The sequence below is a fragment of the Astyanax mexicanus genome, chromosome 1 (genome assembly GCF_023375975.1).
Source record: "Astyanax mexicanus isolate ESR-SI-001 chromosome 1, AstMex3_surface, whole genome shotgun sequence".
NCBI lineage: Eukaryota > Metazoa > Chordata > Actinopteri > Characiformes > Acestrorhamphidae > Astyanax > Astyanax mexicanus.
In genome coordinates, this window is record NC_064408.1 from 77,794,040 (window position 1) to 77,938,218 (window position 144,179).

At 37.2% G+C, this 144,179-nt stretch overlaps 1 protein-coding gene across 2 annotated transcripts; it reads right to left on the minus strand.

Moving 5' to 3' along the window:
* Positions 1 to 47,264: 47,264 nt before the first annotated feature.
* On the minus strand, positions 47,265 to 111,734 carry syndig1l (synapse differentiation inducing 1-like). Of its 2 annotated transcripts, none has more exons than XM_049483648.1 (4): positions 111,553 to 111,734; positions 94,786 to 95,398; positions 67,632 to 67,769; positions 47,265 to 54,358 (listed from the first exon to the last, which is right to left on the minus strand). In XM_049483648.1, exons 2-4 carry the CDS (start codon positions 95,266 to 95,268, stop codon positions 54,200 to 54,202), a joined length of 780 nt encoding a protein of 259 aa, XP_049339605.1. In that variant the 5' UTR covers positions 95,269 to 95,398; positions 111,553 to 111,734; the 3' UTR covers positions 47,265 to 54,199. The 2 variants fall into 2 exon arrangements, with proteins under 2 accessions (XP_049339605.1, XP_022519086.1); XM_022663365.2 differs by having other exon boundaries at positions 111,270 to 111,734.
* Positions 111,735 to 144,179: the final 32,445 nt, after the last annotated feature.

A 144,179-nucleotide genomic window follows, 5' to 3' on the forward strand; every position in this document is an offset into this window, starting at 1 on the left:
AGTAATTAGTAAATATGACAAAAAAGCAAAAACGAAAGAAATCTGTAAGGGTGGCAATACTTTTTAATGGAACCCTAGCTACAAAAACAGTATCACCAAAAAAAAAAAAACAATATGCAAATTTTGCAATATTTGACCATATAGAATTATAAAGAATGTTTTAGTTTGCGCTGCTTTGGAGTGAAACACAATACATGGCATCCAATTACATTTAAATTAAGTAATAGCAAAAATATGTGGTTATAAAATTATGAAAATTGAATGGAAAATTAGTGATTGACAAAGTTCACTTCATAAAACCACAAAACATTGAATGTAATTTCCTGTTATTGGATTAAAAACATCCAGAAAAGTGCTTTTACACTGCAGAGTAAATGGACAATTGATCAGGATATCCGGACCAACACCACCTCTTTTGGTCTGACCAAATCTTGAGTGTTTGTTCCGGACTGTGGTTTGCTGCACCTTTTACACCAAACCAGGTAGGTGTGAAGGCACATTTAGTCATAGTATTTCCTTAAGCAATGCTAATTTGTCTGTTTGAATGAAATAAAATAGGTATATACTGTATTTCTAACATGTGTAAAGATGTTTTTTGAGCTGGAGAAAAGGGTCAAGGGTGAAGGGCCAGATGCCTGCTCACTTTTTGATTGTCTAGCTTAAGCACACCTGATTTAACTCAGTTGTTGATTCACAGATTTAGTAGCTCTGTTTGAGCAGGGAAATCACCAAACTGTGTGGGACTCCAGCTCCCATTGCTAAACCCTATGTCCAGTGTTTGTTAGGAAAGTTAGCCTAGCCTATATTGTTCTGAACTAAATAAAAACAAATTTACATACCATCAGTTGTCATTTGGTGATTTTATTATTGCCCAAACTGTTCTTTTAGATTTCTCATATGTGCAGAGGAGCCCAATGCAAAAACACCAAAAAATTCTAAACTCTTCCTTTTTAGTTATGAGATTTGGGAAATGTAAGTAATAAGTAAGTAGTTTGGCCTCTGAAAATTTGGGTAGAACACTGTTCTGCAAATGTCAGAGCGAAGGAGTGTCCCTCTGCTGCTCCATTCAGCTTTGGGCCCATTTCACTGTCAGATCAACACCGAGCTCCGATTGTTACAATTTCACAGTTGGCCGTGCTTCACTGTTTGGCATTTGCTGCTTCAACAGAGGTCAAGAGAGTATGTCTGAATACATGAAGGGGAGAGAGAGAGAGAGTTAGACGCCATCTTCCTGTGGAAGCAAGCTCTGACACCTTTGATGCACCACTGCTTGGCATGCAGTGAAGGACCTCTGCTGAGGAGTGGCTGCAAATGAGTCCAGTCTATCTGTTTGTTCCCAAGGCAGCAAAACAGCCCGCCTCGTCACCCCTATCATAACATCAGAGAAACCCTCAGGCGTCAATACACAAACTCTTAACGCCGACTCAGGAAGATACATCATCCTGCCTGCTCGTACTCAGTTTGGGGCAATTTTGCCTTTTATTATGCACTTTGTCTGTCATTTGCTCTTGCTGGTCTGCTGATACCATTCCTTAAACTTTCCATCTTACAACACAGTTTAAAAAGTTTAATCAATATATATTTTAATAACGTCAACTTTGTGGCAGATACAGCAGTAGCAGTTCCCTTCAGAGGTGTGTTTGGGTTCATTATGAATTTGACACTGAACATGCGGACTCAACTTCTTTGGTCTACCCTGGTAAGGTCTGTTCTACGTAGAACCTTTCCTGGAAAACTGCTGTATGACCTTTTTGCTGCCATTTGACTGTAGCTCAGTTTTAGTGTGTTAGCAAACTTCTTTTAGCCTAGGCCATCTTTACAGAGAACAACAACTTTGTCTCTCACATCCTCAGAGAGTTCTTTGCCATGAGTTGCCATGTTGAATATCCTGTTGCCAGTATAAGAGAATTGACCCCGAAGAACCAAATTTAACAGCCCTGCTTCCCATTTACACCTGAGACATGGGAGGGACAACGACACAACATGTTTAATGTGAGGTATATTCACTTGTTTGCCAGCTAAGTAGACATTAATGGCTGTATGTAAATCTAAACTGCTATACAAGCTGTACATTGACCACTCTAAGTTCATTTCTATAATGATGTCCTATGAAAATATGTAATAAAATATTCAATCAGTTTTTTTTCAGTAGTTACAGCATTAAAAAACAAAACAAAAGCGTGTCTATCTGTAACTATCTGTAAATAACCACAAACAGTAGTTAACTGAGTCTAAGTAGTTATAAGAGCACTGATATGAATTGCCATGAAATTATTAGAACTTACAGTCACATTGTAAGACGTATTTTATAATTTAAGTTGTTTTATGTATTGGTTTTTGTTATTGTTTCTTGTCTTTTGGTTTCATAAAGAACCAGGTTTGTAATATTGTAATAGAGGTATGTGTGTGATCATATATTAGTTATTAGATATTAGTGATGCCATAGTAACAGTAATCTGATTATTGATTACTCCATGAACAAGTATCTTAGTTACTTTATGGATTACTTAATTTTAAAGTTACTAAGTTACTTTAAAAAATAACTAAGCTCCGTGGGCCAGGACGAGCTAAACGTTCCCTAAAGGTTTTGATACCCAAACTTTTTTTTCCAGCAGAAAATACAGTAGTGAGTGCCTACATTTAGGCTTCATGTGCACAGGAACAGAATTCAACACAGCTGACAGTTGTGCTGTATTTGGTTTTAAGCGACAAATAAAATATTCCTGGGGCTGTGGAAAGTTTTGTGTTGGTTTAAGTTGTCCGTGAGTAGCAAAAGTTTGGGAAGCCTTGCTCTAGAATATACAATTATGCCACATAATCAAATATCTGACATAATGCATTCTTTTTCTAAGAATGAAAAAAATATTAGATAACATCTTTTTCATAATTATAGCAGTGTCCAAGCAGTTGATGAGATATTAGATTTACCTAAAAACTTTAGAAAAATAAAGAGGCTTCAAATAAATCATCAAGCAATGCCATATAATAACCCCTTCTGGTTTCAGAATGAACCATGTAATAATGTATTGATGTGTGTGTAATTAGTTACTTAAATGTTATTTTTTAATAATTATTAGTATTAAACAATGTGTTACCTGGAAAAGGGAGCAGAAACTTTTTTATACACCTGCAGTATGTTAGCAGTGTGTGTGTTATGGGTAGGTTTCTCAGTTTTGGATGAACAGGTGCTAATGGAGGACCAGCAGCTCCTCAGCAGAGCATCTATAATCCCCCGCTAATGTTGCTGCTGCCTGGAAGCTGTTTACACCTTTCCCTAAGTCCTCTGCTGCACATATATCACCTCTCCTAAGACGCTTTACACTGCAGGGACTGAGAAGCACAAGTATTTGATGTTCCCTTTGCTAATCCCACATGATGAAGACCATTTAGGCCTTGCCTAGCTGGCCACAGTTGTTGGAATGGAATATCACAATAATAAACCAGAGTTAATGGAGATTTATATTCTGCATGGATGAAAATGCCCAGCTAGCTTTTAAATCATATTACTGAGAGCTTTTATAGGCTGGTTTTGGCGCAGTTTAAGTCCTATTAAAGTGAATTATTTTTGTCTTTTATATTATAAAAGATAAAACACTCTCATTAGCCAGTATCTTTCAATGAAAAAGGCTTTCAGTATGAAAACTTGTATATTTTTTTCAGTAAAACTTGTTTCAGCTACTGTTTCACATCATTATGCGTTTATTTTAATTTCAGGGCAAAAATGAGAATCTTGAGAACTATAGAGAGACAAAGGCAAACTTTTTAAATTCTTTTAAAAAGGGTAATGATATTTGGTTCATATGGTTACATTAAGGTTGTAGTTGTTTTTATTCCAGTTAGATTAAAATGCTTACATAGATACCTACTCATGTTCAATACATATACTGCAAATCAAATATAGGCAATTACAGTACATATACAGGACATTTATGCAGTATCATAAATGTGTTTACATAGACAATACACATTAAAGAATACAGTCGTATTATTGTAAAGGGATTCTTAAGGACAACATCTGCAAGCAACAGCTTTTGTTTCCTGAGGAACAATTTAGGGCCACTCTTCTTTTTAAGATCTGCTTTATTTTAGTCACACTGGAGGGCTTTCAAGATTGAACAACAATTTAAGGTTCTGTCGTGGCATTTAAATTGTTTTTTTTTGTGGGCAGCACTCCAATTTTTTTTTAGATGAAAGTACATTTCTTTGGAGCCATTCACAAGTGGAGATGCTGTCATGTTTTGGATTGTGGTCTTGCTGCATAACTTAATTGTGTTTGACCTTCAAAATGCTTTCCAGACTGATACACTCACTCTTTCAATAAGATTTTCTTCAGTTATTCCAGAATTTCTTACGTTTGTGGCTTTTATCTGTACTTCACATTCCAGGAAAGGTTTCTATACACAGTAAGTGATGTGGGGAATCAGCAGGGCTGAAAGTAATCAAGCTAAGGTCTGTCTAGTTTAACCGAACAGTCAGTGTTGGGAAGGTTACTTTTAAAATGTAATCCCTTACAGATTACTGATTACATCACTCAAAATGTAATTTGTAACGTAATCAGTTACATTACTTCGAGTGAGTAACGTAATCTGATTACTTTGGATTACTTACAATATTGTCATTTTTTTAAGCCTGAATGAATGTAGCAACAACATATTGCATATTATCCTTTTATTTTTCTTTCCAGTTAACAAATAGATAAACAAATAAAACAGCCTTTTCAATCACTCTATAAACATACTTATGAAACCATTTCATCAAACAATTTTATGAAACACTTCTATAAATTGATGATAAAACAATTTAAAACCAAACAATGTAACAACAACTGTAAGCTATCTATTTGCAGGTTTGCCACCAGTGTTAATTTTGACAACAAATTTTGATTTAGTCTTAGTTATAGTCTTGTGACGAAAATAGCATTTAGTTTTAGTCACAATTTAATAATTTAGTCGACTTAGTTTTAGTCAACTTAATGTCATAAGAATATAGTCTACTAAAATTACAGTAAATTTAGTCGACTAAAATGTAAAGGGTGTAAATGTAAATGCTTTTTCATCAGTTCCCTTGAATTATTAACTATACACTTATACGAAATGAAACGTTTAATAACCACTTGAGTAATATTGTTAATGTTTGAATGTGAAATATATTTATATATGATTTAATGTATATTATTATTATTATTATTATTATTATTATTATTATTATAGGTGTGTGACTATATATATTTTACATTTAAAATTTTGCTCTAGAAATCAGGTCATAAAACAACTGAATAGTTAAATTATAGTTTAAACAGAGCTGTAGATGCAAAAACAGCTTTTAAAGGATCTAGTTTTATCTCCAGCAGTAACCCAGCACACCTACTGGAGCTACAGTCTATAAATGAGATCAAAAACACACCTTCACACACTGTCCTGTAGAGATGCTCTCAGGATGTACTGAGAGACTTCATGAGTTAAAGTGAGAAACTTATGAGAAAGTGCTGTAAGGAACTTTACACAGACTTTTGGGTTCATAGATTGACTTTTTTTATTGTTTTATTTTGGTTATATTATTGAGTTTCTTTCTGACCTGTTCCTGCTTTAACACTAGCTATATCTTTCCCACTGTGAGACTAAACAGATGATCTGATCTTAATGAGTGAGTTCTGTATCAGTTCTGTGTTTTAGTGCACTGCCGAGTTAAACACACCATCAGCTCATGAAATAACATCAGTATTAAAACGCTGCTCTCTGCATGGAGATCTGTGTGACTCTGGTCTGCAGAAGCTGAAAGATTAGTGGTGTTTTTACCGGAGATGGAGTCGCTCCACGCGGTTTACACGTTATCTTGTTTTTCGCGACGTCAAAGGAGAAATATATCGCCTCTCCTCTCTCTCTCTCCCTGCTGAACACTGTCGAGTTAACTTCCAGTCGAGCTCCGTAACGACAGGTTAATTCCCGGGTTTGTAACTGAGCGCGCGGCGCTACTGAAGGAGAGGCGGGTACTGATTGGATGAGTACCCCGCTTATCCCGCCTCTCCACCTTCGCTAAAGTAGCAGTGATTGGATCTCTTCCTAACTGGTCCCTACCTTTCACAGAACTAAATCAGTTCTGATTGGATTTCGTCCCTGCCAAACATTTTCGTCTTGTTTTTATTCGTTGACCAAAATGTCAGTTAATTTCGTCTCGTTGTGTGTGCGGAGCCGCTGTCTGCCCCTCCTCCCTGTGTGTGTGTGTGTGCAGCGAGACGGGAGGAGGGGCAGACAGTTCCCTTTCATATCAGAGCGATTTCACCGCAAAATGTTATTTGCGTTTTGTCAGTGTTGGAAGAGCAAAAATAGGAAAGTACCGCAATGTAATCCTTTAATTTTAGCAGAGTAACTGTAATCTGATTACCATTTATTGAAGCAGTAACTGTAACGGATTACAGTTACTTATAATTTGTAATCTGATTACGTAACGCTGTTACATGTAATCCGTTACTTCCCAACACTGCGAACAGTGTAACATTTTTGTCAAACCTAACATTTTGCAATTAGGCCAAAAAGTTAAACTAAAGATGGTCTCATCTGCCTATAGCCTCTTCTTCTACATTTGCTCTACAGTATGTTTGCTGTGTTTCTTACATGCCTTATAGCAAACTGAAAGTTGCAAAACTGCTTATGCCTTTCTTTCAACAATGTTTTTTTTTTTTCTAAAGACCAGATTTGTGGAGTACATGACTTATGGTTGTCGTGTGAACAGATTATCTTACCTGAGCTGTGGATTTCTGCAGCTCCTCCAGAGTGACAATAGGCCTCTTTGCTGCTTCTCTTTTTGCTCTTGATCTGTCTGTCTGATCTGTTTGTGTGGATGACCTTGTCTTGGCAGGTTTTCAGGAGTAGAATACATTTTACATTTTTGAAAGATGGATTGAACAGTGCTCTTTGGGATGATAAAAGCTTGGGATAGCTTCCTTGGCCTGCTTTTTGTTCACTGGTGTTCTCTAACAAACCACTGAGACTTTCAAAGAACAGGTGTATTTATACTGAGACTTAAAAAAACACAGCTGCACTCTATTAACTAATTAATTAAGTGACTTCTGAAGGCAGTTGACTGCACTGGAATTTTGAAGAGGTTTCAGAGTAAGGGGGCAGAATACTTTTGAATGTTACACTTTTCAGATATTTGTTTGATTAAAATCTCAATAAAATACATGTAAGTTTGTGGTTGTAAGGTGAGAAAATGTGAAAAAGTTCTTAGGGTATGAATATTTTTAGAAGCCACTGTACATACAACATATGGGACATATTGTCATCACAAAGGTACTTACATATTTATAACACAGCCTGACATTAAATAGAAACAAACCTGTTTATCACCAGGATGATAAATGAACGCGTCGCTTCAGTCTTTTGAGTCGCCCTCAAACGTTCAGTGCAGCAGAGAAGCAGAGGAGTCCAACCAGCACAAACGACTTCCCTGAGGGTGTTGCAGACTCACACATCAGACTTACTTACGCATAAACAGCAAAGGCTCTCACAGGAGGGTGTGAAAGACAGCTAAGGACATTGCATTCTCCCACACAATAAGTCCGTTTCCTCTGATAGCATGGTGTTCATGGAGTATAATGTACACCTCACAGTCTGCTGTCATTCTTGACTGCTTCTACAAAGCCCCTGGGATTTTGATATGATGTAGAAAGATGGGGCGGGGGGACTTGGCTCAATTGTTTTGTCCCAAATTCCCTCAGTGTTTGGTGCAGCACTCCACTTCCTGTGTCCAGTAAGCAGCTGGGCTTTGAATCAGTAGCCCCGAGATCAATAGAGGGGTGGAGGAAGAAAATTGCTTGCTTCTCCGGCTGGAACATAGATTGGATTTCCACATCTTCATTTGGAACCGTGCAGCTTAGTTTCAGTGACTGGCAGCACAGGCCGGCGTAAAAGCATCTGATTCTCTTGGATGAATGGTACATTACTGAGGAAAGCATCTTTGGTGTGAAGGGGGCCGGAGGAGGGAGGGGGTGTACTCTCCACATTTGGAAACAGGCCATTGTGGACTCGGTGGCAATCAGGCGCCTGCTAGACTGGGACACTGTCAATACACTTTTGGAATGAAAAGAGAGCCTGTCTGTAGCGGCACCTGCTAAAGCTGGATAAACACCCACAGACAAATGGGAACAAAAGACAACAAGATGTGGGGTGTTGTGTGAGTCATGTCTGAAATCGAGTCACTACAACCCTTGACCTGCCTCTAAAGCCAATTACATACAGTTCAAGATGTGCTTAACTTCTTTCTTGAATAAAATTAAGGAGGGAGTCTCATTTCTTCTACACATGGTTTCACAGTACAATGATGATCATATATTAAACAAGTACAATTAATGCGTAAATAGGTAGAAAAGATAAGTGAGGTCTGGTATATTTTTGGGTATAGTCTAGTATACTGCTTAGTAAAGTAATAATATTAATAATAAAAGTAAAGAATGCTGAGGTACAGTATATGCGCAGCACTGAATTAGGTTAGCATTTTGAAGTACATAAAAACATCACTTATTATATACTTTATGATAGGAATAGATTTTGACACACATATTCTCATTCAGTGTGTTTTCTTTCTTTTAATGATTTTTTGCATTGTAAATTTGATATTGAAGATATTAAAGCTCTACAGTATAGGTCAGCAATAGGTGGACCGCGGGCCAGATGTGGCCCACAAGCGTGAAACATCTGGCCTGTGAGGTTGTTTGAACTATAATGAACGATAATGAACGCTTCTCTGGCGAACCTAAGTTTAAACAGCCTCCCCTGTCTCTCTGGCACACTCAGAGTGACTTTAGTTTCTGTCCGTTCTCGTTTTTCTGCCCGTTCTTGGGCTCCCTATCTCCTTATAAGACCTTTTTTTCCCAGCCTTGTCCCAATTCACTAGCTGGGGTTGGGGTATTGTATTAGGCCGCAACCCTGATGACACGGGTTCGTTCCCACGTGAGGAGCGGTGTATTTATTTTTTCCTTTTTTCTTGTGTTTACCTGCTTCATTTTCCAAAAACAGATTTTTTTTGTGGCCTGCCACGTAATGGCTTGGAAAATATCTGGCCCGCGGCCAAAACTAATTGCCGACCCCTGTGCTACAGGAACACATGCAGAATTATTTTGTAAAAAAAAAAAAATGTGTTAAACAAACCAGAATATGTTTTATACTTTAGATTTTTTCTAAGTACCACATTTATCTTTGAGGACAGATCTGCACACTCTTGGTATTTTAATCTCAGTGTCTTCATGACGGAGAGTCACCTGAAATAGTTTTCTCAGCATCTTGAAGGAGTTCCTGTAGGTGCTTCTTTTCCTTCACACTGTGAAGCTCCAGCTCATCTCAAATCACCTTCTCTGTTGATTAGGTTTAGGTCAGGTCATATGCGTTCCTTAATTATTTTCATGTTTTTATCATTAATCTACAATGCAAAGAAATAAAGAAAAACATTGAACGACAAGGTGTGTCCAAACTTTTGACTGGTGCTGTATTTAATATAGAATGCAGATACCATTACATGTAGGTTAACACATAACACAGTGAAAATTGTCTTTATTTTTTACTATATTCAAAGACTAAGTTTAAAGATTAAGTTTAGTTTTGCCAAAAAAATGCATACTATTCTACTATTCATTGTAGTACTAGATAGAAACAGGACATACAGGGGAGATCATGTGGGTGGGACGAGATTATAATTACATGATTTTAACATGTAGTTTATGTTTGATGTTGCAGTTATCATTCCCTCTCTCTCTCTTTCTCTCTTTCTTTTAGCTCAATGTTCTGTTGAAAAGCTGCTGCCACTGTTTCTAATAGCTCCCAATGGAGTGTGATTGGCAGATTCCTTAATCAGTTCCTAATTGTGTTGGTGATCAATGTGAGAGTTACTCTTCAGTTTTATCAGAGAACTCCCAATCAGTGGAAGAGCCTGATTACCTGATTGGACAACTTTGTACAAAATAAATGTACTGCAATTTTACACAATTAAAATTCGATCATCACTGAATTAATATAAAGCAAAATGTACAGACATATGTATTTTTTTATGAAAAATTGTTAGGGTCCCATAGGGAGTTTAGTCACTAGCAATTAGTATTGGATTGACAAAAGCAAGTGTTCCCAAAGAAACATTTAGAGGCAAGAAAAGGTCACTACACTTCAATCAATGATTGTGCCTTTTCATTCCACAAAAAATTATACATTTATTCTCCCATTTCATCAATTAATAGAAGCTGTGCTGTAAAATGAAGTGTAACATATTATCAGATTACATTAGACAATTTATTTAATGCTAGTGCATCTCAAAAAAATTGAATATCTATGAAAAGTTACTTTATTTCAGTAATTCAGTTCAAAATGTTAAACATATATTATATAGATGTGTTACACACAGAATGATCTATTTTAAGCGTTTATTTATTTTATTGTTGATGATTATGATTTACAACTAATGAAAATCCAAAAATCAGTCTCAGAAAATTAGAATATTATATAAGACCAATTGGTACTTTTGGCAGTGTGGGCAGTGTGCCAAGTCCTGCTGAAAAATAATATCCATAAAAGTTGTCAGCAGAGGAAAGCATGAAGTGCTGTAAGATTTTCCGGGAAAACAAGGCGCTGACTTTAGACTTTAGACACAGTGGACCAACACCAGCAGATGACATGACTCTCCAAACCATCACTGATCATCAGTAAATTTTACATTTTATTTGTAAATCAAAGAAAGCAGTGTTTTCACAGAAAATCTGACAGCCCTCTGATGACAACTTTTATGGAGATGTGGATTTCATTTTCCAGCAGGAATTGGCACACTGCCCACACTGCCAAAAGTACCAATTGGTCTTATATAATATTCTAATATTCTGAGACACAAAATCGTCAACAATAAAATAAATGAACAATTAAAATAGAACACTCTGTGTGTATTACATCTATATAATATATGAGTTTCACATTTTAAACTAAATTACTGAAATAAAGCAACTTTTCAATGATATTAAATTTTTTTGAGATGCACTAGTATATTATATTAGAGTCATATATTCATTGCCCTTTACTCTCTGGTAAATATTAGTCAGCATTCATCCTCTATACATATACACACACTTCATTGTCAGGAATAAATGCACTTAGTGGCAGTATTTATACTTATTATGATACATTTAATATAATACTTTATTAACCATGCACATACTTATCATTACCCTATTTAATTTTTTTTCATTTATTTTTTACTCTACGTCATTTAAAACACAATAGTCATTTAATTGTGAATTATTCATAATCAACCCTCTTCTCCTGTGCCAATCATTGCAACATAACTATCAATTAAATTTCCAGAATGGAACTACCTGAGGGATTAACTGAGCGCACGCCCTTGCTGTCTATTTTTACCTGAAGCAGTGAGCTTAGAGTTTATCCTATAGCACAGTGCCCCCATACCTCTCCACAGCCTCCGCACCAGCAGCAGAGGAGCAAAGACAGAACTTTATTATAGATTCTTCTGATGCAACTGCGTTGCTTAGAGATAAAAAAAGAGATAGAGAAAGAAAAAATGTTTATTTTTTATTCTTTTCACTCACTTTATTTGTTTTATTCACTTCCCAAAGCTAGTCTTAACCATTTTATGCCTGTATAAGACTGCCATGGAGCATAATGCTTTATCCAGCAGCCTGACTAGAACATGCTATACGTCCTGCAGAGCACATCTAACCAACCACTGCACACAACACAGCATGTCAGGGCCAGACAGGAATGAGACTGGTGCAGATACAATAAAATAACTTTATTAAAAGTTATAGAGCAGACAGGGGTAGTCAACGGAAACAGGGTCAGTACCAAAAACACACAGTGTAGAAAAACCATACCATAAACGGAAGACAGTCCAGAGTTCATACACGGGTAGGCAGTATAACAGGGTAGGCAAAAATTCAAAGTACAATAAACAGTCCAGGTCATACACGGGTATCCAACACAAGGGAGCAGGCAAAAATCAAAGTCGGTAGAAAACAAAAACAAGATCATACACGGAAGATAGCAAGGGCAAGAGAAACGCTTTGTATTGTAGGTATTACCAAACAGATACTCGGCGAGGTGTGAGCGTGAGCATGGTCCTAAAATACTGTGGATAATCAGTACTCGGGGCTTCCTGGTGGCGTCATGTGATGTGTCATGTGATCGGGAGTGTGTGTTGTGTCATGGAGTGGTGCGTTCTGGGTATTGTAGTTGTTACTGTGAGAATCGCAGATAGAGCTGGATGTGGGAGACACAGACGTGCTTTCAGCACCAGACATGACACAGCAGGCCAGAGCTGTTTTAAGACTGTTGCTTTCTCCTGCAGTACATAAAAGCACACCATGTACACTGTACTCAAGAGAACATTGCACACATCATCTAATTCTTCTTTATTATCCTTAGCTATTAGAACATGTTGGTTTATGCACTCTGAAATCTGCAGGGTTACTTTTTATACCAAATGTTGTGCCATTATAGGGTAATTTAGTCGGATTATTCCTGGAACACTGGGTAATTTATCTGCCGGGTTAACGTCATTTTGCTTTATTTTGGCTGTGTTGGGTTTTTGAGTTCTTTGAGATGTGAGGTCAGTGTCTGGATCCCAGTAATAAACCATCCAGTGGGTTAATCCTCCCTCCACCACAGAGCACATGATATTGATTAGAACTGAGATGTATAAAGACTGTCCTCAGGCAAGAGCACTGACAAATTGGAACTAAAAAATATGTAGGTTTTCCTTAAACACTGCGTATGCTTTTTTTTTTCTAACCAGTCCGCTATTTGAACAAATGTGATTTTCAAGCTTAATGAAACATCAAAATCACAAGTACTATTTTTGACTTGTTTGCTGGAACCACAGGGTCGATTGTGATTATACCACAGTTCCATTATCATTGTTTATTGAAAGATTTTGAGTTATAAAAACTCTACAAGTTAAAATAGTCCCATTGCTGCTCTGTTTGTAGCTGTACTGTTAGCGCTGCATTGTTGCTAGGTTTGCGTGGTGGCCTCTATTTTTCGGCCATTTCAGTGGAAATCTATGCTTACTGTAAATAAACGTAAGAGCTTTACTTTTTCAGAAGAAACATCTGTGTAGATTAAAGTCCACTGCTCGTTTGACTTTGAAAGAAAATGTTTTAGGCGCCGCCTATTGGAGACATGCCTTTTCTCTTACTGTGCCTTTGGGATCCAGTGGTGTATAATGACATTGCATTTTGGTTGGTCTGTTTATGCGTTTCTGTCAAATAGTCCCTTTTTTAGAAGTGACAGTGTTCTTCTTTAAGTACATGTATCTGTGGTGTATATTTGAGCCCTTCCAAAAATAACCATATGTCAGTCATTTATTTCTCCCTTTTGAATGTATGTCTAAATAAAGCATAGTTTTTATGTTAAAAAAAGTTGTCCAAATAAAATAAAAAAGAAAATAAATTATTGGGAATTGGTTCGCAGCCAATTGAAGTGCTCTTTGTGCAAGCACTTTTCAAAGTGCTGGATGTCTCACCACCTAGATTGGAGAGAAACTATCTGGTTTCCCCACACTGTAAAGAGCTCAGACCTACAGAGACAAACAAATGCTGTGGCAGAACCAATTAGAACCAATCATTTATCTCAGGGGCTGATACATTCCCTAAGCAGTGAAATCTATATGTTACGTAAGCGAGATAGATTGCAGTATCTCATTAATCCAGTAATGCTGAAGTAGTCCACCTGGTCACAGTTCGCAGACTATGTGAAATGAAATGTCATGTGCAGTTTATAACTGATCCCTTACAAAGCAATAATTTGAAGTTCTTCAAAAATGTTGGCAAGCAAGTTTAGTTATTTGAGAAGAATCCAGCAAACTGTGCTGAATCAAAAGACACACACTGACTGACTGGGTCATGGTTCTTGGGTCTTGGGTTTCAGTCTGTATCTTGGACTGCCACTCAGTCCTGGGTCAGTGCTGTTGTTTCCTGTTGAGAGTATGCTGTGTATGTCTTCCGCTTCTTGCTGGAGTGTCTGTGTGTTGAGTGTGTTGGATTTTAGAAAGGCACTTCATTAAGTATTAGGAATAATAATAAAAGCATAAAATATATTATTGTATGCTACAAAGTGCGTAATTCTGTCCGGGTCCACCCGAGGGGGATGACTGAGTATTGGGTTCTCCTAATCTTTCTTTTTTTTAATGTGAAGCCCTATCCAGATGGGATTAGTTTCTCAGAGGGTCCTGGGGAATTTTTTTCTTTTATTGGGGGTCCTCTGTGATTTTATTCCCGACTGGAACGACCATGCATGTGTTTTTCTCAGATGTCCTCTGAGAAAATTACAGGCTGCCTACTGTTTTTTTGCTGAACTCCGTGGTCCTCGAGTAATTTTAGTCCCGTCCGGATTCACATCTCTTAGTTTCATCATCTCACGTTTAATAAAACAGCTATTTGTCCGCTGCCACGCACCGTAATCACACTTTGGGCACACATTTTCATGGAGATCCATGTAAACACAACAGCGAGAGGAAATGGAGGAGCTACTCAACGCGATGTCACGTGACCAAGAAAGCCAAACAAAACTCACTGGTCCTCCTGTTTTTTCAATTACAGTCCAGATGCAAGAGTTTTATTACTGAGTAGAAGTGTGAAAATTTTTTACAGACCCCGAGATACTAATCCCGTCTGGGAGTTTTTCTTGCTACTGTTGTCACCACGATTATTGGCATTACTGTGGTGCTCGCTCATAAGAGGTGTGGTCCCATTTTCTCTGTAAAGCTGCTTTGTGACAACTTTTGTTGTAAAAAGCGCTGTACAAATAAAATTGAATTGAATTGGATTAATATGTAATTGGAGATATTTCGTGAATAAAGTATAATATTGTGGCAAACAAAAATCTCCATTTATTTATTTTTTTCATTGTATTCCAACATTTCTTTTCTATTTTTGGATGAATAGTGCAGATTCCTTGTGCTTATCTAATAAACGATTCTGATCCTGAGATGGATTAGAGAGAGGAACTAAGCCATCCTTCCCTACAAGAGAGCAGCAGGGCCAGCTGTGCTTTCTTGGCTCAGCTCTGAATAGAGAGTACTTCACAGAAAATAGTTTTAGGCCATGAAAATGGTTTGTTAGCTAACTTCAAGGAAGCGTTTTTTTTTCTGATCCTCTTATCGCCCCGAACAATACACATTACAATATGTTACGGTTCAAGAGAGGATGGAGGCCACTGAACTGAAACAAATCTGGTGCCCACTGAAGCCGAGACGCAGACCTGCCACACTGGTGACCTCTCTGCCTGCACAGACCACAACACTCAACAACACGCTCACAATCATACACTGCACTGATGTGATTCCAGCTAATGATCTGAAACAAACATCGCTTTTTTCAAGAAACGTCCCTTTTATCTACATAACACTGTGATGTCGTTTGAAGTGTGGACCTGTGCCAATAATTAAGGTAGGCTATAATCAAACATTTTGATGTGTTTTTTTTTCAGATTGTTTTTTTTTTTAGTTTTTGGCAAATACAAATTAATAATATAATTTTTATCACAGTGGAGCTAAAATAAGTTAAATAACTTGGGATAGTTTCCCAAAAAAGGGATTAAGTCTTTCCTGTGGATTTTCAACCAAAAAGAAACTAGGCCTAATCCCTGTCTGGGAAACTGACCCAGTATGTTTTAAATGCATGACAACCTCAGAGCAAATCAGCAGCATTTTAAAACCATGTCAATTCTTTTTTAAAACGAACATTCTCTTTGTCTTTGCTTTTGCTTTTGTTCTCAGTCTTGCTTTCTACCTCGTAATCAAGACTTAAGCAAAGTCTAAACTCAACAATGCCTAAATCCTATTAGTTGTTCATGAGTTTCAGTCAATCAGTTCAAAAAGTGCCACTGTTTTATCAGTTCTTCTTCGAGTACATGACAGTTCAGCTGTGTGTACCTGGCAAAACTAAGTGAGCTGTAGTGTATATTGTATAAATTGTACAAAATCTCTGTGTGCAAATGGTACAAATGTCTTTTTGTGTTTTTAGATGTATTAATGTACAAGTGTCTTTTTTAGATATTTTCTGACTATGATATTAGCATGCATGTATCCAGCATTTTTGGAATCATTTGCTGTACCCATAGTCTAATGTTGAGAAAATCTGATGATTTTGGCCTCTAGTATAGATTCATAAAATAAAATGATGTTATAATCAATGGCAGAACTGCCGAAGAGCTTAAACAAGTAACATATTGTAGCTCTTATTTTCATTATAATAGAAAAGTAAAAAGGTGCTATTTTAAACCTGTGCCAGCCAGACTTCATCATCTCAATCTCATCAGCATTCACCTAGACAATAAATCACATTTTATAGTAGTCCCCAATCCTGGTTGTAGAAGCCTGCACACTATGATGTGTTTTAGACATTTTCTTCACCAGATACACACCAGATAAACATATTCATGCATTAAATAGTTCATACTGATTTAATACAAACATGTGCAGTCATCCTCCACAAACATGATTGGGGAGCACTGGCTTAGACAACAAACAGCATTTTACGAGGGCCGTCTCCTAATGGCTATCTAAAGGATTTCTTTCCACTTTCAGATAAAGTGTTATCTAATGCCCCTTCATGAACCGCCAGTTTCATACTGCTTTTATCCTGCTCTCTCACCCCACAGTCTTACGAAAATAAACTGCTGAGGCCATAAAGCGAGTCAGCGGTCAAGTCACTGCCTGTAAATCCAGTAGTGGCCATTATGTGCCTGAGCACCACCACGCTCGCCACAAATGAGCGACTTTACACAGCAATAATGGTAACTTGTGTCTGGAATTTTTAAGCTATGACTGTGTAGAAGCCACTTAACCATCTGAGAGTAAGCAGGAGGCCTTGCTCAAGAGGCTACAGCACACTGATTCTCTTCGTATGATCACATTAAAATGTCTTCTCTAATATTGGAGCCCCATATTGGAGCGCCATTGAAGCATATTTTCATATTGCCCAGATTAGCTGAGCTGTGAAAAACGTTCTAAATCACAGCAATATTTCTTAATGATTTGTGTTTGTTTGTGGGGCTGAGGCTGTGACTTTATGTGCATGTGCTTCATTTCCATTTGAAAAACGATATTTGTTTCAAGCAAAATGAATTCCCACAGAGTTACTGAATCACAAGCCTGACGTGCTTAGTTAATGCGTTCCCTCCTTTCCAAATACTTTCAAAAGGCATTGCGCACGAATCGCTTTGCAGTACTTCACTAGAATGTGAGTTTTAGTGCTGATCTGTCCTGCGCTTCCTGTCACATGCCAGCGAAAATGACAAACCTGGATCCTAGAAGATTTTCACAGTGACTGCAGTAATGAATTGTGCCTACTAATGCTCATATCACACACTGTAAAAATGCTCTGAGCATTTACAGCAACTTATAGCCAGCAGAGTTGCAAAGTAGTGGTTGGGGTTAACATTTACAGACTGTTTATTTAGACTAATGACTAATGTACTGTGCTTATTTTATTAGAACACTTATTACTATTCATTCTTACAAAGATTGAGCCAGATCTAATATATTTAATACCCCCTTATTTTAACCTCTTAAAGAAAGAGAAGTCTGATGTGAATTGGACTTGGGTTGTAGTGAAACATGATAACAAGTACAAACTTTTGTCAAATCGGGCACCTACGTTTGTACCAAGCATTCTGAAATACAGGACTTTTAACTAATGCTCCCAACAGGCTCACAATGTTAGAAATACTCCTCCACACTTTACTGGTAGAATTCTAAGGGCCCTGAAATTTTAAATGACGCATCACTGAAAAAAAATGAGTGTCCAGGTTGTTTTATTAAAAATATTCTTTTTATATAATATCTCTATAATATTCATGCATTTACACTGAATTAATTTTGCAATCTTTTCCCCTTACCAATCTTATCAATTTCGTCAGGCTCACTATTCAACGAAAGTTTGCATCATGTTTTACTACACCCCTAATCTGGATTTCTCCTTAAAATCTACGGAACTCTCTGTAGTCCTGGATTTTCCTTGCTGGTGTCACTTATGTGAAGCTGAGACTACACAACATTTTTGTCCCTCGCAATGTTCACTATGTCAGATTAAGTAGTTATCTTCGTTTCGTGTCGTACTCATGGGACTGGCAACACTACACATAAGTCACCGTCCAATCATCGTCCAAGTCCTTGTGTGAGTTCGTAGGTCATCACGGTTATAGCTACAAAAGCGCTTTATAAGATGGTAGCACTTTTGTGCGCAGAAAAACGCAAAAAGAAGAGGAAAAAGCGACTGTGGGCTCGTACCTGGGTGACCAAAGAGCATATCATGGTCTGTGTGTACTCCAGAGAGAACTTGAGGTATGGTAAAGATGAAGCTACTTTAGCTAGGTGTCAGTGCATGTAGAGAATAAAAGAATAAACAGAATAAATGCAGGGTTAATGCTGGCACAACTCAACAAACTTTTCTTCTGTTTCTCTGGTCCAGCGAACTGCAGGAGCACTGTCTCGCTTTATTTTCCCATGTTTACATCTGTACGCCACAGAACGCTCTGTCTTCCTATTGGTCAGCATCAGGGAGCACGTCATGGAGCATGTCGAACTAGGAGATAAAATACAAAAAATTCTAACATGCTAGTCTTTCCGTCGGACGCAACGACGCCGTCGCTCACGTCTAATTACTGCTCTTTGACTGTGTCACACTACACGGACCTGAAATTCGGATTCGACGCAGGCAATTTGTCGGCGCAGACAAAATCGGGACAAATTCAGGCTGAAATCGTGTAGTCTGATCCAGCTCAGCCAATTACACTGGTTTGAATACACTTGCTGAATAGTTATCGGATCTCACAAAAGAGACAAAGCAGAAGGGGTTAAAAAGGTTAACTTCAGCTTTAAGCTGAAATATTTACAGATGATTTCATTAAATAACATGCAGGCGGGACAAGTTTCAGATATTATGATATATAAATGAAATCTGCAGTAGAAATCCAGCTCAAGGCCATTGTTTCCTGGTAATTGGTTTTAACTGGTCTAAGCTTGTCTTTAATGGTTAAGGTGGTTGAAAATCTTGTTGTCCAGGTCAAAACATGCTGGTACACTCAAGCAGCATGACCAGCATGACTAAGCTGTTTAATCAGCTGTGCATGCGCTTCCTCTGTATTAAATAAAGCCAACCACCACATCTGTTCACATCTGCTGGTAACGCTAATTGCTGTACTGCTAAACATATTCAAAGAAATGTCATAAGAGCCAGTTATATCAGCTATCAAACATCTGCACTCGCCTCAATACCCAGAGCCATCCTGCCTGCTTAGAGAAAGAGGCCAGTTATCCTTCCTGAGACTCTCAGCCACAGAGAAAGATCAAACTTAGAACCCCAACACTTAGATAAAAGTCCCACCTGGGAGCTGTAATTGAAGCATTTAAATAATTACATATTTAAAGTATTTTATATATAGTATTTAGTATTTCAAATACTAAAATAGTTCATGAAGCATTTTAGTTTTAAGTGGTTTAAAAAAAATACATAGATTTTAGAAATAATTTGCATGTCACAGGCCAATAACATATCTGGATGCATAGACAGCCTTGTTGTAAGTCGTGAAAAATTTAATGAGGCTATTTGCCAAATGATTTGCTCCGGCATGCTTTTTAAACTGTTGCCATGACACTAAACATTTCAGGATGTTTGCAAGATCAAGGATTTTGCATCATTTTGATCTACAGTGTTTATCAGACCCAGACAGAAGCCCAGAGCTATTTATCCATAGAATGTAAAATGTGACTGGTGAATCTCATACACCTGCAGCAGTTCCAAGACATTTCTTCAGGTTAAAATATACAGTTTTTTGGACACCTGTTTGATGTGGCTTCTTTATCTTTTTGACATCTTAAATGATCCATGTTAAAATCACCACAATTCATATTCTTACCAGAAGTCAGTTCTGCAGACGGTGTAAACAATAAATATGCAAACAAATATCTGCATACATGAATATATTAAGTGCTGGTTCTTGAGGCAATTCATAATCAGAGCAAAAATCAAATACATTTTTTTGTGGAAAGAATGCATGAAGATTAATTGAAATATGAGCCAGCTGGGGGAGCTGCAAGAGATAATATAAAACAACTGTGATAAAAGACAAGCTGAACTCTGTTTGGGTGGTTGTGGAAATGAACCTAGTTTTATTGAATTAATCACTGCCTTCTCTGGTACTAATCTCACTATTATTTTAACAGTAATTTTCAAAAGACTTTTGCCTAGAATATGGGATATGTTTTGGATGTTCTGAAGCAGAGAAAGTGAGAGAGAGGGAGAGAGAGAATGAGTCTGCCAGCTCCTCTAACTTTCATGCCCTGATTAATTAGCTTGAAGTTATCCGTGAAAGTAAGATCCCGATAAGGCAAGGAACAAACAAAAGCCAATTACCAGTCTCTCCCTCAGAGCGCCGAGCCTGAGACAGCACAGGTGATAGAAAAACATTTTTTGTCATCGTTGACTGCATAGGAATTAAAAGTGTCATTACTTCTCAGTCTTGTCATCCGGTTGTACTTACAACGAGCAAACACCGCCATTTATATCCACCGAGTCCCACAGTAACACAGCTGCAGTATGTAGCATATCTGATCTCACGTGCCTAATGCTTCAGTACACACACAGCAACACAAAACACCATGTAAAAGCTGGGAGGTTATTAGCTGAGAGCATGAGCAGCGTGCAAATGATCCATTTCACTGCCTAAAATCACTGACAAATAAATACATGAATAAACCATCCAGGAAGAAACGAAAGAACAAACATTTCTAATGAGGTTTTTTACATATAAAAAAGATTTTATGCTGCAAAAAACATCTTACAATTTCAAAATGACTGTTTATATTTATTGATTAATGTTGCCATGGCTTTTGTATTAGAAGTTTCTGAAATATTCTCTTTATTGCCACCCATTAGCTAGGACTACCTCATAGGCGTCAGAAGTGTTTTTAATGTAGGGGGAAACACTGAGGGTAATAATTTAAAGGTGTCATTTCACTAGAAAGCATTTAGTACTTGCTCTTTTTGAAATACAGTAGGTTATTCTGAGTTATATATATATATTGATGCTGCACATGAAACTGTTCTTTTACCCTCATTGCCTGCATCGGCCAATAAAAGAAAACAGACAGAAAAACGAGTGAATTAGGAAAAGCCCCCGGACTGACATCAATCCATAAGTTAGGATTCATGGCCCCGCCCACCCTGGCTTTCAACCAACTATGTGAAGAGCATTATAGTGCTGTTTGCATGTCACTAGAGACCACCCAACCTATGGAGGACCAAAAATTACATAAGTATAAACAAATAAATGCACATATAAATGTAGAAATAAATAAATATATAAATAAATAATTGAATGTTGAAATAAATATATAAATAAATGCACATATAAATGAATAAATAAATATATAAATCAATAAATAAGAAATGTATTTATTAATGCCTATAAAGTTATTTATGTGTGTATTTATTTTTTAAATATTTATTTATTTATTTCAACATTTATTTATTTGTTCATTTATTCATTTATATATTTATTTATTTCTACATTTATATGTGCATTTATTTATTTATACTTATGTCATTTTTGGTCCTCCATACCAACCAACATGAAATAAGATCTTGAATAATTAGATTTAACAGGTTGTTAAACACCTAATTTTACCTACAAAAATGACTTAATTCAAGGATAATTGTACACTTGCTGATAAAAATACTAAACTCCCAATAACTTTTCTAATGTGATTATTATATTATTCTTGTTGATAATATAAATGCCAGCACCAAAATAGACACTATCATATACACAGTTGATGCTGGTAGCCTAAATTAGAGTACAGAAGTATTCTTCTGCTCACTCACTGAAATTTTAAATCACAAACGGGAATCAATAAATATCATCAGACTCATTCTTAGTGTTACAGTATGGTACTGTCAAAAACAAATCAATAATTCTTTTCACTTGCATGTAGTGAGTTGTTGAATTCAATCAAATTGAATTGATTATTTCATATAGAAACTGAATAGAGCTGGGTTAACTAATATTTTCTTTTTAATAGGGGGGGTTCCAAAGAAATAATTATGAAATGTGATAGCAGTGAAACACGTTTAATAACATCCTAACTTTGCCAACTACAACTACAAAATGATACTCAAATGCGAAACAAAATACAACAGGTTCTGACCTTATGAAGCCACTGAGAAAATGCCAAGAGTGTGCAGATCTGTCCTTAAAGATAAAAGTGGTACTTAGAAGAATTGTTTAACAATTTTTGTTTAAAGAATAATTCTACATTTGTTCCTGTATAGCTATAATATAGTCTTCAAAATTACATTTACAATGTTACAATTCACATTCACACTATTCACAATGTAAAAAATCATAAAAAGAAAGAAGACGTGTGTCTAATGTTACGCACTTGCTCTGTTTTCCCTGTGTTTCTGGTCTCCCTGTGTTTTCCCCAGTAATTTTCACGTAATGTCACGTGTGTCTTATTTGTAGCTCCGCCCCCTCGTTACCTGTTGTGTGCTACCTGTGTGTATATATAGTCCTCTTGTGTCAGTGTTTCCTCGTCGGTCTTTGCACCTTCACCTGTTGTCTGTCATTCCTGCGTTTCTTCTTGTTTATCGCTCTGGTTATTTACTCCGTGTTTATCTCTTGTTTATCCCTTTGTTTATTTTTCCTTGTCCCCGTTTGTTTATTCTGTCTTGTTTTATTACTTGTTTGTTAGCCTCCCTGTTTATTTATGTTATCATTATCTCTGTTTGTTTTGGTTTGTTTCTTTATTTTTTTGTTTATTTATTTAATAAATCCGTCATTACCTGCGTTTACGTCCGCCTCCTGCCTGCAGTTCCTGACATCCAAATATTTGACTGGTACTGTACAAACAGTTTAGTCAGGTTTAAGGAATTCAATATTGTTAGTCAAGTTTTAGGACCATAAAAGTAAGCATATTTTTTATTAAATTCTAAGTTCTTAGGTCATGACTTTTCTTCTTTCATTGAAAACAGTTTTAGTCTTTAGTTCTATTATAGGATGTCTGTATAATTGTCTAGTTTGTATGAGAGTAAAATAATTGTACATGTTTTTAAATGCTATAAACAAATTATATACAAATATAGTCTAGTAATTCAGTCTTAAAATAAAAAAGCTTTTATTTTTAAAAGCTTCTTCGACTTCTTTTTTTCATTTTTACACTGCAGTCCTTTTGGCATTTAGAAAAAAAATAGCTATTGTTGCTTCAATAAATTCCTTAACTCGACCTGCTTTTCACAGCACTTCCTGTCTGGGCCTTTTAATCATTCATTATGTTCTACCAGCTGCACGGGGTCACTTGCCGCTCAGTCTGGCTTGTTCTGTAATCGATGGATTGCTTTTCTCGCGACAGCGCTACCCTTTGACCTCAGTGAGAGGCTTTTTCTATAAATAGCTCAACAGCTGGCTCTGGCTCCGTAATTAAGAATTGATCAGCTCATGATTATCTCTCTGGGCTTCTATGGATCCCCCCACCTGGGCTTCTCCTCCTGTCCACAGCCATGTTTGGCCCATATAGAAGAGTAAGGAAGGCTTGGGTGAAACAACAGGAGCTGTGCTATAGCATCGCCAGCTGTAGAGCTGTCGTTTCCAGCATGGTGTTGGGTGGTGTTTCATGGTGATTTATCACCTTTATTCTCCTGTATGAATGCAGTAATCCATTCTGTTCTGCCAGCAAGAATCAAAGAAGCTTGTTCATTCTTGGGATTGTCTGTCTCTTAATGGATGGGCATCCACCCACAGGTCTCAGCCATTCTCTTGTTTGGACTCAGTAAAACTGGTTTGAGTCCACTGTAAATGAGGAAAGCTCTTTGCTGGATTGATTTGTTGCTGGTGGTGTCATTAACCGGGATCTGCTTTAGAAACATCTTCTGCCAAGCCTGGCAAAGTGTTGGATGGGCCAAACACAGAGAGGAAATTGACTGTCATTGGAGAGTTAAATACAGAGGTCTGTGGGCGGATGATAAATCAAAACCCATCCAGTTCACACCTTCTTCTCTGGGTTCCTGTTCTTGGCAAAATATGAGTGCTTGAAAACCTTGCATCAGTCTTTGTAAGGTGTGGAAATTATCCATCTTTGTGTTCTGTTGAGGCTAAGAAATGTCTGGAAAGTGGTTTTGTGTGAGATGTACATCTAATTCTTCATTACAGATATTCCGTACAAGCTTTGGAAGAGAGAAAAACATCAGTGGAAGAACAAAACCATCAAGATAAAAGGCCCTATTTTAGCAATCTATCTATAGGGGAGCCATCAACCTGGCCCTGTGCAGCTTGATTTAGGACGTGTCAGTGTGTCTTTGCTATCATAACGATGGGAAAAGTATGCCTTTCACGACTTGAAACATGCAGAAGTCATACTAATTCTCTAAATAGTCAAATAATCATGGGTGTGTTTTGGGCATGAAATGAAATAAACCAATCAGTGTGTCACTTTCCATTCCCTTTAAGAGCTAAGCGCGCTTTGACATTTGTGGATTGGTGTTTTAATGGCGCAGTGCTTCTGCGCTTCTCTGCCGAGGAAACTGACCTGCATGTTCTTGCTGTAATGGTGCAGTAGCAGCTCATTTACAGGAACAGCAATGATATTTTATCTGTATTCTGTCTATTGTTGATGTGTGTAACAAGCTGGGGTGGTACGTTCTTTGAACCTGCATGGCGTACCTACGTAGCTAAGATAAATACCGATGAGTGACTATTTGCTGTTGTCAGGGTTTTAATCAGTTAGTGGTGTGTTAGAGCTGTGTTTTCTGCTGCAAAGATAGAAACACGCCGGATATTTACCTGAACACACCTCACTTCCAGACCATCATGCCTATAAGCATAGATATATTAGTATACTCCGTTGCTATTTTAAAGGTGCAGGCATAAAGGATAGCCTGATAGACACACAGTTTTTGGGGTGAATGATGAGTAATGAGCATCGTGACGCACCTTGTTCTGGGTGTAAGATAGGGCCCAAAGTGTGCAAAACCTTACCCAATCTATGGCATGACTCATTTTGACCACAGTTTGTACCACCTCCATTATAATGAATGCATTCACACTGGCAGGTGACAAGTTGCTTGCGTCACCCTGAGTTTTGTATCATGTGGGTGTGTTTGAGGCCGCTCACATTGTCCTGTGTGTTTGTGTGCATTGGTGTTGTTAGCTATTAGCATGCTGGCCAATCTAGAAAGCTATACCTTTCAAACTATTCATTACTTTCTTCCATACTTCCTTTTTTTTCAAACGGTCCATGTATTTGGGAAATGAAACATCATTTTAAACATATAATAGAGCAAACAGCAGTTCTGAGCCTCTCTTTCATTTTGGATTTGTATGGAGAGTGGGTTTATAATATTGATTTACCTTATCATCATTTATTGACCTACCCTTACTCAGCAAGCGACCATCAACACATCCATCTGTAGCAACCGTTGTTGGGTTGGACAACGTTTACTGAATGTTATCAATACAGAAAACATTACAGTACACAGCTTGTTTTGTTTTAAAAACAAGTGCCCAAAGTAGGCCAGTATTCACCAGTAATCTGCACCAACAGTTATGCATTTAACTTTTTAGCTTACTTACTGCTGGATGCCTAAATTTCCTTCAGGATAAATAGAGAATATGTCTGTCTGTCTATCTATCTATCTATCTATCTATCTATCTATCTATCTATCTATCTATCTATCTATCTATCTATCTATCTATCTATCTATCTATCTATCTATCTATCTATCTATCTATCTATCTATCTATCTATCTATCTATCTATCTATCTATCTATCTATTTGTCCTGTGTATTGGGACTTCTCACAAGTTGCAATTCTCAAAGTACTTGCATCTTAGAGAATTGCATCAAATATCCAGGATTTCACAGGACTGAACATGTCTGTGAAAAGTCCTAGTTTTTCACTGACACTGGTGCCTTAAAAAATAGAGTACCAGGACTTTTGTCTTATTTCAAACAATTGGTAATGCGTGTACATTTAAATATATTCTCTTGTACTGATTCTATATTTTATAATATACATATACTGTATAATATCTACATTGATTAGCTACAACAAAGTAGACCTGCACTAGACAGCATAGCATTTTAAACCAGATAATGTTATGAAACTACTTTAATCAAAAATTGAAGAAGACATATATTTTTTGGGCAACATTCTGACAAGCATGTCTGACCTTGCAACAGTTACAGCTGTACAAGAACAAATTCAAGGACAGAGCATGAAAAGGTCAATCAATTATAAATGTGTCTGTCAGGACTACGCACAGTATCTGACATTCCTGAATTCCATCAGCAGGCAGTATTTTGCTGGCATGATCACACCAACATGAAAAGAGGACAATTTATCTCCCTCCTCCCCCACAATATCAAATCGCTAATTAGTGCACTGGGAGAGAACAAAACACTGGAAACAGCCAAACAGAGCCAAAGCTCACATTACTAAACCCCCCAGAAAGACTGTAGAGGGAGGTGACCGCGTGATCCCCTCACCAGCAACAACCAGGGGAAATGCTGGCATTGTTAGCAGAAATAATGAAATGGTGGGATTGAGGAGAGAACTGGTAGAGCTATCATTAGTGGAGAAAGGACGTGAAAGGAAGAGAGGCACAGCCTCATTAGGGCGCATAGAGAGCTGTCTCGAGATTTCTTTACGCTGAGCGAGAGAAAGAGAGCCAGAGCATTTCACTTAATGACACTTCTGATTGTGATGTTGCCTCAGGACAGTTCATCAGGAAGAGCAAGGTGAAGGCAAGCAGTTGGAAATCTGTCAACAGTGACATCGATTTTCTAGACAAAAAGAAATCAAGCAACCTAATATAGTGTACTAAAGAGAACGCATGTATTTAGGGATAGGAATACTTCCAAATTTATTGGCTGTTTAAATCTGAATGAAAGTATAGCAAAGAGGGTAGAGCCCCTCGGCTCACACAAAAATAATTCTCATTAAGTTCTTAAGGAAAAAAACTTTATCTGAGATCTCTTCACAAAAACCAACATTTGATGCAAGTTAAAGAAACTAACAAAAAAAAGAGCTTTTGTGTAAAAAAAAATGATTTTACAAAACACTAGAACATTTTGGATGAAAATATCAAAATCCATGCAAAGACTAAAGCTAAAGGGTGGTCAACTCCTGTGATCCCAAATATACCCCAGAACCACCACTGACTACATGAAGACACACACTGAAGCTGCTAGAATGGCCTCACAGTCCCCTGACCCAAACATCATAGAAAATTAATGGACAGGCTTTAAACAAGTTGTGTAGCAAGACAGCCTGAGAATATTTTAGAACTGGAGGCAGTCTTCCCAGTGTGGGGAAAAATCCTCCACAGGAACTGAAAGACTACTAGCTGCTACAAAACCTTTTACAATGTTTCGCCAAAGAGGTGTTACTGTGTTGACTGCCTGTTGTTGCTGTTCAATGAAAAAAAACAAGTATCTCCAAAACAACTTTACAGGAGAGAGAAGAAACCTTCTAAACTTTCAATGGAAGTCACAGTAAAAAGAGTTTATTATAAGAGGTCATTTTTAAGTTTTTCTATTGGTCTGTTCATCAAGAAACTTTGGCACATTGTAGGAGAGAGTTTGTCTGTTCATATGATGTAGTAAACAAAAAATCGACAAAAATGGATAAATTGGACAGCGACGAAATACTTGTTTAGCTATACTTGTTTTCTACGTTCTACTCAATAAAGCAACAAACCACAAAACATATCATTTGGACAAGGGTGGCCAAACACCCCAGCATACAGAAAATGTTATAAGAACATTTAAGCAACATTTAAAACAGCTCCAGGAAGATTACCTTGTAACAGAAATAATGTCCCAGGAATGTTCTGAAAATGTGTGACATAATTAGAGCGTTTCTCACTAAGGCCCCTATTTAAGCGACCTATAGGCAAGCTGTCAACCGCGCCCGTGCAGCTTGATTTAGAATGTGTTTAAAGTGGCCTATCAGCTCTCTCCCCATGATTCCAGCCCTAAATATGACCCACCTCCTTGCTGAAGCCGCAGCCTTGTTGGGACATCCACCAACCATCCACTTCTCTATTCATCTGGACCATCCAGGGCCGAATAGTAGGTTTATTCACCACAGCAAGCCTTTGAAGGATCATACACCTTGAGGTTCGCGGGGCTCCAGAGGCACCAGCAGCTTCAAATACCTGTTTGCTGGTTTGTAATGGCATTTTAGCAGCTGCTCTCTTAATCTGATGAATTTGTCTGGCAGAAACCTTCCTCATTTTGCCTTTATCTGCACAAACCCATTTGAGCTCTAAATCAGCTGATGATCATGCTTCAGTTTTCGTGAAATATCTAATGTTTTCATACCTTGTCCAAGGCATGGAACTATTTTATGATTTTTGGCAACAGAGACATCCTTTTTCTTTCCCATATTGCTTGAAACCTGTGGCCTGCTTAATAATGCATAGCAGTGAATTTTGAGGTTTTTTTTTTTAATTACTATCATTGGTTTGTTAAATAAAATTGGATTTATACTTATTGGGTCATGACTTAGAAATTATACTGACTGTCATTTGCATGGAAAATCTGAGAGAAGATACCACTTGCATAATAATTTGGAACACAGTGTAAAACGAGTCCCTCCCTCCATCTGTTACAATATACCCACCAATGTTCATCATGTTTTCTTACACTTCTCTCATTGCTGAATTGTTCATACTTGGTAGTAACAACATTGGAAGTAAAAGTCTTTGATTTGAAGTAAGTAAGACTTTGGTGTAGGTGTCGTAGTTGGTCGTGGTTGTGAGAATGCAGGGGACAGACAAAACCTCAGCACCTGAAAGCAGTGAAACAGGTGTATAAATATTTTAATAGTATGTATGTATAATATGTAATAGAGATGTAAAATATATCATAGATGTCATATGTCAAGCTGGTGATTGGTTAAAGTAAAGGTGACATACCATTGGAGTCTTCTGATAAAACTTGCACTGGATATTTTATTTTACGTCTTTAGTTTAACAGAAATGTGCAACAGATTGTTTGTAAAAAAATATTGAAATTGTAGTTGTAATATCCCTTTCAGACCCTCCATTTCTATGGACGCATGTGTGTGTTTTTTTCATATATATTTTGTTGCACATAACGCTTAATGAAAAATTACAATGTAAAATGTACAGTTGTTTAGCCCCCTTTCACAGCAACTCAGACACTAGGGCAAGACCCACTAGAGCCAATGAGACAAAGTAAAAGCTTTTTTTTTTTTTTACAAAATGTATGTGATTTAAAACACTCTTATCATGTTTATATTACTGTTTCTATATGATTTAAGAAGTGAAAATCAATATCAAGTGTAAAATAAAAATGATAAACACAGGCATCCAATACAATTGTACATTTTAATTCCTCAAATACTTAATAAATGACACTAGTTAGAATGATTAAACATTATTATATGTTACAGCTTAAGAATGTTGTAAAGCCTTTGAGTCAATAATTATTAGTTAAAGATATAGTAATGATTAGTAATGTCAGTAGTGTCAATTAATCATTAGTTGAGACAATCTGTCGTAAATACTGTTAATTACTCTTATTGTAACGTGTTACCAGATGTTAAAAAAACTATTAAATATTGTTGTTATTTGGATTTCATATTTATACAGATTTCTCTTTAGACTATTAGAGTCTTCTTGTTTCCACACAGGTTCCTTCCTGGTATTCCAGTTTTCTTCTGCCTTTCCAAAATCCTCATTTACCATGCTAAATTGTCAGCTTGGTGAGGCATCCTATAACAGACTGGTGCCTGTTCAGGGGGTATTGTGAGACTGATGAGAAAGAAGAGAATAAAAAGATGGATGGATGGATATATGGATGGTTGTGGTGGTTATGTAAATAAAGACCAGGCCTAATTCTAAGCAAGTGAGTTTTTTGGTACGCTACTAAAATATCTCAGTTTGGGACACATTAAGAAATCAATGTTGCTAAAAAAAAAAAAAAAGCTCATGAGCATTTCCTCTTCATTTTGAAGCGCTATATATTATTGATCAGGTGGGATAATGAATGGCATTGTTGCAGAAATGGCAGCCGCATCTATCTAGACTCTTTACGCTGTGTGGCAATCTGTGGAAATAATGACAGTTTTGTGCTCAATCCCTCTGCAGACTCAGTTAGATATAGTAGATGCTCTGTTGTTGCTGCAGGCTTTTTTGAAGCCGATATTGCAGTTAGGAGGACTGACATCTGTCCCAAACAGCTTGTCTGCTCACTTTCTTCTTATTTCCCTTCATCTGTTTCCCCTCGTTCCTACCTTATCTTTTAGCAGGCAGGTTTGAATTTCATGAACAACAAAAAAGAAGCCTGTTGAATGTTTATTAGCGAGACAAATACTCTCATAAAAATAGCAGAAAGGGGGAGAACGGAGAACTATACATCACCCCTGCTGGTACCATTAGCTGCTGTTTTGTCCACAGGCAACAGACCAAAACAAATGTCTGTGCTGGAGTGTAAATACAAGTGTTTACTTGTGCAGATATGCCATGCATGCTAATTGGAAGAGATCTCACACATGATAGCTCACAATTATTCACATCGTTTGGAGTGATTTCCTTTTCTATTCACCGCAAGCAAATGTTGTTCTGTAATTATCAGTTGATTTCTAAATGCACAATTCAGAATACGGTTTCCTAAAAAGGGTGATAAAAGGATTTTTATTCGTCTGGGTATCATCTGAAGGCTGAAGTTATGCAGTCCCAAAAGGGGATTAAAAATTGCTCACTGCCTTTATGGTTAAACAGCATCAGCACTCATAAAGCTATTTGCTGAGGGTAATAAAAAAAAAAGGAAGAAAAGCTGAACTATGTCAAATTGCTGTGTGCTGCTGCCCTCTTGTTTACAGCCTCAAATCCCCAAAGCTAATATGCTTTTGAACAATCGAGTTAATGTGGAAAACTCCATGCATTTAGCTCCAAAAGGGACCATTCAAATTAGTGAGCAAACAGATTCGAATGGATCTTACTCAGACTCTCCCTCCATTTCTATATTACATCAGCTACTTCAGTGTGGCAAGTAAACAATACGCAGACACACTGACTCAGCAGCAGTCCAGCTAGCAGTAAACAATGTTCGTCCTTGAGCTCATGGTGAAATGTTTCAGTGTTACTATAAATCTTAAAATACTACAGTATCAGTAATACTTTATAAAAATCCAAAATAAGTTGCATTTAGGTTTAAGGATAAAACAAATAATGATAAAATAATCTCCAAAAGGCTTTAAAGATAAGTTAAAGATAAGAAATACATTGTTCAACATTTTAAGCAATATAAGTGTGTTACTTTGATTTTGTACAATTATTGAGTGAAAAAATGATTGGCTTAAAAAGCATGGGAACCATATATGTGTTAGGGTCTCGATAGTATCACTCTTAAGGACTGTCTTCACTGATTAAATATACAGACACCTTTCTGTGGAGGCTGGTTTAAGCCCAAGTACGACAACAGTCAGAGTTGTAGGTGAATGAACTTCTTTACTGTAGTTAGAGAAATGTACATCAACTCCAAATGAATATACTGGGTGGTAACTGTACAGTCCCATGCTCTTCAGTAGCAGTCTGATAAGATTTGGTGGCTTTACCATTCGATTAAGTGGGATATGGCTGGCACTGAATGTAGCTATGCAGAGCTGAATATGGCTGGATAACTTAAAGTAGCTGATTATGGTCTATAAACATAAAGAGAAAATAGCAATAATCAAGCCAGTCTGTATTACACAAGTAAAAAAGCACAGTATACATGGGTTTAGCCAACAGCTAACAAGCTAACAGGTCACAGACAGTTATAGCTAACCGCACACCAGCAACAAAATAATCTCTTCATCTCGAAATACTAATTTCTCCTGGCAGCCTTAATTTAGCTGCAATTCCCCAAACAGGCTGGTGCGCCCTAGAATTCAGTCCGGAAGGAACCTTATTTTGGAACCTTGTTTCAAAAGAACAGCAGACATGGGTTCCTCTTGGGTTAAAGCCCACAAAGCAGGTGCTGTGAAGATTGGATACTTGATCATGAGTGGAGATTGTGTTAACAGTGCCCCTTAGAGGCCAGTTAGTGAACTGCTTTTATTCTATATGCTTGATGCTTTGGAGTAGCTACATTAAGAGATGAGAGGTGCCAAGTGAGCAGCTCGTAATAAATTAGAGCTAATACAGCAGCTAGCATTGGCTATACTTGATTGTATATACTGTGCTTGATTATTAATTACATTGGTACACAATTGTTCCAATTACATTATAACATTAGAATAATGCATTGTTAACTGGTATATCGATTTGTGTTTGTTGTAAAACCATACATACACACTGCAAATTCACTGTGGAAGATTTAAGAAATAAAGTTTTGGAATAGTTGTCATTCTTACTGATTTCCCACTCAGCAATCACACCTTTGAGTAATCAGCTAAATAAAATATACCACTCCATTATAGCAAGAGAAGGCTATAAGAAGATAGCAAAAATATTTAAGGTTTTCATTTCCTTAATGCAAAATGTAATTAAGAAATGGCAGTAAACAGGCACAGTGTCGGTCAAGACAAGGTCCTGGAAGACCAAGAAACATTTCAGAGACAGCTTCTTTTAGGATTCCTAGAAAGGCAAACTAGAACACCTAGACCTTTTGAATGTTTTTTGATTGTGGTACGTTTTTCTAGTGTTCAGCAACACCTGCAAAAATATGGCTTTCAAGTTAAAGCAATCAGAAGAAAAACTCTTTCATCCTTACCACAAAGTTCAGCATCAGAAGTAAAAAAAAAAATCAGTAAAAAAAAACATCTGAACTGATTAAATGATGTCCAAGAAGCTAAAGTTGAACATGAAACACACCTTTCAACATGTTTTGATGAGTGAGAAAGGAGTGAGTGAAAAAAAAGGAGTAGAGTACTTTACCTGATGCATTTTGTTTTTTAGCACAGTATTGAGTTGGGAGAAAAAAGGGCACAAAAGTTCATGAAAAGAACAACTCTCCAGCCAGTAAGCATAATGGTGGATTAATCGAGCGTTGGATTTGTGTTTCAGCCTTAAGCACAAGGAATATTGCACGGCTAGAGATAGATTCAATGAAATTCCAGCAAACTCTGAAAGCAAACATAACACTATCTGCGAAAAAGCTGCAGTTGAAAAGAGTATAGCTTCTACAAATTTATAATACTAAACAAATCAAATACACTACCTCAAAAGGTTGAAGCTGAAGGTTTTACTATAGCCCTTATAGTCCCCTGATCTGAACATCACTAAAAAAATCTGTGGATAGACCTCAAAAGGGCAGTGCATGCAAGACGGCCCAGGAAACTCACATAACTGAAAACTTAGCAAAGAATAAACTAGAATTGAAAGACTCTTGGTTGGCAAAAATTGTTTGCATACTGTGGTACTTAACAAATAGGGTTTGAACAGATACAAAACACACAGGGTATTCAAACATTTGCTTGGCTCTTTCCTGTTCTGTTAATTAATTTTGAAATAAAAATAGGTTCTAAATAAATTGAAGTTGCTTAGAGCAAGTGCACCATAGTCCCAGCCAACATGCTCCTGTGGGGTTCAACATGGACAGGTTACCTTGGGAACCCTAAGTGGCGTGTAAACTCTATATGCATCGTCAAGAAAACTTGCCAAAGGATGTTTTTCTTTTTCTGCAACAGCCTTGTATCTTCAAACTCTTTTAGGGCATATTGTTCTATTTATTCAGAGCCATTCATCAAACACATTCTGATCCATCTGCTCTGGCAGAAGGTAGACTTTAACTCATTCTTCACTCTACTGAAAGGATCATCTGGTGGCATCCGCTGATTATTCTTTATAAGTCCAGGATGAGGACTGAGTGGAGAACGTCATTGCAGATCCCTGACATCCTGGCCACCGCCCATTTCAGAGTACACCCTAAGGGACCCTTTACAACAGTACAAAAAGGTTGTTTCATGTGCTGTAACAAGACAAGACGGTGTGGGGAGGAATGTTGGTTGAGCTCAAGAATTACATTGCAATATGTAGTTGTCATGCTTAAAACATCTTAACAGTGTTTTGACAGCTTATCATGAACGGCAAGGCCAGTATGATCATATAGAAAACACTTCCATTTATGACCTGCTTATTTTGTAGGAATACATCAGTGATCAGCAGTGATCAGAGCTAGCTCTTTTGTCGGTGTGCATTTTCATTTCTCAGATTTCTCTTTTTATTCGAGATTGGAAGGATCTAACATGTATAAAAACGAAACTTGAGGATAGTAGTTTATTTTAACATTTAAAAAATATTCTTGACATTTGGGATCAGGTGAACCCAATCATTCCAGAAACAAAATGTTAGCTTTCTACAGTAAGTAAATAAATTAGTTACAAACATAGAACTGGGATTCTCGCCATCTTGATTTTAATTAGTTGAGTGTAATGTTGTCATAAGACCACTAGATGGTATGGATATTTGAAGGGGCTGTTTTAGGGTACAATGCACAGTCAATGGGGAATCTATATGGTTAGTACCTATACATTTATTTTCACATAAACTGTACATATCTTGCAGGACCCTGACATTTTTGTATTTTGTAATTGGGGGTACATTTTTTTCATGGTATAAAGGAAAACTTGTATTGCAATCCATGTAGTGTCTTATTTTCTTACTGTAATGTCTGTAGTATGTAAATCCATTACACTACCTAATGTGGCACATACCACACAATAACCTTTATAGTCATGGGTCATAAACAATATATTGTACAGCAAAATCAACAGCTAGTCAATCCCTATGGGTTTCTTCTATACACAATCTAGACCTGTACCTGTTTCATTCAATCTTGAAAATTAAATTCATATTTTACAAAAAACAAAATTAGAATTTAAACTTTAAGGTTATACATCAACGTATTGTAAAATTGATCATATTCAAGCAACTACTAAAGCCATTAAAGTTTAAGTTTTAGTCCCATGCTTACATTTTCCACCTTAAAATGCCACACACATTATGTTGAGCCTGTAGTAAATGTTTAAGTTTTTTTTTTTTTTTAAATACAATTCTTCTTATGTTGTGCAGAAATTACAAATAGTCCACATACACCAGGATCCTTATTTGCATGTTCTGTTGCGTCTTAAAAGTCAAAGATGTTAAGTTCAAAGCCCGTAAAAAAGCATTTTGTGTCAAAGGTTGAGAAATTGGCTGCTTCTAAAAGCATCTCTTTAAAACACTAGAGCGTACTCTCTTTAGGAGCAGGGCAGGGGAGGGATTTGGGACAGGTGTGTAAACGCTGATGTGTGAAGTACACTGAGTGAGCAGCAGCGCTAAAGAAACTGTATGCGTGCATAACGTACTGAAGAACTAAATATTACAAAATAGTGAGGCTAATAGACTCCTCTCTCCCCAACAACGTCGTCAATATGTTCTGGGCTCGTTAAAAATATACAGGCCTCTAACCCCCTGGAGCCCCCAAAAACTATTGTTTTACATCTTTATTAGGGGAACAGACCCCAAATCCCTCCCGTAATTCGTGCCCTGTTTGTAACCTGTTTATCTTTATAATTACTTTAGGTGGGATTTGTAATTTAAATGTATTTGTACAAAAAATAACAACAGTAATAATTAATAGCTTGTGCACCAGTACACAGTTTACTGCTCTCTCTCTCTCTCTCTGTTATTTCTCTCCTTTTTCACAAGGTTGAGAGTATATAAATAAATCCTCACAGAGGTGGCGCAGTTCCTGACGAGGTTTTAGGAGCTTTAAAATTGCCTCTTTCAACCGTATTTCTCCTTGGGAACGTGCACGGCAGCGTGAGCGAATAGCAGAGAAGAAAGGGAGCGAAAGCCTCCAGTGCCTTTATTTAATTTGAGCTCTCTTTCTGCTTTGAGCTGTAGACGGTTTCTCAGCCGCTCCGCCGCTCGGTGTTTGTGGTGAAACAACACTGCTTTCTTATGCTATCTATCTAGCCCTGCTTCTGACTGTGCTGTGACTGCGTGCTGTGGAGCCATGCTGCCCTGCCTGCCTTTACTACTGCTTTGTTTCAAGCTTTGTTTCTGGAATAATTCACCTATTAAAGTTTTTAAAGCCTTTATCAGTATGATTTAAATTTTAGTAGTAATAGTAAAGATTACTGGTGAAGTATGTATATGTATATAAATATATGAGAGAGAGAGAGAGAGAGAGAGAGAGAGAGAGAGAGGGAGGAAGGAAGGGAGAGATTAATTTAAAAGCCAGTAAATGCTGCTGAGAACTGTGTGGGCGTGTCAGATCGTAGCATGATTGACAGTAGCATCTTCTGGCATGCGCAGCAGGCAGGATCAGCACGGTTCAGCCCAACATGTTCGAGCCATCTGACTCTGATTTGGAAGAAAATAGACCACTTCTCTCTCTCTTATCTATTGCCTTCTGAGAGATGTACATGAACAGTGAAGACATAAGTATAATTTTACAGATAATTATCATATATTCAGTCTTTTGTGACACCTATATCACATACACATATGTGATATAGGTGTATTTGTCCTTTTAGCAATTACAGTATAATGTAGGTACAGTAGTTAGACAAGCTACAGTTATGATGTGCCAGAGTAATAAACAGGTGTTAAGTAATGAAATACAAATACTTTTTTTTTTTTTTTACCTTACTCTATACTTGATATACTGTACTGGAGTTATTAATATATAGGCTTTTTACTTCTACTCTTTACATTTTTACACAGTTATCTGACCATTCTACTCCTTACATTTTAAAAAATAGCCTCTTTTAATTAATTTCAGCTTGTTTTTATTCCGACTTCTCATTGTTAAAAAAAACCCCAAACATCCAGATAAATCTTTTCATCCAGAGTAAATCTGATTGTGGTTGGATGAAAAGTATAAACATATACCATATCCGACACCCTATTGGTTTATACCTGATCTATCACACCTGCGCACGTCACACCCACACTGCAGCAAGAACATAGCAGACGTATGTAGTCTACTATGAAGATGATCCATGGCAGATACTCAAGAGAACTCGAGAAAAATGTCTCAACTAAGCTTCTTTAATATATTAACATTGTACAAAAATACATGTGCATCTAAAACATGGGCTTAGTGCATTCCAAATTTATCAACATTAACATTATAGTATCATTACAGTCATTATGGCTTTTAGAATAAAGTGTTTTTGGAAGAGGGGTTATGCACTACAGCAGGGGTGTCCAAACGGTACAACTGTGCACTCTCGCCGCTATTAGATTCTTTGGCTCGTTTTCTGCGCTACAACTGGGCATTCTCGACGCTTTTAGACACTTTGGTCCGTTTTCCGCGCCACAACTACGCATTTTTGGCGCATATAGACTCTTTGGTCTGTTTTCTGCGCTACAACTGCGCATTCTCGCCGCATATAGACTCTTTGGTCTGTTTTCTGCTCTACAACTGTGCATTCTCGCTGCATATATAGACTCTTTGGTCCGTTTTATGCACTACAGTTGTTCATTCTTGCTGCATATATAGACTCTTTGGTCCGTTTTCTGCGCTACAAGTGCGCATTCTCGCTGCATATATAGACTCTTTGGTCCATTTTCTGCGCTACAAGTGCGCATTCTTGCTGCATATTTAGACTCTTTGGTCCGTTTCCTGACACCTAGCCTTGAAACTTTGAATTTTTTAGAATAATGTGTTGAAACGGTACAACTGTGCACTCTCGCCGCTATTAGATTCTTTGGCTCGTTTTCTGTGCTACAACTGCGCATTCTTGTAGCTTTTAGACTCTTTGGCCCGTTTTCCGCGCCACAACTGCGCATTCCCGCCGCATATAGACTCTTTGGTCCATTTTCTGCACAAGTGTGCATTCTCGCTGCATATATAGACTCTTCGGTCCATTTTCTGCGCTACAACTGCACATTCTCGTCGCATATAGACTCTTTGGTTCGTTCTCTGCGCTACAGGTGCGCATTCTCGCTGCATATTTGGACTCTTTGTTCCTTTTTTTGACACCTAGCCTTCAAACTTTGAATCTCACATTATTAAAACCTGCGGGCCAACTTTCATTTTATTTCTAAAATACCTCGCAGGCCACTCCAAAAAAGGAAACGGACCACAAATGTCCCGCGGGTCGTAGAGAAACCCTTAAAAAGAATCCTTTAAATTAGTGAAAGTTATATTAGCGGTTAGAGGAGATCACACCGTGGACATAACATGGGATTTCGGCAAAGTTTGTGGAACACTCTTGAATTCTCAATAATGCACAGGTTTGAGAAACAGCCTTGTGACCAGAGGTTTGCCTGTTTGATCCCCTGAACCGACAGAACACAATTAAAGTGCCCTTCAGCAAGCCAAACAAACAACCGACTGCCTTCTTGCAGCACAACTAAGGACTAAGGCTGCTTACTGCCCCGGACATGCACAGACTGTTTCCCTATGAATGGCTTATAGGTGGAGGTCAAATTCATATGCATGGTATAAATTCATATACCTGGCACTCAATGGGATTGATAGAAGCCAATGAAAAGCAATGTTCACATAGAAGATAATGAGGTCCTTGTCCAAGTAAATTGTGTTGCTATATAAATGTCAAAAACCAATGAAAGTGTGCCATATCATATTGTATGTAATAATATATATATATATATATATATATATATATATATATATATATATATATATATATATATATATATATATTTGTTGCAGTAGTGTATTCTTAAAATAATCTTTTAGTGTTTTGTCATATCGACAAAAGTATCTTTATCGCAAAAATTCCATTAAATATTTTGATATTATTTTAGGGCAATATCGCCCACCCCTAAATACAACTGTGTTTGAACAGTAAGTTTGGAATTCATGCTGGTTTTACGTCAAGGAAAAGGATTAAAGGGCAGTAAGGCTAGGGGGAAATATCTTGAGTAGACAGTATAATGCATGACAGTGGTGTGTGAGGATTTCAGTGAAAGGATAGTGAGGTAACAGACAGAAATATTTGCACTGACGTCTCTGTTCCAATAATATTAGAAGGCTTGTTTTGCCACCGCTCAGTATTTCTAATAAAATGACAGAGTGTGCCCACAGAGTGCCTTTGCAGCATCAGAGAAAAATAAAAAAAGCTTCAAAATGAAGCTTAAGTAAGGACACAAATCAAAAATTCACCTATAAACGAATAACATGCGTTTTACAATGAGCTTGAATGATTTCTTGGTGATAAGCACAGCTGCAGTGATGTCAGTAACGCGTTACTTAGTAACGCGTTACTCTAATCTGACCCTTTTTTTCAGTAATGAGTAATCTAACGCGTTACTATTTCCAATCCAGTAATCAGATTAAAGTTACTTATTTAAGTCACTGTGCGTTACTCTCTCTCTCTCTCTCCACCTCATCTCCTCCACACACACACACACACACTGCTCCCTTACCCATTCCCCCTCCGCTCTTCCCCAATCACACGCGTCTCGCTTTCTCCCCTGTCTCTCTCTCTCTCGCGCTCGGCGTGTCTTTAGTTTCCGCCCGTTTTCGTTTTTCGCCAGTTCGCCAGTTGTTCACCACACGTGATTGGAAGTTCACTGTGGCGCAGAGCGCACATACCAAGACAAGAAAAGTTTCGGTGCTTTAAATGAACACTGTCAGAATTAAATCCTTCTCAGTAGTTGGGTCCGGTATGGGTCCGTATTGGACAACGTCTGGGTCCGGACCTCAGTCTGCAAATATGTGATCCCTGGTCTAGACCGTACACACGGTTCTGTTTTATAAAACCACTCCTTGCTGCCCTGCAGAGAACAACAAGTTCAATGTTCAGTTTTACAGTGTTAAATATGTCAGGTCAAGACAGACTTTCTTTATTTTATATATATTTTTTAAAAACAAGTATTTATGTTTAGTAAAATCAAGAAAGACCATATTTTATTTTTTATAAATTACTAGTAATAGATAAATGTGGGTTAATCTTGTATCTTTTTCTTTGTGTGATCCACTAAATAAACATTTCTAAATGTTTCTAAATGTTAGGGTTATATGGCCCTTCAAACTGAGTTTTTTCAGAGGCACTCTCAAAACAGATCTCTATGAGAATCGCTGGCAAGAAGGCGGCACAAACGACTATAGAAACACACAAATAAAGTGTTTTCCTTGTAAAGAATTAAGATAACCATATTAAACTATATTACCATAGTTTAATGTGTAGTTATAACATTTTATGGGCATTTTATGTATAACAAAATATTTTAAAAAAGGCAAGTTAGCTAGCTATCTAACTTTCCCATTTCATCTTAAATAGTGCAACAGGTGGCAGAGGCTGCGGCATTTAATGTGTACGTGTAATGTAAAAAAATAAAAATAAAAGTGAATAAAGGCTAATTTCATCTCCCCATCACATAGGAATTAATAATAACTAATTGCTGCACCACCTGAACCATTTCTGAAGACTTACCATGCCCTAAATTTAAAAAGTGCAGCCCAGCAGGAATGCCTACGGGTTCTTGAAGGGTTTTTTTAGGGTAAGGATTTCACTTGCTCAAAAACAACGGGTAAGGGTACAAAAGAGAAATGGGAATGGGTCTTAGTAACCCTGATTCTCTTCCTCAGGAGTGAGCTATCTCTCTATGGGAAATACTTCCTGTGTGATTCCTCTTTCTTGGTAGTCACATGAGAGGTGCTTCCCATAGCGAGGTACGGAACAAAAGATGAAAGGGAACTACCCTGCTTGGGATGAAGCATGAATAGAACAGCAGTGTTACAGTAGGCCGGAAATCTTCTGTTTCCCATTTTAGAGCTGAACCTAACCTAAGGTGCTGCTGTACAGTAAACCTGTGTGCTGCCTGACTGTAAAAGGTTTTCTTTTTTTTTTAGCATTTTCTTTGTTGGGATCCCCCAAGGCATTCTCCTGTATCAGCCAACAGTTTGGTAACTGCTGGTTGGCGTGTGGAGGTTGCCATATGGGAGTAGAGGCTGTGCTAGAAGCTCCGAGCCTGTGGGTCAGACTCATCATCAAAGAGCCGCAGGAGTGGACGGCAGGACCATTCTCCGGGGCTGGAGGCACCAGACTATATACGCCCAGTCGCTGAGGGCAGTCAGCCAGGCAGAGCTGTCACTGCCAGACATCTGCGCCCCTGAGGAGGTGCCCTGCCATGTGCACCTCCACTCCAAGATTTTATGAAGCTCTACTCCACTCCATCCTCCCCAAGGAGCTGGGTGTCGGGCAGGGCCGCTAATGTTTTAGCCGTGAAAATCGCTTTCGATAAATTTCATATTCTTACCGTGATTAGAATTTCACAGGGCCTTGCTGTGCCAGAGCCTTTGCTTAATGCCATTTGTGTAAACTTCCAAAATCAGCGGAGGATGTCTTTTTTCCGCATAAAGCATACAGCTCTTGCTCGCAGCATTAAAATAATCTCCCTCCCGGTGATTATTCAAACTCATAACCTTTAAAAGGAAAGTCACAAAGCAAATGTTGGTACAAGAAATGAGAAAATCCAACATTACCTCCATAATGAGCGGGAATATCACGCTGAACCCTGTGCTTTAGGGAGATTTTTTTCTCGCTGCTCACACACTGTTGTTACATGTGGAGAGTATACATATATATATGCATTGCGCAGAGCTGATTGACCTGAGTGGGTGACCAAGTGGTTCACTGCAGCCTCCACCATGCTTGTTTTTCTTATTCTCATCAATTTTTAAAGCTCTAAGACGTTCTTAGGTGGGGACTGAGGCTGGGAGGTGTCTAAGCAAATATGCAAATGGATTTGGAACCTACTTTCAAACCCATCTGCTTGTTTTTTTTTTTGTCTCCAAAATCTTATTGGCACCAGAATGCTTGTGATACAGCACATTGTTGTGCTGAAATGAAAATAGCGTTGAATTGAAAACAGCTTGCCTCGTTATGTAAATTGCCTCACTGGACCAGGCGCAAGCAGTCATGATTTAATGCATCCAAGGAAAAAAGCCAGAGAAGCCTCAGCATTATTTCTGGAGCAACCTTTAAGAAAGTCACGCATAAACCAAAATTCACTGTTGATTTTCTGTTGAGCTCAGAAAAAAAAGAAATGTTTTGGAGAGATTTTCATACCATAGATACATGAAGTCATCCTTTATCTGCCATAAACACAAGGAATGAAATCAACGCCATATGGCCCAGAAGAACATCTATGGAATAATTTCATCTGGAAGGCTGCCCACAGTCTAAACACATGAAGATTGTGTGAACTGGCTTCTTTACTGCCCAGAAATTGCATACTCTAAATTGCTCTGGTGTGTGTGTGTGTGTATGCAGTGCTCCAGGTGGACAGTGGTTTCCCGTTAAAAGTGTGCTATGCGCGGTGGGCTACTGCGTTTCATTGGTGTATATATCATCTTTTTAAATAATATAGTATTTATGTCTTTCAAAAATTTATATATTTTTAAAAAATACTCTACAACTCTACAACGTTTGGCCTCACCTTCCTTCTGATTGCTAATTGCTCTCACCTGTGTGTACCCCTATAAATAGTCCTCTATTCCCTTTGTTCACTGTCGGATAATGACAAGTTAATTTTTCAGCCTAGTTTTTATGTTTATACTGTATAAACCTGGTCTGGTATTTTTTTTTAATTATACATTTTTTAAAAACATAAACACTATATGAATAAATAAGGTTATATATACTGTTACATAATGTAACAGAAATGCTGCACGATGCTTCATATATGCATCACTGAGGTCTACACATGCATTAGTAATGGCTGAAGTAGGTTCCCAATGCTGGGAGTTCACTCTGAGATCATAGCACATCCACCCAGGTCCCATATCTCCCTTTCTTACTATCTATTATTAATGTATATTCTGCTTTCCACAAATATTTGTACAGCTAAACTGAACAGCCAGCCAGTGGTTATACTATTGGAATATCATTCCAATCAACCACATTGTTTCAAATGAGAATATTCTATTTGAATTCACACATTTCTTCGAAAGATTAAAAGAGCCTTAAGATGAAAATAAATTTGGTCTTTACTGTTATAGAATGTGACTGCATCTCTTCCTGGCAGTTTATTTAGATTTTATTATAAACCCTTTCGAACAAACTGTAAAGTTCAGAGGGAAAACATTTGGCACCCTAACACTGTGGAATTAAAAAAGGAGGTTAACTGCGCAGTCCAGTCAAAATAATATGACTGCCTCCTTATTTCTTGACTTATTGTCCGTCTTATCAACTCCAGTGATAATATAGAAGCACTTTGTAGCTCTATAATCTATATTGTTTGTATGCATACTTTATTATCCTTCTTTTACTCTGTTCTTCAATGATTAGGACTCCACAGGACCACCACAGAGCAGTTAGCATTATGGTTGGTGGACTATACTATGTCCAGCAGTTACACTGATGTGTTTAAAAACTCCAGCAGCACTGCTGTGTCTGATCTACTCATAGAACGCACACTAACACAGCACCACCACCATGTCATTGGCACTGGCTGCAGTGCTGAGAATGATCCACTAGCCAAATATAAAGCCTAGGTTTGATACTACTTTCATCAGTGTATATATAATTGCTCATACACTTTTTAATACAATTATTGTAAACTGTTTCCTGTGGATTAAGAATTTTGATAACAAAAAAAAAATGCTATGAAACATATCAAGTTTAAATGTACAGTTTAAATGTGTAAGTCATGTTACACAGACCTGGTTACAGGAGAATGTAGCATTGGTTGCATTGTATTTCCAGTGAACTCTTATTGGTGCTGAATACTATACACGTGCAGCTGGTTAATCAAACCCTAGTTTGTCACTGGAAGGGCAGTGTTGTTACCCACTATGCTACACCAACTTCTAACTCCCTCCCTATCTGATGGCGATGGTTAAAATCCAATTCGGACTTCGATCCAGCTCTGCTTGACTCTCTATCCTTTAAGATGCTTGGAAAACAACCATCAAGGCTTTACTGTCTGTGTCCTGACACCCCGGTGATGGAAGAAACTTCCCCCGGGCTCTGCAACTGCTGAGCCCAATCCTGCCTTCACAAAGCAACATGTAAATAAACACTAATCTCTCATTTATTAAAGCCTTATCTATATTGCATTGTAGCTGTAGATATCAGCAGTTCCTCTTTTGTTTCTGGCAGTATCTTTGCTCAAGGCTCAAGGTCTTTAGACTCCAGCCGGTTTGCTGCAGCTAAAGGTATTATTTCCCAAGTGGACTTCAAAGCTCTTCTGTAGGTCTTTCTGGATTAAGAGTGTCTGCTAAATGTCATACATAAACTGGAAATTCAGAGTTGTAACACTGGATTAATCTTAATTTCATCTGTGTTTATTAATTCTGACACAAAAGATGAAATGAATTGCTATGATGTGAGGGAAGTGAAGGTCCTTCCTCTTCACATGTCCTGTACTGCACAATAACTCTGTTTACCTTCTAATCTAGATACATATATCAATACCGATGCCTGATTTTGAAGTATCTGTGGATACTATGTATTTAGTAGGCGCCTATAAATCCTGATATTTATAATGCTTAATTTTTTTTTTATAGATTTTACTTTGGTAAAGGCAGTGTTCTGTATCCCAAACAATATATAATAAGCTTGACTCAAGGCATGTACTAAGTTTCTTAATAAATTGTGGGTTTAATAAATTGATATGCGCGTTTACACTGTGAAGGTGTGTGAGAAGGTCACACACGAGAACAGCAATGTTATTATTTTCTGTAGTCTGTTTATTGTTGATGTAAAAGTTGGGTTTGTGCATTGCGGGTAATGAATGTCCAATGGTTCACCGTTGTCAGGATTTAAATAAGTCAGTAGAGCACCAGTGTTTTCTGCTACCAAGATAGCAATACACCAGAAATGTACCTAAACACACCTCACTTCCAGACCACCAGATATCTTTGTATTGATAGCTCTGTAGCTATTTAAAAGACGCAGGCGCAAGGTGTGGAAATAGACTGCCCGTGGGGTGTAAGATAGCAATGAGCATCACGACATGCCTTGTACAGGGTGTAAGATTGGGCCCTCAGAGTTATAAAAAAAATCTAAATGTCATACCATGTGAAGTAACAAGTAGGGAAGCATATTAATGTCATACAGCAAACATCCCAGCTAGCAATTTTTGGTTAATAGAACAGTTTCTGGACGTTCAATTTAACATTTTTATAATGTTCAATCTTTCAATTGTCCTAGATGTTCTAAGAACATTTTTATATAACATCCTGCTGGGAACATTATGTGAGAAATGTTTCAATAACATTGATGCAAACCATTATTATGCCACACGTTTTTTTAGAATATCTTGGAACATTGTTTCTGTAACATTACAGGAAAACCTTTCTGGAACCTTTTCAAAATGTTGCTAAACATTCTTGCAACATTCTCTGTAAGCTGGGATGCTGCTGGCTTCACCCTTGTGAAAAGGAAGTATACTTAAGAGCACTAAAAGTATGTAAGTTTAGTAAAGAATACTAAAAGTGCATTTTCTATTTACTATACTTTATGAAAACACATTAAATATACTTTCTCTGAATTTTAATAAAATGTATTTTAAGCAATATGCTTTATACTAAAAGTTCTGTTGATAGAAAATATATGTTGTGCTATTTAAATACTGCTTAAAGTGTATTTTAGTGTATCTTTTTCCAGTATCATTAAGGTGTACACAATATGTGCATCAATATGCAAAGTAGGGCTGCCACGATTAGTCGACTAGTCACGATTATGTCGACTATTAAAATAGTCGACGACTAATTTAATAGTCGATTAGTCGTTTTTTTTTTTTCTTTGTTTTTCTCTCCAAACTGCTGCGACTGCCTTTCTGTCCTGGACGCACATGCGCAGTAGTGGAAACCGGGGTAGGTAGTGGACGACATCTCAGGACATTATACAGACAGGCTCTGGTTTCATGGCTACCCCGCTACAGAACTCAAAAGTGTGGGATCACCAAGAAAATAAAAGTGAAACGCGTGCAATGCAATATCTGCAATGAAGAACTTGCCTTCCTCGGCAGCACAACCGCGATGCACGAGCACCTGAAAAGGAGGCATGTTGTGGCTGATTAAATGACGAAGAAGCTAAATTGCTATTTAGCTGCTAAAATTAGCGTAAACAGAGCGTTAACTTAGTACTTAACTTACTCATCTTGATAGCTTTAAAACAGAGGTCACTAATAGGCGGACCGCGATCCGGATCCAGACCCAGACGTTGTCACAAATGCCGTCCCAAACCGATAAACTACAGAGAAGGATTTCATTCTGACAGTGGCTTCTGTTTTCAGTGCTTTTCGGTGCAGTAAACTCACAGATCAGTCATGTGTGGTGTAAAATCACCAAACGCTCTCCTCTGCCAATCAGATCTGTGCAGACCGCTGCCCTGGCTAGTGAATTGGGACGCGGACGGGGAAAAACGCCTTTATAAAGAGATAGGGAGCCCAAGAACTGGCAGAAAAACAAGATCGGGCAGAAACTAAAGACACACTGAGTGCGACAGAGAGACGGTAATGTACACAATATCTGGACAGAGAGGCATTTTTTATTAATATACTTTTTTTTCATAATAGTTCAAACAACCTCACAGTTGAGATGTTTCATAAATGCCAGTGCCTTACCCTTATTTTACACAGTTGTTTACACTTTATGCTAAACAGTAAAATAATTGTCTGTTACAACAAGCTGCATATTTCATTAAAGGTTTAATGAACTATGATTTTAATTGTTTTTATTTTTAGTTAGCATATAGCTGAAATCTAATGTTGGTTGTATAATAGCAGCTGCATTCTATTGTGATAAACTGTGTTTTATATTCAATTAACGTATGATCCGATTAGTCGACTAATCATAAAAAATAATCGGTGATTAGTCGACTATAAAAATAATCGTTTGTGGCAGCCCTAATGCAAAGTAGTGCATTTACAATATATTTGAAGTGTATTAAAAAGGATGTTTTAAAAAACACATTCTTAAATCTTCTTAAGATTGCAGAAGATATACGAAAAAAAGCACTCAAAAGCACAATCTAATGCTTTTATGTTGTATTTAAATATAGCCTAATTACACTTGGAATATACTTAAGTTGCTATTAGTTGTTCCAAAATAGTAAGTTTAGTATGTATTTAAGTGCGTATTTATTTTATTGGTAAAAGTATCTACTTTTTAATGCCACTTTTAAAAAATATACTTAAATGCACTTTTCTTTTACTATCTATAACTGATACAGATACTTTGTAAATTTAGTTTTGCCTCTGATACCAGTAAATAGTCATTAACCTTCTAACTCTATTTGGAACACAGACACATTGAGTCAAACCCTCCACTTTCTTAAAAATAGATCTGAGTTTTGTCTCAAACTTCTTTTATTTTATACAGCGTCTTTTCATCTTTTATTTGCAGTATTTACATGTCATCGACTCACATCATGACAAGCACATTCTGGCCATGAAAGAGATAAAAACACAATACTTAGATCACACATTCACCCTGGTATTGTCATGATGCTTTAAACACGTCTCTTCTGACGATGTTCCACCACAATGTTCTTATCTCAAAGCACTTCCGTATGTGTGTTGTGCAATCGCACGGTACCGTACCAGGTTTACCTTAACAGCCTTAAAAAACACAGAAGTTGAATGACATCTAACCAAACACAATGCAGATAGCTACTTGCCATGAACATTTCCAAAGGTCAAACATACAGTAGATTACTTTTAAATACAGTGTTGGTCATATCAAGAAATGTAAGCAGAGACATGAGATGGATTTCTGGCCACTTAAAACGCGTTTAGCCCGAAGGACAGTCATGGGAGGAGAAGACACAGAAGCGCTTATAAGAAACCTAAATGAAGTGAACACATAACACATAAGATTTAATAGATCATAAAGGTCTAAATCAGGTCTCTGATGTAGATATCACCTTGTGCTTACTTTGATAGAGATAAGATGAATGCTTCTCTTAGGGACAGTCTGGGATTTTTTTTTTCTGTATGTTAAATATAATTGTACATCACCTCCCCCATCTCTGATACAGTAAATGTTGGGTTATTGTTTTCTCAGAACTCTCATTATTGGTCTTATTTTCTAGTCATTATTGTTTTTAATTTATCTTTTTTGTTTTTTGTAATGCAAAAGACGTAGTGGTGCTGTGTATTTGTCCGGTCAGGCTCCAGCAGCTCCACCAAAGCGCAAGGCCTTATTTGTAAAAAATGATTCTGTTGTGCTATTTCTGGTTATGCTCCAGAGAACACCGGCTCTCTCAGAAAACGCCATTATGGGAAGCTAATTGTAAAGCGTAAATGTCAGGTATGACTAATGCATGGCCCAGCGCTGGGAAACTGTAAGTGCCTAATGTTGGCTTTCAACGCTCCGGTGAATGCAATGGAAACACATTTGCTAAAGCCCACTTTTGCAACAACATCAGCAGAGCTCAGATGTGAATCACAGGCCCTTGGAGACTTGAAGAAGCGCAAACCTTTGAAAAGAGCGATTTTCACAGGGCTTCAGCAAACAGCACAATGTTGTGCCATCTTTTATTCACCCAGTACGTGATTAAAATGGCGACACTGCTTGTTTTTCTGTTTGGAGTGACAAAAGAACCAATAAACTACTACTGTCAGAATATCACCACACCTTTTAAAAGAGACAAATCCTTTTTTTTTAAGATTATTTGAACACAGCAGCCTTCTTTTCAATAACACAAAGATTTCATGATAAATGGACCAATAGAGATGCAGCAAAAACATACTTACACTGTAAGAATGTAAAGAATGCCTTGCCTTCGTTTTATTTTGGAATTTTGGAGATATGTTTCTAATATTTTAATGGTTGTCTTTAAGGCTACATCACAAGTTAACAGTGCCAAAAAACATGCCCAAAGCCTACAAGTGCAAAAGAAGTCGATTTTGAGTGTTTTTCACAAATCAAACTAATTCAGACATCCAACATTGTTTCCAAATTTTGCGTACCAGTTTGTCTTGACTGAATGGCCCCATTTTAATAACAGACCGTATTAAAATACCAGTGTGCCCTTATCAGCTTGATTCTCAAAAGTTCACCAGCAGGTAGAATCGGCCCAAATCTGATCTTTTTATCATGTGACACAAATATGATCTGCATGGCCATGTGAAAGACAAAAAATACACTGAATCTGATAGTTTTAGTTCACATCAGGTCACATTTAGCAATCTAAAAAATCACATTCATATCTGATACAGGGCAACACTGTTCATTTTAAACAGTCAGAAATTTGTTTACATCAGGCCACTTTCTTATGCTGTACTGAAATCTGATGAATATCTGATACAGGGCCATTGCTAATACAAACTGATGAAATTTTGAATAGCCAGACTGAAATTAAAGTGTTAGTCCAAATTTAACTTTGCCATCGCATAACATTGATAGATGTGCTGTAGAGCTTAGATTCTCTGCCCAAACCCAACCGAACTTGGGATTTACCACCACTTTCCTCGGGTCGGTTTGTGCCCAAGAAAATAGTCTATAACAAAGGCATCTGTTTTTTATTCTATTTTTATTTTATATAAAGCTATGGTGTGATAATTACAATTTAGCAAAGTAATAAATCAAACTGTTTTTTAAATAAAAGTTGCACAAGTGTGCAGTAAAAACTCCACTTTTCTGTATTATGCACATGACTTGCAGCGCTGTGCTGTGCAGCCTTATTAGTATTTTTTTTGGTTTTTGACTTAATATAAAAGCTTAATATAAAAATTTGTTTGTTAAGAAATGATTTTTAATTTTTAAACCATGTCAAATTAGATTAGATTAGAGGAAAGTCATTCAGACATTATTCTTGTAGCCTAATTTACTGATGTTTAGGTTGTGGATCATTGTTCGCATTGTTCATGTTTTAATCTTTTGGAGATCTGTTCTTAATAAACATTTTTTCTTAAATCATAGATCGTAATCTATGCTTTTTCAGTGTTGCAGTGTTAATTAACATCCTTCTGAACAGATTTCGCTCATTTAAATAGCTCGAAAATGTTTTGAAAAAGCTCAGTTTTAACTGGGCAACGAAAATTTTGCGGTTTAATTCGGGTTTGGGCTTAAAGGGACAGTTTATGGGGCAGGTCGGGCGGGCTCGGGCAGAACGTGCACGGGCTCTGACCGGGTCGGGCTGGATATTTTGAACCTGATCTAAGCTCTAATGTGTTGAGAAGAAGGAAAAACTGATGACAGCAGTAAGAGAAGTAGATGACCTTTGTTCTGTGGTGTTGCTGTTCACACAAAATTAGAAGGCACCAATCAGGAACGGTCCATACTTCTAAAGAAATGACTGAACGCATTTACTGGAGGACATGGTGCATTTGCACTGTCAAAGGAAAATGAAAAACTTAAAAAACAAAACCGATATTTTAAGGAAACTAATGCACTGACAAACAGCTGTCAGCCACTGGAACTCCATAGGTCCTGTGATGCTGGAAAAGATGAAACTGAAACTTCATGTGAAGCATATGCTATATATGTTTGGTGCAAAAGTATCAGAAAAAATAAATTAAAATGATCAAGATCAAGAGCACTGTAAAAAGATTTAAGTGACTTTACCTGCTGTGTGAACGTAGCCTAAGTAACTAACTTCAGTTTGTTATTGTAGCTGTGTGTGTTCTGATTTCTGTTTTCTGTCATAAACAGAACACAGAAATCCATAATACTGCACCACACAGTGCTAAAAATCTTTGAAAGACCGAAAACTAGGAAAAAAGAGCTGAGTAAAAACATGCCTTTAAACTTTTCTTAGAATGCCCTTTCAAAATCTGCAAAGCTGTTTGAGAACAGTGAGTGTGCACGTGTGAACAAAATCCAAACCGAAATCATTTGTAAAGCTTGTTTCCATCATGGGGTTTTCACGATATTAAATCGCATCACGTACGATGGTGATGTGTCACATATGACCACTGGATATGGTTCGTATATTAGAGCTTTATACATGATTTATATATGGTACAGGACATTGCCCTTCAGGTGGATACATCAGCTCAAGCCCTGGGTTAGGCGTGAAGTAGCCTTGAAACTGAAGCCCACATATTAGATCAGTCCATCCAATTGGAAAAACAAGACATTTTCTACTCATGCCTCAAAATAACCCAGACTTGACAAGGTGGGATTTCATGCTATTTTTGGTGCACGCTGCAGCAAAGCCGTTCAGTATCTCATTCTCAATTCCACAGTGAACTCACCAGGTCTAGATGTCACTGTGGAGCTCATTACGATTAGATTTGTGGCTATTGTTATCACCTAGCTTGTTTACCAAAGAGAGTGAGCCACTGAATGATAATACTGTTATATCAATTTATATCATCTTTCTGAAAAACAGGAACCATCAGCCAGTTAAAATGGGCATACTGAGCTTAGCACATGGTGTTATTTTTGCACGTATGAAACCAGATTCAGGCTTTTTCCCAGGTTTTGCACTAAGGGAGCCAACAGCAGACCACTTCATACACTATATGTTGCTTCACCATAGCTTTACCTGGAAACATGAGATACATTATTAATCAGCTCAATCAGATTCAATCAGGAACCTTTTTTTTTCATCAGAGACCCTGCTGTGAAACTGGTCGTTCAATCAATTCAGATTCATGTCTCTCTGTTATTTCGCAGCTATTTGCCAGATAAAAATACATATCTGGTAAAGGATGTCTTTGCTCTGGAATACCTGATTTTGACCAGGTGTATCTTTATACTGTGCATGTTTTTTTCCCCAACCTTTAGAATGTAAGGTGCCAAAAGGGTCTTTGTACAAAGTCATAGAGAAACGATTTCATGTGGCATAAAACACATTTCACTAATAGAAACCCTTTAATTTTATGAAACAACATAACAAATGTATGTTGTTATGGTTCTCTTAACCTTTAAAAGGTAATTTACATTCATTGCATTCCAGCTAGAATGCTTAGGCTCAGGCTCCATCTTCATCATTGGTCCCATCTAGGCCCATACTATGTAGTGTGCAGTGGAGTCCATTTTTAACCCATCCTGGTCCAATCACTGACATTCATACATAAAGCTCCCATATGGAACCTCTGGACCAAACTTTCTGGTTTCCATTTGGGTTACATATACAGGGCCCACAAGGGCATGTTATTTGAGTAGATAAGACCTTTTTGTCTACAAACCTGATTTATCAGACTCTTCTATAGCAATGGTCTTCAATGCTGCACAGATATTTTTCAAGCCATTAACTGGTGGGCCACAAAAAAAAATATTTTTGGAAAATGAAGTGTAATGAGATGGAGTGCTACAGACTAGTAGCTCTCCAGCCCAGAGGGTTGTTGAACCCAATTGCAGAACAGTTTATCTCAAAACCTATTGAGGACCCCTGCCATATACTGTATATAAAAAAATAAACAAGACTGTACCCAGAAGGAATTAACCGACAGGAACGAAACTTGGTGGGTGGTCATGCACCACTTTCATGTTCATGGTTCAGTGACGACTCAGAATGGCAGTGGGTTATCTTTAGTGATGAGTCCTGCTTTTGTCTTGATGGGGATGTCCAACAAATCTATGTGTGGATGTGGCACCATGTTCAGTACTGTGTTCAGCACTAACATTAATGGATTTTTGTCATGTGTCAAAAATCCTGAAGGCCTGGTGCTATAGTTTGCGTAGCAATTTTTTTTTTGCACAATGCCAGATCACCTTTGGTCCTTATTACAGGCACACTTAAGATCCGATCTTAATAAAGGTAATAAGGTCCTGCAACCAACAGCCCTATGTCTTCAGAATGCACAATCCATTGCGCTATATAATTAAGACAATGCTTATGTGCATACTGCTGTCATCTTAATCTGCAGGAATTGGGTGAAGATTCAAGCTGCACAGAATTAATTATCACAGGACAACATTAGGAACCTCTACAATTCCATGCTGAGATGTCTGGAAATGTTGTGTTGCACATGTGTTGCATCACACTACGTCTGTTTCAATTATTGTTCCTGGTAACCTACCTTCCTTCGTTCTGGGTGCAGCTAAGCTATTTTCTAAACCATTTATTTGACGATGAGTGCAATTAGTTGAACGTGGAGAATCTCAAAAATATAATAAGAAATGTTCTATGGCATCGCTCAAAGAACCCTTTGTGGCACCTTTAGTTTAAAGAGTATTCATACTCTTCTCTCATCTCTGTTTAGCTGTTAAGCAGACTAGAAGTTGAAACCACACCGAGAAAAACTGAAATCAAACAGAGATATGTGGGGGGTGTTTTTGTTTTCTGATGATGTTGTGGTGTTGTTTTTCCTAGCCTGTCTCTATCCACAGCAGGCATCCTAAGGCCAGAGTAGTGAGAGTAGCAGAGCTTTGAGCTCGGACACAATGAGGAGAAACAAAGAATACAAAACATGAGCCGTAAATGAGTTAGAGTTGCACAGAGAGCAGCAGAGGCCGTATTCATATGGAGCGGCGCTTCTCTTGGATAGGAATACTGATGTAGTTCACACCCCGCCGAGGATGTACTGCCAAGCATGATATCTGTCCTTCCTCAGTTCAAAACCTTAGTGAGGTTTCGGTATTCATGCCGGCATTGCCTATTAGGAAGGTAAACATATAATAGGATTTGATATTCTAATCCTTAGTCGGTTTGGTTCTGAATTGTCTTGCAGAACAGATGGTGAGATATGGCTGCATTATACCAACTCAGTATAACAGGATTGCAGTGAATGGTTTGTAGACTGATGGGCTCTCGGTGTCCGACAGGGCTATTTTTTTGAGCCCCTGCCATCAGTGATGCTATTAACCGACTGAGTAAATGAAAAGACTATAGTAGAAGTAGACAGTTGCTTTACGTTTCTCTTCTGGTTGAAAACGGATCTCAGCTTACAAGGGAGAAATCAAATCCAAGGGCACTTGGGTTCTCTTTTGATCCTTACATAGTGTCCTCTGGAACAGTCTCCCTCAGGAGTAGTTTAATTGGATGCTCTGTTTCTTCCTCTAGTTTGTTTTTTTTCCCATTTGCCCAAAATGCTCTTAGACTTTAGCAAGCGTGTAAAGTTCAGATACCCAAAGGAGCTGCGGCTGCTGTGGAGTCACACGAGGCCAAGCCACATCTGCACAAGCTTTCCATTCACTCAGGTGCTGCTTTGATGAAAAGTGCCCCAGCTTTCCCAAACGTCCTCTCTGGCTCCATCCCTCTGTCTCTAATTTGGGACGACGGGCAGTCCAAGGGAGGGGAGGGAGATGTGCGAGAGGGAAATTTGCCAAAAGTTCAGAGGCGTAACTGCGTTTGAAGAGGCTTTTCTAGGTCCTTATCCCGTTCCTTCTGCTATATGTGACCCGGTTTGGAGAGATAGGCGATGAGGGCCACCACCACACCCACATACACCCCTGTCCCGATGGTGATGGAGAGAGCAGCCAGGAACAGGGCCCGTCTCGAGGCGATGCTGGCCATGGGGAAGTCTCCCTTTGTCACGGCTTTGCTGGTCTAGGAGAGAGGAAGAGAGAAGGGAAAGGATGGTGAAAGAGAGGCAGGATCAAAGGCTACACTGATCCCCTTTTCTCTACACAAGGGTAATTTGCCAGAGCTATTTATTGCTCCACTGATGACGCGGTAGAGCACGGAAAATATTCAAATGGGAGAACGCGTCGTGTTCACATACTGTATGTCTCTCTCTCTCCCCGCGAATGGAAAAATTCCCAAATGGCATAAAATGGAAAATTAAAAAGGAAAATTCTCGAACAAAACAGCTTTGATATCTGGCAACACTTTCAAACAAGTCACTTTGAAATGTGAAAATTGTTCCGCGGCAAAACTACTCAAAGTGAAAAACACAGTGATTATGACAGCTCTCGCTAGCAATGTGAGAAGGTTAATGGAACCGTAAAACAATATGGCAATTCAAGTTTTATACAAATTAGCTGCTGTCTCTGAAGAGAACAATGCATCTACACAGTGAACAGGCAAGATACTCCATTATACCAGCACGGACAGCACTGTCGTATCATCATAAATCACACTTTTTACTTTAAAACTAGTAAGAATATCATCTAAGTGAGGGAAAAACTGGTCAGATAGCACAGAAGCATTGTACAATCTAATGGTTTTGAGTTTTAAGCATGTTTTAAGAAGTTTTAAACATGTTTTTTTTGTGGTTCTTTGGTGCACATTATTGCTATTTAACAAGGATGTGACAAAGGGATGTAGGCAATGTATTGTTGTATTTTGATACATGATATTGTAATTGCATTGAAGCATACTAGGGTGTGGCTTGTGTGTTATTTTGTGAATTATAAACTAAGATTAAAAATTTGATTGTCACAATCCGTAATCTTCCACTGTTACTGTCAAAACTCTGAACTACAACTATCATCATCCCACGGACTCCACTGCTGTCATGACACATCATCATTCACCCAGTCGAGAACCATTTATCTGCTCTATGTCACCTAACTCTATTCTAGTGTCTAACTCTGTGTAGTAGTAACTTTTGTTTTTGTATGAACATTATCTTGTATTTTCACTTTTTTTGCTAAGTATTGCCAACTTTTGAAGGCACTGCTTGTTTACTTTCTGACTGTTTAATTTCAGTGTACTGGAGTTTGACCTGTTTGCCTGTCTCTAATTTGTCACTTACATTGAGTTTAGATTTTTTACTCTATTTTACCCATGTCTGTGCTATTGGCGTCTTTGGTTTTGACCTGTTTTGAACCTATAAAAAAATAAACCTTTTCTATTGTTTAATAAGTTACACTTACAACTGTTACACATTGAAAAAGCAGATGTCTTGATTGTGGCATAAGTCTAACATCTAAAATACCAATATGCACTTCTGTGTCAATGGTACATTCACACATTAACAAATCACTAATGCTGTAGGAGCTATGACAGATGATGGATTTGCGATTTGCGGATTTTAATACCCCGAATAATATTTTTTTGACCACAACACATAGAGCTTGACATCTGTTTTCCTATAAAAATAGTACAAAACGTTGATTTATTTGACCACAGCACACATATTCTCTGTCTTTCAGTCCTTCTGAGAAGAGCTCGCAACCAGGGAACCGGGTGCCACATTTGCACAGATTTGATATATGGCTTTACTGCATAATAGAGTTTCAGATTGCATTTCTGATGAAGTGGAGGACTGAGTTAAGTGACAACGGTTTTCCAAAGTCTATGCGGCTATATTTATCACGATAGCAGCCCGATTTCTTATGCAGTGCCGTCTGAGGGCTCAGAGCTCACACATATTCAACAGTGTTTCTGGCCTCTAGACAGACTAAGATGGCTCTGGTTTCTCTGAATCTATTCACACTATCGCAGCTTATGAATGGAAGGCAGTGAAAGACTTGAATTCTTTGCAATCTTGCAGTAAAAAAGGTTCTTTTTTTGAACTGACAAAGTTTTCTGGCACAAAATTAAACAACATGTCTTTGCTTGCAAAAACGGAACCTTTGTTAGATGTTCCTTTTATACACAATCTCTTTTTTTCTCATGTTCCTAATTTACCTGATTATTAATGTATAATTAAAAACATTGCCCATCACACTTTTGTAACGTATCCAACATTTATATTCAACATTTCTTTAAATACGTGCAACATACAATCAAGTTGGTCAGAAACAAAAAAAACATTTCTTTGTATTTTTTGTTTGTATTTTGTCTCAGAATGTTATGTTGTGTTTTATTGTTAACTTGCAGCTTTTACATGGTGTAAAATTAATTTGATCTAAAAGATAATAAGATAAAAAGATATTCCAAATGTTTACTTGACACCTGATGCCATGGCGATGTTCCTGGACTGTTGTCAGAAAATGACAAAATCACATCATCACAACATTTAAAGCAATTCAGAAAAGAAAATCTTGAGGACATCTTTATATAACCTGGAATGAGATTATGTGATGTCATTCCTGTATTTTCTATTTGTGATCAGGTTTTCACAAGTGATATATATGTGGTGATATTTTTTCTATATCTATATATTAAAAATATGTTTTTTTCCCACATGTGATAGTGTTTTTTTCTGTCATGTGAAAAATGTGATTATTTATGTGTGAATTAAAGAATTAAATGGTCAGGATAGTTTAAATGCAGAGATTTTGTTACAAATATGGTATTTTAATAATGTTTAGTAAAACTAATACATTAACATCAGTTGTTATGTGTATTATGGAATTTAACAATTTTCGATTAATCACAGGTTAACTCTTGTCCCTTTTTAATTTCTCTTATAACATCATCTATTACACGGCCTGTAATTGTTTAATCAATCCATTCCTCCAGTTGGAATGAATAATTAAGTGGTGGTGTGATTCTTGTCTCCCTGAAGGACAAGGTTTTCAGGGTTATGTGGCTGAGTGTGACTGGGGCTGTGGCACCACAATACTGCATAAAGCTGCTGTACAGCATCAGTGCAACAAAACAAAAATAGAGCTGAGGATCTGAGAATGTAATTTCAAACCCAGGTACCAAGATAACATCACAAAACAAATACTTATTTTTTTATTAATATATCCTACATGCTTGTGATTTTTCCCATTCATATTTGCATTTTACATTTTTATTATAGAATTTACCTAATATTGCAATATTTCAACTTAATCAGGTTCAGCAGTTCCTTATAGAGACTACTTCTTGTTGCTTTTGAATGTGTTTTTTATGGCTTTCTTTGAGGTGACACAAAGCTCACTTCAGCCGTTCACAGAGTGCATTTGTGTTTCAAGCCAGTGAGTTTCTCTAGTGAGAGGCTTTTTGAATGTCTGGCTGTAATTGTAATTGTCCTTGTTCCTGTTTTTTTGTCTGCGGCTGTCTTCAGTCCTGGCATAAGGCTGGGTATCATTTTAAAATACCCAAACAATACTTTTTTGATACCTTTTTCTAAATTGGAACCAAAAAATACAAAAAGTAGTACTTTTTCTTACACAACGTATTTATTTAACAGCCGACATGAGTAATCTCACTCTCAGACTGTCATCATGAGAAGCTACCTTACTTTTGAATCTTTTTGAAACAAATAACGAGCATTGTGGCACTTTATTAAGAACTAATATATTTATTATTTATAATTTTATATTTATATATAAATAAAAATTCATTATAATCATGATTTATTTTTTTTAAATGTTAAGATCTGGCAGACTATTTTACTGTATTAATATATCTCAGGGTAGAGAGAAGGAGAGAGAGGAAGACTGCACAAGTGAGCGAGAGAAAGGGTGAGAAAGAGAAATGAGAGCAAGCGAGCGAGAGAGAGTTGCTATGGAATTTCGATACCCAGCCCTAGTCCTGTCTGGACATCCCTGTTGAAACTCTGAACTAAAACTCCCATCATCACGGACTCCAGTGCTGTGTGCACCCATAATCAGCCAGCCAATCATAGACAGTTCATCTGCTCTACATCACCTGAGTTCTAACCGTGTACAGCTGTTTCTCATTAGCTATATACACTTCCCTGTTTATAGCTTGAAGAAGTGAGGGTGTTTTAAGTATTTAATTGGTGTATTTTTAAAAAAAATGCGAAGTTTTGCCAACTTTTCGTGTTCTGTACTGATTCTTTACTTTCTGAATGTCTAAATTCTCTTTACTGGTGTGTGACCTATTTCCATTTTTTTCTCTTTTTTTGTTTAATTTCATTTTGACCCTCTCTTGTCTGTTATTTATTATTATGACCTACACTGAGGTAACACAAACCTTACTTCAGCAGTTCACAGAGTACATTAGTGTTTTGAGCCAGTGAGTTTTTTCCAGTGAGAAGCTTTTTGAATCTCTGGCTGCAAGGGTAATTGTCTTTGTTCCGGTGTTTTTGTCTGCGGCTGTGTTCAGTCCCGGCTGGCCTCTCCTCCGTGCCTTTCTCAGAGAAAAAGCTTGCAGGTCTGAGCCACACTTAGAGATGCTCTACAGCCACAGGGAACCCACAGAGCCTGAATAATAAAGGCTTTTCATTTGCACACACCTTGATTGTCACATCGTCTGTTTCATGTCAGGAAGAGTGGCTTTATGAGGTTGGAGAGCTGTTAGTAAAAGCAAACACGCAGAATCCAACAATCAGAAAACACAAGACGCGCAAGTAATAGTTTCCATGCCAACATGGAGCATGCTAAAGCAGTGTCGGATCCTATTGTTTTACACTGCTGGGGAATTCACAGTAAGGCTACTCTTTAGAGTGAAACAGCATCTCTCTTGACTTGTATACTCTACCCTGAAGCAGGATTTAAGAGAAGAAAGTATGGTAATGTGACTGTAAACTGCTTTATCTAATCATTCCACTCCCTGAACGCCATGCGCTGAAGGCTGAGGCTCAAAGGGGAAGCCTCACTTGCTCAAATTTAATTTCTCTTATAACATCATCTATTACGCGGCCTGTAATTGTTTAATCAATCCATTCCTCCAGTTGGAATGAATAATTAAGTGGTGGTGTGATTCTTGTCTCCCTGAAGGACAAGGTTTTCAGGGTTATGTGGCTGAGTGTGACTGGGGCTGTGGCACCTCAATACTGCATAAAGCTGCTGTACAGCATCAGTGCAACAAAACAAAAATAGAGCTGAGGATCTGAGAATGTAATTTCAAACCCAGGTACCAAGATAACATCACAAAACAAATACTTAGTTATTTTATTTTATTTTTATTCATATATCCTACATTGTCATTTTCCCTATCCTTATGGCTTCTTGAGATCTCTTAGGTACTTACAGGCTGAGTTGATTGGTCCACAAACTTGGGATATGAAAAGCTTTGGAAAGCTGGGAGTCTAGGGTTTCCAGAGAGGTGTAAAATGGAAGTCTTAGCAGTTTTTCAATATGATTTTTAAAAAACAAATTAATTAAATGTCATTCAATTTTAGATTGTTGCTTTTTCCAATAACCTTTCCAATAGCAGTTTGGGATCAGTGCTGGTTTGATCTGTGTATTGTGTGAGAAAGGGGCTGATAAATGCTTTCTAATTCTATTCTGAATCTAATTCATCTAAAGAAGACGTATGCCTATATTGACTGTGTAGTGCTCAGTAGGTAATTACAGAAATATACAATGGAGGAACAAATTGACTGATTTCTGGCCCGCCGGAGGACCAAGGCATGGGAAGCAGACATCTTTTATGACTAGGCTTATTCTGTTGTCTGAGAAACTGGGAAAAGTATTTTTATTTTTTATCTTTGAAGAAAGAAATAGGAAGAATCACCCTTTCAGTTGTTGCTTCAGATCTAAAAAAAAAAAAAAACAGCAGTTTTAAGAAAAGACTTTACTGTGTTTCTCATGTGATGTGGGTCTGAAAATGTGTGGAGCTCATTAAATTAAACAAATAAATCTGTAGTTTAAACAAAGGAGCTGATGTTCTGAGGACAATGGACTAACCACCTGAGAGTCTAGACTTCTATATCTTTGAAAATGATTGGGATGGTTTGTTGGTGTAGGTGATGACAGAGGTTGGTGTAGTAAGGTGAAGGTTGTGGGTAACATCACTGTTTCCAGTAGTAGACTAGGTTTGGATTATCCAGCTTGGTAAGCACATCATCCTACATCAATATGAGTTCTTGGGCAAGACTCCTAACATTACATTCACTTAACTGTGTAACATGATTTCGTAATATAATCAGTCAGTCAAATGGCAGAAATGTTCATGTTTGAGATGAATTGTTTGTTGAGAAACATAAAATACTCCAACAGACTAAAGACTGAACTTTGGAGGTATTTGTAAGAATCTAAATCTGACTCTAAGGAACAGAATGGAAGCTGTAATCAGGATAATTTAAGGTAAATGCACAAAATATATGTGGTTCTTCTCTGATGCTGAAAAAAAAAAACGTTAGTGGCTGTTTTGGCTGTTTATAATGCTTATTATCATCAGAAATCTTCAATGCTGTTGTCTGTTTTCCTTTAAATGCATAAGCCTAGTCTGCTTACAGTGCTTTGTTAGTCAATACAGAATCATGATCTCATCTGTTAATCAATTCTTATTTTCTTATGTGTACCTGCGATACCATTCTGTTTGAATTCATATGCTGCTATATTTTCTTATGTAAATGAGTCAAATGTTTACACAAGCCAAGCAAAATGTTTCTTCCATTAATTACTTCACTTCTTTATGATGGTCACCTGGAGGCAGAATCAAAATGAAAGATAAAAAATGACTCTCGCAGCCTCATTATGTCAGCTAATGTATACAAATGTATACAAAGGCCTGTTTATGCGCTTGCAGCGTTGTTTCAATAAATCCACAGCAGCATTTAGCAGATGGCTCAGCAACTGCACATCACTCTAAAAGAAGCTCAAGGCTTTTTCTCAGCACGGCTTTTGCATTTTTAAGCTTCCCCTGCCTCCTTTGTTTCTACAAATGGATGCTGGGTATAGTCGTGTTTACCGTGTGTATGTGTTGTGCATTACTGCATGTTCATTTTTCATGCCCCTTTGCACTCTGGTGTCTGTTTTAGCAGATGCTTCACGCCGCGCAGTATGAGTCGCTAGTTCACACATGGCTGCGGGTGTGGGCGGCTCACCGCTCATTGTCAGTGTGTCTGACCCCCTAATCCCTGGAAAACACTATCGATTTCTACTCCTTTGCTTGGCGACAGTCAATAATGCGCTGTTTGGCCACCAGTCCTGCGATGGAGAACTCAAAGTTATTGTGTAAACACGCTGTGTCACTTTGGTTCACTTGTACTTTGATATTTACTACAAGAGTCAAGGTAAAGTAACTTCCCTGCTTACTCACACAGATACTCACAGATGGAAATTAATCAGTACTGTATCAACAGAATCAGATCCATATACACAAATTCACACCAACCCTAATGAATCAGTACTGTATCAACAAAAACAGTATTCTATACATACTGTACATACACACCAACCAAAATGAATCAGTATTGTATCAACAGAATCAGTTCCACATACACAAATTCACAGCAAACCTAATGAATCAGTATTGTATTAACAAAAACACACTGGCCAAAAAAGAATCAGAACTGTATCAACAGAATCAGCACTGTATACACAAACACACACCAACCCTAATGAATCAATACTGTATACACAAATAGACACCAACCCTAATGAATCAATACTGTATACACAAATAGACACCAACCCTAATGAATCATTATTGTATTAACAAAAACACACTGACTAAAATGAATCAGTACTTTGTACACAAATACACACCAACCCTAATGAATCAGTCCTGTATACACAAATACTCACCGACCGAAATGAATCAGAACTTTATACACAAATACGCACTGACCGAAATGAATCAGTACTGTATCAACAGAATCAGTTCTGTATACAAAAATACACCACAACCAAATAGAATCAGCAATATATACACAAATACACACTGACCAAACTGAATTGAATTAAGTGCCATTATCAGCCGGTAACGCACTGTAACCAAAGCTTTCCATGTATTACTCCACCACATACAGGTAAACTAGCAACAATGCAGCGCTTTCAATCCAAACAGCGCAGCTACAAACAGAGCAGCAATGGAACTATTTTAACTCGTGGAGTGTTTATAACCAAACAGTGGATATTATTGCTTAAATAATGAAATTGAATCAGTACTGTATTAACAGAATCAGTACTGTATCCACAAACACACATTGATCGTGGTGCTTAACACAGGTCCCCCACTCACAGATCTGTTAGTCATCTTCACCAATGACAAAAGTAGAACTCATCACTGAAGGTGACCCTCTGATATTCTGAGTAAATCCATGGCAGTCTGGTATGACTGCCCACTAAGCTTCATTCCTGTCAGTTATTTTCTTCTGGATGCGACTATTTGAAAGGATAATCCTGATCTGTTTAGATTGAGCATCATTACAAACAGCACAATTGCTATTGAGATTTTAAGGATTTCCGAGTAACATTTTTTTACTGTACGCCTTACATTACTTTCACTGTGGATTGAACTTGTGTTTAATTAAACTCCTAAATTGTTTGTTTACTTGACTTTTTAGTATTTCTGCTGATAATCTTATTAAACTGCAATTCTGCTTTAAAAAAAACAACAAATCTTGTGTAGTTTTACATTGTATCTAATTTCATTTAACACCTCTTTATAATTTATCAAGTTAATTAGCTGCTACTGAGGTCACTTGTAAAAATGCCACAGCAGTAAAAAACATTTCCACAGAACGTTTTTGAGTGGAATGATCATGTCGCATGTTTGTGTTGTTTAGAGCTGGTTGTGCTGAGCTTAATGAATCTGATTCAGTGCCAAAGCACAAGAGAAGAAGTGTATGAGCAGGTGCTGCAATACTCTCTGTCTGTTGCTTTCTTTATAAGTACATGCTGTCACTGTCTGTTATAATCAGCTGTGTTCTACAGACGCAGACGATAAAGATCAGAGTGTAAGAAAAGCCTGAGTATTCCTTAAAGGCTGCAGTAATAAATGAGAAGATTCCCACTGATGTGAATGACTGACACGTGAAAACCATCTTCCTTCCCCAGACTACACAACCAGACACACACTGAAGCTGGCACAGGGAGGAGGGGCAGGAAGCGAGGAGTGGGCGGGCCTCCTCATTACAATTCTACAGAGCTCTGCGACTCGGCGAGAGAGTCTATTCTGAAGATACTCGGTGTCAGCAGAGGCACAGTAAAAACAGCCCTATCTCTTCCAGCCTGTCTCTAACGCCACATTCAGGAGACACAGCGAGGGCGGCAGCCGCTCTCTAAACACCACCATCATTATCATAATTACTGCGGGAGAATTAAATTAGCCCCTGACAAGATAATTCACTCAGTGCCTCCACTTGCCACGGCCTAATCTGCAGATAAGAGTGAAAATGTTTAGTTCTGGACTCCAAAAAAATGAAACCTGTCTGCTTGGACAGCATATGGCTTCTTATATAAAAATGGAAGGTAGGGCTGTGCCATATTGCATCGCATATAGTTCATTTTTAAATGTTAAAAAATTTATATTGTGGTACTAGAGACATTTTGTTTTAAAAGCAGGGCTGGGTGATATGGTAAAAATATTATATCATGATATTTAAAGACATTCACACAAATATTTATCATCATATTTTCACATACAGAATGCATTAGTAGCGGCATATTATAAACTTAATATAATTTATATATATATAATTTAATACTACAGTTATTGAAATACAGTGACTTTTATTCAAAATGTGCTGCACTTTAATCAATTAAACAGTACTAATTACACATTTTATGTCAGGCAGGGGCAGGAACGAGATGTGGAGTGCGGACACAAGTACGAGTATTTAGTGAAACTTGAAAAATAAACAAACAAAGAAACAAAAACTAAGACGAAAGAAATAGAGAGCAGGGACAACCAGGGAAAACAAGGGGACTTTTTATACACAAGTACAATAACAGGAAACACCTGGCACCAGGGGGCGGAGCTACACATGAACAGGTGAGCAACAGGGGAGGAGACACAGGATAAACACAAGACACGTGTAAAGGGTAAACAAACACAGGGACAGACAAGAAAGACGCGAAACTGGACGAGAACGTGACATTTTATAACGAAAAGTCTTAAACGTTAAACATTTTAAACTCTAATGATAAAATAATGTACTCAGGAATACATACAATTTATCACAACATTAAAAAACATCACAATATAATACAATTTTGTCATCTTGCCCAGCTCTACTTGAAGCATTCTCATTTATATTTGGTTTGCTTTTTACTGTATATATATGTAAGGTTATATTTTTGTTATATGGTTTTTGTTTATTGTACACTGTTTAGTGCATGCATATAAACAAAAACAAACAAAAAACAGTTTTGGTTACATTACATAATGTTTGTTAGATTATTATTGTTATTATTTTATACAAAATCAGAGTCTTTGTAAGTAACTGTTGTTTACATGATAAACAAAAGTACAGATTGTTTTGTTTCTCATTAATGTTTGATTAATTTTATTGCAGAAGTGTATTCTTAAAATATTTTTTTTCTCATATCAACAAGAAAATGCAGAAAAAATATTTGCTGAAATATTGTAATATTATCCACCCCTTAAAAATATTGCATAATAATAACATGCACTAGTGCATTAGTTAGACACTTGAAAGTGTGTGCAGTATTTCTTATATATTTATTTTTTGTAGAAAAGCTGTTGGCTTTAAAAGAAGGATAATGTGATTTTATCAGTGGCACTTGCTTCTTTTGATAGAGGAGCTGATTAAAGCTTTGAAGCGGTTTTGAAACAATAGGGCGCATACATCTGCATGAAACACTTTCCTCACAACAAACATTCAAGGAAAAAAAGAAAATGAAATCTGTTCATGTTTTGACAGAATGGAGATAAATGGAGAAAATTCAGATACTCATCTAAATTCATCAGCTGACCTCTGCATGATCCTGCAAATCCAGTCTTTTGTAGTTACTGTAGCAAAGCTGGATAAGCTTTTCAGATCACTAGCAAATATTCAATTCAACCCAATGAAAAATCGTTGTTGTCAAATTATCTAAATGTAGAGCACGTTATTCATTTCATTTTATATTTACTTTGTATGTCTGTGGAAGATATCCTGCCAGGGCAAGATCACTTTTTTTTACAGTGTAATTAAGCTACATGTACCTATTGAATATGGTGAAAAGGTGCAGAGTACCTCACTTATATATAGCATAGATCAGAGTGTAAGTGCACTTATATATTATCATAGCAAATCTATTTGTTTTTAGTGGGAGGAAACCCACGCTGATAAACTGATAATGATCGATTGTATGAAGATCAAGGAACCTGAATATGTTGACACAACATATGTCACAATGTGCGCATGCACAATAGTCACACAGCAGGACCTGCGATGTCAAATAAGGCAATTAAATCAAATATGTAATGTTGCAGTGTTTCGCTGCTTAACACTAGAATTAGAAACACAGTGTTGTATTTTTCTGAGTGAACAGCGCTGTCTCTGTGTCTGTGTCTAAGTAACAGGCTGCTGCTGCCTGAGAATCAGTGAGGGGGAGGGGCAAAAACATGAGGCAACCGCTTGGCCTTCATCGACATGGTTGGGCACGTGCTTGTAAACACGCATGTCAAAGCTGTGTGTCTCATTTTGGCACAGTTTTGCGCAGATATTTCCAGTTACAGCCGGAATCATGCTTTAATCCCCCAAAAATCCAAAAGATCTCCCCAAAGATCCAGGTGCACATTGGTATCTTAACAGTGCTGTGCTTTTGTGCATCTCAACAGTGGAAACTGACCTTCATGTTCACACTGTGAAGATACACCAGCAGCTCATTTAAGGGAATGGCAATTTTATTTTATTCGTTATTCTGCTTATTGTTAAGTTAAGAGGTGGGTTTGTCTGTCATATGTCATTTGTCATATCATGTCTGTCATTTTTACTAATTCACTCTATCCTGGCTCTACTTATTCATTATCTCTCTCTCTTTCTCTCTCTCTCTCAAATACATACACACAGACACACACACCTGCAGCTAGTTCATGGACTCATTAACACACATATATATACCCCGCTAGGTTTGTCTTTGCAGTTTCGGAGGTCTTGCTGTTTTTCTGAGTCACATTGTTATGTTTCCTGTAGTTCTGACCCTTGCTGGGTTAGTACCTGCCTGTGTATTGACCTCAGCCTGCTGTGAATGTTACTGTGCTCCTAATAAAGCTACTGCAGGTGAAGCTGAAGTCAGAAAGGTTGGTGGAATCTTAGACTGCATACTATTATTTAAGAACGATAGTAACCCCTGCCCTACATTCAGTTAAAAGATGCCAATAATCTGATCCATGCTTTTGTTACTATTATTGTTTTTTTTTTTTTATTTCTCATCTTAACTGCAATATTTCTCTGCTCATGGGACTTCCCACAAGTATAACAAAAAAACTACAATGTGTACAGAGTGCAGAGGCAAGCGTATTAAAAAAACATCCAAAAACAAAACAAAAAGCACATCTAGCTTTTATGAGACAAGTCTTGTCCTGTCTTACGACATGATGCATGTATACGTTCTTATATAAATAGAACGTTTCTTCTGTTGTTCCTTTTACTTAATATATGTATGCCATTTTACCACCTTGTTAACTACAGCAAACATAAACAACAAGATGAGCTATGCGACCTAAATACTTATTTCAAAATAAATATGATTAGAAAAAGAGGCTGTTCCAAATGTGACAAATATATTTTTTCTACAAAGTAGAACATCAAATGCCAGCTAAATATAATAAGTACAAATAGTACAAAAAAGGTACAAAAATAATTATTTTTTCTTTAAAGCCTCTTTATTTCAAATTAACAGAATTAAAAAAATTACATATATATTTTATTAAAATCTAAAGCAGTGGTTGAAAAATATATGTTGTACAAAAAATTTATTGTGCCTTGTGGCATGTCTATTAAGATGTCTGCTTAATGTAATGTAATGTAATGTTTGGTGTTAAATTGTAGCTTTGTAATTGCATTTCCTTTGAAAAGAAGACACAAATTCATTTAGGCTACTTAATTTATGCAATAGTGAAAAATAGAAAAAAATGGTAAAACCTGCAAAAAAATGCTTTGGGTATTTAATATTCAGCTTTAGACCAATTTTTTTGTTTTTTCGTTTTTGGTTCATTTAGGTGTATCGCTGCAAGTTTGACAAAAATCTAGGAAAATATGTGTTGCGGTAATATCTTCATTAATTCCATTTTTATTCATATAGCAGAATTCTAGATTGTGCCTGAGACAAAAACTGATGATTTATCAAGAGCTGTGGGCTCAAATGTAGCACACTTTAGCAAAAACAAGGCCTGCGAGATGTATACGCACCCCCTGAGAGAAATAGAAAGCAGCGATGCCCAGAGGCCAGAAGCAGCAGAGCATGGAGAAGATAGCCAGGCCCAGGTGATCACGAGGAGGGATGACGATGAAGTTATCCTCACTTTCACTGTCACTGGAGCAATCCGTCTGCAGGAGAGGAGAGAGAATATATATATAGCATATATATATATATATATATATATATAAACCATTACAGCCATTTCACTTGATTTACAGTCGTGTGTTGTGTGCAATCTCTGGCTTGTACTGTACATGTAGTATTTATATTTTCACGCTCATACATATTCATAAACTGTACTGTGTAAACACACACTTCAAAAAAAAAAAAGAAAAAGAAAAAAAGAAAGAAACGCCAGTGGTGTTAAAGATATGTAGAAATATCAGTCTGTACTGTATCTAATAACATCGAATACGTTTCCAGTATATTATTATAATAATCATAAGCAATTTACACGTGAAGCTAAAGCTTGGGCATTTCTAGGCCACTGCGCCAACAACAAGAAGAACAACAGCAGCTTGTGTGGGTGTAGATTCTGTCTTCATTTCCATTGATACATGGGAGGACCTAAAAATAACAATGCCTGTTAGAGAACGTGCAGATTTGAAAGCAGTGTTGAAACTGTTTTTCGCGCACAGAGCCGCGGCTCACAGCAATAAGCTGCAATCATCCCTGCTGAAGAACAGGCCTGTCATTGGGGCTTTATCTGCAAAAACAAGCTCTCTGTCTAAAATAACGTGAGATATTAGATTGGATTTCACGTGGTGAGGAGGGGCAATGGCTTATCTGCTCATTGTATTGCGGGATGGATTTTATGTCTCTGTATTTTCTCTTCAGTTGCTCGGGCCGTAAGTTGTCTTTTGTCCAACAATTTCCCAGCTTCAGTCATCAATTTTACACAAATGTCTACGAGTCAACACACGCGTATCTGCCACTGTTATCTACCACCGTTTCTTCCTCTATCTCTCCCACTCTCCACTCGTTCCCTGCTCTCATCTACACACCTGCTGTTGTGTAAGAGGATATAAATATTTCAGGAGAAATGTGTTAGTCATTCTTCTGTCTACAGGGCACTGGAAGTTTAGCTGTTTTTCGGACTCTAAGCTGATGTAATACAAGCAGCAGGGTGTAGAAAACGTCTCCTTCAAAGAATGGATCTATTTCATCACCGTTACCAGTTGCCAGTTACAGAACATATTTTTTTACCTTGTTTCAAAACTACTTTTAGTGGATGTTCTACTGAAATAGTACCATTTACAATAGATACTGACACATGCTATACTGCAATTTTTATTTCATCTGTGCCTTTGAGTGAACTTCATGCTCAAAGCTCCCTAGTACCCTCTTAAAAAAATCTTTCATTGATCGTGACATAAAAGCATAAAAGGCATTAGCAAAAAAATTTAAGCTTTTTTTTAGTTTATTGTATTCAGTAAACTTTTAATTCAGCATGTAATAATGACCGAGCATTTAGATTTAAAAGCTCAGAGCTCCTGAAGAACAACTTCACACAGCTGCTCAATGCTCCCCCAAACTGTGGCAAAAAACATCTTCATTTTTTGCTCCAATCCCCTCAATGGGAAGAGGCATGGGATGCTTCAGCTGTTTATATAGCCTCCACAGCTGGCTTTTCTGGAACCATCATCTTTTATTATAGTAACCTAATACTGACATAATTTGAGACAATTCAGACAAAACCAATAAACTAATCACATAAGATTTAAAAAAAAAAATGCACAGGCATAATTCATAATTCATTTAAACACTAAAAGCCTTTATCAACAGGATAAACTGAACCATTTATAAAATAAGGCTGGATGATAAGACCAAAATTACAATCAAAATTAATTCCTGATGAGAACAATTCTGATTTACATGTAAACAGTACAGCTTCTCCTTGTGCAAAGTGTGCTGTATTGTTGACCGATGCACAGTGACACCATCTGCAGCAAGATGATGCTGCAGCTCTTTGGAGGTGGTCTGTGGATTTTCCTTGACTGTTCTCACCATTCTTCTTCTCTGCCTTTCTGATATTTTTCTTGGCCTGCCACTTCTGGGCTTAACAAGAACTGTCCCTGTGGTCTTCCATTTCCTTACTATGTTCCTCACAGTGGAAACTGACAGGTTAAATCTCTGAGACAACTTTTTGTATCCTTCCCCTGAACAACTATGTTGAACAATCTTTGTTTTTAGATCATTTGAGAGTTGTTTTGATGAGCCCATGATGCCACTCTTCAGAGGAGATTCAAATAGGAGAACAACATGCAATTGGCCACCTTAAATACCTTTTCTCATGATTGGATACACCTGGCTATGAAGTTCAAAGCTCAATGAGGTTAACAAACCAATTGTGTGCTTCAGTAAGTCAGTAAAAAGTAGTTAGGAGTATTCAAATCAATAAAATGATCAGCGTGCCCATATTTTTGCACCGGTAAAATTTTGGTTTAATGCATATTGCACATTTTCTGTTAGTACAATAAACCTCATTTTAATCCTGAAATATTACTGTGTCCATCAGTCATTAGATATATCAAACTGAAATGGCTGTTTTAAACACACCAAATATTTACAACTAAAAATGATTAAGATTAATAGGGGTGCCCAAACTTTTTCATATGACTGTATATATATATATATTTGCCAATTCATGTAATGCACCCCATAATGAACATAAGTCAGTGACAGTAAATAATGTACATTGTGTCTGTCACCATAACCAAGCCTGTTGATATATTCTCCTAGAATTAGAATTTTAAGATCACTGAAATAATTCTAATAAATAATACAGAAATTACACATTACTTTTAAAGAGCAATGAACTTTTTGCTTGTCTAAATATTTAGACTTTGGAATTGGAATATAAAATGCTTAAATATTTCCATGATTACCATAAATAAAGTAAACATATCGGCACATTCACATCTATTAAGTAATAATACACCTTGTGCCTACGACCTAGTGCCAATATTACACGTACTAGCATGAACCTTGAGTGTATTTTTGCGATCGTACCACAGTTTCAATATCACTGTTTATTGAAAAATTTTAAGTTAAAGAGGACGAGAAAATACGATCTTTATGATTATAGAAACTCTGTTACAATCTATTTGATTATAAAAACTTTGCAAGTTAAAATAGTTCCATTGCTGCTCTGTTTGTAGCTGCACTGTTTGGATTGTAAGCGCTGCATGGTTGCTAGGTTACCTGTATATGGCGGAGTAATATATGGAGAGCTTCGGTTACAGTGAATTACCGGCTGATAATGTCACTCATAGAACGCCTCTCAGCCAATCACATTACAGGGTTGGAACTAACTGTGGTATAATGTAGCATAATGTCTCCGCACTTAATTAGCACAACAGGTAATATTGAATTCAGTTTCAGATTTCTGAGTTTATTTTCATATCTTATATAATATATTGATTGCACAATTATTGTGACAGGCCTGAATTTATATTAAAATATCACCGTTATTAAAACAGTTTATGTTATGAGTTTTATATTATATGTCCAATCCAATCTGATTAAATTAGTTGTATAGTTGAATTTTGGTTACAACAAGCTGTGACTAACTGTGTGGTAATCTCTCTCAAGCAATTACTAACACCAACCCGAATGGATCTTATTTTATCCATCAGATCAGACAGAATTACATTTACAGATGTGTTGGACTGTGGTATTAGTGACCAGCATAAATAAATCAGGCTCTCAAATGGTGATTAAATTTTAAATATTTGAATGATCCTGCCTTATTAAAAGACCAGCCACTCAGCAACATTCACTACACTACTGAAAACCCAGATGTCAACTTTTCTGGAAGTGGGAAAACAAGCATGTACCTTTGTACATGTAAATTTTACAATTTAAGATGAATCTAAAGTCGTGAGAATAGGGAATGGAGACAGGTTATTTCAGGAAGTTAAAGAATAGGTCATTTTTGCATCATCAGAAAGGCTAAATCATAACATTAACTTCATCTATTCACAAACTCCTCAGGTTTTGGATGAGAGTTAATTTACGTAGAGCTCTGCCAATCATTAATACCCACCTTGCAGCTACTGTACACTTATTTGACAATGCTAATGTGGAAGCTCTCCCCCCAAAAAATACATTTACCCTGTTGTCAGTCATGGTCTCTTCATAATTCATCATTTTGCTTATCATACTCAATCGAAATGTTTAGAAAAATATATAAAAATGAAAAAAGAACAATTTAAACAGCTCAACACAACTGATATAGGGAGAAACTGAGGATTTTCTTCTTATTTAACACCTAAGTGCCACTTTTAATTAAAACTGCAGTCTCACAATTATTCAACCCCTTCATAACAAGAGTCTTTATTTCTTAGTAAAGCACTCCTTGCTGTTATTACCCACAGCACTCCTGTGGAATCTTAGCTTAGTCCTCTTTAGTCCTATGTGGTTTAAGCAAGGCAACTATAATGGCAGATTCAGAATCTTCCAGGACTTCTTCTAAAACTGAGCCCATGCTTGAGTTTACTGTTCTGTAGGAAGTTCCAATGTAAGTGTTTAAGCTTCATCTTCTTCACAGAAGGCATGTTGCTCTCTCTAAATATGTTCAAATAGATATATTTGCTAACATGAATTCATCTTGCCCTACTTATGCCACAGGTGTCCAGTGCCAGTGGACACAAATCAGCCCCAAATCAGACCATCAATGAGCCACAGTCCTGCTTTAACTGTAGACGACAGTGTGTTCTTTTCAGAGTGTACCACATTCTTCCTCCTTTAGACATACTGATGATCCACAGACCTAAAAACTTTCAGATTGTTTCATAGCTCCAAGGAACAGATTCCCAAAACTTCTCTGGTTTGTTTACTGTACATGGCTTTGAGCAGATTGCAATTTTCTTTTGCTTTTGGGTCAGTGAAAGTGTTTGTATATGGAGACCTTCAATGTTTGTATGTGTCTTACTGTTCAAACTCAAGCCGCTCTGCCTGCTGCCACTAAATCTGGCTGCAGAACTTTTGCAGTCACTCCAGGCTTTTTGACCACCTGCCCCTTTAGGATTGGCAGCCAGGTATAGCTTCCTCTTTCTGACACTTCGAGGTTGTGTAGCCAGTGTTTCTTTAACTTTAAAATCGTGAACTATGCTTTTCACTGCATCTATAGGAACATATAGTGCTTTTCTTTTAGTGTCCTTTTCTTAGTTTATGCAATGCCAAGATAACCCTTATTAATCCCACAGTGGGAATGTGTTACTGCAGGTAACCAAATCACATGAATGTAGAAAGAGGTCACAAACTGTTTATGAAAAAAAAGAAAAATACATATCATAGACTATTTACATCAATTTCACATGAAAAATTGCACATATAGATTTTGCTTTGTTTAGGTATGATATTGGGTGTTTTGAGCTATTAAAATTGTTCTCGTGTGAATGTTTTATTGCGAGCAGCTAAGAATTTGATAATTTTGTTTAGATCATTTAGTTTAAATAAAGGTTACTTAATGTCACGCCTGCCTCAGCTCATTTTGCCGCTCCTGTTGCTCCCGGTGAGTCAGGGAGCAATTTTGCTACGAAAAACTACTACCCCCAGAACTCTATGGACTACAAACGCCGTAACGTCACTGATTACCGGAGTGGTAATTTGGCGCACCAGGATTTGGGCCTACTTAAGGACGCTGTTTTCCTTTGTTCGTCGCCGTGTATTGCCTCAGTGCGTACAAAGCGTTATTTCCTTGTCTATTATCTCTGTGTTTTCTGTGTTTTTGACCCTTTTTTGTGTTTTAGATTTCCCTTTGGACTCTGTTTATTTGCTGGTTTGACCCTTGCTTGGACTGTTTACCTGATTCAAGACCCTGCATTGCTGGTATGTGTGTTTTTAGCTTCTGGCTCTTGTTGTTCTTGTACATATTTGTAAATAGTGTAAATAAAACTCTTTTAGCTCCACATCTGCATTAGTCTCTGTCTTGCCTGGCCCTTCTGACACTTAATTAGTTGCAGCCTTACATTAAAGTTAATCATTAAAATATTATAATATTAAAAATATTAAATTAAAGCTAGTTAAACTAAAGTTACTCCGACAATTATCCTAGTATGAAATCTTGTGTAGGAGCCGAACCAGTCATTACATTGCTATATTGTTTGCTTTAATGAAAACTACCAGCATAACCTGCGGTGACTGTAAGATTTCACTTTAGTAAATCTAAGATAGTTTTAAATAATTAAATATATTTTTTCACATATACATCTAAACTTTCCTTTCCACGATCTTGATTTTCACCTGCTAGCATCACAGCATTATCATTATCTGGTTTTAATTTGTATTTTTTCCTTCTTACAGCCTTTTTTTCCCTTCTAATAGCCAGAATGAATATCCTTACCTTTTAGCAGCTTGCTTCCGACTGAAAAAAAAAATGGTAGTGGTTTGATTAAGCAGCTAATTATGTGGGTATATGGATTCAATTTTCTCTGCAAAGGAGGATGCTCATGCGAAACCCTCATACATGACACATACATAATGAGTGCAGACGCACCGGAATCGATCACCTTGAAATGAAATGAAAGTACTGAGACACGGGTTAGGAGGGAGTGAGAGAGAGAGTACGGATTTGTTCGTCTTGCCTATGCTGGGGAGGCAATTTGGCAACATAAATTACATGCTCTCTTTTTTGTGACTCCTGCCACCCTGAAAGGATAAAACCATCCATTAATCTGACGTGACCTGTCATGAGGTTCTGAGTGTTGACAGGTCGCTCCTAAAGAGAGCATCATACAGGAGGAAACCTGACCTAAGTGACAATCCAGTAAAAAAATATCTAGAAAAGGACAACAGGACATAAAAATAATCCTTGCTGTATGGTTGAGTCATGGCAAATATGAAGAAAAAAAAGCATGGCTTGGAGTATTTTTAACCAATCTTAGTGCTGGCATCACCTGCCAGACAGTTAGCATGCTATAGCTTAGAGCTAGGACTGTCATAATAAATATATTACTTACTTATTGAACAATACTGTATATAAACATGACATTGCTGTTGCTGACCTCGATAATGCCCATTGTGTTTGATTTTGTGTGTTTGAGATGCTGATTTTAGCTGTTCTTTCTTCTGTCTGAGGCGCGGTTGCAGACGGCAACATCTATCGTTTTGTAAAAAGAGCGCAGTGCATAGAGCAGGGTTCATACACCTTTTAACCAATAAATTTCCATGATTTTTTAAAGACTTTTCCATGCCTTCAAGGCATATTTTCATGACCATACAATTTTTAAAACAGTGCAAACATGGACAATAAAACCAAAAATCCACTAAAACTATAACCAAAATAGATTATAGTACGTGTAAAATGATTCTTATAAATTGGCTGACACACAATCTTTGATAATAATAAAAATTTGATAATAATAATAATTTGATAATAATGTGTGTAAGATCCTGAGCTTAGGCTTTAATTACTGAATTAACTCTGTGCTGATATACTGTATACTGACACACTGAGCTCAAAATAATAAACTGCAACACAAATATTTAGAGCAAATTTCCATGATATTTGTTTGCAAAACTTTCTGGGTATTTTTTATCCAGGCCTGGAAATTGTTGTTTTAAATTCCATGACTTTTCCAGTTTTTTTCATGACGTTACGAACCCTGATACAATGACCAGTTCACCAATAATGTAATCTTAGTACTCAGAGAGCAGCCTGCGAAAGGTACGAATCTGCATGCATATGAACAGCAGGTTGCTAAAATGCTAAAGTTTAACCATAATATACAAACAAATGACAAAAAAACAAGATACGTTTCAGGCCGTCATGCACCTGACCTCACACACGGTTGCAGAACTGCCATGCTGGATTTTGTTATACTTACACAGCCTAGAAAAGTATGGTTCCAGTGCTATTTGAATAATTAGTAGAGGAAAACATAACAGCCAGGCACATTTGCTAATAATGTTCATTGTTAGTTGCTGTCAGTCTGTCAGTTGTTTTACTATACATGAATGAAACCCTTCAGTAGCTTAAGCTACTGTAAAATGTGTAAAATTAACACCACTCATGGGGAAGCAGAGAAAAGACTTTTAACGCTACCAATCTGATACATACCGAGAATGAATCACTTAGTATTGTAAGTATTAAAACACAGCAGAACTAGCAGACACCACTAACAGCACAACTGTTAATTGGTCTATCTTTACATGACAAAAATCTAAACGTAAAAATGTTAGTAAATCATTTTTTGACCCAATTTTTGTCATTGTTGTTTCAACAATAAACATAATCACTGGTTTTTATCTCTTATATCCTTAAGACATGTTCCAGTACCGGCACCTGTAATGGTTAAGGGAGTATTTGAGTATCTGTATACAGCTCTATTAAACTGATCCCTGTATCTGTAATCTGAATAAGATGAGGTTTTAGTCCTGGGATGTTCTTTTATGAGCTATGCTGCTGCTTCTGTAGTTTTCTCCCATGGTGTTTCCCACTGTGCACAAACACAGGCGATGTGAAATGCGTGTCAAACTGGCTGCAAACAGTCCGCGGGGATGGCCACATAAATGAAAATGAATGTTTTGGCCGGAAAGCGAATGAGGAGGTTTGAACAGCGGTCTGCAGAGACTAATGCAGGACCGAGCGTCTAAAGAGCCTCCAGGTGAAAAGCTCTCCGAGCCAATTACATTCCTACAAAGGGGCAGGTGACCGCATCGGTGCTGTCGTTGGGAGGTCACCGTCGGGCTGCTGGTGGAAAAACGTTTCCCATCCAATTTTAATGAAATGGCTCCAGTTAGTGAGAACTTGTTCGGAGGACGTGGGAAGGGGGTGAGTTATGCCACACTAAGCACTCGGCTGCAGGTCAGAGGGGTGAAATTCCTCAGAAGGCTTGATTAACGCCCAGCAAATGCCAGATGAGTATAAAAACACAGGCTCGCTGTGCATTTAATAAGCCTGTCTGATTTATAGTGTAGACCTCAAGCGCATGTGACCACACCTGTGCATGAAGACCGAGAGCAGAGAGCATTCTCAGGACACCAGGCATGAATGTGCAAGTTTTCTCTAAGCCCCTGGAGAAAGAGAGAGAGAGGAGGACAGCATATGTACTACAGAACTGAGCAAGAGGAAGAGACAACTCCTCCCATGATCTTCAACTTTTAGTGAGGTTATAATCCTATATGATGCTATAGTATGTTGAAAGGCAAACCTCTACAGCTATTCTTGTGTGTACAAAAAACATTGTGCATTACACTGCTGTGCTCTAAAGATAATCTAATGATGATCAAATTCATTATTCTGTACAAATAAACTGGAAGAATATCTTTGTTTTTGCAGAGCTCTTTTTTTTGCAACTGCAGTTCATAATACGGAAACAGCCTTGAACTGTTGTTATCATACCTGTCAAGTCTCCCGTTTTGGCCGGGAAACTACCGTATTTTACTCCTCTTTCCCGCCGTCCTCCCGTATTAGTATTTTCCCGTAAATTTCCCGTATTATACTAAATAAAAAAATATATAGGCCACAGGCGACAATGCACTGACCGCTGTGTGTCTCTTAACCAATCGTGGTGCCGGTTCAAGGAGAAAGTCCCGCCTTTCAGGAGAAACAGCCAATCAGCTTGCTGGTTTTGCGGAGAGCTGTTTAGTGTGGGGGAAGCCCCGCCCCTCCCCTCGCTGTGAGTTCAGGCAGCTAGTCGGAGCAGCTGTCGTTAAAACTAATCTGGATATACGGAGATTTTTCTAAAAGAAAGGTAATTAACCATGTAAACTGTGATGAGATTGTTTCTGATAGCTGGTTAAAAAGACTCTTCTCTGAATCAAAACATAAATTAAACCCATTGTGTGTTTAATAAAATACAGCTTGTGACTCAGTTAGCTTAACTTTAGAATTAGCTAGATAGATATTCAGGGTTTGAGAAAAATCTACATATACATATAATGCCCTGCCCTTATGTGCCTGATCAGCCAATAACTATCATTTCCAAACTCTATTAGTTCAGGGCTAGTTTTAGGGTTTGTTAGAATTTGTTTAAATCTCAAGTATTGTGGTGTAATGTATTATTTAGAAGGGGTAGAAGAGATGCTTGAGCTGGAGAGAGAGAAAATGTGAATTAACTGAACTGATCAGGAGTGGACTGAACAATAGAAAGAAGTATTAATGAAAGATTATTAATTGTGTAGGCCCCTTAGGACTATTATTTACTTATGGAATATATCTGATCCATGTCCTTCTTGTAAATTTGTGCACCCTTCAATTTCATATATATATATATATATATATATATATATATATATATATATATATATATATATATATATATATATATATATATATATATATATATATATAAAGCACAAGCCCTCGGTTGGGCTGTTGGCGGTGGAAAAAATCCCTTATTTTTAAGTCCAAAACTTGACAGGTATGGTTGTTATATTATACACACTCAGGACAATCCAGGTAATAATAATAACAAAAAAAAAAACAAGAAAAAAAAATTGTGACTGTAATTTTTGTAAAATGTAGTTGCAGTAAATGTTGTACACAAAAAATGTGCATGTTGTTTATTCGAATAAAATAACGTTTTTATCTAAGCTGCAAAAATATTACAAGGACAATGTATTAAAATGTATAAAAATGTCCTATCTACTGATATGGACAAATTAAACTTAAAGTACATAAAACTAAAGCACATTTGTGTTGTGAAACTGTTTTTTTTAGGTGCAGGGTTTCTGAAGTGGTTCTAAAAAGTATCCACTGTGCACTAAATGGCATTGAATATATGTATTACATGGTAGCAGGCTGTGAAGTATCCCTTACATGGGGGCTATACAGGTTGGTTTATGTGCTCAGAAATATCATCAATAAATACATAAATCCTCACTAGTCATCTCCTGAGAGCTACATGTTCATGTAGATTTTTCTTTTATTTAGATGTTTTATCTTTAAATAAAATTGCAAATAAGAAAATGGGAAAAAAACCAAAACAATAGTTTTCTTGTAGTAACAACCATATCTCAACGTGTTAAATTCATCAGGCTATTTTTTCAGTAGGCCTGTAGATACAGCTAAACAAACTCTATCATTAGTTGGAAGTACTGAACATTAAGAACTGTCAGGGTAATCAGTCATTAACATTTTGTTTCCTCAGGAACTAGATACGTCACTGACTGTGGATTTGTGCAGCCGTCTATCCAGGATTTTAGTCACTTTTGAAGAAACACTGGCAGCAGCTCTGTGTGAGTGCTCTACATGAAAAGAAACACAGTCATATGGCTGCACATCCAAAAAAGGAAAGTCTGTTACCTGAAACGAAACAAAGAATATCTTCCAAAAGCTCCACATTTTTGTGTTTACAGACAAAAGGAGGATTGTCATACTACTACTACTACTACTACTACTAGAATTCCACTAGGGCCCTCACAAAGCAGCAGTATCTTAGAGGTGTTTTTACTGTTGTTGTTGCTGTATTTTATACCCCTGGCATAGTGTATGTATGATAATAATACATTTTAATAGAATTTTATCATAGACTTATAATACATTTATTAATAAAAGGCTCACATAAAAAAATCCTGTCTACTTCAATGCATGGCAATGCTCAATTGAGTTTCATTACTTGGAAGTAAATAAACAAATTATTTGACCTGTTGCTCAAGCGTATTATGTTTAGCCAAATTTAATCAACATGCAGAGCAGCATTAATTGATATTTGTGATCTGATGCTGGATCACATTTTTTTATTTAGAGATTAATTTGTTTGGGCACTGTTTATTGTTTCTAACAAATCTATCGAGTTACAATACATTAATTTCCCTCTGAATGCAGAGTAGCCTCATTTGTTTAGCGAGCGTAAACAGCCCTTGATCACCTGAGAGTTGTGCATGCAGTACAACAGTAATGAGATTAAGAAAGGGTCGCTGTTGATGGATTTCCAAGGGCCTTGAAGATTCAGAAACAAACTGATTGCTTGGCGCATTATTTTGAAGGCAAGCATAAATCAGTTGGGAGTGAAAGTAAATTAACTAAACTACTGGTTTAGGTGTTTCTGCACATCTTCACTAAGACAACTCACTTTTCACATTTTTATGCACACTTCAGGAATGTGGTCAACCTCCTGTGAACTTCAGTGTTCTTGCACAGATGCTGATGTGAAGACATGCAGACCTCCTTGGCGTGTTTCAGAAAGATTAGCTGAACTGATGCTCAGCAACCCATTTGCCTAAATTAGATTCATGGGTTTGTATTACCATATTTAAAACGCTTTGCTGAAGAGAGTTTTTTTTGGCATGCTGAGGCTGGCTTGCTGTCGATAGGCTGCTTGCGTGAGGCCTTCAAGAGCTTTATACAAATCCAGTTTAAGCGCTTGATATTTTGAAGCGCTGCCGAGTCTCATCAAGACTGGCATCCAGGAACTGCGGGATTTATCATGGCCTTGCTTATTTAGAATCAGAAAGTGGGAATCTTTTCCCAGCCCGGCATCTCAGTGCAAAGCTTAATGAATGTTGGATTCAATATACTTTAAATAACCCGTATCATGGAAAACAGCTTGATGTATGAGGCAAGCACTCAGATACCAGTATATATATGTAAAAAGCAGGTCATTCTGTGGTTCGTTTACACTGAAGTTATTAGGATTGCCTTAAAAAGAAGGATAATGAACCTCAAAAAGGCCATGCTCACACCATTGTAGAAAACAACTCGTCAACTTGCTCTGACTTGCACTGCAGATTTCTCACAATTGTTTTTTTAATCCCACATTACAAATATGCCAAAATGTTGTGTGATGGAACAAAACCTGATTTTAAGTTTTACATGATCCCAAAACACAAAATACAGCTAACAACAAACAGGACCTTATGGGATTCTGACAGCATCCACTATGAGGTGTGCAGTAGGCGTCTAGAGTCTGGTAATTTCAAAAGTTAATTAATTCTCTATCTGTAAATAATGGTATCAAATTCTCAGTGTATTTACTTAAAGGAGAAGGCTGGTGTGAAATGTACTTGGGGTATATATTCTCTATCTGTAATTTTGCTGTTAAATGATGGTTTACAATTCTCAGACGTATAGTGAAACATGATAATGAATACTGTAATGGGTTGGGGAGCAGTAGCTCTCCAGCCCAGAAGGTTGTAGGAACCAAGTGCAGAGCAGCAGATCTCAAAGCAGGTAAACCCAAGAAAAAGGGGAAAATAATAATAATAATAATAATAATAATAATAATAATAATAATAATAATAATAATAATAATAATAATAACAATTATAATAATAAGAAGAATTAATATATAATCGTAAATATATATATTAATATTATATAATAATATTTTATATATATATACACACACAATTATTATTATTATTAAACCCCGCTCCACGCGGGGATCGAACTCAGGCTGTCGCGGTCGCAGCCCAGTGCTCTAACCGCTGCACCAGCGAGCGGATTGAGATGCGGCCGCTTTAAATCGCCTTTTAAAGAGCCTCCGCCGAAAGGGGCGGAGCCACGAAAACGGGCGGAGAGTAAAAACGGGTGGAAAACAAAACCTCACGCCTAGCGTGAGTGAAAGAGAAGGGGAGAATTGTAAACAAGGCTCGCCGTGGAAGCTACGGCTACCTCTTATGAGATGAGGTGAAGGATTAACTAAACAAAACGGCTTCCAAAGAAAACAAACTGAACTGAGGTGCTTCTGGATTAACTGCTGTTCCACCACAGAGGGGAGGAACAGCGGGAGAGAGTGTAGGTGAGCAAAACCGCGTGCTTCGCGGCTGCTACACACACACACACACACACACACACACACACACACACAGGAGAGAGCACACAGCTCTATCTCCAGCAGACTCGAGAGAGAGGAAAGGGACAGAGGAAGATACTTTTGCGGGAGAGGCACGCCAGCGATGCTGATCAATGCTCTCTCCAAAGGGATAGCAGGGAAGAAAAGAGAAAAAAGAGCCGAGGCTCGCTCGAAAAACGGGCATAGATTCGCTCTCACGAGCTTCAAAGATCCAGCGCCGAGTGGTTGGTTGGCGTTGCTTTTAAAGAGCTCAAAGCAGGTGTTGGTAATTAGCCAATCAACCCTCGGTGCTGGCCTGGCGCACCCTCCGATGCCCCGGAGGACGCCCCCGTCGGCCACCAGCCCTTACAAATACAAACTGTTGTTGAATAGTGCCGCCATCTTAAAATGAGTAATTTCAGTGGAAATGCATAAATTTTACAGATATATTTTCAGCAACAGCCAGAATTCATAAATTCATTAAATTCATGAGTTCATTCAGCAGTCTATTCCTCTATCCTAACTATTCATTGGTTCTCATCGGTCGACCTATTGTGACTTAACTTCCAGATGATGACACCCAGAAAACTGTACTGTGTGTATAAACAGTGTTTCTAAGAGTGCTCAGAATTCTACCTATGAAGTGTGGAGCTACTTTGAGCTTCTTAATGGTGTAAAAATAGTGATTGCGATGTCCATATTGCTAGAATTGTAAGTCTTTAGGAAGCATCAGTTAAAAGCTTTGTATTTTGGAATAATGGGGATGAACAGAGGTGGGCTATTGGACAAAAGGTTGTACTCCTGAAAGGGTGTGCCTCCAGGGACTGGTAATTATTCATAATTGTAGGTGAGCTGAGTGGTGCTAGTGTTATGCTCCAACTATCTGCATAACCTGACTTACTTTAATCTGAAATGACAATATGTGAAATTCATGCAACATGACATGTAGCTAATAGAATTTTGACCTTAGAGTAGAGATATAGTTGCTGTTACCTTGTTTACGCTTGATGGCTTCCTTGTGCTTTTTGCATCTTTCAGGAGCATTGGTTGTGAAATTAATTGTAATGTTTTTCCTTCCACTGTTAGCTAACCTACCTATTAGCTTAGTCTACCGGGTGTCTCAATGAGATAATGGCAATTCAAAATAAGTGCTGGCTGGCCACTCTGTGAGATCATATTTCTGCACAAACTTTTGGACAGAAAAGGGATTCTGAGCTAGTCTCTTTTTTTTTATTTAGTTTATGTAATTTTGTGTGACATTTTATGTTAAAGCTGTTTAAATTTCCCATTCACTTCAATTTAAACTGATTGTTTTTCCCCATTAAAGGTGTGTTTTTCTTCCAATGACATGATGCACTGTGTAACTGTACAAGACAGCCAGTCAGAACATAAGCTATTTGCACGTAGTGCTGGGCGATATGGGAAAAATCGTATATCATGATATGGAATTTTTTATATATCACGGTAACGATATATATCATGATATACCACATTTAAGTATGTTTCAAGTTATTCTTCGAAAAATACGTAAAGCAGCGTCATGTCGCAAAACCACATTATGAAGCTTTTTTTTTGCGAAGATTACTTTATTATCACTTATATAAACCGGGTTTATGCAAAGTGACCACGCCAAAACATTTCATCATAGCCTACTTTATATATTTGCATGAATAATTGACGAAATTACTGTAGAAACGATAGAGACGATAGAGGGTAAGTAGCAAGATAGACACTTTTCTATCGTCCCCACGATATTTATCGTCATATCGCACAGCACTACTTGCACGTATTAGTAAAACAATACAAGCCTGTCTAATACTAAAGAACAGAAAATCTTGATTGGAAACTTGGTATTGGTTTGTATACAAAGCCAGACACATTATATTTTACTGTAAGATATTGGCCTTTTAAACTGTCAGAGTTTACAAATCCTGTCATTAGTAGGTGCCCTACTGAAAACATTACATGGATCAATGGATGTCAAATGAGTGTAATGATCATATCCTTGTGTGCAATAAAAGCTTGTACCAAAAATCTACTGGAGTGAGCGGAGAGAGCACCTGTTTTATTCACTTATGAGATTTATCAGATTCTATATGAAACAAATTCCTTTAGAAGAAACTACACAAATACACAGAATCGTTTCCACCATTAATATATGCAAATTGAAACAATATTTTTGCAGCCTGGCAATAAGGCTGTTTTCATTATCATCCTAGCAACAATGTATATGGATGACACACAGCAGCAGCACATATATTATAATATAATACTAAAACCAAAACTAATAATACTTATAGTACTATAATAGCAACTAGATATTTCAATATTATACATATATTGATCATTTAATATTGCGGATGATTATTTTGGCCTAAAAAAAGGAGGAAAACATGTATTTAAGACAATCATGAATCCTGACATCCAGAATGTAAGTCTCACTAAAATCCCTTCATGGAAACAGTAAAACCATTTCAAATGCTCCCTTTTTAGTGATGGACAACCATTACAATTGCTTGCCTTAGAGACGCTGGACTTTCTTTCACGCATCAGTTTTAGTTTTTCAAAGCATATCATATGGGAGATCAAAGGCACTGTGAGGAAAAGGTCTGAACACTGCAGGATTAGGGTTGTCACGATACCAAAATTTTGACTTCGATACCGATACCAACTGTAGTATCACGATTCTCGATACCAAAACGATACTTGGAAGAAAAAAAAACGATAAAAATATCTGAACATAAAATGTTTATTTTTGACTGAACTGGATTGAACACTGAACAATCGGTGCAAACGTTTTTATTCTAAAATGAAACATTTGAACAAAAAACAAGTTTCGTTATTATAACCTTAACTATAACATAATTATCTAAACACTTCCTAAAAACTAAAACTAAAACCAGAGGTAATGGTAGCCTGACTATGTGAACCTGACGGGTGGGCAGAAGTTCTGAATAAGGAAAATAAAGAGACAGAAGAACATTACAATGTTATGTTCATTTTAACACTCACTGCTCCGTTTTATTAATCAACCATTTACCATTTTTTATAAGCCCATGTTCAGTGTAACGATCAAGCAGGCTACGTGCCTGACCACAGATTTGCGATGGAAACGCGAAAACGTGAACATCTTAAGTTCATGTTTCACAGCCAATGGGATAATGGAGAAATAGAGAAAACCACGGGTCCAAAACAAAACTCCTGCACACTCCTCTCCGTGTTAACGTGATTTATTGGCAGTCGCTAGTAAATCTTAGTAAAGCTACAGACAGAGTGTATCTTGACTAACTCCACAAACCTGTCGACTTCTCAGCTCTTTGTAGAGATCAGGGTGCTTGTCTGCTAAATGAATGAGCGAAATATGATCAGAATTATGTTAAATAACACGGTAACATAGAAGCATAGAACTATTATTTAATTAAAATGATTTTTAAGAACAGCTAAACACAGTGCTGCAGGTCAAACGCGGAGGCGTTCACGTGCGAGAGACAGAGACAGAGAGAGACACAGAGAAAGAGACACAGCGAGAGTGAGAGAGAAAGAGATTTGCGTGTTCTGATGTGAGCTACTCACAGGTAAAGGTTCTCTTTTATCTCCTCGTTCTCATATTCTAGTCCCATACATAATTCTGCAGCTCCCTCAGTGTTTTCTGTCGTATTTTGCGGCTAGCGCGAGCGCTTACAACTAACACCGCCACGAGGTGCCGCCGCGCTTGTGCCGAATCCGCTACTGAATCCGACTCCCGCTTCGCGGACAGAATCGGCACAACACCCCCCGCTGTACAACTGCGGGAGTGAAAACAGCGCTAATAAATAAAGTAGTTTAGTTTCACTTTCAGTTTTCGTTATTTTCGTTATTTTATTTACAAATAAAAATATAAATAAAAAAAAGATGCCTACATCTCAGACTATTTTCCCACACTTCACTCCTCGCGCCCGTTTTGTCCACAAGTCGCGGACGAGAGACATCTGTTATTTTAGCCGTCGCCATTCTACACTCGCTGCTGCTCTGCTGGCTTGCGCGTGAATCGATTCAATTGTTCAGAACACTAAGTTTATCTGAATCCTGCCACACCGACTGCTGCGGTGTGAATCAGTTTTCTTATGAACTGAATCAAATCGCGCCTACTAATTTGACTCATTTGAAGCTAGTGACTGGGCTATATACAGTATCGAAAGCATCGAATGCTAAAGAACCGAATCGTTTGTGATGACGTAGTATCGAAAAAGAATCGAACCTTCGGTACACCGTGCAACTCTATGCAGGATTATAGAAAATAACCTTAAACTGTTTGTTTCTCACATTGTCATGAAATGAATGCTGCATCCGGAGTGATATCCATTCCCACGTAAGGACAGGGTGATGAGTACAATAATCACTATCATCACCATCACCATTATCATCTTCTTAGCATTCAGAGGAGGCCCGTCGAGGACTGTAAAAGCCATTGTACATTGACAAGAGGTTCTCAAAGCTGCACAATTTAGATTAGGCTAATAAACTGCTGGAGATGAAAGGGCATAATCAGGTTTTCTTCAGTAGAGCCACTCATTTTAAACATCAGAGAGCGCTCCAATCCCTTTTTCATCCCTTTTCTGGATAATTCCTCTTTCAGTCTGCTCTCTCTGGGAGAAGGTGAGATCTTAGGAGAGAGCAGAAAGCTTTAAATTGGGGTTTAAGGAGCTAAGCAGCGGCTTTGGTGACATCGCCAGCCCCCCAAAAGGAAACACAAGGACCATTAGCGTCTCTTTTCCATTAGGGGAAGTGGAGGTATCGGGCTAAAACAAAAAAAAAGAAAAACAAGAAAAGCTTTCACCAAGCTCTGACGTGCGAAAGCAGACTGCAGTGAACTGAGCAATATGGAGACACGACTGACACCTTCACAGACGTGATACTTTCGTCTGCACAGAGAATATGGATTACCGATAGAGAGCAACAGGAAAAGCATCAGCGAGAACGCATTAAAAGTGCGCTGCATCATCGTCACAGCAGGAGGACCGCAGTGCTCTAAAGGCTAAAGTAAACTGAAGAGGAAATCTCACTGCTGTTAGCTGCTGAGTCAATACTGCCATTAGTCAAAACACAGACGTTACATAAAGTACCGTGAGCTGTACAGGTTTTCAGACATATTTTACCTCAAACCAAAATCCAGAACTAAGCCATAAACAAAGTGTGTTTGATGAACAACATGCAGATATTATTTTTATTATTATTATAAAGTATTAGCACTTCTAATTACAGATGTAGTCCCCAAGATTACTAAGCAAGATAGCTCAGCTCTAAATCCAGTGATATCAGCAGCTAGATGTATGCAGAAGCCTAAAATAACATTTACTAAAACAGTTCTGTTTGAACTATTGGGACCAGACGTACAATGCGAGAAGGCAAAGTACAAACAAAATATGCCACGCTTCAGCTGCAGTTCACAGTCTATGTTATTGTTTCAAAAAAGCCAGTTTTTAGCTGTAGAAGAATTGTGGTGTAGTTTGTGTAAAAAATGTCAGCTTTAATATTTTAAACGTTAATTATAGATGCAGCAGTTGCATCATGACACATTTCGCAAGAATGCACTTGTATTATGTATTATGCACCTTTGTAGTAGCAGGGTAACTAACTCTCTCACATTCACCATGAGATTCACTCCTCACGCAGTTGGCTCTAACCTCACATTCCCCTCCAAACATTCCCCTCTAAAACAAGCCACTGGATGATCTGACTATTAATAAAGTTTCCTACACACGCTGCTCTAAATTTCAGTGACACATAAAAACACTCAGGACCAGCAGTACCAGTCTTCTGAAGTAGTGAAGAAGAGCTGCTTTTAGCATGTGTGTTTAGTGATACACAAAAAAAAAAGCGAAAAAAAAAAAAGTTCCATCAAATTGGTCACAAATCATTTTATGCATTCTTTCAATGCAATACATATGATTAACATTGTGTATATATTACTGTTGGTTCGAGTGGCATCCCTGTAATATTCTAACAAGGCAACATGATCTCATATTGAAATGTCTATATAGGTCAATTATTTGGTCATCTATTGACCTATTGTTTTCTCCTGAGCATTTGAAGTGCTGCTGAGCAAAATACGTTCAAAGTAAAATAGTGCTGGTAAATAAAACTATTTAAGGTGTAGATTTATGTGAAGGTTAATGTTAGGTTTAGGCCCAATCCCATTTCACCCCTTGGCCCTACCACTTACCCCTAACGCTTCTTTTCAAGTGAAACCCTTCCCTTTGGAACAGAGATACAAAAAGAAGGGGTGAAATCCTCCCCTAAGAAATGGGACGACCCTTCAAGCACCTGATACGTCATCAGGAGCGCTTAAGTAACTGGTTAACTAGTTAACTTAAGAGCATTGTACTGTATGTCTTCAGAAAGGGGGCAGGTGGTGCAGACATTGATTATTATTGTCCATTCCTTAATTACTCTGTTTTGGGGAGCTGAAATTAGCTTTTTTTCCCGTTCCGCCTAAAATGCTGCAGCCCCTGCTGTCTGTTGCACCATTTAAGGTGGAACAGGAAAGTTAGTTAGTTATCTACTGAGACAAACTACTAGTGTATTTTATGCTTGTTATGAAGAATAAAACCATTGAAACTAACTACACTATGGTACTATAGTGCTTATTGTCACTTTTAACTAGGAAAATATTTACATTTGTGGCTTTCTTTGGTCGCTTGTTTCATCATCTTACCAGTGATTCTCATAACCATCTGTGTGCATCTGAAAAATCTCTGTTTGAAGGGCTAACAAGCCCTTTCCTATCCCCCTACCCCCCAGCCTTACAACAATCGGGACATGGGTAAGTGGTAGGGCCAAGGGGTGAAATGGAATTGGGCCTTGGAATAAGAGTTAAGCTCAGGTTTAGGTAAGGTTAGGTAAAATAAAGCTTACTCATTTAGGTAATCAAATTACATTTTATGTTTTGGAGTTTTCCCTGGGTAACAGTAATTGATTAGACAAGTCTTAGTATTTAGAATATGTCTTTTCTTTATCACTAGAGTGCACATTTCCTCTCAACATACTATAGTAATGAGTAATGTAGAAGATGATACAAAAAAGCCCTGTGCAAAAGTTTTTATTAGCAGATCTGCAGAAAGGTTTGTTTTCCTGCTGCTTCCATGACCATATATGATATCTGTACTTTACTTACACTAACCACTACATTTTGTGTACTATTGAGTGTCTATTTAGTCAAATGAAATTAAAATATCCAAACAAAAATGTATTTTCAGCCACATTTTACTTTCAGACAAACTAGAATCCAGTTTAAATATCTTTTTAATGTCTATTAATGACATTGTGCCTGGTGGGATGATTTGCATGCACAATGGTAACTGGCAAACATAAGCTCATAATAGCCTTGTATCACTTACTAAAACATCGGACCATCAACCAGTCTTGCACATTTGGTACAGAATAAAACATGGGGTGCTCATTCCAGGTCCTGGAAATATACCATCCTACAAAGTTTACCCCCTCCCTTAAGATCACACACTTGATGCAAGCACTCTCTACATAGGCTATGATCACATTACCATGCTGAAGTGACTCAAATCTGATTTTTTGCTCAATTTTTTTTCAAAAACTCAGATTTGAGTCACTTTCATATGTGGTCCTAAATCGGATATGTATTTGATTCATGGATACGAGACATGAATGTGAACAGTCAAATCAGAATTAATGCGTCTTTTTGCTTTTACGCATTAGCGCTACATGCCTCTCTCTCGTACCCACACAGCTCTTGGTTTAGCTGTGCAGCTATAGCTGTAAAAACAGCAAAAGCAAACCGCCTGGCCTTTTTTCTCCTCCTCAACATGAGCATGAACTTCAGACTAGCTGTTTCTCTCCACTCCAGCAAAAGAAGCTGCTAACTCATCCATTTCACTTTTATAAACCTATGAGTCGTCTCTCAAATATGGCATTTTTTGTTATTGGTGAAGAAGGCGATGTTTATACACATATCAATGTGTACATGTAAGGCATTTCAGAGACAGCTTTATTCACATTGCTCACAGAGACAGATCACTTATATTTGTGAATGTGAACTGTCAAGATCTGGGCAAAAAAATCTGATTTGAACAATGTGGCTTGTAATGTGAACAAAGGCAGAGAGCACTCTATCTCAACATTGGCCCTGGTGATCCACTCCCTTAAAAACCTGCGGGCCTGCACTCCCAACACTCCTGAAACAACTAATGAGCCCTAAAAACAGCCCGCTATTAAGGTAAGGGGATGTATTAAAGAAGAAAGAAGAAAATACACTGAAGGACCAGGGTTAAAAAACACTGGAACAGAGGTCAAAGAAAAATATAGAAAGTTTTAAAAAGCTTTTAAAGCTTTAAAAGCCGACTGTCTGCTGAACAATGCAGTACAGTAACTGGATGCTTTAACATGTGTCACTAAAAGCAGCAGTGACGAGGACAGAAGGCAGTAGGTTTTCTTTGCTGTATCATATATAATTTCTCCTTTTCTTAGCTCTCTGAACAGTCGTGCTCTTTCAACAGCAGTTGTGTTATTCTTCTGTGGTGGCGCTTCATAAAACTTTGACCAGATAAAGTGCTGCAGTGTTGCTATGTGTTTTAACCCCACGTATATCTTGAGAAAAGTGCAGGCTGTGCATGCTGGGGAAGTCAGGAGGCCCACGCAGGGAGAGTGGCTTTAATATGATGAGACAAATGCAGTGAGATGCCAGATGTCAGGTTGAGAAGCTCAGCGTGTATTGATAATTCTGTGCAGAGAGACACTAAAAAAAACTCACAGGCACTTCGTGGGCCCACACACACACACACACACACACACACTGCGCCTGCCTACCAACTGCACCGACACCACAAGTGACACATCAAGTGATATCTCTCACCTCCACCTTCTAAACACAGACCCCGCCATCCTCATGAGACCATCTCATGTACGGATATCCAGCATGTCATCACCTGACCGTACACTAGAGTTGATTAAAACCTCTCATCCAGTTAATTAAGCAGTTTCACACTGAGAAGTAGGTTAGTGGGTGCACTAGTTTGACGTTTGTTCACTGATGCACTGTAATCCATATCGGTATGTAATTATTTGAATGTCTAAAAATGATCCAGTAATCCAGCATGATCCGGGATCATAGAGAGCATCATTGATTTGAAGCCCAGATCATGCTGCTCGCCATCAGCAGGTGGAGGGCGGGTTGTGGGAGTAGTGTAATGTAGTAGAAGCACTGAACTGTTTTTTGTTGGTATGTCTGGTCTGCTGGGACGTTCACAAAATTCAATATTCAATAAATATAACTTTTTTGTATTTGTAGGTGTCATTTCTTTTTTTTATTTTAGAGGAGATATAAATACATAAAATCTAGCAACATTAATAAAAATCTGTGAAAAATTCTTTGCATTATCGTCTTTGGACAAATGTTTCATTTTGTTCAGTTTTTTGTTTTTCAACAAAATATTTCATTTTCATCTTTCTGTTTATAAGGAGATTTAGTGATAGTGGGAGTTTATATGAATAGGGATTATGTAATTGGCCATCTAAATTGGGTAGAAAATTAGATCAAATAAAATAAAAAAAAAACATTCGTAATACTGTACAGTAGGGGTGGGCAATATTATATCGTATACAATATATCGTGACGCAGAAATATCGTGATATTAAAAATCCATATCGTGATAATAGACATGTTCTGTCTTAAAAGTAGTCTATTATTTACTGTGACGCTTTAGGTGTATTTATTGTATAATTGTTTTAGTTTGCAGTTTATATGCATGCACTAAATATTCTGCAATATTTTTGCTGCATTATATTATTTTATGCTATATTATTTATTTTGCCACATTATGATTATGCTGTTATACTCTTATACTATATTCCTGAAATTACTTAATTATTTTTTTGTTTTCCTATATCGCCAAGTTTATCGTTATCGCAAAAATACCCTGAAATATTGCAATATTATTTTAGAGCCATATCGCCCACCCCTACTGTACAGTACTGTCCAAATGCTTTAGGCACCTGTGGCAATTTCCATAAAGAATAAGTGTCTTATCAATGAAGTAAGTGTTTATTAGCTCAGTACAAAACTAGCATTACAATAAATACAAACAGCAATTTTACATCATTTTTTTCCTTAAAACATCTAATCTCTCCTCATCTGAGTTTAATAGAGTTATTTCTAGTTCTCATCATATCATTTGGTAAATTGGTAAATTTGGTCAATAAGGTGAGCTGCTGATGGAACTGAACATATACACATGCTGACTAAGGGCATCCATGAGAAATTTGGAACTACACTTTGTTCTTCAGCTTGGCTCACAGGATATAACATAGTTAAAAATGAGAATTCCCCTGTTACGTTTTACTGTATGTATGTTTATTTGCATCTGTTAAAATCATATGTGGTGTTTTTTCAGGTACAAAACACTCATATTGCTGAGATAAATGGATTAGTGTATTTTGCTTTGCTGCCTAAAACTTTTGCACAGTACTGTATATTAACTGAAGTTAATAATACTACAGATTATAAAAGATGAATATTCATAGTGCTATATGTAATGTTTTACTGCAGTATTAACGTTTGCAGGTGAGAAATGAACTGGTCTGGATGAACCTGCATCTAAAGCATCTGTTCATTCGAGTGCTCTTGCAGTCTTATAAAACTGTAGGCTCTAGTAAGTCAAAACTAATGCTTCCCAAGAGACTTGAGCTAGAGCTATTTAAAGCCAGCTGTCAGGAGCCCTGAAGAGCTGCTCGCCGATTTTATTAATCAACCCCATCCAGAAGCAGGTGAAAAGATATGCACAACCTGTGTTATTCTTTTTCTTTCTCCTCATCAGTGGTCGAATCCTGAATACAGGACCACTGTCGGCTGCATATTTGCGTTTGGAGGACTAACCCAGCAGTGATAGTGAGGTGTTTAAACAGCCTGTTTAAAAAGCCTAGCAACACTGCGGAGCCTGAAACGCTCATAATAGCACATCACACGCTGCCGTCCCACAACCGCGACAGTATCTCTGCAGAGTGGGGAATGAACCACCGCTCAAATAAAATATCTGGTCAGTGGTTTCTTATGGTGGTTCCTTTCTATTGATTAATGAGGTAGTGTGAGACGCGGCTGTACTGTGCAGATTACAGACTCTGACTGAAGGCATATTAATATAGAAATACCTTTACTCTATGTCCAAATGTTTGTGGACAGCCTCTCTAGTAAAGGTATTGAACTACTTTTATCTACACACATCGCTGACACACACATGCAAATACACACACAGCTTGTCTAGTCCCTGTAGAGAAACATTGCCAATACTGAATACCGGTAGTGCTTTCTGCAGCAGATATACATGAACCTGTTGGCAACATGTCTAATGCCAGGTGTGTGCTAAGATAAAATAAGATAAAATAAGCCATTATTAATCCCACAGTGGGAATATCTGCAATGTTACAATAGTGTAGAGGACAGAAGAGAAATGTCAGGAAATATACAATTATGTAAGACACAGATAAAAAAAATTAAAATCTATATATATACAAAAACTACTACAGGGGCATGAATCTCTCAAGCATTATGAAATGATAAAGCTTCATCCAAACTTTTGGAATGATGATCATATAACATCCTAATCTCATTATGCAATTAAAATATCAAAGAAGACTTTTCTGGACAGTAAAGACAGTTACTCAAAAAAAAAAATAATAATGAGCAGGTGTCCAATACTGTAAAGACAAATATTTTTTTTTAATCCATTTTTCCATACAGTATTTGTCCACCCGCTTATTATTGCTTTGTTACAAAAGCTGTTTAAAATAATTTACATTTTAAATATGTGTGATTTTGCATGTTACAAATGGTTTTCTTTTGATTTATTTAGGATATTTTTGACATAATTTTATATTTCAATTCAAATGTCTGAATATTCTTATTAGCTCTTTATGGCATGGTGTTTACCTCAGGCAACAAAACATTTATTTGATGATTACGTCACTCTTTTATTGTTTATTGGATATATATTGCTTTTTTTGTTTTCAAATACTTATTAAAATATTTGTTTTTAATGAATTCATTATGCAGTTACATAACAAGGCAATCATGCTGAATCAGTTGTTCGTAATTTTTTTGATTGATGCATCAACACGAGAAAAAACTAGGCTAAATTCAGACAAAATAAGTTTTTTTCTACAAATATAAAAATCATGCTATAGAGGGTTAATTAAAAGATCATCGGTCTTTAAAAGTGTGCAGTTACATTTTATGCTTTTAACTGATCATATATGTTATCAGAGACATATCAAATGGCAATCCACTAAGAAAAATATAATTTATTACAATTATTAATTGGACAATATATTATCCAAAAATATGCTATCATGACTGGTCTACAGAAGCACAATGTTGGCTTCTGATTTATTGCATAAATTTGTTCAGTTCCACCGGCAGTCATCTCATCTTTATTAATGAAGCAAAAGTAATGCTATATTTTCTTAAGTTTTTTTTTGTAATAGTTGAATAATTTCAACACATATTTATTAAAACTTTCATGGCATAGCATGTTTTTATAAATGTTAAAAGGTATTATACAAACACCTTGATTTCCTTAAAGTTTTCAAAAACACATTGAAATAGCTGTCAGAAAAAAGGCAAAGGAAAGTCGATTGGATGACTGTGAAAATCAAAATGAAAACATTTAATTATTGATATAGCTAAAAGGAAATATTCTGCTTTCGGCATCTGTGTGAACCACACAAATCACAACTGCTAAATCAACAGTTGTTTACTGTGAGCATGGATAAAATCCACAATACAGATATTCATCAGATGAGGAGTGGAAACAGGAAACCCTATCATTACACAAAAAACTATTTGTACAATAACTCACTTACTGTATTTACAATGTATTGTATTGCAGTGTATTGTTCTGCTGTTTGCTTTTTCTTTACTGAAACAAAGAAACGCCAGAGTAATGAAAAGCTGACAGTATTTGTCATTACACGGACAATATCTTAAGATATAAAAAAAACGTAATGTGATTTGTATCTATTCTTTTTATTTGTATGTATGATTGTGTTCGATCAAATTTATTTTAGATTTAGATTTTAGAAAAAATCCAACCCAAACAAAAAAATGATCCCCTTCTACCACCAAAGCTCCCACAGAAGACACATTAGTTTAGGATAAAAAAAAAAAAACATAGTAGTAATTATAATAATTGGTATAATTAAAAATACACAGTAATATATTTAATAGTTTTTTTTTTTTATAACAATCACTAACACTCATCCACATTTGCCTACATATCTATACATATCCCATGATAGAACTATGGACCCTTTTCACATTAATAATAACATATTTCATATGTATTCGTCTTTTCTTTTTCATATGTACACATATATGTGTATATGTGTCTGTGTTGTGTAAATATATGTGCAGCCTCACCTCGTACTCCACGTACTCTTCCTCCACCTCGTAGGACACCGTCTGGATCTTCACCTCGTTCTCATCCAGTAGCTTAGCCTGTGGGTCTTCAGTGCTGGGGGTCTCCACAGTGGCTTCCTTATCTTTCTTTTCAGTGAAGGTGGTCTCGCAGCACTCGCTTTTGTAATCCTTGCCTTTGATGGTGACGTCGTCCTTGTAGAGGATGAAGTTGGGCTTGTAGAAGGCTTCTACGGCCAGGTGCAGGGAAGTGGCATCCAGGAGCTGGGATTTGGCCTTGCCGTTGCTTGGCGTGACCCCGACTTCTCCTCCGCCTCCCCCGACCCCTCCCACACTGCCACCTCCCCCACTCGTCACAAAGTAGTTGATGATGTTCTCCTGGTACTGGTTAGTGGGGAAGTCGCTCCTGTATCCGTAGTCTGCCTTGACTATGTGTTTACTGTTCTTGTCCAGGAGAGGATTCTGCAGCTCGCTTAGGCTTTCCATGGTCCGGTGTCAGAGGGAAAGTGACTGTGTGCTGTTTAAGGCTGGGTGGGAGGTCTGGGGATGAGGGCAGGAGCGACGACCTTGGCTGGACTGATGTGACAAGTGCTAATGGTGTTCAACAGGCCGTGAGCTGAAGGAAGAGAGAGGGAAGAGAGGGACGAGACAGAGAGACAGAGGGAGAGAGAGTAGAGAGGGAGAAATGGATTATTGAACACACGCGGTGAGAACTTTAATATGACTTGGCTGCCAGGACAGCTAAAGCAGGGCAGGCAGCCATGCAGCTATTATCTATAGCGCACTGTATTACTTAGAGTAATACAGAATAATTATTGCATATTGAGCAAAGAAAAAAAAAGAAAAAGACTGCGTCATTTATTTGTGAGGTGCTTCAGAGGCTTAACTTGCTTATGCGAAAAGCAATCCACAGTTTTTTCTAAAGGCGCATCCAGATTTACACCCAGCCGCTTCCCTCCACTGCTCCACTACACACTTCACCTGTCAAGCACAGTGTGATTATCATGAAGATTTCTTAATTAACTCAGGTCTGTTGGCCCATAACATCGCAGATAACCCCCATCAGTATTTGTAAGGAACTCTAAAAGACAACTTAATTAAACTCCAGAGCTGGCCTTGAACTTTATCTCAGAGAAACCTCAAGGCTCATCTTGAATGCAGAATTCATTAAAATGTAGGAAAACAGGAATTCATATTTGCAGGTTCCTGGTGATATAAATATAAAGTTAGAGCTGCAACCATTGTTGCCCTATATGTAAATGTAGAATTTCATTGTCAGCGTGTTGTTAATGTGTGATGAAGTACAGGGGTTGGAAAATGAAACTGAAACACCTCTCATTTTAGTGTGGGAGGCTAAATTGGAGCAGCCTGGTGGACAATCTTCATTAATTGCACATTGCACCAGTAAGGGCAGAGTGTGAAGGTTCAATAAGCAGGGTAAGAGCATGTCTTGCTGGCGCGTCTGTGATCAAGACAGCAAGTCTTTGTGATGTATCAAGAGCCACGGTATCCAGGGTAATGTCAGCATACCACCAAGAAGTACCAACCACATCCAACAGGATTAACTGTGGACGAAGTAAAAACATAAGAAATAATAAAAGGACTTAATGTTTAATTGTCAATTGTTATTAAGTACTATTTATGCATATCCAATTCAATAAAATTATTAAAAAAAAACTCAATAGAATATTTACAGGTATACTAAAATCACCTAAAAATAAAATCATGCATGTGTGAAAGTTTCCTACGATACATTCTGTAATGTTTAGGTTAAAAAAGGTACATCAAATTATCAAAAATACTGTGCACTAAAACATGCATTGGATCGGGAGCCTCAAAAGAATATGTGCAAATGAAGGGCATGAAAAAAAAGAATTGCAACCAATCGACTTTAATCAAAAAATAATCTGCAGATTAATCAACTACTAAAATAGTCACTAGTTGCAGCTCTATATCGTCACTGTCCAATGAAAAACAAGTATTTCTAAAACAGCAACTTTACTGGAGAGAGAATAAACCTTCTAAACTCTAAATGAAAGTCAATGTAAAAAGAGTTTATTTTAGGTCATTTCGAAGTATTTCTATTGGTCCATTTATCAAGAAATGTTGGCAGAGTGTAAGGGATAGTTTGTCTGTTCTAATTATTTAGTAAACTAAAAATCAACAAAAAGAAGACACTTGTTTTTCATTGGAAAGCGACAATATATAGTGTGAAAATATCGGTGGAATCTTGGCCAAATTACACAGTTTTCATTAAGAATTTGTAAACACAGTAGATATGTAGATCAATCTTGATCATATCACACAGTTACATAAAATGTTACAGAAAAAAAAACTCATTAGTTTGGCCTATGCAAAAGTTTGGACACATAAAATGATTATTTTTATTGCTTAAAGCAGCAAAAGAATTTTACATGCAGCTGGTGCTGAGATGAGAATGTTTTTGTCTATGTATATAATTCATGATACATTTTTTTTTCAAAGTCTATTTTAAAACATTGAGCTGTTTTAGGAACCATCCACTTTTCTGTTTTAGCCTTTTCACAGATGGTTTGACATTTGCAATCCAGAAGTGGTTGGTATTTCATGGAATCTGTTCCTACCACCACCAAGAATTAATCCACCCCCATGTTTGTAGCTTGGCAAGGTGCTCTTTTAATAAAATGCAGATCAGTTTTTCTCTACAGTGTTGGTGATAAAGGCCAGAAAGTTATATTTTGACTCCACTGGTGCACAGCATAGTTTATAAAACTCACATCACTTCTCAAGATGCTGTGCACCGTGGGTCAAACAGCACAGGTAAATTTAACTTCTTAGGAATCTGGCATAAAAAGTATGGTTCTTGGTCTTGTGGCTGAGGGGACCAGTGAGCGTCTCACTTCAGCAGCTCACGCTGTCCATGGTACTGCCGCCAGAGTCTCGAGTTTCAGCACCAGTGTTATGGACAGCTTGAAGGAAGCTGTGAGGAAGAGTGAGCACTGTTTGCTCCATGCTGCAAAAGTATAACTTCCTCCCCACCCAAAAAAAGCAGCTTCACTTTTATTTTCAGATATTATGGTGGCTGCTTTGTGATCATGGTGTTCATCAATGGTGCTCATAATTTAGCATAATGCTATAGCTTTCATTTTGAAAGTTAATCAAGACGAACACTAAGTCCCTTGTTTATGACAAAATACTACAAGTGATGAATCAGTTTCTCTGATTTTACTTTTTATAGATATATATTTGAGTAAAATGAACATTGTTGTTTTATTCTATAAACTACGAACAACATTTCTCCCAAATTCCAAATAAAATTATTGTCATTTAGCATTTGTTTGCTGAAAATGAGAAATGTCTAAAATAACAAAAAAGATGCAGAGCTTTAAGACCTCAATTCATGAAAAGAAAACAAGTTCATATTTACAAAGTTTTAAGAGTACAGAAATTAATATTTGCTGGAATAACCATGTTTTTTTTTTATTACAGTTTTTATGCATCTTGGCATGTTCTCCTCCACCAGTCCTACACACTGCTTACACTGATAACTTTTTATGCCACTCCTGTTGCAAAAAAAACAAGCAGTTCAGATTTGATGATTTGATGGCTTGTAATCCTCCAGCTTCCTCTTGATTATATTCCAGAGGTTTTTAATTTGGTAAAATCAAAGAAATTCATCATTTTTAAGTGGCCTCTTATTTTTTTTCTTTCAGAGCTGTATAAAAGCTATATTTAGATGTGTGAATACATTCAATAATTACATATGGATCCTTTCCTATATTAAAAATTAAAAGAAATATTTCCTTTGGATGAAATGGGTGGATTCTATTTTGTAGCACAGAATCAAGTACAAATACATTTTTTAGCACTATATTAATAAATCAATCTCTGGTATCCTTTAGAATAAGGTTTAATATCCGTATCCTTATTATTCAGACTCTGTAGTACCCAGGGGGCTTCCAAGAAACATTTTTCGTGGGCCGCTGTTGTTATTACAAAGGAAATAGACTTATTTGAACATTTTCATTCAACCCTACAGGAAACAAGCTTTTCAGTGATTATATGGCCTGGTGTGCCAAGAGTGGCCAAGCTGTGACTTTAAAGTTGAGCCTTTTAAACAAAAAGCTTAAAATTATATATTTAATATTTACATATTACATGTTTAAGAAGGCAGATACACATTTGAAGGTCCAATATATATATATATATATATATATATATATATATATATATATATATATATATATATATATATATATATTCTGTAGTGTATTGAAAAGCTATAAAGTTGCACACTGCTTTTTAATTAAACTCATGGATGCTGATTTCTACATTTATAAGGCTAAACCCTCGTTGCTCTACTAATTTGATAAAGCAGACACAGCACACATCTGTCATGGCTGGTGGGAACTATCTTACCTTGCCCTCATTAATCTGTGATTAAAATAGCAGCACAATCACACAAAAAGCAGATTATTTTCATGGCCTCTGGTCCATTTGGAGCTGATGGCTCACTATATTATTCATAAGTGGTATAAATGACATCAATGTGAAATTTGTCACAGAAACAGTTCATTCAAAACGTCTGAATCGCTCCCAGTCCATGACGTGCTGCTCTCCAGCTAAATAACGCAAAGCTTGGTTCAGTTCCAACACTCAGACAGTTAGTTGTGGGGCAGATTGATGGGGTCTGAGATGAACTCTCACCTCCTGACTTCCTCAGAACATGACTCACAGCCCTGTGAATCAAACCGACTATCCCTTCCTCTGTTCTCCTCTCTCTCCTCACTGCACTGAATCCTGTACCGTATTGACCTGAATTCTCTATTTAACATCTGCGGCAGATCCATCACTCGCTCCCATTTATTCCCTCCTCCAACCCGACCGTCGTCCCAGCACCTTCCCATGAATAAAACAAAAGCCATTTTTTTTTGGGTGGGACATTTGCCACTTAGTGGTGAATACTGATCTTCTTCGTGGTCTCCAGCGCATTTATATGCTGCTTTCTTGGCAGGAAAAAGAAATTAACTTCAGTGTAAAGATGAGTGAGCTGGGTTTTAAGTTCTCCATCTGCTACACTCTACCCCTGTAAAATGTGGGACAGGACAGGACAGATGTTGATTAGTGTAGGACTTGGGAAATTAATCTAAAATTAATCTAAAAAACAACATTTAGTACTTCTGACCAATTTAAACTTGCCAATATGTATTAATATATATTATATTTTTTTACTTTTACATTTTGACAAATGTAAAAAAACTAAAAAAAAAAAAACTAGAAAAACGTGTTCCAAAAGTGTTTCATGGGTCAGTGGATCCCTTTTTGGTGTGATGTAGAACTTTTTTTTTCTAAAGGTGCATCCATTGTAAAGGTACATTCTTTAGTATATTCTACAGTGCAATATGTCTTAGCCTCGTTATGATGCAAAAAGCTCTTATCGTATATCGTAATATTTAAAACATCACTAGAAATGGTTCTGTTATTCTGTTTAAGTACCAAGTCACTTGGTAGTATGTGCAACCCTATTTGCTAAGAGCATTATGGATGGATGAATGGATGGATGGAGTAATGCAATACAACATATCACGAAAGTTGGTGAAAGATCACGAAAAACTTTTGTCTATGATGCACAATATAATCAAGAAATGTACAACCAATGGCACTGTAGCTAATCTCCCTGGATGTGGATGGTAGAGAAAAATAGATGAAAAGTTTCAATGCAGGATAGTTTAGAAGGTGTATATAAGCTAGGGGTGTCACAATCTCGATATTTTATCGAAATCGAATCGAAATGAGGTCACGGTCTCGAGTATCGAAGTCAAAAAGAGGATCGACGATCCCTCCCGCGCGCGCTAGGCAAATAGCGCAGCGCGCTACGCAAATGGCGCGGCACCAACACAGCGCATCCTATTCATTTAAATAGAGATAGCCACTGCATGAGCGCAGTCGGCGGGAGTGTGATCACTGTTTTTATCTGTCCAACGGGGGAGGGGGGGCGGGGGTTGGGCGCGCAGGTTTTGTATCTGTATCTAACGGAGGGGTGGGTGCGCGCAGGTGAGAGCGTGTGAACTCGCTGAAATGCGTGTGTCAGTGTGACTTGAGAACACTGACTATAGATCACAGTGAGGTGGATTAAAAATCTTAAACTTATAATTGACTACACCTGTTGCTTTCCATTGAATTAAAAAAACATCTTTCTCTCAGATAAAGTAAACACAAGCGTGTTTCTGACTAAAATAAAAGCTTTTCAGGAGAGATATAAGTTATGTGTAAATATTTATAAGACAATACCCACATCACTTATCTAACCAGCCTGTACTGATTTCTGCCCCCCAATAATGCTTTCAATAACCTCTAATAGCCTTTAATAGTCTTCAGTAGCCTTTAAAAGACTTACCTGGCGGCCGTGGTGTGTCCACTAAACTCCGTAGTTATAAACATCCTGAGGTTAGCAGCGCGCTAACTGACCTGTTTATAATGTAATCCCAGCAGTGACTCCGTGTCGGCTGTTCTAACCTGCTGCTGTTAGCTGCTTGGGCTGAAAGATGAACTGTAGTGAGCTGTATTATCCGGTTAGTGGGGTTAAAACCTTTATTTGTTTACAGAAACAGTAAAAACGGACTGGCTGAGCTCTGTAGCCCGTGGCTGGGCTGTACTGAAGTAGTGACTGAGTGAAGAGAGCGGGGCTTGTGCTGCTGCTGCTAGTGGTTGGATGAAGAACTGCAGCTTCATGTAATGAGCAGTTTCACCAGCCATCCACACACAGCTCTGATAAACTGCTTGTTTTAATAGTGCACACTGTTGCTACCAAAAAAAGTCACTAGATGGCATTACCATATATATCTTAATAAATAATAATAATAATATTTATAATATTTATAATAATAATAATAATAAATATATTATTTAAATTTTATGAGGCATAAAATAATAACAAGAAAAAAAAAACAAGAAAATCGAGAATCGAATCGAATCGTGACCCTCAAATCGAAAATGAAATCGAATCGAGGATTTAGAGAATCGTGACACCCCTAATATAAGCAGCCTGAATCAAGTACCAAAGAAATTCAACCTGTCCTGCAGGCTCAGGGTGCATCAGTGTCAGTGCAAACTATCCATCAACATTTATATGAAATTAATCATTATGCCAGAAGAACCAAGAAGAACCCACTGCTGACACAGAGACATAAAAAAAGCTAGACTGCAGTTTGGCAAACTATGCGTGAGTAAGCCAAAATCTGAGAAAGAAAGCGGAGAAAATATATTGTGGAAAAATGAGACCAAGATAGCACTTTTTGGTAAAAAACATCATTCTACTCTCTAATGAATGCAATAAAGCCTACAAAGAAAATAACACTGTAAAAACACAGAAAAAACACACTTTAATCCAATATGGTAGAGGATTATAGATGTTTTGGGGTTGTTTTGCTGCCTCTAGGACTGGGCTGAAATCTATTGATTACCAATCCCAATGGTCACAATGTCAGGAAACTAGATTCGCCTCCAAGGTCTTGGGTCTTCCAGCAGGACAATGACCCCAAACATATTTTTAAAAAAGCACCCAGATATAAATGGAAACAAAATGCTGAAAAGTGGCCAGCGGAAGAGTCCGAATCTAAATCCTATTGACTTGTGGAGAGATCTTAAAATTGCTGTTGGGAGAAGGCCCCCTTCTAAATATGAGAGACCTGCAAAAGAAGCCTGGTCCAAAATTCCAGTTAGGAGGTGTAAAAAGCTTGTTGATAGTTAAAGGAAGCGCTTTTTCCAAAGGGTGTGTAAGCAAATATCTAAGTTTAAGACGGTGCCAATAATTTTGTCCAGCCCATTTTTGCAGTATTTCTCTGGAAGAACTTTATTTATACTTTATTATCTGGAAAAATATCAAGGGTGCCAAAAAATTCAGCCATGACTGTAGATGGATGGATGAATGGATGGATGGATAGATAGATCATATCCTTATCTAGAAGAGCAAACCTTCTGAACGGCAGGGAACATTTAAGCTTGCAGCACATTTCTTTGAGTTGTCACGGTTCTTGCGTTTCCTGCATAACCCTTGATGAGACTTCTAAGAGACTTCCACCCTTTTTAACAGCGTACTGAAGCACAATCTAACACTGCACTGCCGCAGAGCTCTGTTTGTTTCTATGAATATACTTGCTCTCCAACCTCCCTCTATGCACAAACAAGAGCAAAATAAACGTTCAATTGCCATTGTTGGATTTAATCTTATGCCTTGTTAGTCCTCTGACTGTTATTTTTAGGATATTTAGCTGCTAGAGGGCTTGTTTGCATTTGGCACTGTCACTTCATATACTGTGCAACTATCTCACTAGCAAACGAATCCACATGAAAAAAAAAAGGTGAGGGGGGACATGTCACATTTGTGTTTGCCTACATTCCCTGTATTATGCAGGTCACAGCAGATCTCATTTCCATTTTCAACACATTCCGCTAGTAATCTGCACCATAAAGACTGCACGCATCCGTGCGTCACCGGCAGCTTGAAGCATGCTCTTTTTAGCTAAATCTTACTTGTCACAAAGACATGATTCTGAGAGCAAACTGGGAAAAGCAGCAAAGCAAAAAAAATCAACAAATCTGCACTGTGTATTTTTATTCAATGATGATTAAATTTAATTCCAATGTAAATGGTTCCACTGCATCTACTGCTACTAAAAATGAATACAACAGTGCATACAGTATATGTTTGTGTACATGATGTTCTTTACAGGTCTGAAATGCTGTTTTTTTGGGTTTGAGCAAGGCTCTTAAACTGCAGCTAATGGCAATATGTCACACAGTGTCTCAAAGTACTGCTTGACAGATCAGCCTTAATTTGACAAAATGCATGTGCCATATACAGAGCGCTGTTAGTCAGTCAGCAGTGACAGTCTAGCTCAACAAGCCATCTTCCAACACTTCAAAGTGTGCAGTTGAAAGAAAGGTGTTAGTCACATCCAGATGGTATAGCTGAAGGGGTGGAACCAGCTGGAGACTAAGAGTATAGCAGACGTACCTTCAACATACCAGACATTGCATGGTTTCCATGTGTATCCCAAACACACAGAGCATTAACTACTCCAAACCCCAGGTTTATTAAAGTTTTTTTTTTTTTTTTTTTTTCTGTGAAAGCTCACACTAAGGCTGCAAAACATGTCATTTCAGCATGGAAATTGCAATATATGTGCACACTAGTCACAACACATGACATGCAATGTCAACAAAAGGACAAAAGGAAATTGCCTGATGCAGATAATATCTGTCTTCTTATATTTATTTTACTCCATTCTTCCATAATCAAATGCATTATTAATATTATGGCATGCTGGATCATTGACTTAAAATACAAAATGCAATACATATTGCAATGAAAATGTATTGCAATGTCAGTTAATTTTTCAATATTTTGCAGCCCATGCTGATAAATGTTATCAACTGTTTCCATGCTCGCCTCTTCATTGCTGTGCACCTTATCAGTCTTTCAGTTCTTTAGTGGAAATTATACCACAGTTAGTTTCGATCCTGCAATGTGATTGGCTGAGAGGCATTCTATGAGTGCTGTTATCAGCTGGTAATGCACTGTAACCAAAGCTCTTCATGTATTACTCCACCACATACAGAAACCTAGCAGCGACACAGCGCTTACAAACCAAACAGAGCAGCTACAAACAGAGCAGCAATGGAACTATTTTAACTCTCTGAGAGTTTATAACCAAACTGATTGTATTTTCTCGTCCTCTTTAACTCTTTAAAATCTTTCAATAAACAGTGATAATGGAATTGTGGTATAATAATACAATAATACTCTCAAGGTTCATGCTATAATGTGTAATATTGGCACTGAAGTGTATCCCTCTCATGTATTCTTGCCTAAGTATTACATTTAAAGCTAATAACAGCTAAATATGTCATTTGAAGTAAGATACACCCTCACCATGAGAAAACCTTTGTAATTAATTGTAAGGCACAATAACAGGGTTGTAAATACACTCCACTCATGGAATCTAAGCAATTTTTAACCACAATCAAATGATTCATAATGTATACTTACTATTTACACCTTAAAGAACCCTTTCAAATACTTTGGCATCTTCAAGTGCATACAGTCCTGTAGTGCTGCATCCTCGTGTAGCAGAGACCCTCTTCCTCTGCCTCTTACATTAGAGAAACATCTGGATGTACAGTCAATGCGGCAGCACTGCTGTTTTTCGATGCTTTTCAAGAGGCAATGGCAAATAGCTTTGTAGGTTATCTTTACTGGTCAAGTTTAATGTGATCTTCACGCTGTAAGACCAGTCTGTCATTCGCCAGGTACTCAAAGTGAGAAACATAGTGAGATGTGAACTGAAATACTCTCTGTTCTCTGAATGACAGTGTTGAGGAGCAGTGCAGTTTCACATTTTTTTTCACCCCTGAACAATCAATATTGATACTGATATTGACTGTATATGTCAATATTTACTTACATTCTATGTATTACTAATATGTCTATTATAAATAACCTGTATGCTACAACACTGAGCTGATTATAGAAGCTGCAATCCAGCAGAGTAATACGTAGCTAATTTGTAGATACGTAGCTGATTTTTTGATTATCATTCATAGCAATTTGAAATATTTGTAAGATTAAATTAATGTGTAAATGTATTTTTAAAACAAGCTGTTTACTCCCCCAATCCATACAGTCTAGACATGGAAACTATGCAGTAATTCATCTCAATATGCAGCAGCCAACTCATTTGCATATCTCCACGTTGCATATATCCTTTGCATAGTGGCAATGTATCAAACGTGGCCTAAATACTAAGGATAGAGAATCTACAAAGATCTAAAGAATACAAAAAAAAATCACCACACAAACATGAACAATCTTTATTTGTGTTCTCAAACCAAGTATTTAATACTGTCATATTTTGACTACATTAAACAGACAGACCATGGGAGCATATTTACATATTGATAGTTTTTGTATAATACTAAAAGTGTGTATTATGTGAATAATTCAGCAAAGTTTTAATCGAAAACACAATGCAAAAAATATGATAAAACACTTTAAAAATGTACTCTTCAGCCTCTCTAAGAACTGTGATAGCTCACCAACTCGCCAGTTCCGGTTGCTCAGACTCAAAGAGAGGGCAGAGCTTTGTTAGTCTTGTGACTGGTCAAGGTTCAGCTGATATCAGCCTAACCATAAATTTTTAGACCTGCCCATTCTACATACAGCAGAGATTTATTAAACTCTGGGAATATATATAAAAAAAACATTTACACTGGGGACCAGCAGAGCCAAATTAAAGCAATTAGTAACAAAATTCAGATTTAGGTTCCCAGGGGCTTTAAAATGAACCATTGCTTAAGCCATATATGGGGAGGTCTGACATAAGGAAAAAGCTGGCTACAACTATCTGGATTTCATCAGTTCAACTGTGATGTGTGTACGTTCTTCCCTGCTTTTACTTAACAGATTTCATAGGTGTTTTCAAGCAGAACAATAATTAAGCCGTGCTAAACACTGACCTCACCGGTTTGGAACTGAAGAACCCTGATTTAGTGAGATATCTTTATGCACTTGCTGAAAAATGCAAATTTGAGACCTGCCATGTCTATATTTATGCTTATGTATTTTGTACGTCAGTCAAATTAAGTCCATCTTCTGTCAAAGCAGGTGGCTCTTGGCCATGTTACAGGTTTAACACCCCATATTTTTTATGATAAGCAGAAGTCTGTCTTGTGTGACTAACTTAATATTATCTTGTATCATTAGCCACTCTGGTACAGTTAGATCAATGGCAGCCTTCCCATGTGATGAATGATGTCATGTTTTGTGAAATATGACATGTTTTCTAACACTGCCATGTCTGTATTAAATGATGAAACAGTGCAGCTGCTGGATGAGAAAACAGTCTCTGGTGAAATGTTTCACAAGTTCACTTACTCCCATTTGTATAGTGGTTTAAAGCGAAATCCTTCTGATATTTGTACAATGTTTTTAATAGCCCAAATGGATTCAGGGGTTTTTGTGAGATACAAAAGTATAACGGAAGTTCAATCAGAAGCACCATTTTAATTAAATGATTAAATGATTATGCATTTATATGTTTTTCTTTTTTATTTATACTTAGCAAGTATTTGTGTGGTTTTAAAAGCTTACTGACAAACCTGTTATTTTACCTCAAAATGAACCAGCTTTTCTTTTTTGCCGTGGGCTTATAGGGAAAAAATGATGTGATCTATTTTTATTGACTGGTTTACAGGCAATACGATTTCATAACATTCAAACATACACAAATAAATCGTACCTGAAGAAATGTGTAACACTTGCTTGAAGATATTTCATGCATATTTTACGATTCAGAAGGAGCTTTCATCCACTGGTGAAGCACACAACCAGCAGTGAAACACAATGCTGTTTTCTCAGTAACTGACCTTGAAAAAAAATTAATAAATGGAAACTGTACCAATTCCACTCTCTTGCATAGCTATGGCTATGGTAAGGGTAAGGGTTAGGTTAGGTTTAGGTTGGGTTAAAGACTGAATTAGGTTTAGGGTAAGAGTAAGGTTAAGGTGAAAATTACATACAGGTGTAGAAGGCAAAGTTTAGTTTTAGGTTGAGGTGCAGGTTTAATTTAGATTTATACTGTGAAATAGGTGGATGTGTATTTGGGTTTAGGTTAAGACATAGGTTAGGTGCAAATATAATGATTCAAGACTGTAATAAATACGTTTTGGATTTGTTTTTTCAGGCTGAATTTACCTTTGTTTTTCCAGCTCTGTTAAGTTGTGTGTTTAATATTTTTTTTGTGGGGTGCTTGAGGTTTTCAGTATGCTATTCAATGAGCACTCAATATTGAACAATGCCAAGATAAATACAATCAGATCTTCTCAGGGACATTTAAAGCAAACATGTATCCCATGACTCTTATCAGTTTATGTTTATGTTGTGTATTTAGAGATAAACGCCTGTGAGATAAGGCCATTAAATCACTTATGTATCATGTATGTACTTCACATAGTCAGTTCTCCACTGAAGGCCAGAATGATTTGCTATGGCTGTGACAAAGTACTGTGTTGGCCTTGAGTTATTCCACCAGATTTCATGACGTCAGTCTGCTGTCATTCAAGCCAAGCATTTTGGCTTTTGACCCCGGCACAATAAAATCGGAAGCCAAACGAACATGATAGAACTGCAGCCAAGGATGAAGCAGAATATAGATTTTTTTTTTTAATTGCCATTCTTCATAACACTGCCAAGGTGAACACATTCCAACAAAGACATTTGAACAGACTGAAGGCCAAAGTTGTGTCAGAATCACAAAAAGCTGCAGATATAATTCATATTCACCAGTATCGGTTTGCTTATTCTGTATATATACACATATACACAGGCCTCAGTTATGTCCGCTATAGGCACCTTTTGTATTTGTCTCTGCTTTAAAAAGACACATGCCAGAATGACATATGAAGACAATAATACTCTTGCGGCACTCTGTCTCTTCCTCTCTGGCTTCAGCTCAATTCTGAGCAGCTCAAAAGGATCCACATTAGTTACAGAACTTTTCAAGCAACGTGGCATCTTTCCACCCGCAGACATTTCTGATGTATAAAACACTCGGGTCGGAAATCTCAGCTTCAGGTGCTGAATAATTTAGAAAGAATCTGTCGATAGCTCCCCTCACTCTCTTCCACAGCTGTGAGACACTTGAGCACGAGAGTGGCAAGACATGCTTTCATTGCTCATTGATTATGGCACTTCGTTAGCGGCGCTAAGGGGCAACCAAATTCCCTCAGCTTTGTCTTAGTCAGTTAAGCCTTGTGCGGCAATGCCCTGCAGAATTCTAATGGGAAAAAGCCTGAATTGTCCTAACAGGCTTAATGTCTAGAGGAAAAGGGCTAATGGAAATCTTTTATGGAACGTTCTTTTATCGCCCTGAGAGCAAATCCCACAGGCTGAAGTGGGGAGAGATGGGTAACATACGAGCCCAAAAGAAGCTCAAAAAATGTTGAGAGGTTCGGCAGCTCTTTGATCAGGATTGACTCCAGGGGTCTTGGGGGTGCTAATATTCACTCAGGTGCATAATCCCTACCCCGGGTCATATCGAATGACTTGAAGAGTTATCTGAAAACCTCATATTTAGATCGGGGAGATTGTGAGAGGATGTTTTGGGTCTGCAAACACGTTTCAAGTTGATGACGACTTTCTCACACACAAACCTTTATGTCCAACAGGTCAAACTGTAACTACAGCAGATATCTGCTTAAAGTATTTTTATTAACTGTGCTCCATGCAGCCTGCAAGTCACCATGAGCTTTAATGTGAGGCTTTCACTAAGTATATATTGAGATAGACGTCCTACTGTAATTCTTGAAAGTATTTACTTGATCTATAGGCAGCCAAGGCACACACTGGCTTGCCTGGACCCTGAGAAGAAAACACACACACACACACACATATAAATACATATCTATATGTGTGTGTGTGTGTGTGTGTGTGTGTGTGTGTGTGTGTTTGTTGTGTTTGCAAGTCTGAGTAATCCTCCAGGGCTTTAGAGTTTTGCCAGTCTAAATAAATTTTGAAAGCCTACAGCATGTGTGCAGTGTGGATTACTGTCTAGGGTTCAGGGGAGTTCTGTATACTGGCTATACGGTATAATATTTACCCTGCATGGTGTTATAGATGTTATACATAAAATGTAAATAAATATATGCATACACTACGTAAGGAATAGGTCTTTCACAATAACTATTTCTGTTTGGACAATATATTCTTAAATGAATGAATAAATTAAATGTAATAATAATCTGTGTTATTTTAGGTCTATTTTTGTTGCAACTATTAATCCAATTATATAATTTTAAAAGTAATCAACGCCTAATAATTAGGAATATTTGAAATGTGGAATTAAACATAAATAAAGAGTATATCAATATTCTAGAACATTTACATTTTTGTGAATTTACAGGCTAAGAAAAACATAATGTGTAGTATTGTGGTCTGCAAACGAATATTGATTGATGTCAAGCCAATAACGTAATTGTCAATAACGTAATTTTTAGGACTACTAAGGAATATATTATACAGTATTTGTCTTACACCAAATGCTACAACAGGTAGGACTGGGCAATAATTCCATAATTATTTTTTTTTTCTATTGCAATAATTTGATTAATCAAATTACTCTTTTAAAGTAATTTTCTAAATGGGATAATCAAGATCCCATTTTGATCCAAGAAGGAATCTCAGTATCCCAGTAGGTAGATATGTGCTTCTGTCACAAACCTGTAAAGAACTTTTTTTATGTGACAGTGATTTTCATATTTTACACATTTCCTAAACTAAAATACAAATTATATAAAAGCTGCATGTAAGGTTAAAGGGGCTAAACGGTGCTGTTTGTTTACAAATAAAAAAAATTAAATTATTATGTAATTGTTATTTATGAGGAATATTGAGATTATTTTGTGCATTACACGTAGTATTAATATTTTTTTATGAGTTTATAGCCTATTTACAGACAGATATTGACTGGAGTAAAATAAATATACTGTAATAATATTTTCTGTCATACTGTGTAGTTTAGAGTGTGCATGTATATAATTGTTTATGTAACGCTAATGATGAGTTTCTTTGATTTTACCAAATTAAAAAACCTCTGGAATATAACCAGGAGGAAGATGGATGATCACAAGCCATCAAACCAAACTGAGTTGATTGATTTTTTTGCACCAGGAGTGGCATAAAGTTATCCAAAAGCAGTATGTAAGGCTGGTGGAGGAGAACATGCCAAGATGCATTACAAACCAGGGTTATTCCACCAAATATACCAGATTTCTGAACTCCTAAAACTTTATGAATATGAACTTGTTTTCTTTGCATTATTTGAGATCTGAAAGCTCTGCATCTTTATTGTTATTTAAGCCATTTCTTATTTTCTGCAAATACATGCATGAAATGACAATATTTTTATTTGGAATTTATTATTTGGGAGAAATGTCGTCCGTAGTTTATATAATAAAACAACAATGTTCATGTTACTTAAACATACACCTATAAATAGCAAAATCAGAGAAACTGATTTAGAAACTGAAGTGGTATTTTATTTTTTCCCAGAGCTGTAAATGTAACGTTATGTATGTTTATATTGTAGCTACTCGGGGTAGGTAAGCTATAAGCTACGCACACTCTATAGTAGTACACCATATAGTATGCCCTACATACTGTTAGCTATTTATATATTCTTCACCCTATATACTGTATATATGCACTAGATAGAGCTCTATATCCTACAATAAACAACTTAACCTACCTTCACATATAATCCCTTTAGATACCTCTACTCCCTTTCTGTCCACAGTGTTGTTTTTTAGTATTTTTACAGTGTTTAGTACACTCGCTCTATTATCACTATAGTTTCACTATTTCTCTGTGTGAATGTCACAGAGCAGTAATTAGACTGAACACACAGAAGAAAGGAGGAGAGGAGAGAAGAGAAGAGGCTGAAAACACCCACCTCTGCACTCGCATTATCCCAGCGCTGCTGACTGACTGACAGGACGCACAAATCCGCCACCTTCACTGAGAGCATGTCCGCGTGCTGGAGAACAGTCATCTCCTCCCCGGTACAGACGGCAGGAACCACACCGAGTCCGGAAGCGTGTCTCGCGCGCGCGCGGGGAGAGGACGGAGTGAGTTATTAACTACAGCCGGTCCTGCTGTCAGTTGACTGAATAAACCCACAGATTCACTCTTCTCCCTTTTACACACACTTTACACTAGTTTACACAAAAACACACCGTCAGCACGAGCTCCACCGGGCTCCACAGGGGTCTGGAACTGATGGAGGGTCCTGGCATGTCCCTCTTCTTCACGTGTGAATCATTATCTCTGGAGCTCAGTAACTTTCTTTCCTCCACCGCCTCCAGTCCTCCGCTCTGCGCGCTCTCTCTCTATTCATCCAGCCGAGAGAGTCAGGAGTCTATCTCACCGCTCGCTCTCTCTCCACCCGTATTCAAGCAGGACACGCCCCCCTCCACCGCGATTGGCCAGGGTGCTCACACGGCTCTGTTGCTCTGTTTACAACCACAGGCCTGCCGCATGCGTGTAGGTGTGGACTATTAGCCAATCACAGAACAGGGGGGTGGAGCTCTACCTGCTACCCGCCAGTCCTAGTGGAGGGGGAGGAGCGTGCCGGACATGAGGTGGGAAAAAGAAAGAAATCCCTCTGACAGTGTTCAGCAAGTGCACCGTGTTAGTCAAGTCAAGTCAAGTCAAGTCATTATCAACCGCTTCATCCATTAAGGGTCGCGGGGGGGTGCCGGAGCCTATCCCAGCCGGCATCGGGCGGAAGGCAGGATACACCCTGGACAGGCCGCCAATCCATCGCAGTGCACCGTGTTATTATATTAATAATATATGAGGTTATATTCTAAGCTACCTATTTAAGCAAAATGCTATTAAAGGGTAACTAACCCCCCTGATTTTTGCTGACTCCACCCTCAGCTCAAATTTTAAAAGTGCTAAAAAATGGGAGGGGTACTTTGGGAGAGGCACAGGGTGATGTATGGGTTTAGAGGCAGGGCAGAAGGGAGACCCAGAGAGTTGGAAGTCAGCAGGTGGGGGTTATTATTGATTGTCCAATCTGAATATTGTGATGTGTCCTTGTACTAAAGTACACGGACACATCATCCACGCCTATAGCACAGTTAAACCTAAGAGGGCGCTGCAGAGGTGGAAATTACCACAAAAAGGTTAGGAAATGTTAATAAACATTTAAAGCAGAAGTTGTATGTTTCATTACTTTAAAGGGACAAATTTCAGCTATAAATGGAAAAATATATATGATTTAGGGTTTAGTGGCTTTTTAACCTAGTTAGCTTACCTAGAAAACCTGCTAATGCTACCAGATAAAAAGCATTAGTTAGCTTAGCTAGCTCACATTATATCATGGTTAAACAAATTATAAAGTTAAGTTCTTGGAACTAGCTAGCTTATCTAACTGGTTTTAAATCAAAATTACTCTAGCTAATTAAACGTTCTACTAGCTAATGCCATCACCAAAGTACCAAGTTGTCTGATTAAATGTCTTAATGTTAGCATAGAGCATTTTATATCTACAATGATTTAGATTTTGATAGCCTAAATATCATGAGGCTGATACCACTCCCCCTTAAAAGTTGCAGCATTTGCTGATGTTACTGCACCACTGAGCATCAGTCAAGAGCCTCAAGCATCATTTAAGTTGGTCTGAAAAAATGTGAGAAAGTTGACTTTACCCTCTTTTAAGAAAAATTATAGCAAAAAAACAATAATCAATTCCACCTCAAATTCTGCAGATTCAGGCTTGTCAGAAAATGTCACCAGCAACAAAACAAGAAGCAGAGATGGAAACCAGGAAAAAAAAAGCTGACCCTCCAGCTAATGGAAAAAAATAATCAACAGATTTATTTGGTTGTCTTACATCTTTTGAGCTTCATTTGAGTTACATTTAAACCTTTCTTTAACTTGCCTCTTAACTGTTGGTTAGTGTTAAAATTCTAACACTGACTAAATGTTTTTTTTTACATGTTGAATAAATCCACAAATAAATCCATTCTGACATCAGAGATCAACATTGTTTAATGAAATATGGTAAATCAGTGTTAATTCAATGTTCTTTTTCTATGGTTCCTTAACCCCTCCCCTTCGTTTTTATTACTGACATATAGTAGAGAAAAAATGTAAGTCAAATTATTTTTTTAATGACCAGTTAGCATGTCTTTGAAGTTGATTTGAAATGATATTTTACATTACTGAAATGGTGGAATGCTAAATGCTGGAATTTTACTTATATATTTAAATATATTACTTTCATACTTTGTAATTTATTCATCTACAGAAGGTTACTCATGAGTTTTGGTCATTGCATCAGGCATACAACTCACAACAGGTAGTTGCACTTTGTTTGTTTACACTTGCTGACTGTAGACCATCTGTTGTTGTATAAGGACTCCCCTACCCCAGCCTTTAATAAAACAGCATCACTATAGGACAATTTCTAATACTATTTTGTTGTTAAGTCAGACTTAACATATTCTCTCATTTGTATATGGCCCTAAGAGTTAAGCTGTGAATGTGCGGTTACACAGGTGGTGACACCTGCCAACATTAGTATAGTCTGTGTTACACAGATTTAGTTTATTAGTTAAATTTCCAAACAATATCCCAGCAAAAAAAAAATTCAATTACATTTTGTTGTAATACTCTAAATTTGTAATTAAAAACATTCCAGTGAATAAGAACTCGAGGTTTCTGAAAAGGTCTCACTTTTGGAAAGTCAGAGTGTCATTTAGTGATTTTTAGAAGCATGCTGAAGGCCTTCGCAGCATTCATCTGGTTTAATAAAAGAAGACTGCATAATGTTATCAGCTCCTTCACTGAACCTGTGTGGGCCATGCTTGATTAGGAAAAAAGAAAAAAAAAACGAGGATTTTTGAGTCTGTGATTTTAATATAAAAATGCATTATACAAGGTATATAATCAGATCGGCTGATGGTGAAAAGAAAGCATGTGGTGTATGTGTGTGTGTGAGCTGTGTGTGGGATTTTTTTCTGTGTTTAAAGAAAACCCTTTTCATGCAGTCTGCCGGGCCACCGTTTCTGCTTCCCCCACTAGGGGAGAGTGAGAGAAAATGATCAACAACTGACGCAAAAGACTACGGCCTGAAACAGCCCGAGACGTCAAAGCTCTCAGGATCATTTTTCAAGATGACCAGAGGACAGGGGAAAAGCACAGATGAAAGAAAAAAGTGGGGAAGTGTCTCTACCAGAGCGCATAATAGCCTGCCTGTTCTGATTCAGTGGTCAGCGCCTGCTCCATCAGCCCTGGCTGAGGAACACTTCATGCGATGGACTGCCACCTTGTGCAGCTTTTACGTCCTCAAGCTTGACAAACAAGCACAGCTGTAAACTCCCATCAATCAGAGGGTCCACGGTGTCTGAAACAGAAAGCTTCGTTTCACCTTCAGCTGTTCCTTTTGTCTTTCTTTGTACGTGGGTCTGCGCTCACGGCCGAGCGTCTGCAGCGCTTCGCGAGGTGGGGGAGGGCACCGATACCTGCAGGCTCGACTCCGGCTTTTGATGAGCCCGAGATCCAATTTGTTTGTGCTGAAATGACTTCAATCCTTTTGCCACAGAACATTAGGGCTGCAAATGAATATCTTCTGTGCATGCTTCTCTCAGCTGTGTCTGGAGACATGATCAGGCTCCTAATGGCAATTTCATGAGGGAAGTGAAGCAGTTTGTGCTCCCTCATCTTGCCATGGGAGTCCAAAATGACTTTGGCAATGACATACAGGCTGTCCCGACTTGCAGAGCTGCTGGAAATTTTGTTAAACCCATTACAATTTTTGCAGTCTGCATAACTGTATTATGAATTTTACCTGATAACCTCGATATAATCTCTAAGAGGAGATTACGAGAACCCAACAGAATATTGTTATGTTGTTGCATGTTTTGTGTACAATGTTTAAGTATGTAAATCTCTAGAAATTTCAAATCAATATCATGTCAATCGAGTGTGAGCTTCCTTATCTCAATCTTCCCTAGTCTGGTCTTCACAACATAGTTGAATAGAAGAGTGGCATGCCTCAAACAAAGGAGATTCCTGACAACCTCAGCAAGAGCTATCAAAGCATATCATCTTAGGAAGTGACTATAAAACTGCTTGTAAAGATTTTGGCCTTTTTTGACAATTCACAGTGAGCTACACAACATCCATCATCACTGTTACTCTCAGAAGGAGTGTTCATTCAGCAAATATCACTGCAACACTCCAAGAGTTTGTCAAATTATTTTATTTGAAGTTATAGTAAAGAACCCCAGGCTCTCTTGTGTTGAATAGCTTCAATTCAAGGAAACTCTATTATCCCAAAAAATAATAATAATAAAAATATGGCTACCAATCAGAAGTTTGCTTAAAGCCACATAGTACCATCAGAAGCCAATTGGAAGAATGTTCTCCCAGATCATCAACCCAGAGTTTAATGTTTTGGTTTAATTGAAAAGCCATGTTTGCTGAAGCAGTATATTCCAACATAGGAGTCTTGTCCCAACTGCGAAGCATGGGGGTGATGGTATCATGGCTTGGGGCTGCTTTGCTGCATCACGTCCAGAATCACTTACCTTTCAATCAGTGTACCTATGTTTGTTAGTGAAGAATGTCAGGGTTCCTGTGTGTGAACTGAAGCTCATTTGTGAGAGGATCATGCATAAAACAATGACCTTAAACACACAATGAAGTCTACAAATGAATATTAAAATTCAGGACAATTATCAGCATATACGGAGGGGTCTACAAGCCTGAGGTCTACAAGCCTGACACTAATATGCTGTACTGTATCATATGTTGATATATAATACTGTAACCTGGGGTGAAGCAATAAGGCCAGATTTATTTACACAAAGAGTGACCATGCAGTAATTTTCTTTCACATGGTTGTCCAGCAGTAAAGACAGTTTTTTATTCTCCACACTAAAAACAAGAGGGTAAACAACAACCAACCAATCCTAACAGAAAAATGGCAGCCACTAAGCATGCTGGAAGATCCACAAGAGCTCCTGATCAGCAAGAAAACCAATATTTATGACTAGATGGTTTAAGGCTTTGAAGGGTATAGTAAAAAGCAAACCAAATAGAAATGTCTGTAACCAATAAGCATGGATAATCCAGACTGTGAAGCTTTGCAGCAAAGCCAAACCTAATCTTTGAGGTGTCAGCCATATTGTGTGTCTCATTAACTCGGTCCCTCACCCTGCATAGGAAACAAATAGGTGTTCTGGTGGAATTCAGCAGACAGCATTCACGCTCATTTCCAACAGTAAAGCACTAGCGGCTTTCGTTCTAAATGAAAGTTCTCTGGTCTTAAAAGAGAGTTCACACACAAGCCTTTGAGTTGATGTTTTAAGCTGTGCACAGTTAACCACAGCTTACACAGTGATGACAAAGAGGGATCACAAATTTAACTCCTCAGTAAAGGCTGTTCGATTTCTTAAACACTACATTTCAATGACCTTCTCCCTAAAAAAAAAATCATCCAGCAAGAAATAGAAAATCTCCAATAGCGCCCAACGTCAAGCTGTTTAAAGCTGGCAAACACTAAATGTATGAGCCAGGGTAAAGAGAGGACCTCACAGATTAAGGAAGAGTGGTTTGAAGCTGTCATGCTAAAAAGTGTTTTTCTGCATATCTCTCATGCCCAGCTGTCTCTTTCTCTCAGACTTATGGCCAAGCTCCTTCTGATCCACTAGAAAACCTGCAATGCAGTCAGGGCTGTGCCTTACGCCACCCCACTACCCTGGAAAAGCTGTTAATTGTTTTTGAGAACTTTTAGTCCATTTTTGATGACAAATCTAATCCGTTACTTTCTTTTTTTTTTCGATAAACAGCAAGGGAGCAGAGAACAGTTATGATTCAACAGATCAGACTATTTTCATAATCATTGTCATGCAGAAAAAAAGCTTTCTTTTGCCAGCTAAGCAATATTATATTCTGTCAGTTCAATCTATGGCTTTTAGCCATTGAATGACACATGATGTGTCTAAGAGATGCAGTATTGATTGTGTTCGGGCCTGCCAGAAAAAAAGCTTGAAGCTTGAGGTATCAATTATGCTCTTTAGTCAGCTTTCACAGTTTATACCAGAAGCCTCCAGTACACTAAATGCCTATACATGTGGTCAGCAGTAAGGAGTCATCTATGCAGGGTAGGCACTACTGAGGTAACCTTGCTATAAAAAAGCTTAAAGTCTCAATTATGCTCTTTAGTCAGCTTTCACAGCAAATATAAATCTCCAGTGTATTAAATTGCTACATATGAGGTGAAACATATGGTCAGCAGTGGGGAGGCATATGTGCAGGGTATAGGCACTACAGAGGTAACCCCTTTATATCTTATAAAATAGATCTAACTGGAGCCTTATTGCTGTACTGGGTGGCTTTTACCCAGTTCAGTTTGGGGATGTTCCTGTTTAAAACCAACTACTAAATATGGTTGTTTTATAAACAGTCTTATCCATATGAAACTCAATGATATATAAATAAATTGTGGTAGTGTGAGGGTGATTGGCCAGGAAGTTACCTAAAAATGTGTGCATGTGTTGCTAGTCCTATTTGACATCTATCACATATTGGATTCATGTTTTGAACCAATTTGGCCAGCTTTGGTTTAGTCAAATATAAGCGATGAACTATTTGAAATGAAATTATAATGTGCCTTAAACTTATAGGAGTATGTATGTAACATATGTATGTATGTAACATATTTTACCAGAGTTTGGTAGATTAAGTATTAGTTCAGTAAAACACTAGCATAACAATAAATACAAACAGCAATTTTAGCAGAGCTTTCACAGCACAGTTTTCCTTAACACATCACATAATCTCTCCTAATCTGAGTTTGATAGAGTTATTTATTTCTAGTTCTCATTATATCAACAACTGGTTTGGTAAATTGGTAAATTTGGTAAATCAGGTGAGCTGCAGACGGAACTGAAACTAAATCTGGAACTACACTTTGTTCTTCAGTTTGGCTTAGTTAAAAATGAGAATTCCTTGTTGTGTTTTCATGTACATATGTTTATTTGCATCTGTTCAAATCATATGTGGTGCTTTTCGTAGGTAATACTTATATTGCTGAGATAAATGTATTAGTGTAATTTGCTTTGGTGCCTAAAACCTTTGCACAGTACTATTTTTATATATATATAGTGCCAAGTACATTTTTATCTGTGGGTTAACTTTCAAAGCTGTATCTAATACTGACAAAGGTAAAAAGAGGAATTGAGAACATTTTGTGGATACAAAACTAGATAGTTGTATGCACCTGAAACTAAAATGAGCTTAGAGAATATTAAATTCTATTCTTAGTTGTTCAAAAGATACATTTTATCAGTAAACAGATCCTTTAACTCTTTTTTTGTCCAAGATGAAAAAGGCCTTATACATGATAGAGGGAGTAGATGAGTTTTTCATTTTTAGCTTATATATAGAGAGTTCATTTAGTGAAAAAGCTCTTCAAAACTGCAGCCAGATTTCCAGGGTCTGGCTTTGTATGGGTCATTTTAAGATTACAATGTAGGAAAGAGGAACAACCAAATGATTCCTTTAAATAAACCCACTTAGGGGTGGATGAGTCCTTGGTATAGATCAAGAATAACATAGCTAATGTTTGAAGCCTATTAATAACTTGGTAAAAAAAAAAAGGCTAATGGTAAACTGCCTTGAGTACAATCCTCGTTATCACTAAAAATCATCAGCTAGGAAAAGATGCTACCTTAAAATCCTTTAGAATTTTTTTTAGATCATTTTTGCTACAGTATCTATTTTGTAATTTAAGAGTGAAATTTGGAGTTAACCATCAAGTGTAACTCATTTTGAGACTACTACTGTGAGGTTTGTCCTGATTGACTGGTGCCTCAGTACAAGAAGTACTATTTTTATTAATATTGTTATTAACAATCTTAGCAACAGTTTCTAATTTATTAATTAAGTAATAATTGTCCATTTTTATTCTTCATTATTTGGTGCCGCTGAATGAGGAAAGGTCTCCTATAGACTTGGCACCCTGCTGGAGGAAAGGTCCCCTATATTATTTGGTGCATGTGTGAGGACCATTGACATTTATTCAAAGCCCACGTGAAATGTCTGCTTCATTCTTTGGTGCCCTACGGGAGGTAAAGCAAACTCCCCTGCATGGTGGGGGAAAAAAACAGAGGCTGTGGAAAATGCATGTGATTGCACTTTGATAATATGTTTTGAAACTGCCTAAATTCTACATATTCTTTGATTTTATTTTTTCCCTGAGGTAGAAAATAATGTGTTTTGTGTATGTTCATGTTCAAATGCCGTGATTTGACTGTGAAGCCAGCTAAACTTCAGTAATAACAGCCTGTACAGGTTGATTTTCAAAAAGTTCACCTGCTTTGGTGTAAATGAATGTGACAACAGGTGCATCATAGAGGAAACAGCAAGACAACCTCCAAAAAGAGAATGAAAGATTTTAAAGGTGGTGACCAGGCAGAGACTAATTTTCTCTCTGTAGCATGAGGCATTACCTACCTAGAGCCATTTCAGGTTGGTAGTCCAGCTTCTCCAAGACAGCACCTCCGTATGTGGTCTTAAGAACATGAAAGAGATACCAGGACAGAGTCTGTTACACAAGCAGAGCAGGACAGGGCCACAGAACAATATTAATCCAGCAGCAGGACTGGAATCTTCTCCTTTGTGTGAGAAGGAACATGGGTAGCACTGCCAATACCCTACAAAGTCACCTCCAGCAGGCTACTGGTGTGCACAATTCTGAACAAGCTGTCACAAACAGACTCCATGAGGGTGGCATGAGTGCCTGATGTCCTGTAGTGGAACGTGAACTCATAGTTTAGCATTGTGGAGCTCGATTGGCATTCACCAGAGAACACCAAAGAGAATTGGCTGATCCAAAAATGGTGTCCAATTCTCCCCACAGATGAGAGCAGGTTCACACTGAGCACATGTGACAGATGTGAAATAGTCTGGAGATGCTGTGGTGAATATTATGTTGCCTTCAGCATCATCCAGCGTAACCGGTTTGGTGTTGGGTCAGTAATGGTCTGGGGAGGACAAACTGTAATGGGAAATCCAACAGTACCCTAAATGCTATTAAGTGCACTTATCTATCTATCTATCTATCTATCTATCTATCTATCTATCTATCTATCTATCTATCTATCTATCTATCTATCTATCTATCTATCTATCTATCTATCTATCTATCTATCTATCTATCTATCTATCTACACTCTAAAATGTTGTGCTAGTTTTACTTAAAAATATAAAGCAACATGTGTGTGTATAACCTACTATTTTTTAAAAGACATTACTTAATAATAAGGCTGCACTATATTTTTATACGTTTTGGTCATTTTTACTAAAATCACATAAGTTAGAGTTTCCCTACATGCCTTTACTTAGAGAAATATGTTACTCCAGTAGTAAAATGAAGCTGTTTCTATTGTAAGATGAATAAGAGTAAGAATTTACGTTACTGCTACAACTGACTACTACTGAACTAAAACAAGTTCTATTTATAAACATTTATAAACATTTATAACATTTATAAATCTTAGATTACTTCAGATCAACTTCATTCATTTTTAAAGTATGTAAAACTATGCCAGAATCACTGCAGTGCTGAGAGCCACCACCCAAATAATACCTGCTGTGAGCGTCGTTACTAAACTATCAGAGAGCAATTTCAGCTAGTTAATTCGACCGTTGCCTGATTCAGCAACATTTATTGTGTATTATATTCTCATTATAAGGAGCAAAGATTACTGGGCTCACATCTCATTAATTTTACTCAGATGTATATTTTTAATGTTTCTACAACTTTTTAAACAAAATAAAAACACAACACAATATAAGGCTGTACTTGCTGTTTTAATTAAGTATAAAAATAAAATAATTTTAGGTAAAATCTGATCAGGAAAGCTTACTGGGCTTTTTTTTACATTGAATCCAATAATTTGGATTACATTACAATATTTTTTTTATCAGGTAATCAGTATTCTGTAACAGGTAACATTTTTAAGCATCTTGTTAAAAACTCTATGAAGTTAAAATTATCTATACCTACATGATCCCTGCATAATAAAAAATGTATGCGTTAGAGTGCAGGATGTTGACTGTGCTTTAGGGTCTCTGTAAGGATTATTGCCTGCATTGTCATAGCCTGTTTGCCCTTTCTTGTTTACCTGCTGTCATGCCCCTGACCATGTGCTCCTGTGTGTTTGTTTTGGTTCCCTCTGCCACCCCTTCTCTGCCCTTGTCATCCGTCTCAGATCTGTTCGGTCTATAGTCCCACCCTCTTGTTTTTGCCCTCAGCTGTTTATTGTGTTCAGTGCAGATGAGTTGAACATGCTGTTTTTGCCTAATTTCTTTGGCCTGCTTATCTTCACACATAAAGTCAATCTTGTTTGAATTTGTGATTGTGTCATTAGTGAACATACACTACATGCCCAAATATTTGTGGACACCCCTGAATGTATTTAGCTACCTTAGGTTTCACAGATTGCTGACACAGATGTGCAAATGCACACACACAGCTTGCCAAGTCCCTTTATAGCAATAGAGTTAAGTCAATAGAACAGGACTCTCTGGAGCAAAACATGTTTTAATTGCATTAAACATCAAGGATTTTACATTCAATTTACCTCAACATTTCTTCCTAGAGGTGACATTCATTCTCTGTGTGATTTTTTATTTTATTTCAGCTTTTGGATTTTAGCTTTAATTAAATATATTTAAGCTTCATAATCTCACTGCCATTATTGCCATGTATGTACCTTTACTGCATCAACCATTTGGTCATTTCACACTGTTTACCACATCTAAAAAAATATAAATGCAAATGTTAGTAAAATCATATGATTGACAGAAAGATACAAAATTTAGTGCCTATGTCTAAGTGTAAATAAAGTGGACCAAATATTTGGAATGGTATAAAAACCCCTTTTGATGTTTTTTGTTTTTTAAATCAATATTGATGTATGTAGAGTATATATGTAATAAAATATTTGGTAAAAGTATTTCAAAAAATAAAAGGGATAATTTGATTATTGAATCATTTTAAGTTTTAAGGTTATTTAATTTGGTAATTTTGGTAAAGTGTAACATAATATTAGAGCTGGTAATGTTAACTTGTTAATGCATGTGATTAATCATGTGGCAAAGTGTAAAGAGCCTGGTGACACATTAGCAGTTGTATTTAGCAATATAACAGTCACTTTACTGCCAAGATCAAAAGGTAGATTACTTTTTATTTATCCTAAACTTTAGGCTCTTTCTCCCTCTCTTTCTGTCTCTCTCTCCCTCTCACACACAAAACTGATGGCATATACTGTATATACTTGAACGAAGATAACCTAAGATACTACTCTGGACAAGCAATATACAACAATGTACAAAATATAAATTATATTTCATGAATTGGAATCCAATTACCAATAAATAGCTAACACATTAACATATGTCTCTAATCCTAATGTAAACACTGGATAGCACATGTGTATGTGATACCCTCACTTAACACAAGACTGATGTAGGTCTGTTACACCCACTTAACTTTAAGAAAATTATAGGATTGACACTGTTTTACCCTTTTCAGTTAGTAAATCACAGTGAAAAAAAAGATAACCAGTGTGATCAAGCTAAGATATCCCATTCAAAAGCTAGTTAACTTTTTTGGTCAGTGTGCATATGATGTAACACCTGTCAGTACCACCTGAACCTTATGTTAAGTAGCACCCTTTTACACTGTGTCGTACCTACGGCCCCCTCCTGAGACAGAACCTTCTGAAATGTAAGGCTAAGTGCCCTCATGTCTCAGGAGCATATAGCGTAAAAGAGCGGCAATGCTAATGGGGTGAGTTTTCCTGGAGCACAGAGGAAAAGAACAGACCTTTTTTGAAGCCTCCAGCAATAATCTACCTTTGAGCCTGTATGATCCATCACCTCACCCATGGGGGCACGCTCTAATCTGCCTGGCTGACACACTCTCAGTGGGAGAACATCCTGTTACGCTCACAGCCTCCCACCTCAATGGGGTCACCTACAGGGCGACCTGCCGCGGATTCTGCCCTACCCCCGCCTCCGTCTCTGCTGGGGCATCCGCCCACAGGGGGGCACAGCCAGTGGCAGCGCCACATCAGATGTATATTTAGCTGAACAATGAATATGGATGATGTTTGGCAGAAACCGTGAGGTGGGTGTCTCCAGTATCCATGGATAGTAATAGTGTTCTGTGAACGATGCCATCCTTTGAACCTTGTCTAACCATCAAAGAATTGGAAACAACCTCTGGTAGCCTTTGAGTTGCTACAAAACATTTAAAAATGAGTCACCAGTTAAAAATCAATCTCGCAATCGGCACTATGCTGCTAAAGCTAGACAGATTTGTATGGAACATGAATGGATTTTTGCTAGCAATCAGTGAAGCTTTTCCAATCTTCTGTGACTGTCCAATCCCCTGTCACAATAATTACATTATCGACTTATCGTACAATATATGGACATGACTTCAATCATTTTTGCTAACCTCAATACTGTCCATTGTGTTTGCATGAGTATATATTAGCACATATGTTGATTTTAGCCAGTACCTAATGGGTACAAGAATATATAAGTGAACTTTACAGTATTTTGACTCTTTTAAATGTGCAATCTCATTATTGTGCTGTTATATTATCATTATCAACATAATAATGGTCTTAAAATAACATCAATATTATTTTTTGCAATTATTTTTGGGACAACCTCCCAACAAATGCTACAAAGCAAACAAACAAACAAACAAAGCATAATTGCAAGAGATAACATTCGGACACCTTCAATTATTTATTGTTTTTTTTTTTTAACGAAATTATGTCTATTAAAACTGTTAATCCTGCATTTGTTGGAGCATCTGTCTCTACTGTCCAGGAAAAGCCTCATGTAGATGTAGCATTGATCTAATGATTTTAAAAGTAATAGATGGATCATTCCAGTTCTCCACTAATCCACAGCTCAGCACAGCTGGGGGCTTTATATTCTTCTACCTCCACACTTGGCATTTGGCATAATGCCATTGCATCCATGTTTATTTGCTCTTTGTACACATATTGCATTGACAGTAGTTCTCTACAGGGACTAGACAAGCTGTTAATATGTGCCTTTGCACATCTGTTTCGGCAATTAGCGCAACCTAAAAAAGCTTTCATAAGAAGGAATGTCCAGAATACAGTATTTGGATGTATAGTGTATTTAGAGCAGTGGCTAAAGCACTTTAAAATAATTATTGTCCAGCACTGAAAAATATGTGCACAGTTATGCACTAGTTATTTGGTGTAATTCTTTTTTTTAGTTTTTAATAGACCGTTTTCTTTCCAGAAATATCTCACAGGGTATTCATTCATACAAGAGATCACAACACAAAAAACATGTAATTAGACCTTTAAATTTGTCAAATACTTTTTTTTTTTTTTGTGCATTTAGTACATTTTGGTTTCCTAAAGAACATTTAAGTGGATTGTTTTTTAGACTTATTTTGTACAAATAATGCAAAGAACCTTAGTAAAGCAGGCCAATACAATTTTCACATAATATCAAGCTTCTATACAGCTTCACCCACTGAAATGATTTATGTTAACAACAGTAGTTATTATATAGTCAGAAAATGCTTGCTCCAATATAGACGACTGTATTTGAAGCTTGCTATTCAAACTGTTGATATACATATATCTGAATGTTGTTTAAAGCCATTAGCCACCCACTAAACATTAGACGTCTTATGGACGTGAAGATCATGTCTATATTGCGTCGGTCGGTCCAAGACCAATTCTGTACGTCTACACGACGTGCAAACTAGGTCCGCTATTTGGACGTCTAACTATGACCCCACTTGGACGTCAATATGCAGTTAAACATTTGAACGTCGGACTAGGTCACTTTTTTGGACGTCATGGGGACGTCTAATACAGGTGCAGGAAATTAACATTATTTAAGAATATATTTATTTTTAAATGTATGTCAAAATTGTTGTTATCAATATTGTTAATCACTATGAATATAGATTATTTATGATTAAGCATCATTTATTTCTAATTATTTATTTGAGTATTATATTTTTTATCTATTTAATTAATTAATGAATGTAGGTATTTATTTACGTATGTTTTTATTTTTATTTGGAAATGCAATTTATGTGGAAAATTGTTAAGTTGATTTCAACCAGTCAACGCCACTCTGATTTGCTGAGACCGCACGTCATCATAAACTCCACTCTGATATGCCGAGGCAAAACACGCTAAACATTTTTTGGCTGCTGCAGTAGCTCAGCTCAGCTCAGCTCATTCAGTTCAGCTCGCTCAGCTCAGCTCCGCTCCGGACCGGACTCAGCTGCCAAGCTATAAGGTAAGACGATATGTATAAGTTAATGTATTTGTAGTGTTAGTTGTTTTAGCTCTGTGGTCTTAAATCATCTGAACCTGCTGGCGTTGCCTCTCTTCCCAGGCAGTTAGCTAACTAGCTAGCTAGCTAACGATAGCTAAACAGTGGCCATAGTTAAAATGGAATTGGAATTACTTTTGAGAACGACCGTAATGCAAATAATATTTACTGTAACCGAAGCTTTAACGTAGAAGCATTGTCCGGTCATTAAGTCAATGCACTAACCAGAGCTAGGCTGATAAGCCAATCTAAGCTAAATCAAAGAACCGTCTTTGGCTAAATTCGCTAAGCTAGCGTTAAGTTATATAAGTTTGTGGCACCCACAATTAACCTAGGCAACTGGGGGCAATATCAAGTGCATTTTGAATAGCCTGAAGAAGTAAGTTTATGTTAATATTACATAAATAAGGCAATTTAAAATAGTTTGTTGTGGGAAAACATTTATTAAAATAGCTTAATATGATGTGTGAGAATTAAAACAGCACGATAATTCTGGTCAGGTGTTAAATGTGTATTCCCGCCTTTAGCTTAGCGTTAGCTTAGCGTTAGCTAAGCCATAGCATGAAGAAGTAAGTTTATGTGAATATTACATAAATAAGGCAATTTAAAATAGTTTGTTGTGGGAAAACATTTATTAAAATAGCTTAATATGATGTGTGAGAATTAAAACAGCACGATAATTCTGGTCAGGTGTTAAATGTGTATTCCCGCCTTTAGCTTAGCGTTAGCTTAGCGTTAGCTTAGCGTTAGCTAAGCCATAGCATGAAGAAGTAAGTTTATGTTAATATTACATAAATAAGGCAATTTAAAATAGTTTGTTGTGGGAAAAAAATAATTAAAATAGCTTAATATGATGTGTGAGAATTAAAACAGCACGATAATTCTCGTCAGGTGTTAAATGTGTATTCCCGCCGTTAGCTTAGCGTTAGCTAAGCCATAGTGTGAAGAAGTAAGTTTATGTGAATATTACATAAATAAGGCAATTTAAAATAGTTTGTTGTGGGACAAAAATAAATGGCCATCTTCAACATTTTCTGAGATTTCTAATTTGTCTTTTTCTACTTGTGCAGATGGAGTCATGAAATGTGACGGGACAGCCACCGAGGACTTCATACTTCGGAGCATCTCAAACATGCACCACAAAGACGTGGAGGACACACCGCTGTCTCTCAGGACCTAGAATCTTAATGAAAGTATAATGATGTTAAGGGAAGGTGTAATGGAAAGGTGTAATGTTAAGTTGTAATGGTGTAAAGGGAAGGTGTAGTGGAAAGGTGTGATAGTGTTGAGGGAAGGTGTAATGTTAAAGGTGTAATAGTGTTAAGGGAAGGTATAATATTGTTAAGGGAAGGTGTAATGCAGGGGTCTCAAACTCATTTTTGCCGAGGGCCACATTGACATATTGGCTGTCCTCTGAGGGCCAGATGTAACTTATAAATATAAGAAAATGTAACCAGATGTAATATAAAATGAATGTAATTACTCCTTAATGTTAAATAACTCTCAATATACTATTTATTCAATCAAATATTACAGTTGCATGGAAAAATGTTTGCTTGTTGCTCTATTAACATAAATCCTTTTAATTTGTCATGTTATGAAATCCAAAAACTCCATCAATCAAGAACCAAACTATTCAAGTGAATAGAAATTACATCAAGTACAAGTTATATTAACTTTGATCAAAACGTTTGATACTGAAATAAGGCTTAATAAATATAAAATCAAAAATTGTGAGCTGTGACAGATTTAGCATTTCCTCAGATTTAGCAGTTCCTCATCCAACCACTAGTCGGAGCTGCAGCTGCAGCACCACAAGCCCGCAGTCTTTGCTTAGTCAGAGCTACAGCCCAGCCACGGGCTACAGGACTCAGCTGAGCCTGTCTGGAGCGTTTTGAAAATTTTAAGTTCTTCTGTGTATGAAATAAAATAACCCCACTAACCGGATAATACAGCTCTCTACAGTTCATCTTTCAGCCCGAGCAGCTAACAGCAGCAGTTTAGAGCAGCGTCACGGAGGCACTGCTCGGATTACATTATAAACAGGTCAGTTAGCGCGCTGCTAACCTCAGGATGTTTATAACTACGGAGTTTAGTGGACACACCACGGCAGCAAGGTTAGACTGTTGAAGGCTACTGAAGACTACTAAAGCAGGCAACGCAGCGTAAGCAAAAAAAAAACAAAAACCACACACACACACCAAAATACAAGTTAAGATAAAATATGAAAACGAACATAATAAAGCATAAATAATTAAATTGAATTGCGGGCCAGATGTATGTTTATTTTGTTAACCCGTGAGGGGCCGTATGAAACCGCGTGGGCCGGTACTTTGAGACCCCTGGTGTAATGTAAAGGTGTAGTAGTGTTGAGGGAAGGTATAATATTGTTAAGGGAAGGTGTAATAGTTTTGAGGGAAGGTGTAATAGTTTTGAGGGAAGGTGTAATAGTGTTGAGGGAAGGTGTAATGTTAAAGGTGTAATAGTGTTAAGGGAAGGTGTAATGTAAAGCTGTAATAGTGTTGAGGGAAGGTATAATATTGTTAAGGGAAGGTGTAATGTAAAGCTGTAATAGTTTTAAGGGAAGGTAAATGTTTAGTGAAATTGTTATGGTGTGAATCTAAGGTGTATGTTATGTTGATGTAAAATAAAGGCATTAACCCCAAATGAGATTTACTCATTATGTTTATTATTATATTAATGTTTCCCCAAACAGAAAGGGTCAATTTAAAATCAACAGTGGTAAGATGGGGGTAATTAATTTATCCCTTGCTTTTACTGGTTCTTTGCAGGTTGACATGTTTTGAAAAAAGTGAGAGGGTTGAAATGCAATTTATTTGTAAAGCATATTGTGTATAACTAACGTGCATAACTAGTTCCAGAAGGTTGTGAACCTGTTCCAGTAATTGTTTGGCTTAGCTTTGTATGCGTTTCCAGTTAACTGCTGAAGCTGGAACAATGGAACAGTTGCCACCGTCTGAAATGGCACTACAGTTATGCAGGGAGCCTCAAAGTAGTTGGTCTATAAAACGTATACATGTAAATTTCACGTAGAAAAGACGTCCACAACGACTTAATTTAAACTAGAATTAGCCCTTATCCGGAGGTCTGGGGGACGTCAATACTGGACGTGCAGAAGACGTCAGAAAAAAGACGTCGTCTGGCGTCACAGTCTGCACCTTCAGGAGACCAAAATTGGACGTGCAAAAATGACCTAGAAAAGACGTCGTTTCAACGTCTCTTTGTTTAGTGGGCAGTGCTCTGTGATATATACGTGTACAAAGCGTATGTTGCATTGCTATCCAGTAAGATATCAAGTATTTCACCATAAATCTTTCATCTTAAATTAAACGTTAAACACATGTAAGAGGTACTCATTAAACATAAGGATGAACAGTGAATAAATGACAGCCAATGAGCTCAAACCATCTGATGCAAAAGCTATCTAACCTGTAAGCCCTTCAGGCTGTGTGCTCCTTCTTTTGTTTACATGTTCATAGATAGAGCCAGCTATGCTAGCAGTCTGTGTGTGCAGAGCCTGAATGCAGATCCAGTGCTATGGTAAACCTGACCTTCTACAGGGATTTTCCACATAAAAGCTGGATAATGCTTTAGAGCCACACGGAACAGCACAGTGGGGTCTACAGGACCACCTGCATATCACAGAGCTGGATTCAGTTCTCCACACTACAGCCACAGTGTTTTGTTTAGCTTTGCTGCCTAGCTGGCTAGCTAGCAGGGTTGCCAAATGCAACAAATATACCCAGCCCAAAGTCAGTTTAAAACCCACCCTTCAGAATACATGTCTGTCACACGTTCAAAGCAAATGGCAAAACACTTAGTATTTTATTCAAGGGATTTGTTATCAGTATTGCTATTTACCTCAATTATAGTCAATAATATTTTAACATTAGTGTTTTGTTATTTTATAACAGTTTCATATCACCTGGTGACTTCTGATTATATTGTCATTTATTTTCTGGTGGCCACAGTAATTTTTAAAAGTAGCAAAAAACAAACAAAAAAAAAAAAACACCCCCACACATCACCCCTGAATTTTCACCCAGACTGGATTTTCAAACAAGCCCAATTTAGCAGGAAAACCGCAAACCTGGCAACTCTGCTAGCTAGTGTTCTTAGGAAAACTAAACATGGTCATTAAAAAAATTAGGCCACACCCAGACAGCTCTACAAGAATGATTCCAAATACAAAGTGCAAACAAGATATTTAATCTCAAAGTTGTACAAAAAATATTTAAACAAGTTAATATCTTTGGCAAAAGCACGTTGTCAGTCCAGGTCTGCTTGCATCTAGATCCATGCAAATCCTACAGAGTTTGGAAGGCAGGAGGTGAAGACTTGTCCCCTGGAAATGCAGGGAAATTACAAGGTCACATCTAAAAGTAGCAAAATAAAACAGGTGAGGTAGTTTTTGAAGAAAGCTGTTAATTGGTTGAGAGAGAGGACATGATGTAGCATGGAGTCAACTGGTAGAACTAATGCAAGCTTTCTGGGATCCCATTTTCTTTTATACAAACATTTCATAATGGTTAACACAGAAGGGAAAAATAAGTATTTGATACAGCTGATATTTTTCCAAACTACAAAATAGAGAGGTCTTCCCCCCCCCTCCCCCCCGTCAAAGGTATACTATGATGAATTTGCATTTTATTGAATGAAATTGAAAGAATTGAAAGAATTCACCGTGGCTTTCATTCAGTGTATTCAGTGTCATTCACCTGAATCAAGCCTGTTTATTGGCTTGGTTTGTTTGATACTTGGACTTGGTTTCATCTCTACTGTGGTATAATATAAAATGGGAGTATGAAGGTCAGGGCATGACTGGTACAATACGTTAAAAAGTTAATTGTTGAACACTGCTTCAGTTCATATTAGATACGCTGCACTAAAGCTAGTAAAAGAGCAAAAAGGAAGATATAAAAAACAACAACAACATAAATATGCACTAGGTCAAGTGGAAAGCAAAAAATCAAACAAGTAGGAGTCATTTTGTTGGTCCTTCTTAGCAACAAGTAAAGTAAATATAATATGAAATATACTTTTAGCTTCACAGATAAAACACAGGCACTCCAGCCCTTAGGCCTTACTTAGTGTGCTCATAGTACACCAGGATGTGATGATGAGCAGGCCCTGAGCATGAAACCATCTACTCAAAACCCCAAAGCACAAAATATTAAAGGTACTGTAACACCACTGACACAGTATTTGTGTCACAGAGATATTTACTTGAAGGATTTGCTGTCTAGAGGACCCTGAAGATGTTGATTTTGAAGCAAGGGTGACAGTTTAAGTGGTTTAAGCAAAATCCAGTCTAAAATTGGAACCTTCTGACAGCATGAACATTTTACACAGAGAACCTGATATTAAAACTTCAGTTAAATTCAGGAAGTTACACCGGTAAAATCTGAGATTTCTTATCTGTGCTGTTTGGAGTGTCGTGAGAAGCCTGAAACTTTAAGTCTCAGTAATCTTGTTTGAGGTGTTTCTTTTAAGCCAACTCTAAAAAGAGAGCACAATATACAATGCTTCGAAACATTGTCTATAAAAAATGCATAGATCTAATAACTCACTATCTTGTCCCATAGCAGCTGCCAGAGGAAAGAACACGACTTGCCCAGCTTTTCAGTCCGAAGCAGGGAATTTGAATATTATTAAAATGCTCCCAGGTGTGGGAGTGACTCTGAAAATGTTAGAGGCTTATACCTGTTATGGGTCTCTGATTCCTTTGTGTGGAGAAAAATGGTAAATGATGATGAATAAAATTGTATGCATTTATAATAATGTTGAACAAGGCCTGATTTGTATTCATTGTCTTTAGTTTAATATCCTGGACATTTCTTCATATCTTTGAAGTCCTCAAATTAGTGTGGCTCGTGATAATGCTATTACGGCCTCATCTTAAAACAGAAAATCTACTTACACTGTATTTCTGACTGAAAGGTTTCAGACAAGATCTTCCATTTATTTCTAAACAGTAAAATTAAGAGTGATTAAAGAGTTTAATTTTACCATGTCCCAGATACCATTTTTTCCTACTCACTACACTCGCTTAAATAATTAATACTTCAGTTAATACAACACCATATGGAGTCATATACAGTATTAGCTCTATGTTGACACTGTCAGTGTTAACAAAGTGTTAACTCCCATTTAAAATAACACTCAGTTACACACTCTAGGTCAGGGGTCTCAAACTCATTTTTGCCGAGGGCCACATTGGCATATTGGCTGTCCTCTGAGGGCCAGATGTAACTTATAAATATAAGAAAATGTAACCAGATGTAATACAAAATGAATGTAATTACTCCTTAATGTTAAATAACTCTCAATATACTATTTATTCAATCAAATATTACAGTTGAATGGAAAAATGGTTGCTTGTTGCTCTATTAACATAAATCCTTTTAATTTATAAGTTATATTAACTTTGATCAAAACGTTTGATACTGAAATAAGGCTTAATAAATATAAAATCAAAAATTGTGAGCTGTGACAGATTTAGCATTTCCTCAGATTTAGCAGTTCCTCATCCAACCACTAGTCGGAGCTGCAGCTGCAGCACCACAAACCCGCAGTCTTTGCTTAGTCAGAGCTGCAGCCCAGCCACGGGCTACAGGGCTCAGCTGAGCCAGTCTGGAGCGTTTTTAAAAATTTGTAAGTTCTTCTGTGTATGAAATAAAATAACCCCACTAACCGGATAATACAGCTCTCTACAGTTCATCTTTCAGCCCAAGCAGCTAACAGCAGCAGTTTAGAGCAACGTCACGGAGGCACTGCTCGGATTACATTATAAACAGGTCAGTTATCGCGCTGCTAACCTCAGGATGTTTATAACTACGGAGTTTAGTGGACACACCACGGCCGCCAGGTTAGACTGTTGAAGGCTACTGAAGACTACTAAAGCAGGCAACGCAGCGTAAGCAAAAAAAAAAACAAAAACCACACACACACACCAAAATACAAGTTAAGATAAAATATGAAAACGAACATAATAAAGCATAAATAATTAAATTGAATTGCGGGCCAGATGTATGTTTATTTTGTTAACCCGTGAGGGGCCGTATGAAACCGCGGCCCGCGGGCCGCTACTTTGAGACCCCTGCTCTAGGTAGTGTTACTTTTAATTTCATTATGTAAATTGCATTGTAGCTATAATACTGTAGCATCAGGGGGCAGAGTAAACAAGGTCAGGGCATGATCCTATTAAACAAACTTTATTTAGAACAGGAAAAGGTATAAAAAAGCGACAAACAAGCAGTAGTTGTCAAAATAATAGGGGCTCACCTGTGGAGACTCTTATATACCTACCAACCCAACACCAGGAGAGTAAATAAAGCTTCACCAGTAGAATTGCTACATCCAATTCCAATTTATCAAAATAAACATATATAATCCCCTTAAACAATATAAATTTTCCTTATCACATCAAACAAAGAAAAAGGTCATCCCCGAAAGCAGGAAGTGGAGACTTTGAGAAATGTTTACACTGTGATTTTAACACATGAACTTTAATCAACATGAATTGTACAGTGTATTTCTGTACATTCCCTCCGCTGAGGTGAAACACATCAAAGTGTCCTGTATATTTGCCATTACAGCTCCCCATGAGCATTATCATCAAATGTGCCTGACTGTAATGTTTTCTTCTGCTAATTATTATTATAACACTATGATCAGAACACACTGAAGCTGTTTGCTAGGCTGAAGTGTTTTATTGTAATTAGGGGTCTTTTAATGTCTGTCACGTTTAAAGCTAACGCCCAAAAACATCATTATCTCAAAGCACAATTAAGGGAATTGGACTAGAACAGTACTTCAAACACAACACATGCTTCTGAACATTACCAACCAAAGCGTAAATGAAGTGTCACAGTTTTTCCCCACTGCTGAAGCCACGTTCCTAACAGCAGTGTTTTTTTAGCATGCCTGTGGTCTATTCCATTTTGGAAGAGAAAGAAAGCCCAGAGGCAGTGACTCAGAGGGCATGGTAATAAAAGGCACTTCAGGGCCTCAAAGTATCGATTGAAAAAACATGTCCTCCCCAGCGTGGTTATGGAGAGAATATTGAGGTCATTGGTCAGTGTAAATATTTTCGCAGTAACACAATCAGTGATGGACACGACCATTGTGTGACTCAACATATAAAGCACGTTAAGTGTATTTTATAGATGACGAAGATGGGTGTAAAAGAAAGAACCCAGTTCTTTTCACACCTGAAAAATCTAGACCAGAGTCTGAAGCAAAGGTTTGTATTTGTTACATTGTATCCATTTAGTCCAGTTAGTTTTAGTTTTACACTGCAGTTTAGTGAGTGAACTAAATAATGTTCTTAAGTTGTGTCATCATCATCTATACTATACACTGTTTGGTATGTCAAATGTTGACAATTCAGTGAGCTGTCTTTCCAGGTGTTGTTCAGAGGTGCAGCAGAATGAGCTTAACAAACTACCCTCATTTTCCTTTTAATAGGGTAAAGGAGCCCACCAACAGAATTAAAATGCAGCGATAGAGTTCTAGTGTTGCCCATGCAAAGAAATCACAATTTTTACACTATTAACAAACTCAAAATAGCTCCACACTTCATTAGTAGAATTCTGAGGGTCCTAACATTTAAAATGAGGCACTGAGAACTTTGAAAGTGTAAAGGTAGTTTATGTAGAAACACTGTTCTTACAGACAGTATCTTTAGGTAGTTTTTTGGGCACCCCTATGGCTCTATCTTAAAATTAAGTCAAGATAAGTCGACAGATGAGCATGAAAAACTAGGTACGACAAGGAAACAGATTGCAAAATTAATTTGACTTTCCACAGTATTCATTTTGATAAATTAATTTTGATCAATGTCAGGGCCCTTGCAAGTCCACCAATAAAGTGTGGAGATACTTTAAGCTTGTTAATGGTGTAAAAACAGGATTTATTTTTTTGGATGGGCAACACTATGTCCCTATCACTTGCATTGTAAGCCTTTTGGGAACATCATCTAAAAGCACTGTGAATGCTTTTGAAATGCTGAGGGGAGAGCGAAGATGGGCTATTCAACAAAAGTTTATACTCATTATCATGTGTCACTACACCCTAGTCCATTTCACACAGGATTTTTTCTTTAATCAACAGTAGATACATAATTTTTTTTGCCCACAATTTGGCACAACAATAGCTTTTTTCTTATTTTGTTGTTCAATAAATTAAGGTAGTTGTGAAAGCACCATGAGATTTACTGTTGCTTTTGGTCTCCTTGTATTAGTAGTGTAATGCTTTAGTTCTGTAGCATCTTGCATCATGTAAAGCAACTAGTACCTGTCTAAAATGAATAATGTTGTGCTTTATATAATAACATCTGTGTAAAATTAAGTGTATCCTAGATAATCTTTAAGTTTAATGGGGAGTGTCCTATCAGGATGGAAACATGTTATTGAAATCACCTTCACGAAGTTCTCCGGGTGTCAGACACAGGAGCTTGTACTGAATGCGAAATGAGGCTTTGCTCATAGTGAACAGGTTTGATAGAGGTACAAGAACGCAGGCAGCAAGCACTTACCTGAGAGTGGACTAACCCTCTGAAGCTTTCGGCGAATGTGGCTTGGATCTCATCCAGAGTGCAAATCAAGGCCTTCATGAAGGTCTGCACTCTTTGGCTAAGCCAGGGACATAACCGAGGGATTTTCAAGGAAACTCATCTCAGCAACACCTACTAAAACTCCAGTCATGTTACTGCAGCTGAATGTGCTGCACTTCTAGGTAGAGGCCAGCAAGCAGGGCACTGTGATAATGCGTGTTTTTTTTGCAGAGTTTATTTGCTATGTATTTACAGCTTGTGTGCCACTTTATAAAACACACCTATTTTGTTGGTACGCTTTGTAGGTATAGAGTTAGAGACTGTCCCTCACTTTCTTATGTATCATTTGTGTTAGTCACCCTCTGCACATTTTGCAAGTGTCAGATAATAGTCTGTATTATTAGTAATTTAGGAATTTATTTTTATTTATACGATTATACCTTACAAACAAAATTTTTATGCAGTTAATGCAACAAAATGAAGGAACACTTTTTCTGTTTTATATAAAATATAAATGTTAAGAAACATTTCAGAGAGTAGAAGAAAAACACTATTTTTTGTTTTTTGGCCCGCTACCACCCCCCCATCTAAAGTAAATAAATAAAAAGAAAAAAAGACTATTTTTAAAGTTTAGCAGAATAACTGCTCAGCTTGTAGCTGTAATTGCTGTATGGACAATTTTTTACTCAGTGGTTTTGTACTAATGCTTTATGCTCTCATGGAATAGGTGGTCTACCACCCTGCAGAGTTAACCTCTAATGCACCAATTCCTGATTTAAAAAAATGAAGGCCTTTAGGGGTATATAATATTACATTTGCTGGGGCTGAGTGTATTGGATCTGGAAGTTTATGACCACAAGATTACTGCTGGCTGCATAGTATAGGTTAACTTTAGAGTTTGACAATACTGACATATCTGAATATAAGAAATGCAAAAATACCACAGAATGAGATGATATCTATTTTAAAATTTAGAAACTCTGAATTTTAATGTTACCATATATTACCATTAGTGGTGACTTTTTTTAGATTCAAATCAATCTTCACTTAAATGACCCGATATTGATTGATATAAACCAGAATCAGTCTATGAAATAAGCCTGTTTTTTCCATGTGTCAACCTGGAGCTCGAACAGCTACCTGCAGACAGCAGCTTTACACCAGCATTTCTAAAACATGTTGTAGGTTTAGAGAAGCTAATGCTAACAACATGTTTTTTGTTTCACTCAAAGTCACTTAAGACTGTTAGACTAGTTAAACAAAATGGGTATTTACAATATCTCACTCACATTTAGCAAACAAGTTAGCATTTTCCCTGAGGTTTTCATTCCACCTTAAATGCAGCAGCTCTAGACTAGCAGTTTCAAAACATGCTCTAGCTAAGCTAATGTTCGTTTTATTTTTTTTCCCACTGAATGTAAGTAGATCCTGCTAGACTATTTAAATAAGATGCGTCATATTTTTAGTAAGCAAACAAGTTAGCAGTACCTTTTTCCATTCCACCTTAAATAGAAAATATGTATTTTTTAAGGTCTTTTCTGACACTAAAATTGTGTTGCAGTGTGTGAGAATCTCAATCAAGCGTATGTTTACATTACATGTACACTGTTAATGCCTTACAGATTAATTTAACTGTGAAGGATTAATTCTTCATGCAAACAATTCTTTATTTATTTTTTTTATAATGGTAGGTTGAGTTTTCCTTTTAATTCACAACATTAGTTGTAATGTAACATTAGTTTTTTTTCCCCATATATAAAACCTGTAATTGTAAGTGAAATATACCAAATTAATTAATATCAAATCAAAAATCAAATCGAATTGGGACCTTGTGAATCAGAATCAAAATGATTCTGTAAATTAGTGGTGATACCAAGCCCAAGTTTCTCTCATTACCAGTTTACTTTTAAAACAATTTAATGCACCCATGTTATACTATAATATAATATTGTGCAATGCTGATCTCATACTATATAATTTGTCGTAATAGGGATTAGAAGCTATGTCCACTAGAGGGTGGATAATGGCTACAACATCCAATACAGGACAGCGAATGCTTTCCTTAATTAATATTTCTGATTTAAAATTGAGAAGACTGTGAGACTGCATGTAAAATCACTTAGTGTAAAAAGTTCCTTTAACATCAATATGCCCAATACTCTCATACCAGCACCGCATACATAGCAATGCAGATGATCCTCCTGTACTGAGAAATATCTGGTCAGCTTATTTTATTAATGGATGGAGTACAGGGTGGCTTGAAAATAGTGCAGTAGCAGATGGGCTACAGTCAGTAACTATAAACGTATAAAGTGCCCCATATGCCAGATGGTTTGATGAAATAGCCAATAATATATGAAGTAAGTATATCTAATACATTGGAAACTTTTTTTTGCAATAGCAATAGCTGTGTGTGTTCCTGATCGAGGCAACATCAGATAAATCTGATTGCTGATTTCAGACCTCTCATGATGGGCTGCCTGATGCTAGGTTAGTGAATCTGTTCTTGTTATTGGGTGTGAGGCAGTAATAAGATTTCTCTCAAATCAATGCCAAATAGTTGTATCAGAGCAAAATTGCCTTATAGTATTTGGGCCTTCAGGCATTATAGGCCTACAGCAATCTGCACAGAAAGCCATTCCCGACAACATTCTATTACAGGGGTCGTTTTAACATTGCCTTATGCCGTTTCCACCAAAGATGTATTGCTTGAGTTACAGAGAAGTGTTGTGCTACAGTTTGTCTCATTTTAAAAATCCATGCAAGTAGGATGATGATTGTCACTCATTTCTACTTTAAAAGTGTATCACTGAACCATAAATACAAAATCCATAATGTACATGCAGTTGATATATTTGTAACTGTATACTTAATGTAACTGATATCATACCTATGTACAATATCATACCTTAGAACTGACAGATTTAGGTGGTATTTAATGTATTAATCCTTTAACTTAAATCACATTTTTGCATATTTATAGACATATACATGAAGAAAATAGAGATAAACACTCTGCAGATGATAAGATGGTTAGGTGGTTAGCACATTCGTATCAGCACTGGGGTCTTGGGTTCAAGTTCCTGTCTGGGTGCAGTTTCCATGTTCTGCCTGGCCTCCATTTGTGGGAATGGGTTTTCTTTATCTATCTATCTATCTATCTATCTATCTATCTATCTATCTATCTATCTATCTATCTATCTATCTATCTGTCTGTCTGTCTGTCTGTCTGTCTGTCTGTCTGTCTGTCTGTCTGTCTGTCTGTCTTTCTCTCTCTCTCTCTATCTATCTATATAGAACAAAATTGAAACTATACACTTAACTTACACTGTACACATTATCTTACATTATAAACATACAATATTGCAATATTGCATAAGTGCATGGCACGGAATGAGTTTGTATGGAATGTTATCTTAGGGCAGGTGCGTTGATTTGTGTTTGGTTGGACAGAACTTTGTCCTACTGGCTGTTCAGCAGCCTGATGGCCTGGGGAAAGAAGCAATCTCGAAAGCAGTATGTGTGCACGAGTGTATATTTGTATGTATTTATGGTAACTGAATCAATGCGCTTAGTGATCAATGCAGTTCTTCCGCTGTGAATGACTGTCAGCCTCTTCTTGCTGCTGTGTTAGTTGTGTGCTGAGTGTGAAGTGTTGATCCTTGGGTTTCTTGAAAGGCACATTCATTTATACAGGACATACGCTGTATGTTCATTCAGTGTATCAGAAATTGACCCACTCCCTCCCTTTGCTGCAGTTTAGTTTGACTGCATCAGGGATAACAACATTGATGAGGTCAGGTGCTAATGCTGGATGATTGGTTCTCCACATGTTTATACCCTATCCTATTTAACACTTTGTGTCTTGGACATGGTGACCTTAAGCGCAGCTGTTTTTTTTTTTTTTTTTTTTTTTTTTTTACATAATTTTATAGTTTATTTAACTCTATATGCGTAATTAAAAACCAGTGCTCCATTTGGCTGCTTTTCATTTCAACCATTTACTTTTTTTACTGGCTACATGAGCTTTGACATTCCATTTTATGTAAGAGGATATATTATAAAGGTGAGGGGAATGATGTCTCACTGCTATTTCAGCTGCACAGTGCTCACTGATTCATGCATATTTTCTTTCTAATGCATAAGGCGTTCTCCTTCCTTTTGCAGTCTGAGCAGCATTGCTGGTTATATCACTTAATTTAAACCGAATTAAATGTGAGATTGAAACTGAGGAACAACTTGCATTTATCTTGTTTTAAATTCCCATCAAATTAAAGGCTCATTTGCTTGACCCCCACTGAACTGTAAACGTGCAATAAAATAGCTTTTTTCTGCTGTAGGTTCATAAGAGAGAGGCTTTGAAGATGTCCTCAAGGTTACTACATGGAAACGGAGTATGCTCTCCAGCTGTTATGATAATCCTTGAGTCATGCTGGTGACTGCAGACATTAGGCTAAAAGTGTTTTCATTTACCTGAAGCGCATTCCATCTCGCTGTCAAGGGCTTTTCCTTTAAATTCAATTAAATAGCCTGTCTTGGTGTTGGTCCATGCATAGCATCTAGTAACATATATCTTGTGGGATGGAGGAGTGAGATGGAGGCATGCTGTGATATAATTTAATTTTTTAACAGACAATTTCTCCTGCAAGGTGCCCTGTGGAGAGAAACCTATATCTCCAGTGATATGAGAGTTCGGAGACTGTTGCTTGTTGCATGTTAAACAACACAGCTTTATTATTTATCAATGCTGCACTGAAGGTTTTTTTTTTGTTCGTTTCATGCAATAATAATTTAATATATATATATTTTATCTATGAATAAAAAGTAAATAAATATCTGTAATGAATCCCAGAACATGTTTTTTGCCATCAGCAGCCATAGTCCCCACATCACTACTAAAACAGATGACTGTCAGATCGTGTTTCTGAGCTGAGGAGCTGTGCATCAGCAGGACTTTGAAAAGAAGCAGTGGAGAGCATTACAAGTGATAGGCAGTGTCCATAAATTCAGGGACAAGGTTTTTGGCATTCTAAACTGGGAAGAAAATGGGGTAAAAAAATGAGATATATTCTTATGTATATTAATTTAGGAATGTTATTAATGTAACTGTTTGGTTGTCAAATCACTCTAAATGTATTTTAATAATAAATATGTGCATGCTAATAATATATTTATACTAGTGGTGTCAAATAATTAAATAAAATAATTTTGTGTAAAAAAAAATATTCATTTTGATTAATTGTTTTTTTTCTTCCTTAAACTTAAGCTTTTGATAATGGGTATTTAAATGTGAATAAAATAAAAGTGTTAGAACAGTCATGGTCTCGTCCCGTTGTGTTAGTTTATTTACCTTCCCCTGCATGTGCCCTGTGTGTTCATCTTCAGTGTGCTCACCTGTTCATTTGTAGCCCCACCCCCTGGTTACCCGGTCCCAGGTGTTTTCTGTCCCATTTAGTGTGTATAAATAGTCCCCTTTGTTTCAGTGTCCCTTGTCGGTGGGTGTATGTCCCATATTTGGTCATGTTTCATGTTCCTATGTTGTTGCGGTTTCTATGTTCTCCTTGTTTCTTTGTTACTTTATTTTTTTGTTAATTTATTTTGTTTATTTAATAAAAAATTGCAAGTGTGTCCGCTCTCCACGTCTCCTTTCTGCTCCCAACTTGACAGAAACACTTTGATTTGTATTATTGGTGCCAATTCCAATTCCCACAATATTCTGTGACTAAATTTAAAAAGAATAAAATCCCAATTATACATTTTTTAAATGCTTGTACTAAACTCTATTTTTGGGAAGGGGACAGTAATAATAGTGTAGTGTGATTTAGACCTGTTTAGCTGTGTTATATTGCTAAATAAAACTGCTAATACGTCAGGCTCTGTAAAATTTGTCATATGATTAATTTGCTTTTAAAAAATAACTTAAAATTTCCAGATTAAATACATGTGTTAAAATGTTAATGTTGACAGCCCTAATTTACTTTGTACAGAAGCTTCACATCAACCTCTAGAATAAGGTAAAATGTGATCTCACTGATTTTAAACAATGATTATTGGTGACTTTTTAGTCTCAAACAGACTGGTGTGAGCATTTCTAGAACTGATGATCTCCTGGGATTTTCAGCACAGCTGTCTCTAGAGTTTACTCAGAATGGTGTAATAAAGGACAAACATTCGGTGAGCAGCAGCTCTGCAGTTGGAAATGCCTCGTTGATGCGATACACAAGATTGGTTTGAGCTACGGTCACTCAGATAACCACTCTGTACAATTGAGTTGAGCAGAAAAGCATTTAAAAAAATCACAGTATGTTGGGGTTTAGGTGAATGGGCCACAGCAGCAGTAGACCTGTTCTTTCAGAGTTTAGGACACTGATTAGTTTGTAGTCGAGCAGTAATGAGTTTGTTTGTTGGTTTAGAACAACTGTCAAAATGATTTTTTGTTCCAATACTGGAGTTTAGCTTATATCCTCTTATCAAACAGCATTTCTGCACTTCAATGATGGTATACTGTATGGCAATTTAAAAAGAAAGGTTCTTTAGAGATTTAGATGACACTTTTTATCATTAAAGAACCTCCACATAATATAAAGATTCTACTAGAGATGCACCGATCAGTGTTTTGGGGTGATCGCAGACTACCTTTTAACTTGATGGGCCAATCACCAATAACAATGAAGAGCAGCCCGGATCAACCTCTGTCAACTTTTGCATTTCGCCTAATTTTGGCCACCTCTAAACAAACACTGAAAATTTAGGTTGGCGGTTGATGAATAGAAGAGCTTTACTCATCCAAATAAACAGTTTTCAGGAGCGAAATATATGTAGATTAATGTTCAAGACTCATTATACTTTAAAAAGAATAGTTTTTCATCATTTCAACAATAAATATACATTAAATGTACTTTACTTTTTAAAGTAAACAACATTAAAAACACTCTGTGAAACTCCAGCTGATAGAGTCTATGAATCCCCCATAGATACAACACTGTGAAGTAGCTACTCACAGTTTAAGCTGAAAGCTGCTCTGTCCAGAGCGATATTATCCGTTTAGTGGGGTTAAAAGCCTTTATTCTCTTTATTCTCATCACAATTTTTACACAGAACTGAGAAAAAACAACAACAACTCGATCTGGCCGAGCTGAGCTGAGCCTTCCCGAGCTGATTGTCTGCAACTGTGCTCTGGAGTTCCATCTAGCTGTTGATTGAGGAACTGCAGCTTCCTGTGACCATAGAGTTATTCAGCGCTGCTGTAAACCTCAACTCCCTATATGAACTGATCGCCTCTCAAGATCACCTAATTACAGAAATATCGAGTGATCATAGATTTGGCTGAATATCGACTGACAAGATACAAAGCCGACTGATCTCTCCATCTCTAGTAATTGCCTTAGTTATTAAAACAGTAAACTAAACACATTTAACTGATAATTATATTCAACTGGAATTAAAACAGATTTCTGCTAAAATAGCTTTTGAAATGCTCACAATCGCACGATTAAACTACTCACTTAATATAATTGCGCCATTATAATTCATAATATATATATATATATATATATATATATATATATATATATATATATATATATATATATATATATATATATATAATTATATAAATATACAGCACATTTTAGGTTTTTATAGTAAAAAAGAAAAACAGATTATATATATATATATTTTTTTTTTTTTTTTTTTACCTCTTGGGAGAAATCTGTTTTTCTTTTTTACTATAAAAACCTAAAATGTGCTGTATTTAGGCTTGTATTTTTTTTATTCGTGAACATAATTAAAATAGCATAAAATACAAATTGTAAAGAAAATACTGATATCTACAAAATGACAAGAGAAATAGTTGATTTATGGTTATTTGTTGGAAGTTCACAATTATTTACTTTTGTGAAATGCTCAGGAAGCATGAATACCAGCAGCAGTATAACAGGATTTGATAAATACATGAAAACAGTATTGGCAGCTATTGTGAAAGGTGTAAACCTCAAATAACATATTATAATGTATTTTACAAGCTGTAAATATCTGTGTTTAATGTAGAATAGACTCAAAACAATTCTGTGTATTATCGATTGCTACTACATCTCAGACAGACAGTAGAGAGATCTTTAAAAATTTTTAATTTTGCAAAGATTGTAAGGATGAGTCTTCGTGTGATGGTTTCCTGGAACAGTTTTGTGTTTTTTTTTTTTTTTTTTTTGCTATATGGATTGTTTCCACCTGCAGAGATGCAGCTTGTATGTACATTCAGGTCAGTAATCTGGGCCAGTGGTCTTCATTTTTTTTTTTTCAATATCTTTCAGAATTCAACATCCTTCCTGTTTTTTTTTCCCGCCTGTTGCTCAAACCTATGCAAATTAGGAGACTATTCTAAGCTCTCACATTTATGCCTTTTCAGCTTTCTGGAACATAACAGCTCAGGGAAAATTGCTTTTTGCCATTGATGGCAGAAGTTTTTGTGAGTGGGTGGTGTTATCTCTGCTGCAGAGAGGAAGGAAGGCGAGAGAGAGGAAGCCCAACAGCTTTCTCAACAGTGCCAGCATCATTTACAGGTCAACACTGTTACACTCTGCCAGAATACTCAGAACAACAGGCCATCCGCTATTACATTTACACACACTCTTATATTTTGGTATCATTATATGCAAGAATTAGGATGAGGGAGAATTGTCTGATTGTCATCCACAACTTTATATAAACTAATAAGTGAGACTGTATGAGATTCCTTTTTACATGTAGATACATAAAGACAGATATTTGAAATGTTCTCTGCAGTGCTGAAGAATGATAAAACGCAAAACAAGGGTCACTATCAGAATATTGTAATGTACCTTCATCTCT

Coding starts and splice junctions, on each gene's coding strand:
- syndig1l (XM_049483648.1), bottom strand. CDS start 95,268: ATGGAAAGCCTAAGCGAGCTGCAGAATCCTCTCCTGGACAAGAACAGT. Junction 67,770..94,785: donor AAGAGTACGTGGAGTACGAG/GTGAGGCTGCAC, acceptor CCTCTCCTGCAG/ACGGATTGCTCCAGTGACAG. Junction 54,359..67,631: donor CTTTCTATTTCTCTCAGGGG/GTGCGTATACAT, acceptor CCTCTCTCCTAG/ACCAGCAAAGCCGTGACAAA.